General features: G+C 32.8%; 3 protein-coding genes and 1 long non-coding RNA gene across 9 annotated transcripts; 2 read left to right on the top strand and 2 right to left on the bottom strand.

The window, feature by feature from the left end:
* Positions 1-1,095: 1,095 nt before the first annotated feature.
* Positions 1,096-4,904, top strand: LOC139483513 (uncharacterized). The gene is made up of 3 exons (XM_071267534.1): positions 1,096-2,708; positions 3,018-3,139; positions 3,892-4,904. The coding sequence occupies exons 1-3, from the start codon at positions 1,096-1,098 to the stop codon at positions 4,902-4,904; spliced, it is 2,748 nt and encodes a 915-aa protein (XP_071123635.1).
* A 20,273-nt stretch (positions 4,905-25,177) lies between these two features.
* LOC139482495 (2-hydroxyacyl-CoA lyase 2-like) lies at positions 25,178-108,952 on the bottom strand. 5 transcript variants are annotated; one of them, XM_071266407.1, is made up of 16 exons: positions 108,777-108,952; positions 105,765-105,818; positions 102,494-102,598; positions 95,728-95,806; positions 75,570-75,661; positions 68,321-68,459; positions 61,109-61,223; positions 60,636-60,736; positions 53,953-54,062; positions 52,665-52,788; positions 50,365-50,459; positions 48,520-48,674; positions 36,501-36,638; positions 34,129-34,303; positions 27,211-27,309; positions 25,178-26,270 (listed from the first exon to the last, which is right to left on the bottom strand). In XM_071266407.1, exons 1-16 carry the CDS (start codon positions 108,909-108,911, stop codon positions 26,085-26,087), a joined length of 1,902 nt encoding a protein of 633 aa, XP_071122508.1. In that variant the 5' UTR covers positions 108,912-108,952; the 3' UTR covers positions 25,178-26,084. The 5 variants fall into 5 exon arrangements, with proteins under 5 accessions (XP_071122508.1, XP_071122511.1, XP_071122509.1 ...); XM_071266410.1 differs by lacking the exons at positions 102,494-102,598; positions 105,765-105,818; positions 108,777-108,952 and adding an exon at positions 102,257-102,298; XM_071266408.1 differs by lacking the exons at positions 102,494-102,598; positions 105,765-105,818; positions 108,777-108,952 and adding an exon at positions 102,178-102,249.
* Positions 39,850-41,393, bottom strand: LOC139482496 (uncharacterized). The gene is made up of 2 exons (XR_011654887.1): positions 40,993-41,393; positions 39,850-40,552 (listed from the first exon to the last, which is right to left on the bottom strand). It is a non-coding gene; the product is annotated as an uncharacterized lncRNA (long non-coding RNA).
* Positions 108,953-116,599: 7,647 nt separating the features above from the next.
* On the top strand, positions 116,600-140,190 carry LOC139482494 (sodium-dependent glucose transporter 1A-like). 2 transcript variants are annotated; one of them, XR_011654886.1, is made up of 5 exons: positions 116,600-116,794; positions 125,352-125,494; positions 130,205-130,490; positions 132,583-135,420; positions 135,453-140,190. XR_011654886.1 is itself a non-coding variant. In XM_071266406.1 (4 exons), the coding sequence occupies exons 2-4, from the start codon at positions 125,366-125,368 to the stop codon at positions 134,547-134,549; spliced, it is 2,382 nt and encodes a 793-aa protein (XP_071122507.1). In that variant the 5' UTR covers positions 116,600-116,794; positions 125,352-125,365; the 3' UTR covers positions 134,550-140,190. The 2 variants fall into 2 exon arrangements, 1 of the variants encoding a protein (XP_071122507.1); XM_071266406.1 differs by having other exon boundaries at positions 132,583-140,190.
* Positions 140,191-144,179: the final 3,989 nt, after the last annotated feature.

The raw sequence follows: 144,179 nt of genomic DNA, 5'->3' as shown, positions 1-144,179 counted from the left end.
CCCAAGAGCACATATATGTCCACCACCGACCGAGTCCCAAGAGGACATATATGTCCACCACCGAGCGAGTCCCAAGAGGACATATATGTCCAACACCGACCGAGTCCCAAGAGGACATATATTTCCACCACCGACCGAGTCCCAAGATGACATATATGTCCACCACAGACCGAGTCCCAAGAGCACATATATGTCCACCACCGACCGAGTCCCAAGAGGACATATATGTCCACCACCGACCGAGTCCCAAGAGGACATATTTGTCCATTTCAGATTTGCGTTTTCTTTAGTATTTCAAATCTATGTGAATTATGGATCAAATTCGATAAATAAACCCTAGTTTCAAAGCTTATTATGCACAGAAGTGTTTATGCTACACATCCTATACAATACAGTGATTAGATGCACTTTTATGGCCCCTTGTATTTAGTCATTTCTCAGTTGTAACGTTAATATGTTGCTTTCGAAAGTGTGTAAAAAACAAAATAGCCAGTGTATATTTGTCGTTAAAATATGATAAGTTATATAAAATATTTATTTATAAACTGTCTAATTTGCAGGAATATATATAAAACCCGTCAAGCAAAAACCATCCTTATCGCATTTGACGTCGTTATCGGTAGTCAACGCTAGAATGTAACGTAGAACAAACCGATAAATTGCACGTTGAAATTGAGATATTTTTTTTCTTCTACACATAGCAATATACATGCGAACTGAATGGTATATTCTTATATAACATTTAAATACTTCTGTAAAGTAATGCCGTATTTACGATTTAAAAATTAATTTTGTGATAAATTTCTATTAAAACTTTTCAAATGCTTGTTTTAACATACGCTGTATATTCTTATTGTCTTCAGAGGAATAATTTATAAACAATGTAATAAAATCCCACACATCACCAAGTCTCATTATGACATATTACCACGATATGTATAATTTCTCACGTTTCGTAGTATAGGGAGAAATTATTGTATATACGGTACTAGCGTAGTAATTTTATAAGTTTAAGTCACTAGGTATAAGACACGTGACTAATTTTCCCTGATATTATCCCTTTCTAGCCCGCCGCAGACAGGGCAACATTCAAGTATGGACACCGGAATATCTAGTTCAATTAAAGACGCCATTTCGCATGAAGTGAAGAATGCCGTTTCTAACCTTCAACAAGACATATTGAATAGCATTTCTACTATCATGGATTCCAGATTATCGTCTTTCCAATCCAACATAAGACCATCTCAACAGGACATTTCACAGTCTCAAATGTACAAAATCGAGCAGACCGTTACTGACAATTACTCTTTCAAGAGAAAAGGCAATGAGAACCAGTTTAAACATGAATCCAGGGTACTTTCCAAGCTGAAAGAAGCAGACGTGAACTTAGAAGGGCCAGATTTGAGCGTCGATTCCGTACAAACAGCTAAAGCAAAGATAGTAGAAGGTATGGAATTAGTTAAAGAAAGACAAAAACTGATTAAAATGGCAGATTCCTCGGAACTGGGTTGGAAGGTTGTGAGTGAATATGTGACAAATCATATCGCCGACGATTCGGAAGATGAGAAGAAAATAATCAGGGCACAAAACAGAGCAGAAAGAAAACAGAAAGCAGAGAAATCTAAGAAAATTGTCCCAAGAAAAGCACCATACACAAGAGAGAAGGCAGAGAATACCAACCCTTCTTGGAAACCTGGCAGGTGCTTCAACTGTGGATTGAGAGGCCATTGGACGGACAATTGTCCGGATAAGAAGAAGATAAGTACTTTTAAAACTTTATTTAATTTGGAAATCTTGACTAATAGTATTTGTTCAAATTTAAATGATACTGAACATAGTTCAATAGAAACTGATGGTCACATGACAGTTTATTGCAATAATAAGGTCAGTTTTAAATCGCCGTTAAATGTCACGGTTGGTCAGCCTTCAGGTATTTTCTCACCTGTTGGTCAGTTAAAATCTAAATTACCTGAATGGAAATCAATTACAAGCAATACACATATTTTGGATGTTATCGAAAACGGATACAAGATACCTTTCAAGACAGAACCAAAATCAGAATTGTTGAAGAATAACAGATCTTCACTTGATAATCCAAAATTTGTTAAAGACGAAATAAGAAAATTAATAGAGAAAAAATGTATTTCAGAAGTAAAAGAAAGACCGTTTGTTGTAAACCCTCTTACAGTTGCTTACAATAAGAACAAACCTAGGCTGGTTTTAGATTGTCGGCATTTGAACCCACATCTATTTAAATTTAGATTTAAGTACGAAGATACAGAAAACGCACGAGACCTTTTTAAAAAGGGTGATTTTCTATTTAGCTATGATTTGAAATCGGCATATCACCATATTGAGATCACAGAAATACACAGGTCTTTTCTTGGTTTTGCATTTGTTTTCGACGGCATTATGCGTTATTTTGTGTTTAATGTATTGCCATTTGGTATTGCAACAGCCGGGTATATATTTACCAAAGTGCTAAGAGAAGTTGTCAAACACATGAGGGCAGAAGGTAAACGTGTCATCATGTTTTTAGATGACGGTCTCGGAGGGGACAATGATTTTGAAAATTGTATGAATAGTAGTTTTGAAGTTAAAAATATCCTCGAAAGATTAGGATTTTTAATAGCTCATGAAAAATCTCATTGGTTACCTAGTCAGAGTATGGATTGGTTAGGTTACACATGGGATACCATAATAGCTAGGTAGAGTTTTTATTAAGGAAGAAAGGATTGAGAAAGCCGAAAATAGTATTCGCATATTATGCAGAGAAGCTGCAAACGGTAGATTGTTATTCAGTGCTAGATTTTTAGCCAGTATTTTGGGTCAAATCATTTCCATGATGATTGTTATTGGTGACAAGGTGAGATTGCACACCAGATACTTGTATGATTGTATCATGGGACGAGCAAGTTGGGATGCTCCTGTAAAAATGAACCCAGATGCTCTACAGAAATTTTATTCTGGGAAAGCTCGCTCAGAAAATTAAATGAGCAGGGTGTTGACATTTGCAGAGTTGATCATGATTTTGTGTCAGATTTTGACATTTTTTGTGACGCCTCAGATGTAGGCTTCGGTGGTTATTTATCCACTCAGTTTAGCGTTGTTACTTGTGTTGACAACAGTGAAATGTCAGGTAATTGGACAAGTGATGAAAAGTTGGAAAGTTCAACGTGGCGCGAATTAGAATGCGCAAGACGAGTATTATGTACTTATGAAAGTAAATTTAGTTTAGATAACAAGTCGGTTAGCATTAATTCGGAAAATAAAAACGTTCCACACATACTAAAGGTCGGCAGTAAGAAAAGCATACTGCAAAACAAAGCAGTAGATTTTCACAATATTTGTTCAGAAAAGAACATTACTTTAAACTCTAAATGGCTACCAAGGGCAGACAATCAATATGCAGACAAATTGAGCAGAAACACTGATGATAACGATGATTGGGGTATTCATGGCGAATTGTTTAATTATTTCAATGGTACATGGGGACCATATAACATTGACAGGTTCGCTACACATTATAATACACAATTTACACGTTTCAACTCAAAGCATTGGTGTCCAGGTTCAGAAGGCATAGACGCATTCTCTCAAAATTGGGGTAAAGACACACCACCATCTCTTGTTCATATGGTTTTACAAAAAAATCAGCATGACAAGGCTGCATGTACCTTAGTTATTCCTGAATGGAAATCGGCTCCTTTTTGGCCATTGATTTTCACATCAAAAGGTATAGCACATTATATACAAGACATAGAATATTTGTCGGGAAAAAGGGCGATAGTAAAAGGAGCAGGCAAAAACGGAGTTTTCGCAAAGTTGCCAATGAAATTTAGAATGCTAGCTTTGAGAATAGTTTTTTAATAATACAATTGTTATTTGCAGGCGTGAACCTTAGACGAAACGTTGAAGCTGCTTTAGTAGTGAGTGGCGTTTCAGAGAACTGTAACATTTACAACTTAGCTGGAAAGATGACTACATTCCTTGTTGATTCGAGAAGTGAGAATACCTGTAAAAAGTACTATTCAAGTTTTAATAGATGGAAGAAATTCGCAATCGAAAACAGTTTAAATGAATTGCCTGCCGAGCCTGTTCATATAGCTCTTTACATTACAAAATTGATAGATGAACAATGTTCTCCAAGTGTTGTAAATTCAGCTGTATATTCAATCAAATGGGCTCATGATATTAACGGTTTTAATGATCCGACAGAAAATTCATTTGTAAAATATCTTTTAGAATCCGCCAAAAGACGTAATGGAAGGCCTGTAAACAACAAGGATCCAGTTAACAATGACATGTTGATTGATTTATGCTCTATGTACACAGATAGTTCAGATTTACTTATAGTTAGGGATCTCACTATGATTTTGTTGTCTTATTCGGGTTTTCCTAGGTTCGATAAGATTAGTAAATTAAGATGCAAAGATGTTAGTATTTTCGAAGATCATTTAAAACTTTTTATTTCTCATAGCAAAACGGATCAATACAGACAAGGGAATGAAATTCTTATTTCTAAAGGTATTTCTATCGCTTGTCCAGTTAACATGTATTTTAGATATTTGTCTTTAGCTGGTTTGGACGCACAATCTGAACAATTCATATTTAAACCTATATTTAGATCCAAAGGCGTAGCCAAACTTATATATAAGAATAAGCCTATTAGCTACACTGCAGCTAAAGAAAACATTGTAAAGAGACTTAAGCTGGTAGCCCCAAGTCTAAATCTTGGTCTTCATTCTTTACAATCGGGTGGTGCAACTGCAGCTGCTAAGTCTAATGTAAATGAAAGATGCATAAAGCGACATGGGAGGTGGAAGACAGATTTTTCCAAAGATGGTTATATCGAAGATACTTTAGAAAAGAGAATTTCAGTCTCACAAAAATTGGGTCTTTGATATATATATCTATTATTTTTACTACACTCCACCCTTTCTTTGGTATTTCTATGCTTGCTGGGCTATCGGCAATACTATATATATTGTATTCATTCATGCCTTATAATAGATATGAGCGTATAGGGTATACGTATAATTTCTCACGTTTCGTAGTATAGGGAGAAATTATTGTATATACGGTACTAGCGTAGTAATTTTATAAGTTTAAGTCACTAGGTATAAGACACGTGACTAATTTTATAGCGGGAAATTTTTTCCCTGATATTATCACTTTCTAGCCCGCCGCAGACAGGGCAACATTCAAGTTGCAGTAAAATTATGTATATAATTTGATACATGCATTTATATATATTTTTCAAAACAATATATTCGTCTGAGTATGTCTCGTGAGATGACTTGTCGCATGAGGTCGGACCCAGGTTTCCAGTTTACCCCATTAATGGGTTTTGTTTGGTTGTTCCTGGCTGGCGAGGTCGTTGATGATCGAGTTATTTATGTATGTATTTAGTTCCATGTTTACATTCATGTCGGCTATATTTTAGCTCTCGTTGGTACAAGGTTTACTTTTTCTAGCTAAGTTGTACCTAACAGGATATTTCAAGGTTTTTGCTATTAGGAGTCATTGTGGTTATTGTTGTTTTCCAATGTTTATATATATATATATATATATATTTATTTATTGAGATACTTGTATGTAAATAAATTAATAAATTCCGTTGACCACTATGCTTGCTGGGCTATCGGCAATACTATATATATTGAATTCATTCATGCCTTATAATAGATATGAGCGTATAGGGTATACGTGATGATACACGTATTATTTAATAACCGTCTACAATATATAAACAATACCAATGTTGTGTAAAAAAAACCACTTAAATATTTTCTAAAAACCACTAAAAGGTTTTTTTCCGCAGTTAGATTTATTTTATACTTTTAATGCGGCAAGTTATTGTATGAAGAATGTAAGGAAATAATTTAATATTTGCCACACAACATTGTGCATGCCAAATGCGGAAAATCTTGCAGGGTTAATCACACGAGAGAGTTTGCTTACAAGAAATTAAGTAGGACAGAGAAGAAAGTCTGTCTGAAATTTTTAGTCTTTCATTTTGCCACGCTTTAATCCGCAATATTTACTACTGTACATAAAACAATAAACCAATTTGTTCAAATGAAAACATTCTATTGATATTTTATCAGAAAATATATCAAACAAGAATGTGTCCCAAGTACACGGATGCCCCACTCGCACTATTATTTTCTATGTTCAGTGGACCCTGAAAATGGGATCAAAACTCTAATTCGGTATTGAAATAAGAAAGATAATATCATCGGGAGCATGTGTACTAAGTTTCAAGTTAATTGGACTTCAACTTCATCAAAAACTACTTTGACCAAAACATTAACCTGAACTGGGACGAACGAACGGACGAACGAACGTACGACGAACGAACGGACCCACAGACTAGAAAACATAATGCCCCTCTACTATCGTAGGTGCGGCATACAATTTTGCAATACGTTTAAAACTGTAAGTATAAAACAAATATCAGTTCATAATTATATCACTCACTTGAAAAAAAAGTGGGGGTTTACTGTTTTACCTCTGTCTGTCCGTTAGTCAATCGATCATTCAGTCCGTCCGTTCGTCCCATGAATATTTTCGTCGCATATCTCTTAGGAACTACACTACAAGGACTTCTGAAATTTGGTTTCAGGGTTTATATAATTAGTTTTATCGTGCGATGCGGTTTCAAACTCATCACTCAACAAGTTCCTGTTTACCGAAATATTTCGGCGGGGGTATCATCAGTAAGTAGTAACTCAAAGTTTCACTTGTCCTAAGTGCTTTAAAAGTTTACTTAAATCTCCTACTAAAATCTCCAAAATCGGTTTTAGAGGTCCCGGCCACTTATCTTCGAAAGAGGCTGGAATAAACTCGGCTCTTACGGCACAAAAACTATAATAAACCTACAATTCGGTTCTTTGGCCAGGATGTTGTCTTTTTAACAGATTCTGCATTTCCTTTCTCAGTTTTATTCAGGACAAGTTTTATCTTAATTCTTGTTTTACATTTTCTTAAAGTAAACGAAATATAGGTGTTCTGCTTCCATTCGAAAAAAAAATGTAATCTTTTATTCTTAAATGGTCTATGTGGTAGGCCATGAAAAAAAAACAAAGAAAGGAAGAAAATATATCAGTAATCAGTAGGGGAAAAAAATGCTAAAGGCTTGAGCTAATTCGACAAATGATTAACAATTTTGGATGCATACACGAGATTGTTTAAGCTGGTTAATCGATGTTACAATTTGTCAAATACATGTATAATTTTAATGGTTACAGTCCACATTATTTTGTATTATTTTTCTTTGATTGTGAATAAAATGACATGCGGGATATTGTTTGACTTAAATTGAGTTGTTAACTTGATTGAAATAAATATGCAACTCTAGTACGAAAGGTTATACAAGGACGAGAAGACAATTTTAAAATTGATGTTTTTGACTTAATGATCTGTTACTGTATCACCCGTCGTGTAAATATCTAAATTCACGGATAGATAAGATTAACACTCCGATGATAAAGGTTCAATGGAATTTTTTAACGCCATATAAAATCAGAAACAGTACAAATGCAATTTTGCAATGTTGCGTTAATTTTCAAAAAAAGATGATGCTGGATATATTACATAATCTGTAAATATTTAGCAATGACTAATTGAGGCAGCACAAGCTGATAAAAACATATAATTAGATCACATCAAATAATCTTGTTGTTCTTCATTTTTTTTTTCAATCTTGAAATGTTATACTTTAGATGTTAAACAATCTAATTTTACTTTTGCATAATATTGAAATTTTCAAGTTCACTTCGAATCAAATTTCTCTGATAAAGGATATCCAGGCGAAACTTATTATAATTATAGTAATACATAAAAATAGTTGATATTTATTACGAACACGGACATATTAAAATTTCGCACTAGAGATATATTTTTAATGTTATTTAATTAAGTTTTCAAATATTATTTTTCGTTTAAATCACTTTTAGTTTAACGTGCATCTTAGTTTGTATTGTAAACATTTACATTCGTATATATTCATTGCAAGAAATATATTTGAAACGGATGAAATGGCTGCAGTTTGCATTTAACGATAACATTGAAGATAATACATGTAGAAATGAACTATCCAAAGAAGGCAAAGATACTTATTTATTGGGTAAAATAAAATAAAAAGGCGTAGATAAATCCCGTTCTAGATACGGAGAGCGAAAGCGAACAAAATTTTACATAAACTTTCGACGACAGGTAAGTTTGTTGAGATGTATTTCTGTTACCTATAGTATTCAAAAATCCCGTTTAAAATTTTTGATTAAACACATCAACAGTAATAGAAATACCAAGAAAATATCAAAATTTTGATAGTCCAAAAAATACTTTATCATTGAGGGAATTTCAAATATGGTACACTATTTGAAAAATTATGCTAGTCTGCATGGTTTACCACAAACAGTACCTCATAACCGACATGACTCTGAACCTCAAATTGTGTTATCTTCTTGTGAATCAAAACAGTCGAGTTTTGACACATATGTATCAGCATTTCAGACAAATGGAACTGGATGTAAATATAAGAAGATGAGTATGAGTGCCAATGAAACAACTCACTATCCATGTCATAATTTTAACAAGTAAACCCTTATAGGTCAAAGTACGGTCTTCAACACGGAGCATTTATAGACTAGAAATGTTCACTGAACAGAATTGACAAATGTCTGGCCGCCTTGCTGTCCCCACATAATATTTGCATCGATATATTCTGATGTATTTCGTAGATGGCAGGTCTTAGTTATAGGCATTCAACATTGAGATAAAACATACCGTATCGTCGGCTATAAAAGACCCCGATATGAAAAATATGAAACAATTGAATTAATTACAGCCGATTCCATTGAGTGTGTAGGCAAAGGTAATATATATGGTTAGCTAAGGTATACGACCATCCTTTCGGAGTAGCCTGGTCTTACAGACAGATAGATTGGTTATCTGTCGGACGAGTCTACTTTTAAAGGAGTGTAGTTTACCTAAACTAAAAATGACTTCACGGTTAAACTAGCCGTGAATCAAGCTAATCAAAGATATTACCTTTGCCTTCACACTCAATAGAATAGCTGTAAATTAGTACCAGTATTAAATGCCTTATTGGCAAAATATATTTCACTCCTTTAGATCAAGTGTTCAAAACACTGACCTTCAACGATAAATTCCCACATTGAGCTCCTTTAATCTATATTGCATTTCTAATTTTATTGTCAATTTGATTTTGAATGGCCAAACTGTTTTAACTGGCAATATGAATTGATTCAATGTGAACCCGAGAAAGATCGAATAAGAGTATAAATTAGTCAAGTTGATCCTTAATATCAAATAAATACAAACAGACACCACGCGTGAAATCATAAATCATATACAGAAAACTCAGATGACCATGTCTTAAAAACAAACGAGTGAAACAAAAAATAACACAGAAATTTTAAAATTGAGCAACAAGAACTCCATGAAAAACAGATAGTGTGTTTTTTATTACATTAAGGATAACACTGAAATCGCTACCAAAATAAAAAGAATTTTTTTATACATGTATTTGAAATCCAACAAATGAAAGTCTTTATTGTTCTGTTATGGTAGGAGAAAAAAAATCGGTATATGACTGACTATCTTGCTTTGTGTGTGCTACATGTGACTGGACGATATTAGAAAAATAAGCCTTTGGTCATAATAAACGTTTGGTAGATTTTGTCGATTTTGACCTAACAAGATAAGTACAATCTTTGTTTTGCTTTATCAATAGTCAATGTACATTTCTCAACAATTGAATTCCTGCTCCCAAATAATGTTTGCATGGAATTTCTTCCTATTCATAAAACAACTTTGATATTCAACTGAGAACAATTAACTTATTCATGCGCAAATAGTTTTGAAAGTCAACACTCACTTTCAATTTCGATACAGTTGTTGAGACATTTACATGTTTTATCTGAAAGAAACCTAATACAGGGCAACAGAAATGGTAACCAATCATAAACCTACCTGTAATACCTCATTCCTTGAAACTGTTTGGGTAATAAACGAGTATGAAAATAAAGTGTTTGTGTACGGTGTACAACAACTTAACTATGTACCGTACATAAGGACTTTTTAGGTCAGCTAAACACCGTACACAATGCTTCTTTAGGGATAAAATATCGAAAAATAACATACGTATGAAAGATTTTTATACTTATTACACACACACATTGACCTTTTATCAGAAAAAGAGTTGCAATGAATATATAGAATTATATCGGATGAGACGAGGGCCAACTTCTTTTACAAGTATTTGAACATGATTTTAGTAATCCCTCTTGTTTTGGGAAAATAATGAGACATCTCTAATCATCAACGTACGACCAAATCATATCTTAAAACAGCAATGATGTTTAGATTGAAGTACACATAGATATTATGTAAACAAAACAAAGATTTTTCGTTACCGTGTAGGATCAAAATCGCTCACGCCCGCTTGGTTAGTACCTATATCCGCTGTACGATGATACACGGTGGAATTGATACTTTGAAACTTTTTTGCACACATAATTGTTTAGTTTGAACTTGTCTATTATATCGTGTAACATAATGTATATTATTTTCTAAAATATTGTGTGTATTGAACAATTTTATATGTGATTTATAATCAGTATCAGTATCAGTTTCACTAACTTTTTCTTGCATCATAATAAAATAAAAAGTACAAATCTTTTCAGATCTATCAAATATTCTAATATGACGTGCTTCTTTCGCTTTGTAAACAACACTGTGTGAAAATTCTCGATATATCTATACTTAGCGCAGACTCAGAGATATACATAATAATGGATGTTACAATATACCTCCCACGTAAATCCACATGTATTTGAACCTACATTGCAAACGCTTTGCCAAATTTATTGTATTACTAATTTTAATTAAACAAAAAACATTACAGAACTTTTATTCTTATTTAGATGCATAATAAAAAGAATTAATGTATTGCAACTAGTTTTGTTTATTTCCTAAATATAGTAACACTGTATATTTTGTGCAATGTCAATTTCATCATGGAACACTTTCTCTACAATGAGGGGTTCATTAAGGGATGCAAATAAGCTTGATATTTATGTTACGATTTAAAAAAAATATCAATATACTAATTTAAGTTGCAGTATAAAAACAATATTGAGTCAATATCACAAAAATAAAAACTTTTTTGCAACCAACGAAGTTCGTATAATATTGTATTAAAATGGAATTCTGAGGTTTTCTATTCTATTGCCTTTGATTCAGCGAGTCAACATGGCAGCTCTTTCTTTACGAAATGTAAATTTTGGATTTGACGGTAGCTTACGAGAAAACATGTAAATTAAAAATCGGAAATATTGGGTTTGAGAATTAAACATATTTTTTCTAGCGGTTATTAACGAAATAATTAATGCAAGTTAAAGATGTATGAGAATATTTGAGCTTTATCTAACAAGGAGTAAAAAAGAACAGCTCCACACACGGCATACCAACCCTCGCTTCAGTATTTAAATTAACTTATTTGTCCTATTAGAATCGAAATAATTCATGGAAGCCATAGATTTGTTGTAAATTTACACATGGCCTGGGACGTGATATTCGTTAATTTTATCCCTCGCTAACGCTCAGGATAAAATTCGAATATCACGGCCCAGGCCATGTGTAAATTTCCAACAAATCTATGGCTTCCATGAATTATTTCTTAAATTGAGCACTTGATATATGCTTGTTTATGTCTTGCTCCATAAAAATTGTAGTAGCACCAAAGGAATTCATGTTGTGTTTATTCACACTTTAAAAGTATACATTTATACAATTAATTCATTTCTACCGGCTCATGTTTTCCATTAAAATTTGGTTGGCCCCTTTTAAGCTTGCAAGGCTAAACATGTCCGTCCAAGTAACAGAAAATCATACCATATCTGTTATCAATCCAATGATCGCTCACTACTTAAGATCTCTTATTGACTTTTTGAAATTGCGGAATTTTTTCCGTGTTTTAATTTGTATGTTATATATGATAATAGTTTGTGCGAGGGAATATTCAAAATGTCGGATCAAAGTGATTTAGAAGATGAAGGCTCTGAAATGAGCATCCTTGATGATGTCGACTTTGAGAGTTCTGATTCCGACTCAAATTCAAACAACAATGCAGACTCAACTGATTCTGAGGATGACTCTGACGTGCCTGTAGTGAGGAGCCCCTACGTTACTATAAATGATCCGGAAATTTATGAGCATCGGTCAGAAATTGTTCAATTTAAACAACGCATAGGCCCAATAAATCCTCCACCAATCAACAATCACCCGATTGAATATTTTGACCGCCTTGCATCTGACCCAGCAACAGGAGGGTCACTTAATAATATATTGGTTACAGAAACTAACCAATATATACAGCAGGCCGAAAATCCGAAAACTTGGGCAAATGGCAATGCCTTAGAGATGAGAGCTTTTTTAGGTTTATTTTTGAGTATGGGCCTGGTCAAAAAGCCTAGCTTAAGGTCATACTGAAATGCTTCTCTTGACTCTTGGATAACAAATACTCCAGCATTTAAGTCGGTGATGCCAAGGAACGGATTTCAAAATATTCTGAGATTTTTGCACTGCAATTACAATGAGGAAGAAGTCCCACGTGGACAAGAGGGGCACGACCAAGCTCATAAGATAAGACCAGTCCTTGACCTTTTAAACAATACTTTCAAAGACAATTATGAGCTTGCCAGAGATATAAAGTTGACGAATCAATGGTTTGAGTTTAAAGGCCGTCACCACTTAGAACAGTAAAAGTCATAGATGGGGACCAAAATTGCATGTTTTAGCAGTGGGCGACACTGGGTAATGTCCTGAAAATAGAAATGTATTTGACGGGGTGCTGGGGGAGTTTTTTGGTGATCCAAAAATAAAATGATAAAATGTTCAAAATTTATACGATAACTAAGAACAAAACAGTAATTGCTAAAATATATGGCACCCTCATCATGCATACGCATAAACTAACATACTGATACAAAATTAAAAAAAAACAAAAAACAAAATCACTCATACGTATACATGGTACAGACTAACATATATACATCTTTTTCATTCGATAGTTCACATTTCCAACTTTTATTTTAGTGTGAATGCTTTTGAAAAATAACATTAGTATAATATTTATGAAAATGTCAATTTCATTCATATTGAAACGGGCATATTTAACATATCTACTGTACCTGAATAATACGGTATTTGAGAAGTCTTACTAAAAAAAATACAAGCCACAAATCTTTTACATAATGTGAATAAATAAACACTATTTTCCAATCGTTTATTTACTGTCTTGAACTATTATTATTCAGGTATGTGAATGCATTTAGTCTGTATTGTGGTAAAGGTTGAGCACGTAGTCAACATGGCTCTGGATTCGATTAATAACATATTTGGTGAATCTTTTTTATGATAAATGGCACAATGTTTTAGAAGATAATGACTTTTGTAGTCCACATTTATGCCACTACCTCCTTGAAAGAAACACATGTATAATGGGTACAGTACGGGTTCAAGGAAAGGCATGCCATCTTCGTTTAAACGAATCCGTGTTCCAAAAGGAGAACGTGAGGTGCAACAGCCAGGACAATTTATGGCCATGAAATATGGGGATAGAAAGCAGGTCACTTTTCTGTCAACGTTTTCTGATCCTAGTTGTGTTTCGTATACATATGAAAATAGATTCGGATTACTTTTCGAAAACAAAAGTTTAGTCCCAATACAAATGAAAATAGACTACAGCTTTTTCTTATACTGTGTAACGTGATTTTGTCTAGTACGTGTCTATCAAGTATAAGTTTGATATAAAAATAAAAAGACGTGGTATGATTGCAATGAGACAACTTTTCAAAAGAGACAAAATGACAGAAACTAATACTATAGATCACCGTAAGATATTTAATAACAAGCAAAGCCCATGTCGTATAGTCAGCTATAAAACATTTTTTATTTGTTCTATGATCACGAACTGATGGTCGGGGTATTAAAGAAACAAATTGTATCTCTTAAATTCAGCAATATACACATAAAACTATTTCAGTGATTGATTTTTTTTCAGCCAATGCATACCTTATATACAAACAAGTTAGCAGACTGAATCGTCGAAAATTATCAAAACTTCAATTTTGGACGAGTGTTTGCACAGAATTGATAGGGGAATTCAGAAACCCAAACAATGAAAGAGGGCGGCCATCAATGTCAGCAATACCCCTACGAATGACAGGAAAACACTATCCATACTTCTGGCAAGGTGTGTTTTTTTTTATCATAAACACCATAATTGTATAATATAAAAGAACTTTAAAATAAACATCCTTGAGCTTGATATCTAAAATGGTGATACATACATTATTAAAGTAGATCGTATTACGGCTTCATCAAAGTCCACGACGGTAAAATTATTTTCATTGCACTGTAGTTATTTCAAAACGTTTCATGTGTTATGAATACTGTTTTTGATATTTTTGTAGATTCAAAAAGAAAACTATACATAGTGTGCAAAAAGAAAACAAGATCAAACTGTCCTACCTGCTGTGTTGCTCTATGCATTGTTGACTGTTTCCGCCGGTTTCACTCCATCAGATATTTCTAATGAACACATGATGTAAAATTGAATTAAACTGTCAATCAATAAAGGTGTCTCTGAAATTCTTATATCCAAAACAGTTTTCTTTTTGTAAATCGAATCATTTTTCACTTTGCAATGTTCATTTTACTGGCGATCATTTTTCATAACGTTCTCATGATGACAAGTACCTGTTTCATTCCAATTTCGACGTTAAACACATTTAATAACGTCATAAGTATCGCTATTCTAATGACGTCATACACATAAACGTTACAGTTTAAGCTATATTTGTTAATCATTTTTATACCACTTTTAGAATGAACCGTGGCATAATGTATATGCATTCTGTTCACAAAAACTGTCAAAAACAGGAATCTTTGCTTGAGAAAAAAATAAATTTTGAGGTGTGTAATCAAAAGTAATTTTGGGACTCAGAGGATTAAATAAGAAATATTGTTTTAAAGCTTACTTTTGGTAATTCATTATTGAAAATATATATATAGAATTCAAAGGGCCTATTCATGAAATTTTCAAACATCGCTTTAATCGTGAAAAAAGGTCGATGATATACTTTAGAGTTACTACACTTATCGAGTGACACGTGTTATTTTTTACATAACTTCAATCCTCCATGGAATGAAAAATGATGTTTTTCACGAATGCATGTAATACTCATTTTAGCATATTCACAAATACTTCATATACGTTCCGTCATATACGGATACGTACTCGATACATGAGTTCTGCAACAGCTTTAATCAGAGATGCACTCTATTTATAGATTATCGTTGATTATCTCAACGAGATTGATTTTTCTGACTTGAGTCTGTCACGGTGAAAGCGAGAAAAGTAATCGAGTTAAGATGACCAATGATAATATGTTTATCGCTATTTTACCTATGACGACATTGTCAATTTCATTAGCAACTCCACGTGGCTCCTCAGTTTCTAGCGATAATTTTCCATTTCAAGCGAGAAGCTCGATATGAAAAATTATCACAAAAAAAATCAAAGGAAAAATGCACAAAATAACGATAATATGTTATAATGTTATATTATTCTTGTTTAGAGGTGCACCCGTTTATGTTATAATGTTATATTATTCTTGTTTAGAGGTACACTCGTTTATGTTACAATGGTATATGATTCTTGTTTAGAGGTGCACTCGTTTATGTTATAATGTTATATTATTCTGGTTTAGAGGTGCACTCGTTTATGTTATAATGTTATATTATTCTGGTTTAGATGTGCACTCGTTTATGTTACAATGGTATATTATTCTGGTTTAGAGGTGCACTCGTTTATGTTACAATGGTATATTATTCTGGTTAAGAGGTGCACTCGTTTATGTTATAATGTTATATTATTCTGGTTTAGAGGTGCACTCGTTTATGTTATAATGTTATATTATTCTGGTTTAGAGGTGCACTCGTTTATGTTACAATGGTATATTATTCTGGTTTAGAGGTGCACTCGTTTATGTTACAATGGTATATTATTCTGGTTTAGAGTTGCACTCGTTTATGTTACAATGGTATATTATTTATTACTACATGCACATGTAATGCTACATTCTAGAGAGAATTTCTTTTCCACTCATGTCATATAAAAGAATAATAAGTATTATTATACGACTTGTTTTCGTAAAACAGTGCATTTTTTTCGGCCTTCTGCTTCCCGGACAGCTGATTTTAAATGTAAACAGGAATCATCAGTTTGCATCCTGGGCAACTGAATAAATTGTGAACAGGAAATGTTTGGAATAAACAAGAATCTATTTAAAAAAATGAAATTTTATGAAACATATTGTATACAAATTAAACGAAAATACACATCATACTGTTATTTTGAAAACATTTTGTTGTATCAATTTTTGACGTTTCTGTATAAGACAACAGGATAAGTAACAATTCAAGAATGAATGACTATGTGTTTTACAACCAACCATATTTAATTAAATGTACAGTACGTGATATATACATGTAATCTCGTAGAAGGAATATTTTTTAGTATTGTTATGGAAAGTACAGTCAATTGCATGGAAATATAATAATGATGAGGTATTTATAATTTTTTTTGCATTATAAACAAATTATATAGTATTAAAACGCGATTTAGAGCCGTACATAAATAAAATGAACTTTTTGTCATATTTTGAATTATCCTTTAACCCTTACCGTTACCGTTACACAGGAAACTATCAGAAATTCTTACAATTCTCAGAATGACGATTTCATAGATCGATTCAAAATAACCTTGTAAGATCACATTGTTTACCAATCAATCATATATTATACAAGTCAGCATTTTTATGTCAATCCAAAATAAAACACACGATAGTTTTAACCTATGGAAAGATCATCCAAACATTATTGATCAGTGAAAGCACAATTTGTTTAATTATCAAAATGACGATCACCTTGAAACATATTTGTGCTTCATGGTTTAAGCTTGAGTGAAAATTGCATTTTGATTAGAGGATTCATTATGAAACTTTCATTCTTGTATATGGTTGAATGCTTAACTTCCAGTGGCAAATATGTCATGCATGTTCAGAACAAGAAAAAATTAAATAGATACAAATAATGAGTAGGTCCGGTTATAGAGGTCAGCTGAGAAAACGAGGGTATATTTGATATGGACACAAATTTAGCCTGGCAACAGGTCCCAAACGGACCTCTAAAAGAGTTGTTACAAGGGTTCTTAGCATGAGGAAAGCTGTTACACGAGCCATAAGATTTAACGTCCCAATTCTGATTGGCTGAAAATTTGTACATCCCGGATCAAACGGACGCCACGAGTTAACGATTATTTTATTGCCGGTTGAGGGGGGAGACCTATATATGGTGACCTTATTTTGATTCCCCATTCACCCTATGGTGGAATGATATTCATCCATTTAGAAGCATACTAAAATATAAATTCACAATTTTGACCATTGCAGTAACGTTATTACGGTTAAGGTAGTTTGTCGTATATGGTGTTGCAAAAATTATCTAGGGCGGTTTTAAATGAAAGGGTAATGATTTATATGGAAGACAAATTCGGAAAATTTCAATTTGGTTTTCGACCTAAAATGAGGACAATTGACAGTTTGTTTGTTCTTAAAACTTTAATAAATATCATATATACATCTTGGTAAGAAAGAAAAAAATATGCATGCTTCATTGACTTGCACACAGCTTTTGATTCTGTGTGGCGTAAAGCTTTGGTTTTTTTTAACTTTTGTCTTCAGGAGTTGACAATAAGAAGATTTATATGATTACTTAAGTAAATGTATTGATTTTAAGAAAATGTCAGCACAGAAAATTAACAATTGTTTTACTAAAATCGAGAATGGAAATGGGGAATGTGTCAAAGAGAAAACAACCCGACCATAGAACAGACAACAGCAGAAGGTCACCAACAGGTCTTCAACGCAGGGAGAAATTCCCTCACCCGGAGACGTCCTTCAGCTGGCCCCTAAACAAATATATATATACTAGTTCAGTGATAATAAACGCAATCCTCAACTCCAAATTGTACACAAAAAACTAAAATTAAAAATAATACAAGACTAACAAAGGCCAGAGGCTCCTGACGTGGAACAGGCGCAAAAATGCGGCGGGGTTAAACATGTTTGTGATATCTCAACCTTTCCCTATACCTTTAGCCAATGTAGAAAAGTAAACGCATAATATTACGCACATTAACATTCACTTCAACAGAAGTCAGAGTTTGATGTCCGAAGATGTAACGACTACTTTGATTTACACCGAGGAGTAAGGCAAGTGGATTCTTTAAGTCCTTATTTTTAACATATATATAAACGATGTACCAAATTTATTCTCCGGAAATCAAAAGAAGGTCTTCAGGAAAGGTTTCATATATTTTCTTCTTGTTGTGATAAATAGCAACTCACTGTTAATTGTAAAAAGACTAAGAGTGGTTATTGATTATCATCATAAAAAGTCACAAAAGGGTAAGGGTTAGGTAAGTCTCCGCTTACGCGTCGCCAGTAAACTTAAATCCCAATTGATACCGTCGGAGCTTAAAATACAATATAGTTATCTCCTAAATGAAACCGGGAAACCTTCTTCAAATTTCTACACAATTCTGAAGCCATCATTTTACTGTTATACATCAATTTTAGTGACCACCAGTCATGGCAATGTGTACCTGGTTTTGGATGCGTTTCTACTTCAAACAGCAAAAGTTAAACTTCTTTTCATTGTAGACCATTGTATCTGATTCCAAAGTACTGTTAAATATTGATTTTATTATAAATATTAATAAATTTGTAATTAAATTTTTTACTGGGTTATGGGTAATGGGTAACGGTATACTGAGTAATGGGTAACGGTATACTGGGTAATGGGTAACGGTATACTGGGTAATAGGTAACGGTTTACTGGGTAATGGGTAACTGTATTCTGGGTAATGGGTAACGGTATACTGGGTAATGGGTAACGGTATACTGGGAATATAGGTAATGTGTAACGGTATACTTGATAATGGGAAGTGGGTAATGGGTAACGGTATACTGGGTTATAGGTAATGGGTAACGGTATACTTGATAATGGGAAGTGGGTAATGGGTAACGGTATACTGGGTTATAGGTAATGGGTAACGGTATACTGGATCATGGGTAAAGGGTAAAGGTATAATGGGTGATAGGTAATGGATAACGGTATACTGGGTCATGGGTAATGGGTAAGGGTATACTGGGTTATGGGTAATGGGTAACGGTATACTGGGTCATGGGTAATGGGTAACGGTAAACTGGGTTATAGGTAATGGGTAACGGTATACTGGGTCATGGGTAAAGGTATACTGGGTTATAGATAATGATTAACGGTATACTAGATCATGGATTAAGAGTAAAGGTATACTGGTTAATGAGTAATGGGTAAAGGTATACTGGGTAAATGATAATAGGTAATAGGTAAAGGATAATAGGTAATAGGTAATTGGTAACGGTTCAGTGAATGATAATTAGTGGCGTAGTAGTATATATGTCGTGTACATGTTATTATTTTGTACGGGTTATTACTTGTACAAAATTTTCATACAAATAATTACATGTATGATGCCATCATACATGTTATTACTTAAATATTATAAATATTATTGTACAAGAAATAACCTGTACAATTTTGAGGAGAAAAAGATAATAACTTGTACAAATCATTATTTTACCTTGGCCTATTTGAAGTTCACAACAAATTGTTTCCTTTATATACGCCCGTAAAAATTTTGACGGGACGTATTATGGTATACACATGTCCGGTGTCCGTCCGTCCGTCTGTCTGTCCGCCCGTCTGTCTGTCTGTCTGTCTGTCCGTCCGTCTGTCTGTCCGGCGTAAACATGTCGCACCGTAACTTGAGAACGACTTATCCAAATTTCATGAAACTTTATATAATTGTGTCTTATGATAGTCAAATGATCTGTATACTTTTTAGTGAAAATTAGATTTAAACTTTTTGATTTACAGCACTTTGTAACTAAAACAGGGGTGTTTTTTTCACAGGTCGCACTGTATCTCAAAAACGATTCTTGATTATGGCTTAAAACTTTAAACACTTCTTAGTTATATTGATCTTAATATCTGTATACTTTTTGCTGATGATTCAAAATTTCATTTTTGAGTTATTGAGTATTTTGTAAAAAAGGGGGAGGGTTTTTACATGTCGCGCCATATCTCAAAATCGATTTATGATTATTGCTACAAACTTTACACATGTCTTTGTTATATTAATCTTAAGATCTGTATACTTTTTGATGCTGATTCAAAATTTCATTTTTGAGTAATTGAGTATTTTGTAAAAAAGGGGAAGGTTTTTTTTTACATGGTGTGCCGTATCTTTATAACAATTTATGACTATTGCATAAAACTTTACACACTTCTTTGTTATATTGATCTAAAGATCTGTATACTTTTTGGTGATGATTCAAAATTCTTTTTTTTAGTTATTGAGTATTTTGTTAAACAGGGGAGGGTTTTTTTTACATGTCGCGCCCTATCTAAAAAAAAAATTATGATTATTGCTTTAAACTTTACACACTTCTTTGTTATATTAATCTAAAGATCTGTATACTTTTTGGTTTTGATTCAAAATTTTATAGTAGTGATATTTAGTTTTTTGTAAAAAAAAAAAACAGGGTGGGGGTTTTCCCGCCGTGTCTCAAAAACTATATATGGTTATTGCTTAAAACTTTCTCAGAAACTATTTATGATTATTGCATATAACTTCCACCTAAGACGTCGGGCGTATCATGCGCTCATGGCGCAGCTGTTTATTAACATTAGGTGCGTAACATTTAAAGTGTATGGCCGACTCAGAACATGGAATCAATATGTTAAAAAAAAAATTTGTCAAACCTTCTATCGTGCAAATTAAACACTCATATATCAGGAAAAAAGATGAAGTTTTTATATAAAAAAAAGCAATATTACCACTTTTAATATCTAGCGACACCATCTTTTGTATTAGTAGACTTCTAAAACAGTGTACCAAGAGATTAAATAAAGATGCCGGTAAGGAATAATCAGGAAAAAGGTCAATACTGGCACCCTCACCCTTACCCTCGTATATTCATACACCAACCATATCACAACCCTTGTGTATCTGTCTGTCCATTTCCCTATCTTACACCTTTCCCGTTACCGGCCTTACCCTAACCCTAACAATAAACCCTAACCCTTTGATACCAACTACTGTGATAGTGCGTGATGGGCACGTATGGTTGCTTCTGATTTTCTATTAGAAATTTTGATACAAAGGACAACAGTGTTGACGTAAGAGCGTTCAATTCCCATCCATGTGTACCAACAGTGTAGGTACAGCTTGTGCAAAGCGGGCAGATAAGCTTAGTGTAATGTATCTGTATATGTATGGTCATATGTGTTTTGTAGTTTAAGTTGTGAGAGTTGTGTCCCTTAATATACTGATGATGAATATTTGTCATGTGATGTAAGCTATCTCTTTGAAATAAACGTGCTTTGGAAATAGCTGCTTGGAAGCAAATAGAACTTTAGCAGCATGGGTCAGTAAGCATATAACACACCCCCCCCCCCTGTATACAATATAACTAAAGGAGGACTCAACGCGTCCTTGTTAATGTAATTTATGTGAGCTGTCCCCAAAGATAAAGAATCAACTTTTAAAAGTCTAGACCACGAGGCTTGTCACAATGTGGCGCCATCATAAGTTTGTACCACTTTGAAATCTTGGAAATTCCGTTCAGTAGAGTATAGTTGTAACATACATTTGACTCTAACCAGATGTTACGGATCTTTCTTTACAATTTGAATGCTAAATTGGATTCATCAAATATTAAGAAATGACCATGGACATATTTCGTCAACAACAAAAAACGGTAAAATTCAAGGAAATGTTTTTAAACTACATGCATATTAATATCGAAAAAAAATCGCAATTTTTTATTGATCTTTATTGTCATCTGATCTTTAATTTTCATTTGAACTGTTGGACTTGATCGACATTTCTACACAAACAATCAAACTTTAAGGTGTGTATGTTTATGTGTGCATAAAACTGTGTCGTGTGACGTCCCGGCTTATCATCTTACAGTGCTTCGAAAATATTTGCTTAGTAATTTGCATTATCTTTAGAAACTTATCGGTTTGGCCTATAGATTTAGATAAACAATTAATTTCCCCATAGGCGACAATAGTAGCTTTTTTTCGAGATACAGACTTTAGAAAGTTGATTTTGTTAACGATACCTTGCTAGAATCAAAGAAAAGTTATTAGGACAGTTTTTTTGGTCCAAAAAATATAGGTTCGCGTTGCTTTTCTTAGCGTATTTTGTACGTATCTCCCATGTCTAAAAATTTTGCACTTAAAAATACGTGTCTTGTCCTAGCGTTGAAAAGTCATCTCAGTGCCTTTAGGGCTACGGAATAATTTTTATTTTGCCTATTGTATAAAGCAGAGTGCACGAAGTCTCTAATAATAAAAAATAACGGGCGCACATATCGACCAATCAGGATTCGCCATACTTCTTATTCTAAATACCATGTTATGCTCATAAAATGGCTGCATGATCATAAAATGGCTGCGCCCATAAAATCTAATTGTGTATTGTAACCTATATATGTATTTAGGATTTAACACGGAAAATGCGTAACAGTTTTATCATGTTTATATTATTTAGATTTTACTATTCATCGCATACTTTCAAGTAACAAGGAAAGCAAGAATTTGTTTTCTAACAATAAAACTGCATTCAATTCTATCTTTAGGATTCTTTTATGAATTATGTGATGTGCGTGTATTGTTTATACATAAAATTTGTGTTAACTGTTGGCCTGATTGGACAGTGGATTGTCAGTGGCAATGGGATAATAGTCATACATAAACCATAGTTTGATATTGAAAATTCTGGAGCTTTTCATTTGTTTCATTTTTATTCTATTTTGTCAGTGTGAAGTCTGAGTTGTGGCCATGTCAAAGGGAGAATTAGTCGTATATTCTGTCAGTGTGAAGTATGAGATTGACCATGTCAGAGGGGGAATAAGTCGTATATTTTGTCAGTGTGAAGTATTAGAGATTAGCCGTGTCAGAAGGATAATTAGTCGTATATTCTGTCAGTGTGAAGTATGAGAGATTGGCCATGTCAGAGGGAGAATAAGTCGTATATTCTGTCAGTGTGAAGTATGAGAGATTGGCCATGTCAGAGGGAGAATTAGTCGTATAATCTGTCAGTGTTAAGTATGAGAGATTGGCCATGTCAGAGGGAGAATTAGTCGTATATTCTGTCAGTGTTAAGTATGAGAGATTGGCCATGTCAGAGGGAGAATTAGTCGTATATTCTGTCAGTATGAGAGATTGGCCATATCAGAGGGAGAAATAGTCGTATATTCTGTCAGTATGAGAGATTGGCCATGTCAGAGGGAGAATTAGTCGTATATTCTGTCAGTATGAGAGATTGGCCATGTCAGAGGGAGAATTAGTCGTATATTCTGTCAGTGTGAAGTATGAGAGATTGGCCATGTCAGAGGGAGAATAAGTCGTATATTTTGTCCGTGTGAAGTATGAGAGATTGGCCATGTCAGAGGGAGAATTAGTCGTAATATTTACTATTTTGTAAGAGTTTAAGGTCTCTAATGATTATCTATCAATTTGTTGTAAACAGCTACATTTATGACAGTCTTCTAGTATTTTCATTCAGTAGCTTGAGTAAATGTATCTATTCTTTTTGCGTGTGTATTTGAATGTGTGCGTAAGGTCGTAAGTGGAAGATCGAGATGCCAGACGTTCGGATTTTCTGCATAGTTGATACTTATGTGTGTTCCAATGGATGTGTGATCTGGTCAGTCACAAATATTCAGTTATTGTAAATGTATTTACAAAGTTAATTTGGAAACAGATTTTTTTAACACGGAAATGAGTTTACATTTTCTCTATTTCTTGATATTGTATATGGAAAAAAACACATACACCATTTTAAAAAAATTTGGGAAATTTTCTTTTTGGGGCGGGATGTTATGTATCTGTATATGTATGGTCGTATGTGTTTTGTAGTTGTGAGGAGTGTTTCCCTTTGTAAAATATTGATGCATATTTGTCATGTGATATTATCTATCTCTTATAAATAAACGTGCTATGGAAATAGATGTGTTTTTGTTGCTCTTATGCAAATATAACTTCAGCGGCATGGGGAGGCAAGTATATGTCCCCCATGTACATAATATTAGTGGCCCCGCGTCAAATGTGTTGTTTCAATGTCTAAAATTATTATAAGTCCAAATTACTCTGCACATCACAATATTTTGGACCAAGCAAGCACCACCCTAACCCTTACCCTTCAGACAACATCAAGTCACAACAGAATCAAATTGCAGCAGGAACCAAATCCGCCATCGGATGAGTTCATGGCTGGCTTAAGGCCTCGGTCGGATTGTTGCCTATCTGACATATATTGCATTTCTATTCTGATCTATACTTATAATCAAATCATGTCCTGGCATGACTGACTATTAAATTTTACTGTGGAGCTCAAGGTTATGATATCCGTCATTATCAGTTGGTTGTTATTTACAGTCCGTTTCGTTGTATATTGGTGTTTGCTTTTGTTGTAGTTCAGTGTTTCATTTCCTCTGGCTCCTATAGTTAGCATATTTCCCGCAGTTTAATGATACATTTTTTTTTATATGAGACCGTTGACTTTCCTGTTTGAATGGTTTTACAATAGTCAATTTTGGGGCCCTTTATATCTGGCTGTTGAGCGTCACCTACAGTTCCGTATTAAAGGCCGTACTTTGACCTATAATGGTTTATATTTACAAGTTGTGACCTGTATGGATAGTTTCTCATAGGCAATCATAGCACATCTTCGTATATCTATTACTAGTAGTTACACACTTTATTTGACATGTAATACCAATATTGTTATCTGCTTTTCCATGATTTTGATATTCAAATGTAGCTAAAATGCTATATGAGTAAGGGCTTCCTTCGAGCAGTAGATGGCTACATTTCCAATGTTCAAAAATGTTCGTTGCTTAATTTTTTAACCTTTTCTTGATATTCCGTCATTAGAAGTGTAAATAAAAATAAAACTGTACATTGTTCATAGACTATATTTACAATTTCATTGCTACTTATCTGGTTTATTTATAATATAAAATATCACAGTTGCATCAACACTAAATTTCAAGACTTGTATGTAAGCATACAAATTACATCTTCTTCCGAAATTCTGTACTTTAGACTTACAATTGTTTGATCTACTTAAAAATATTAAAAAATAAAGTAAATAGTCTTTACACTCTGAGAAATAAAGCAAAAGTACAGAAAAATGAATAACTGTATAATAACTTAAAACAATAAGCACTACATATATCAGTAGTATACACAACATAAAATTTTATACTAATAAAATACGAAAATAGTTAACCGATTCACTAATGACTTTTTGATTATAACCTTTTTATGACAGACATGAACCTGTAAAAAAAGGGAGGAGATACCAGGGGGCATTCAGATTCTTAGATTGAAAATAAACTGACGTGGCTTAAACAGAAAAATCAAACAGACACATAATAATACACAAGACATAACTTGTAACTTAGATATTATCATTGATAAATGTCAGACAAAAAACATATTGATGGATACAAGTTAACATCTATGTACTTTCAAATAATATTTTAAAATACAGCAGCAGTTTTCAAACATCGATTCACTAAATTATGTGATTCCTGTTTTTTGAATGAAAATCTTTTAATTACAATCACATATATAGGTAAATCAAAACTGACTCCAAAAAAACGTTGTCTGTATTTGTCCAGTGGTTCTAAGGAAACATACGAAAAGGAAGTTTAATAAAAGACATAATGCAATGTAATCAATAAACAAAAAAATAACAAATGATTCAGTAATTAACAGTATTCATGATCATTGTTAAGGAATGCAAAACATATTTTTACTTCAATATAATATTTGTTCACATTAAATTGTACAATTCAGCATTACACAGAAAGACTGCCCTCTCTAAAATTTGTTGTACCAATGAGAGCATTAATAAGTACACTGTGTCCTTCCCTACTATCTTTTATGGCTTGAAGAAGAACCTCTTTAATCTTATCCTCATTACTGCGATCTAATCTGCATCCTTTACCACCATAACCAACAGAAACGGTTTCATAATTCAAGTACTGTAAATAGAGAAAAAAAAACACCATCTTGAATTGCGTTTTTTTTTTTAAAATATATGTTAAGTTTGAATTCATTAGAACACATTTAAACTTTGTATCTGCTTTTTGTCTTACGTCCATTAATATAAACAAATGTTACTTATTATGCTTCAATCATTAAGAATGAAGTTATACAATTCTATCTCATTTTATACCAAGGAAATGCAAGATATGCTTTGGTTAAGAAAAAAAAAGTAATTTTGGTTATATGTCAAGAAAAAACAATACTATGTTTAAAGAGCTGTCAGCTTCATTTTAGGATTTGGATAAGGAAATGCAGTTTAACTTACGATATGAAGTCAAAGCCAAAATAGAACCTAACAACTCTATGAATTATTTAAATCGTTTTTTAATACAACATTCATTAACTGTTTAAAAATTGTCATTTCAAAAATCTCTTCAATTCTTGCAATAGTGCAACATTGACACATGTTGAAAAAGGAATTTTACTAAATTAAATTTCAATAAATCATTCAATCCCTACATCTAAACCATTCAAATGATTTCAAATTTTTGATATACACATGTTGCATGATGTTGTGCAAAATTCTATTGACCAAACCATTAACAAATATCTATGTTAAAAAAGACTTCACTCACAATACTTTTATATTCATTTGAAGCAACAATAGAAAAATGTAGGGGCAATGTAAATATATACCACTGTATCTTTGATTTTAAGATTCCATGCGAATAATGCAAAAAAAAATATGTTGTGATAAAGAGCTACTTCATATGTTAGGTTTAATATAATATTTAACTTGAAAGTCACCGTATATAAACCAAACACAGCTTTACAGAATAAATGATTTCAGTACCATTTCAATGACTTTGTGATGACATTGCCTTTCTTTTTCAATTCATATATCATAAGTATTTTTTAATATCTCTTTTTACTTACATCAAGTTTACATGCAACACTACTTCCAAACATTGGTAACTGTTCTCTTTCTATCTGTGTCCAGGCTGCATCATTGCCAACTAAAGCTATTACTGGTATCTAGATAAAATAAAACATCATATGGTTAGACTGACTTTTTTTAGATCCGTTAATATCCTGCACAGTGGCAGTCCTGATGTTTAACTTAAAGTTCAGTGAGTATAATTAATCTTTTTTTGTCTTCATACAATATTCTGACACTGAGACTAATTACCTGTAGTAAAGTTGACTATATATTAAGTATACTTGACATGCTCCTAAGTATATCAGTTAAAAGCTTCTTTTTGTAGTTTTGTTGAAGTGGAAACATTGTTTTAACAACGTACAAAAGTTTCATTAATAACAAAAAATATGCACAATGATAAGGCTTTGACAGTCCAAAAAGAAGTAGATGAAGACATATAGCTGGAGTAAACTAATAAAACATCTTTCTAGATATAGATTTGACTTTGAGTTTTCCTGTTTGAATGATTTTACACTTATCATTTTTGGAGCCCCCTTAACAGCTTGCTGTTCAGTGCGAAAAAGGCTCCATGCTGAAGGCCGTAATTTGACAGGTAATGGTTAACTCTGAGAAACTGTGAGTTTTCTCATTGATACTGATACAACATTTCTTATGTCTATTTTAATAGTCGATTTCATAGTAAAATATAATAGTTTTAATAGTTGAACATGTTGAATACAATAGCTAAATATACATATGAATATGCCCGACTCTACAACCTGTCTCGACTTGAATCTTTGCATTGCACTAGGTTGTGTTTTTCTCAACACTTAATTGTTAAAAATGTTGTATGTGAACTGGTTAATATGTTAGTATAAAATAAAAATAAATTTTTTATTAATTGTTATTGACCATTGGCTATTTCTGCCAGTAACTGCTATGTCTCTCACATCTGTACTTGTGCATGGATATAACAAACAGAATGTGTTTTATAATTTCTAATATCTAATCAAAGAGCTGAATAGCTTTGAAGGGAAAGACAGCCCTTGTTTCTATTTAATTTTTTTTTTTGGAAGGGGGGGTCTCTTTTGATAGTCTTCATATAAAGAATGAAAAAGAGAACAGCTAGAACATGTAGAAAGGTTGACAATATTGAAATCAATTGTTGTTAATGTAATTTCATTTCCTTAGTTTAGGATTCAATTTGGACCAATGGAAGAGATCTGCATCTTCTAAATCTAAACATTTGATTAAAGTTGATAGTAAAATTATCTAAAATTGAACTGAATTCTGTCATTTCACAACAACTGCAATATTTTCGTAATCTTAATTGTGTACCACTGAACTGCAGGCTAGGGCCATTTTCCATTTTTTGTGCCAGTACTCTTGGATTTTAAAGTTTTTTCTTAAGAAAGTGTGGACTGAAAAATCTATTCAGTTTTAAATTTCCATTGATAAAGTTCCCAGTTACAACTCTCAACACAGGGAAACGGTTACTAATAAAAAAAATTTGTAAGGGTTCCGCGGAACCCAGTGTCTCGCCTATTTTTGCTGTAAATCACAGGCTCAACAACAATGAGGAAAAAAATCAATAAAAATATTCCTCTTGTTACTATTTTATGATTGTAAGAAAATCTAAGTCCATTTGAAAGTAAATTACAGAAAAAAACAGAGTAATCTTTTTACAAACTTTACTTCTGGATACAATCTTATGATCATAAATAAGGTTATTTCCAAGTTTGGTACAAACCCAGGATAGTTTAAGAAAGTTATTTAAATTTTAAAAACTTTAACCACAGAGTGAATGTAATGGTTCCCTGCAGAAAAAACTAAGTCCATTTATAAGTAAAATACGGAAAAAATTGAATTTTATTTTTACAAAATTTTCTTCTGGATACTATCTTATGATCATAAACAAGCTTCTGTCCAAGTTTGGTACAAACCCAGGATAGTTAAAGAAAGTTATTAAAATTCTAAAAACTTTAACCACAGAGTGAATGTAATGTTTCCCCGCAGAAAAAACTAAGTCCATTTATAAGTAAAATACGGAAAAAATGGAATTTTATTTTTACAAAATTTACTTCTGGATATTATCTTATGATCATAAACAAGCTTCTGTCCAAGTTTGGTACAAACCCAGGATAGTTTGAGAAAGTTATTAAAATTCTAAAAACTTTAACCACAGAGTGAATGTTTTGTTTCCCCGCAGAAAAAACTAAGTCCATTTATAGTAAAATACGGAAAAAATGGAATTTTATTTTTACAAAATTTACTTCTGGATACTATCTTATGATCATAAACAAGCTTCTGTCAAAGTTTGGTAGAAATCCAGTATAGTTTAAGAAAGTTATTAAAATTTCAAAAACTTTAACCACAGAGTGAATATTTGTTGACGCCGCCGACGACGCCGACGACGACGGAATGTAGGATCGCTTAGTCTCGCTTTTTCGACTAAAGTCGAAGGCTCGACAAAAACAATATGATTGATGTAAACTGTGTGAAGCTTGTTTCCAAATCCTTAATTTGAAATATTTGTAAATTTCATGAATAAATAGGTTTAAACTACAAAATACATCATTCTTAATTTTTTGTTTTTGTTTTTACCATTACAATGATTTATATATATGTTGGTACACAAAAATTTATAGTTTTAATGGAAGACTACTAATCCAATGAAATGTCTAATTTTGAGTGTTTAAATACATTAACTTTTATTTAAGTGGATAATTACTCATCAATTGAGGTGCTCCTGAATTGTAGGAAGATTCTCAAAACAGATTTTTTACAGAAAAAAATTAATAAAATCGTTTCTCTCTCCTATCTCATGTAACCCCACGATCTTTGTTTACTTTGAAAGTTGATGACCTACAAATTAAAGTATTGCATGTTGATGTTTGAATCATCTACAGCAAATATTATTATGTTTAAATTTAACAAATACCAATTTGTATTTAGTGCACCATCTCTGAGAATGATACAAATAACCAGTGAAGGATATCCCTGCTTCTGCGTAATGTTGCATTCCAAGTATGACGTCAATATAAAATACAATGTAGGTTGGATATATTTAGAATATCTTGTCATACTGATTTTTCCGGATTGTAAAAGAAACATAAATAGTGTAAAGTAGAGCTCAAGATACGATAATTTCGTGAGAAACAGAAGGGAAATGTGTAAAAAAGTGTTTAAAGTTGAACTATTCATTTCTGGGTCTTCTTTTCTTCAATCTTAAGTAAAATTTGTTGGGGGGTTTTCCACACTATAAAAACAAAATGAATGATGTGAGGGAATGTCACTCTGGTCAACCCCATAGGGGATTGACGGCTTGGAGCCGTCTTCCCCCCAAAATATACTATCCCACATTGGAATTAATGGGGGTTTCTTATGGGCATGTATGAGTACTCTGCCATGTCCAATCTGGGAATTTAATGTGAATGTCATACAGTTGAGAGGTTTAGCTAGCTTTGAAATCATGTTTAATCAACCGTTTTCTATATAAGAAAATGTCTGTACCAAGTCAGGAATATGACAGTTGTTTTCTATTTGTTTCATTTTTTTAGCTTTTGATTTTATCATTTTGATTTTTTGTTAGATGTACTTCTTAGTATTGATCTGATAAGTAAAGCCCTTTTCATCTGATTTTAATATTTACTGTTCTGTTATTCTATTGCACTACTGTCCCCTTTTAACAGGGGTCGCACCTTCAAACTACTTTAACACTGCCAAATGCTGTCTGTGCCTGTTCCAAGTCAGGAGTATGTTAAAACAGTGGTTGTAGTATGTTGCTGTAAATTGTATTTTTTTTTATTCATTATTTGTACATAAATCAGGTTGTTATTTTTTTCAAATGAATTGTTTTATATTTGTCATAACAGGGCCTTTTATAGCTGACTTAAATGTTTTACTCATTGCAGTTGACGGCCGTAGAGTGACCTATAGTTGCTAATTTCTGTGAAGTTGGGTATCTGGTGTAGAAATGTCTCATTGGCAATCATACCACATATCCTTATTTTTATAAGGTATATTTCCTTCTGATATATAAATTGTTATACAAATAGTTCGATCTATTGCCACTGTCAAGGGGTTGTTATTCGTATGTTTTCTTTTCTGTGACTTTTGTCCCTGGCGAGACAAATCTGACAATTACATTGCATAAAAAACTAAAAATCATATAAAAGAATACTCAAGGTTGAGCAAGAAAACCACATCCAAAATCAACGGTGATCTCAGCTGGCTCAGAAAGGTAGCAGGTTTCTTAACATATTGCACCTGTTCACAGAAATCAAAGAGCTGAAAGCTCTGAAGAAAAATGACGCCACTGTCTCTAATATTGGGATAGTTTTTATGCAAGTCTTGATTTTCACATACTGTAATTAGTTTAACAATGCAACATGTCTCGTTAGCATATAATTGATATTCGTATATGTGTGTGTGTGTGAAGTGAAGGTGACAACTGGCTGTTTTTTAAGACAAATGAATAGGTCAATACTACCTGAATTGTACAAATAAATACCGTAGAAAGGCTTGTATATTTCTCACTGGTACATAGTCTGAATCCGGGTCCGTTCGCGCCCACTCATGTTCGCCCCTTTCACTTTCACACCCTACATGTTCGCACCCAATCTTAATTGGTTTTGTGTTTAATAACTCTGTAAGCAAGTGTTTTCTTATAAGTATAATTGTTGTCATTGTCTCAAAATAAAGTGAGACAGCATTTTTTTTTGTGTTGAATAAATCTTAATCATGTTTTAGATAGCGTATTGTTAAAAATTATAATAATCCTTTCTAAATAAAGTGGTATTTTGTCAACGTTTTATTTTGTGTTGAATAACTCTTAATCATGTTTTGTTAGTGTATTGCTATAACTTTGTTTCATTGACTTCTTTCAAAATGAAGTGAGATTCTGACTATGTTTTTTTCTGTGTGTTGAATAGATTTTATCATGTTTTGGTTATAATAGTGGATTGCTATATTTTGGTTCCTATATTTTATTGTTTCGTTGTTTCAGATCAAAGGGACCAAGCTGTTAAAAATAATTATCTTTTGTGTTTTTCCTTAAAAATCTTCAATGTTTTACTCATACCAAGCTATAAATACATTCAGTATTTACACCAAAGCAATTTAAAACAACAATCATGATTTTCCAATTATTCAACTTGAATTTGAATTAAAATTGGGCGCGAATGAGTAGAGTGCAAATGGACCTTGGGTGCGAACGTGCGAGGTGCGAACGTGTAGGGTGCGAAAGTGTATTGGGCGCGAACAGACCTGATACCACATAGTCTGAACCCCCTTCTCCCACAAAATATTATGTTACTGTTATCAAAGGTCTAATGAAACTCGGGTAATTTCAAACATTTGTCAAAGAATTCTAGTCAAACCGGCACCTGGTTAAATTGGCACCTGGACAAATCAGCACCTGGTTAAATCGACACCCGATTTAGTCAATTCGTCACTCATGTTAAATATATATAAATTTTAACAGTATTTTAAGCAAAAAGAGTAAAAAATAAGTAAGGGGTTGCCAGAATTTTTTTCAGTATTTAAGCAAAAAGAGTTAAATACTAACTTTCACATTTTTGGGTGTTCATGTACATTTTGAATATATTTATTTTTCTCAACTTAATGACTTTTTTGGTGTATTTTTAATGATATATATATATATGAGTAGTCAAAATAATTATTACGTCTGGCAAGGCTTTTTTAATTTTATTCTGGGACACCTTTCTATGACCGCAAGGCTATGTTAATTTTTTTCTGGGACGCCTTCCTACGAACTTCATAGGAAGACATCACAGAAAAAAATAAAATAGCCTTGCCAGACGTCATAATTATTTGGACTAATACATGAGATATTGGATATGTTTATGCATTATTTAAACCAGTTGAGCATTTTACAGGATTGTTTGTTTAATGCTTTTTAAACTTTACTGAAAAAAAAACACCTTAAATTTGCTTATTATTTGGCATGAAAGTTTGATTTATTGAAAGGGACTCATAGTTTTCCATTTTATTTTAATAATTGTCTAATTGTTAAAACAACAGCTTGGGTAAGGGCTTCATTGTTTACCTTTATACACAACAACATATTCACTATGTACTTGGTAACAGTTATTAATTAATTGAATAGAAAATATTATAACAAATATTATTGGATGCCGAATTGACGTCAAATAGGTGCCGATTTGACTAGATGCCAATTTAACCAGGTGCCGACTTGACTTGTACGTTTCAATTCCTCTGCGATCGTTTGCGGTATTTTCTTGAGAAAAACCTATTTTCCATCATCAAAGAGAAGAAGAAACTGCTTGAAAATAATTCTGGAACGCTTCATGATTGTTAAAATAAGTTAAATTCACTCAAAAAACAATTTTAAAACTTGCGATGTTTAAACAGGAAGTTTCAAAAGCACGTGTAAAAGAAGAAATTAACCGGTGAAAGTGGAAATCCGTACATAACAGATATCACTATAGTACGACTTTGAAAGCAAAACAGTTCCATCCTTTTGTAAAACAGTCTTTAATATACCTATCACATTAATGTTTGAAGGGTCTTAAGCTTATTCAAACCATAAAAGTCGGTATGAAACACCAAAACGGAATGAACAATAACCGATTACGTTTTTTAGTTTACAAATTCTAAACTGGTTCCCGTCAAACTACAACACTTTGTTCGAGTGTAGTGGAATACAAGCAGAAACCAGTTAGTTTGTAAACTGGTTCCTGGCTGATTACTACACAATGACCTCTCATGCTTAATGATAACACAAGCAAATTCCAGTTTGTATAGAAAATAGTAAATACGAAACCAAGCGCGGTAGGCAGAGAAATGTAATGAAGTTCAGGTCGCCAGTAATGGAACAATGACTGCGTCATTTTCCAAAAAGCAGATTGCTCCACATATTATTCACAGAAAATGGGAAATCATTGTTTTACCTTGTGTCTGGTAAATGTGTCAAACTCAGCAATACTGTATCCTAGTGACCCATCACCATAGATTATCCATACATCACAGTCTGGCCGACATAACTTAGCTCCTAAAGCAAATCCTCCTCCTACTCCAAGTGTTCCAAAAGCTCCTGGATCTAGCCAATGTAATGGGGATCTAGGTCTACAAACAAAATAATCTAGTCTTACCAATGTAATGGGGATCTAGGTCTACAGAAAAATAATTCAGTCAAACCAATGTGATTTACAACAATATTAATCCAGTCAAACAAATGTGATGAGGCTTTATATTTTTAATCAGCTCGAGTCAAAGTGATTGTCTACTACAATAATAATCAGGCCTTGAAAGCATAAAACTTTGCTCAATGCTCCGAGCATAAAAATCATGCTCGAAACATGAAATCCAGCCATTTGATTGGTTGATTTTCGAGTCTGAGTACAAAAATCATGCTCAAAAGTTTTATGGCCGTGAGGCCAGCACTGCCCATGTGATGGGGTGTAGGTCTTCAACAATAATTAATAATTATGATGTACCGTATTAAATTGTAATTATTAGGGCCCCACCTTTAGGGGGGTCGCCCTATAGTGATCAGTCTGTCCGTCCGTCTGTCTGTCCGTCCGTCCTTAACACTTTAACTTTGTGTCCGCTCCATATCTAGAGAACCATTATGATTTCATACTTTATATTTTACATGTTTATTAACCACCACCAGAGGGTGTGTCATGATGTATGTACAACTTCCTAGGTCAAAGGTCAAGGTAAAAAAACTTGGGTTTCAGTTTACAACCCTGTGTCCTGTGGTGAAGATCGGGTCCGCTCTATATCTTTAGAACCTTTTATGATTTCAAAGTTAATACGTGACATCCATTTTAAACAACACCAGAGGGTGTGTCATGATGTATGTACAACTTCCTAGGTCAAAGGTCAAGGTCAAAAACTTTGGTTCAGTTGACAACCCCGTGTTCTGTGGTGAAGATGGTGTCCGCTCTATATCTTAAGAACCGTTATGATTTCAAAGTTTATACTTGACATCCATTTTAACCAACACCAGACGGTGTGTTATGATGTATGTACAACTTCCTAGGTCAAAGGTCAAGGTCAAAAACTTTGGTTTCAGTTGACAACCCCATGTGCTGTGGTGAAGATCGTGTCTGCTCCATATCTAGATAACCGTTATGATTTTATACTTAATACTTAACATGTTTATTAACCAAAACCAGAGGGCGTGTCATGATGTATGAACAACCTCCAATGTCAAAAGTAAAGGTCAAGAGCTTTGGTTTCAGTTGACAACCCCGTGTCCTGTGGTAAAGATTGCGTCCGCTCCATATCTAGATAACCGTTATGATTTCAAAGTTTATATTTGACATCCATTTTAACCACCACCAGAGGGCGTGTCATGATGTTTGTACAATTTCCTAGGTCAAAGGTCAAGGTCAAAAAAACTTTGGTTTCAGTTGACAACCCTGTGTCCTGTGGTGAAGATCATGTCCGCTCTATATCTTGAGAACCGTTATGATTTCAAATATTATACTTGATATCCATTTTAACCAACACCAGAGGGTGTGTCATGATGTATGTACAACTTCAAAGGTCTGTCTGTCTGTTGGTCTGTCCATCGCTAACAAATTTGAACCACACTATATTTTGAGAGGACAGCTGTTAATATTTCATACTTTATACCTGACAAACATTTTCAACTTTACATATATATTAACCAACACCAGAGAATGTGTCATAATGTATGCATCCTAGGTCAAAGGTCAATCCGTCGGTCTGTCCATCTGTTCGTTGTTCTTGACAAATTGTGTCCGCTCTACCTCTTGAGAACCGTTGATTTTCATACTTTATACTTGACGTCTGTCTGTCGGTTTGTACATGACACTATTTTTTTTGGTGGGTCATAATATATTGAAGGCATTATTCTAAAAATATGTGACAAATATCAATTGGGCAGCACCTTTTAACAAATTGTTCAAACATTAATCCATATATCCAGAAGTCACCTGAGAGTAGTCAACAATGAGTTCACATCATGCAGTCATATCACTATTATACTATGAAAGTAAGTTGAGAATATTTATCAGTTTTAACTTAAAATCTTAGAATTAAATCAACTATGAGACTATGTAATAACTTCAAATAATGCTTCATATCAGATTATCCATACAACTTATTTACCCCACGTTATTGACAGTGGGGCCCGCAGAGATGGCTCCCATCTCAATGGTATCTAGTTCATTTTCTATTATTGGTTTAACTGTTGAAATTTTCTTATGGTAACCATGGAAACAAAAGTTTCCTCCTATGTAAGAATATATGTTGCTATAAACAGAAAGTATTCAAAATCTCCCCCTACCTTAGTATGTAGGCTGCTGTGGAAACAAAATCTCCTCCGTCTGCCACCATAACTGTGTTATCTGACATAACTTCCTCTGCCTCCATTAAAACTTTCAAAGGATTAAGGTGTTTCTCAGTTTTCTCTTTAGACTTTTCCCTTAAAAAAATGAAAAATAAAACATCAATATACACATGTGATATTCAATAAATTAAACAATCCTAACTTTGAATAATGTTCTATTTAAATACACAAATGATCTTTTTTGAACTGACTAAACTTTACTTTATTAAATCAGCCATTTCTTAACAAAAAGATTATTTGTCATATAAGTCTACTAGAACACACCCTTGATTCTGTTATTGAATTAAAGTATATGACTAAGTTTAAGCCTTGTTTTAGTATTGGTATTGTCACCTGATAAAGTCATGCTGATTATTAGGTGCACAGTATTCTCTGCCTAATTTTTTTTATGTTTGAATCCATTGACCTGGAACTTTATTACTCAATTATTAGTAATATTAATTACTTGGGAAACAAAAGGGCCTGGAATGGAGTATTTTTTATTTAACAGAATTTTCCTATATTAGTTATAAATAAAGTTGAATTCTTTGATTGATTTGCTGTTTTACATCATGCCCTTTAACAAATTGAAAACTGTACCTATACACCTTATTTTAAGTCCAGAGTTTTAGTTTTCGTAATGTCATCTTAGAAAGTCTTATTGATTAAAATACAACAATATGGAACAATCTGACAATGATTGAATTTAGTAGTGTCAACCCTGTGATTATGAGCCATGAATATAGCAAAATCTGAATTCTTTGATTTGTTCTTTTTACCCCATGACGGCTGACAAATTGGACCTAGTTATTAGAGTATTATAGATCTGTAGAGGATGAAAACACAACAAAATAGAGGATTCAATAACATGATCAGACCTGTTTAAATAACATTATTTACAGTGGATCTCTTAAAACACATGTCATCTTATTTGATTGGTTAATTATGCATTGAATGCACATTATTAAATGCAAAATAATTAAAATCATTTTGTAATTGTGCCATGGTAAATGTTTGTTTATATATTTGTTTGTTTATAGTGATTAAGATATTAAACAACTAACCATTGATATAATGTTGATAGTCCGAAATATAAAGCTTTACTACAACTATCACATAATCTTGCCTGATCCAAGAAAATGAGGTCAAGGTCATATAAACCAAACAAGCAATACATGTACAGCTTCCAATCCTTCCTAACAACAAATTTATTTGACCTACTGTTTATATTTTAGGAATATTAGACCAAAATACCAAAACTCAACTGTCTGTTATGTTTACAAATAAAACAGAAGTTAATTTTTTTTTATCACAATTTTTTTCATTAACAAACTATTTTTCAAAAGTATACAGGATCACAACTGTTCTTTCTGAAACATAATGTTTGTTTTGTTTATTTTGTTGCACACCTGGGCATAGTTAGTTATCAAAGGTACCAGGATTATAATTTAGTATGCCAGATGTGCGTTTTGTCTACATCATGTACATAAGACTCATCAGTGACGCTCATATCAAAATATTTATAAAGCCAAACAAGTACGAAGTTGAAGAGCATTGAGGATCCAAAATTCCAAAAAGTTGTGCCAAATACAGCTAAGGTTATCTATTCCTGGGATAAGAAAATCCTTAGTTTTACGAAAAATTTAAAGTTTTGTAACCAGTAAATTTATAATCAAAGCGCGAAAGCGCTGTAAAGGCAGTTAATTACAGGTTGTGTGTATTTCTAGTCCAGTTATATCATTATCTTCCATAGAACAGAGGTGGTTTGTAGTATTTAAGATTTAGAGTTCTCTTGTACCTAGTTCACCTATATCTATAGTCTACTGTTTACAGTATATTTTCTGTACCTCGCCATGAAATGCATTTTTAAGACATAAGAACTTTTCCTTTTTAATGTAAATAAAACTATTTTTAATTATTGATTATATACACATATTCAATTACTCCTATCCTATGAAAAATAATTCACAAAGATTGACTAGTCTCCGTTCTGTGTGTATTGCTAGAACATCAAGTAACATAATGGTTAATGTACATAGTAACATGTCAACTCTTTTGAAGACAGAACTTTTTTAAAATTCTCCCTCCAAGCAAAATTATTTTTCAGTATAAACATGATAAAGTTATCTACCTGTATTAATGACCTAGCGACTCTCAAGAGCCTGTGTCACTCACCTTGGACGGTCTATGTGCATATTAAACAACGGACACATATAAAATGACAAAATTGTGTTTTTGATGATGGGGATGTGTTTGTAGATCTTTCTTTACTGAACATTCTTGGTGCTACAATTATCTCTATCTATAATAAACATGGCCCAGTATTTACAGTTGAAAATATTTTTTAAAAATTAACAAAAAATACAAAAATTTATGAAAATTGTTAAAAATTGACTAAAAAGGGCAATAACTCTTTAAGGGGTCAACTTAAAATTTTGGTCATATTGACTTATTTGTAGATCTTACTTTGCAGAACATTATTGCTGTTTACAGTTTATCTCTATCTATAATAATATTTAAGATAATAACCAAACACTGCAAAATTTCCTTCAAATTACTAATTTGGGGGCAGCAATCCATCAACGGGTTGTCAGATTTGTCTGAAAATTCCTGGGCAGATAGATCTTCACTGAAGAGACAATTTCACCCATGTCAGATTTGCTCTAAATGCTTTGGTTTCAGAGTTATAAGCCAAAATCTACATTTTACCTGTATGTTCTATTTTTGGCCATAGTGGCCATCTCGGTTGGTTGACCGGGTCTTACCACACATTTTTTAAATTAGATACCGCAATGATGATTTTGGCTAAGTTTGGTTAAATTTGGCACAGTAGTTTCAGAGAAGATTTTTTGTAAAAGTTTATGGACGACGAAACCAAGTGATGAGTCAGGTCAGGTGAGCTAAAAAGGAGTTTTTAATCAAGGTAACAATGACATCTGGTGGCCATAAAAGCTGTCTCATTAGCATTTTAACCACTTCCCATATTTGCTTTTAAGACAATAGAAGAAAATTATTCAATGCAAAAACAAAACTTACTTGTAAATATGAAATTCTCTTTACAGTATGAGTTTTTCTCATTGTTGGAGATTGTACAGTAAGTACAGTCCTGTAACTGCTTATACCCATTTCTTATCCCCTTTAGTTTGATAAACTCACAGAATATCATATATTTACATTGTGCCACATCTCCTTATTTTTATATGCATTACAATAACATGAACAATTGTAATTCAAATCTATATATCAAAGCAAAATGAATTTCACTACTTTCATTCATGCATCCTTTGGAAAAATATAAGTTCTAAAATGACACAATATATGTTTATTTATATAAAAATAATATTTAGTTTTCGACTCTTAACAGGTATAAACAAGAATGTGTCCCCAGTACACGAATGCCCCACTCGCACTATCATTTTCCATGTTCAGTGGACCGTGACATTGGGGTAAAAACTCTAATTTGGCATTAAAATTAAAAAGATCATATCATAGGGAACATGTGTACCAAGTTTGAAGTCGATTGGACTTCAACTTCATCAAAAACTACCTTGACCAAAAACTTTAACCTGAAGAGGGACAGACGGACGGACGAACGGACGAACGGACACACAGACCAGAAAACATAATGCCCCTGTACTATCGTAGGTGGGGCATAAAAATGCACAGCTGTGTCATGATTTGTGAAATCTGTGCTGAAAACATAGGCATTTATGGTGTTTGAGTAATTCCATCTTTGAAGCTCAACATTAGCTCGTCAGTTGGTGGTGGACAGTTATAAATCTTTCCTGCAGGATGAATGTACATCTGTTCAGGAAAACCAATTTCACAAATCAAAACTTTCCTCTAGATTTCTCCTACAATATTCATCCAGTTTATTTCTTTTTGTTTAACGGGACACCGTCCTGATTTTTAATTTTGTAAACCATTCAGTCTCTTGCTTACAAATGGTGCATGAAAATAGGATGGGAATGCATGGCAGTAGACAAGTCTCTATAAAGTGGGTATGTGCCCTGAAAAAAGTTTTATAACATTAGCTTTTTTGAAACTTGTGAAAGACTTGTGCAACACACATACCTAAATAACTATAACATAGGTGTAGAGCATCATTCATGTCAATGTTTTGTTCCTGTTTACATTGTCATTGATATTTTTCAAGAAAGCCCGAGGCATAGCTCATGAATTCTTGTCATTACAACCGAAATTTACATAATTACTGCTAAAATAATTATCAGTATAATATATCTCTTGTAGAAAAACCATACAATTGTAGCATTAACCAAAAAATGTCAAACAGATGATATTGAATCGTAATCCCAAAAGTTATGACATCTTGAATTCACCCCCCTTTTTATTCTAAAACGATAATTGCGGTTGCAAACAGACTTTGGTTTACTTGCATGGCGATTATATAAATAACAGTATATATTTCTTAAAGAAAATAAAGTTTTACCATGAATAGTTTCCTGAACGTAGTCGTTTTCAGTAAAATGTGCCTTGCAAACAACAGCTGATTGATATGGGTTCTACGATTGCATCGCACATGACAATCTACGTTTGAGCCATGGCGTTGATCCAACTTTTCCTTCTTATTAAGTCATTTAGAAATGCAAGTCCTCCTCTTAAATGACACTCAGGGTGTACACACCAACAAGGACTAGGCATCGTTAATTGTGTGATTGTTTTGCAGTGCAAAAACGGAAGTTAAGGACGGAACTGACTGGTCTTACTAATAAGAGACAAGAAGAATTTTAGAGACAAACAGCGACAAGAAGTTTAATTTAGTGACGAAGCGACAATAACTAACAAGGGACAAGCGAATCGTAATTCTCTCACGAGGCTATTCTCATTTGATGTGATGTGAAGCTACACCTATCAAATATGTCCCTTTGAAAAAGAAGAATTTCACTGTTAGAAAGGAAATGATATTGCATGGTTTTGATTCAATAAATTCTTTAAAAGGAAATTGATTTTTTTTTGTTTTGATGTCCAATTTTTAGCGTGTGCATAAATATATATTTTTTTTTATATCTAATAAAAACTTATCCCTTTCTTCTTAATAAAAACATATTTTTATCTATCAATGTACAGTAATATAAAAAATGTTTTATAACCGCCCCTATAATAAAAAATAATGCCTTTTTTTTAATATCTATGGGGAATAAGTTGTTGCAATGACATTTTTTTTATTTATGTATAGTCGCTATATAGTCTTCTTGACGCTTCTTCTCGCTAAATTAATTATATTGTCGCTTCTTATCGCTATTTTAATTTTATTGTCGCTTCTTATCACTTTTTGACGCTTCTTGTCTTTAATTAGTGGAACCCTATTCAGGAACGATAATTTCATATTTTACGGTTATTTTACATAACTGAGACCGAAATAACTATAACGTCATACGGCTTCACGTACAGAAATACTTTAAATTGTATATTATGCAATATAATTCACGGTCAGTCGACTTTTAATTATAATATCATGTTATATCAACGAGTGAAATGATTTTAAAATATCTTTAGATCGCAAATAGTACTCGAAATTGAACGGACCTCTTTCCACACGGAATTCGAATAATGATAGTTTGTAATCAGATTGACTGCTTATAATGCAAAAGACACATTAATAAACAGATTTTTAAAACGAACAATACACACTGATCGTTTCTTTATTTCCCAATGTAAATGAAAGGAACAAAAACCAATACATACCACAAAAAGTAGAGGAGAAATTTAAACATTTCCGGATCTATTTCTTGCAAAATGACCCCCAGCAAAGATTTGCGTAAGGAAAGATGAACCTCATGACTTGAAAGTCAGGCCTTAAAGCACTGCCTTTAAAAATGACAACATAATTGATATTCATGTCAACACCGAAGTGCTGACTACTGGGCTGGTGATACCCTCGGGGACAAAACGTCCACCAGCAGTGGCATCGACCCAGTGGTGTAAATAGTTATCAAAGGTACCAGGATAATAATTTAGTACGCCAGACGCGCATTTCGTCTACATAAGACTCATCAGTGACGCTCATATCAAAATATTTATAAAGCCAAACAAGTACGAAGTTGAAGAGCATTGAGAATCCAAAATTCCAAAAAGTTGTGCCAAATACAGCTAAGGTTATCTATTCCTGGGATAAGAAAATCCTTAGTTTTACAAAAAATTTAAAGTTTTGTAACCAGTAAATTTATAAAAATGACCACATAATTGATATTCATGTCAACACCGAAGTGCTGACTACTGGGCTGGTGATGCCCTCGGGGACGAAACGTCCACCTGCAGTGGCATTGACCCAGTGGTGTAAATAGTTATCAAAGGTACCAGGATTATAATTAAATACGCCAGACGCGCGTTTCGTCTACATAAGACTCATCAGTGACGCTCATATCAAAATATTTATAAAGCCAAACAAGTACAAAGTTGAAGAGCATTGAGGATCCAAAATTCCAAAAAGTTGTGCCAAATACAGCTAAGGTTATATATTCCTGGGATAAGAAAATCCTTAGTTTTACGAAAAATTTTAAGTTTTGTAACCAGTAAATTTATAAAAATGACCACATAATTGATATTCATGTCAACAACGAAGTGCTGACTACTGGGCTGGTGATACCCTCGGGGACGAAACGTCCACCAGCAGTGGCATCCACCCAGTGGTGTAAATAGTTATCAAAGGTACCAGGATTATAATTTAGTACGCCAGACGCGCGTTTCGTCTACATAAGACTCATCAGTGACGCTCATATCAAAATATTTATAAAGCCAAACAAGTACGAAGTTGAAGAGCATTGAGGATCCAAAATTCCAAAAAGTTGTGCCAAATACAGCTAAGGTTATCTATTCCTGGGATATAAATCCTTAGTTTTACGAAAAAATTTAAAGTTTTGTTACCAGTAAATTTATAAAAATTACCACATAATTGATATTCATGGCGTTGATCTTTTAACTGGAGTCAACCGAATCAAAGTAGGCCTAGCAGAATAATTGCATAAAGTATATAAGATAAAAGACCAAAACAAAACAAAATTTCTTTGACCACTGAAATATGAAATTTAGGTCAAGGTCAGTGACACCTGCTAGTTGTACACCTTACAACCATTGCATAGTACACTAAATATAGTATACATATTGGTAATAGTATATGAAAAAACAGACCAATAAACAAAAACTTATCTATAGCCACTGAACCATAAAAATAAGGTCCAGGTAAAAAACAATTATAAATAGGAATATTCTGTAAAATTTGCTGACATAAAGACTTTTTCCTTGTATAACAAGAAACTAGTTTAGATGAAGCAACTTTCAATAATATTTGTCAAATTCGTAAATCATTCATACTTATATACAGTTTTTATATTTACTGAAAAACATATAATTTTAAACATTCATTTGTTTACCTTTATTTGCACTTGTACATGTAAGCACTAACCAAAGGGCACAAACAAACACAACAATTTAAAAGAAAACCAGATGCTCTGCAGGGCCCAGCTTTATACGACTGCAGAGGTCGACCCCTGAACAGTTGGGGCAAGTATGGACACAACATTTAAGCTTGATACAGCTCTGAATTTGGATTATGATTAAATAGTTGACACAACATAGGTTTCAGACACAGAATGAATGTGGTCTAAGAACTTAGACTTAAAAACTGATTTTTTTTAAATTGAACATATACCTATTATGGTCAAATATTCAGAATATTACATGGTTAGATTCAGCATATTGAAGAACCCCATATATTCAATTTTTATTGAAATCAAACAAAGTTTAATTTTAGACTCCGATTTTGACCAACTTGAAAACTGGGCCCATTATCAAAAAATCTAAGTACATGTTTAGATTCAGCATATCAAAGAACCCCAAGACATCAAGACAAGGTCATCAATCAGAGTTTTTATTTTATCAATACAAATTATGATCTATTAATAGTAATTGTTCATTACGAAATATACAACAGACTTCGTTCTGGGTCTGTCAATTTTTGATGTTTGGCCACATTTCAAAATAATTTTGGTTTGCCAAAGCCAGAGTGCCTTAAAGAAAGATTGGGTCTAAATGTGGGTATTTTTTGTTTGTTTGTTGAGTTTTTTTTTTTTGGGGAGGGGGTATATAAATTGACTATTTAATAATAAATTCAGTAAAAGAAGTTGTCTTTGTTCTTATTGGTCATAAGTTACTTGACATTTGGTCTAGTAATGATTAAAAGATATTACTAGACTAAAATGACCACAAAAATCAATTTAACAAATCAACCCCTTCACCCTTTTCCTAATTATACCCAACTGCGGCCAAGCTTCGCGAAGGGTCGTGCGACATAATCAGACAAACAAACTTTATTAGATTAACTCTTTAAGGAACGATCGTTTTCATTGGTCAATTCAAACCTTCGACCTCACACCTGCAAAAATAGAACACACGTACTTTAACGTTGAATGGACTGATTAATATTTACGTAGCTGGTCAAGGTCGTCTAAAGATTCTATCGTCGTATTCGCATACATGATTCTAATCACAATTCTAGCTTTATAAATGTGCATGTGAAATTCATTTGTGTCATAATTTTCTGCAATTAATTGGTAGTAAAGTTTAAACTTTAAAATCTTAACAGTTAAAATATTAAATTTAAATATCTCCTCTTAATCAAGGGACGACATCAAAAGTTTTTTTTAAAATCTTAACAGTTAAAATATTAAATTTAAATATTTCCTCTGAATCAAGGGACGACATCAAAAGTTTGATGTAGGATAAAAAAAAATCAATTCATTTTCATTGACACACCCAAGTTGCTTATCCTGCCTTGTCTTTTACTCAATGGACTCGATGGATTAACGTTGTACTTGAAAAATGAAACTGTATACTTTACTACAAACACTTTTCATATTATTTGCCAAGTTTTAGTTATTCTTCATAGAATAGTGATTTTTTTCTGATTCCATTAACTTGAAGAAAAAAATTAAATCTCGAAATTGTAAGTAAATTCATAACATGTAACACGCTTTGTTAAGAAAAAATGGAGATGGCCAATCATGGCACAGCGGATAATTAAATGAAGTTTATACAAACGATATAATTCATGAGGTTTTACTATTCTCGGTTGAAAACGAACGTAAATTATATATTGTAGATATTAAACCGTTGGTTTTCCCGTTTGAATGGTTTTACACTAGTAATTTTGGGGCCATTTATAGCTTGGTGTTCAGTGTGAGCCAAGGCTCCGTATTGAAGGCCGTACGTTGACCTATAATGGTTTACTTTTATAAATTGTTATTTGGATGGAGAGTTGTCTTATTGGCACTAACACCACATCTTCCTATATCTATGTAAATAGAAACAAACAATGTCTGTATTCATTAAATCATTTAAATGTATTTATAAAAAGGTGAGTTTCATCTTGTACATACATTTAGTCATCCTTAATTTCTTGATATTTTTTTTATCAGTTTATCATACACGTTTCGTTTAGTACTTTATTTTAAATACGAATACATACTACATATACTTTAGCGGATTGTTCAACAATGTTATGCAACTCTATTCTTACAGTATAAATTTAAAAAATAAATATTCACCCATTCATAATCGAAAACAGTACATTTAATATATGTAAAAAAAGAAGATGTGGTATGATTGCCAATGAGACAACTCTCCACAAGAGACCACAATGACACAGAAATTAACAACTATAGGTCACCGTACGGCTTTCAATAATGAACAAAGCCCATACCGCATAGTCAGCTATAAAAGGCCCCGAAATAACAGTGTAAAACAATTCAAACGGGAGTTGTTCCTTATAAACTACGACATTTCTCACAAGTATTAATATTTATTTAGTTCCAAACATGCGAAAGAAATAATCTTCACTGAATTCATTCAGGTGCACAACTGATACGATTAGAGTTATTTTGTTTCTATCTTTGGGGGACAACTTCCTCCTTTTATGGTAGCTACTGTGTGTGTTTTTAGCATGAAAATAATAAAAGAGGAATGTCAGTGCAACCCATCATTAATTATTATAAAGCGGGATCAGTATTATGAAATACTTTATAAGTGACTACGACATTGTAAGGATAATAACCTATCGTAGGTATGAAAGAAATTAAAAGTGGTTCATTTATTCATCCGTATAAAAGCGGCACATGTATTTTATTTTATCCTTATATTTCTCATCATGCCGGGTATAAGATAATTGAGTTGCTGCATGCATAAAGAACTTAGAATATCAGTATACTATTTCGACCCCACTATTTGAAGTTAACAAAACATTTATTTAAATCTTTTGGCCAAAGGTTTGTAAACTATACAAATCATTGCTGTTACGTTCGTAGTAACATATAGTAAATTCCATTGTCGGTCACCTGTGTCAATTCACGTGCAAACTGACTACATTGCCGATGTATTTAAATCTTTCGGCCAATGAAATGAGACGTTACAAGTTGTTTGTTTATGATACGCCAGAATGTTATCAATGAACTATCAAATGCTAAACTTCACTGCATATCACTGTAAGTTAGTGTAAATTGGATTATATATACCAAGTCGAACTATTTTCCTGGCAATCCTATTTCAGCTGTTTAATTTAAATGTCTATAAATATCCAGATAGGGTTGTCTGTTATTTAGGTGTTCCCCAGTATTTTTCCCGCCAAAAGTCAACATGTGACATGTTTGTCAACAAAGAAAACATGTGGTCAAGAAATTCATTTAATTTCTGGATTACACTTATTTTAATAATTGAGTTTGGATTTATATGCATTCCATTTAAGGTACAGTCAAGCATTTTTTTTCTTTTTTTAAAGTTGGCAAACAACTTTACTTTAATTTGACAAAAACTGGATAATGAATTATTTGTTCATTGTATGTAACCTTGTTTAACCATGCAATAAACTTTTATTAAAGCAATAAGCTGTCAATAGTTATCAGGCAACAAAAATATTGATCTATGCATGAAAAAACATTTTGACATTGACTTCCATTTGGTTTCTTTTCAAAACAATGTCATTTATTAAACCAGGTTTATTCCACCATTTTTAAAATCAAAAATGGTCTGTACCAAGTCAGAAATATGACAGTTGTTATCTATTCCTTTGATGTGTTTGAGCTTTTGATTTTTCAATTTAAAAATATTCATAATTGATTAACATTTCATTAAGCAATGAACAATTTATAATACTAAAATAACGAGGTCCAGTTTGTCAGCCGTCATGGGGTGAAAACAACACATCAAAGAATTCAATTTTATATATAGCCAATATAGGACAATGGTCTTGATAAAAAAATTACACCACTCCAGACCATTTGGTTTTTCACATAATTCAAACAGGTTCAAACAGAAAGATTTTGAAAGCGGAGAAAACTGTGCATTCTATATTTGTCTTTTTCATTTTAAGCCATGGCGCTGTCAGTTTATTTTAGATTTATGAGTTTGACTGTCCCTTTGGTATCTTTCGTCCCTCTTTTATAATCGGCATGACTTTATAAGATGACAATCCCAATTCTAAAATAAGGCTTAGGCATAGTAATATACTTTAATTCGGTCAAGGACCCGTGATATCATGGATGTGTTCTAGTAATACATTAAAACAACAGTGCCATACAGTTTACAAGTTAATTGAAATACTTAAATAACCACTAGAAATGAAGTCAAGGCTAAAAAAAATAATGTTTCCCATCCAACATATCAACATAAAAAAATATTTTTGAAATATTACGAAGACATAATTAGGAACAGACCTTGATGTGAGGAATAAGATACATTGCTCCCTAAAAAGTGAGACTCAATTAAAGCTAGATATATAGTAAGGCGCGTCATTTATTGAAGACATTGATTGATATCTTTATGTTGCTGTTTTTTTATAAGCTGCAAGGTTACTGCATAATTGATGTAAATCCCTTATTTCATTACAAAAAATCAAGACAAAAATCCAACTGTTAATTTCCATCATTGCCAATATGGAGTCAATTTTCATTCATTTTATTTATATTACCTATTAACGTTTTCTTTGTCATTATCTTTGTCCTTTAGTTTCTGGATCCATTCTTGGTCACATTTAAATCCCTTCAGTCCGTCAGCTAATTCTGTAATAAAGCTGGCTACATCCCCTTCTATAGCTATAGTTGGCTTCCAGAACATATCAGAATTCTAAAAATAAAGCACCTTATAGCAATAGTAGGCTTCCAGAACATATCAGAATTCTAAATATAAACCACCTCATAGCAATAGTAGGCTTCCAGAACATATCAGAATTCTAAAAATAAACCACCTCATAGCAATAGAAGGCTTCCAGAACATATCAGAATTCTAAATAAAAAAACACTTCATAGCAATAGAAGGCTTCCAAAAAATATCAGAATTCTTAAAATAAACCACCTCATAGCAATAGTAGGCTTCCAGAACATGTCAGAATTCTAAAAAAAAAGCATTTCATAGCAATAGTAGGCTTCCAGAACATGTCAGAATTCTAAAAAATAAACCACCTCTTAGCAATAGTAGGCTTCCAGAACATATCAGAATTCTAAAAATAAACCACCTCATAGCAATAGTAGGCTTCCAGAACATATCAGAATTCTAAAAATAAACCACCTTATAGCAATAGTAGGCTTCCAGAACATATCAGAATTCTAAAAATAAACCACCTCTTAGCAATAGTAGGCTTCCAGAACATATCAGAATTCTAAAAATTAACCACCTCTTAGCAATAGTAGGCTTCCAGAACATATCAGAATTCTAAAAATAAACCACCTCATAGCAATAGTAGGCTTCCAGAACATATCAGAATTCTTAAAATTAACCACCTCTTAGCAATAGTAGGCTTCCAGAACATATCAGAATTCTAAAAATAAAGCACCTCTTAGCTCTGTAGAAAACCATATTTAAACATTCTGCTAGATTCTCTTCTAAAGACTAAAATAAAGTTCTTTGAAACAAGTTTTAGTCTTCAGAATTAAAATTCCTCATACACTTTAGAAGATATCACTTTTTAAATGAAGGCATCAATAGTATATCACTGTTGAATAGTCATAAGTTGATTAAGGGAAAACAAAGCAGTATTCCAAACTAAAACCCAGAGCAACATCTACTTCAACGGGAAATGAACAAAACAACAGACGAGTTGAACTGCAACTTACTATTTGAAAACAAATGTCATATTCCCGAATAGGTACAGGACATTTTAAGAAAAAGTTGAATCTGTTTTTTTTTTTGATAAGCCAAACCTCCCACTTAAATGGTAGTGTTAAAAACTCTGCTATTATGACAACATTACATGACAGGAAAACAGAACAAATATTTCCAAGAACACCCAGGATAACGAAATACATATATAAATAACATAAAAGTTAAATACTACATGTTAACTGTAGTATAAAAACAGACACCTCCCATGAATTCTGTATCTTTCTCAAGATTATTAATTAGTATTATGTTTGACATCCAAGCTGTCAAGTAAAGCCATTTAATTTCACATGATCTATGATTTACAGGTAACAACAACCCTCATCAGTGACAAAAAATCGTAATTAATGTTGACTTGTCATTCAAAGTTGAAATATACAAAAGCTAGAGATTATATACTCCCATTTTTATATCATTACCAAAATATAGATTTTGGTCATGGAGTCTATTTCGTAACTACAATGTTCATGATGTTAGAGCGTCTCCTTTGTCTGATAAACACATAGACTAGGTTGAGCAACACATGTTCTTTAAGCCTCTAGTTCTACATCTCGTAGCTTATGCCCATTCAACAGCGTAGCATTTTTAATATCATATATATTTCACCAATTATCTATTTAAAATTTTGTGTAATAGTAAACATGAAAGCATGACTTACTTTGAGTAATTGATTTTTGTTTCTATTTACAGCTATTATTTTTGATTTTCTACTAAAGGTTCTTCCATAGCTCAGTCTGAAATCAGCAACTGCACCTAAAAGATTTTAAACCAGATTTTACATCTTCAAAGATACAATCATTTTGATTTATCTGTGTATAATTTTGATTTATCTGTGTATAATTTTAATATTACAAATTGCATCATTTTTTTTCAAGGTTGATGTTTTTCTGAAATTATTCAGCATTTTAGAACAGTATAATACTTTAAATTAAATTATTTATTCCTTATTTTTATCAACTTTGTATTTATATTGTATAATAGATCAAATTTATTCGTTCTTTGCGTGTTTATTTGTGTCACTACACTTTTTGATTGAGTTAAGCCATCCAATCAATATTTTATTATGTGTCTGTCTAGGTTGTGATGTACTACTATTGTTGCAGATAACGGCGAAGGTTTCGTATCATTATAAGGTTTAATCCTGCTGCAATTGTTTGCACTTGTCCTTTGTCAGGAATATGATGTTCAGTATTTGTTGTTTGTTTATGTGGTTCATAAGTGTGTCTTGTTTTTCATTTTCAATATAGATTAGACGGTTAGTTTTCTCGTTTAGATGGTTTAACATTAGAATTTTTTGGGGGCCCTTTATAGCTTGCTGTTTGGTGTGAGCCAAGGCTATGTGTTGAAGACTGTACCTTGACATATAATGGTTTACCTTAATAATTGTAACTCGCATTGAGAGTTGTCTCATTGGCACTCATACCACATCTTCTTATATCTATTAAGTGTATTACATTTTAATGCTATGTATTAATGAATCATAGATATCTTGAAATGTATAACATTGTTATCCTCTGTATTAATGAAACAAAGATGATATATTTAAGTGTATTAAGTTAAAATCATCACTTCGTACATTTTACGGATGCCATCAAGAGTTGGTTGACCGTTCTGGAAGACCTGTTTATGATATCGATTGTGTTCTGTATGTCAAAACTCCAATCCTTTTCCCTTTTCCATTTTCAAGAATGTGACCTACCAGATCAAAATATTTACGGGCTTTGTTAAAACATAAGCAACAAGACGGGTGCCACATACTTGCATACCCTTCCAGAGCACATGAGATCCCCCTTTGTTTTTGTTGGAGTTTGTGTTGCTGTGGTAACCCTATTTGTGATATTTTTACCTGTTGTGTCTGTTTGTTTTGTTCACACATCGTTGTCAATATAATGGAATTTGATTTGACTGTCATACAAGTAAACAGGTTTAGCTTCCTTAAAACCAGGTTTAATCCATCATTTTCCAGTTCAGAAAATGTCTGTACCAAGTCAGGAATATGACAGTTGTTATCTGTTCGTTTGATGTGTTTGGGCTTTTCTTTTTGATTAGATTAGGGACTTTTCGTTTTGAATTTTCCTCAGAGTTCAGTATTTTTTTGTGATTTTACTTTTTATATAGTTATGCAATGTATAAATGAAACAAGAATGACAGCTATATATGTATTACATTGGTATGTTAAGTATTTATGGATCTGAGATGATATCTATTAGTGTAATAATTTGTTATGCTATATATTAGTGAAACAGAGGTGACAGCTATATATGTATTACATTGGTATGTTAAGTATTCATGAATCTGAGATGATATTATAAGTGTAATAATGTGTTAGGCTTTATATTAGTGAAACAGAGGTGACAGCTATATATGTATTACATTGGTATGTTAAGTATTCATGAATCTGAGATGATATTATAAGTGTAATAATGTGTTAGGCTTTATATTAGTGAAACAGAGGTGACAGCTATATATGTATTACATTGGTATGTTAAGTATTCATGAATCTGAGATGATATTATAAGTGTAATAATGTGTTAGGCTTTATATTAGTAAAACAGAGGTGACAGCTATATATGTATTACATTGGTATGTTAAGTATTCATGAATCTGAGATGATATTATAAGTGTAATAATGTGTTAGGCTTTATATTAGTGAAACAGAGGTGACAGCTATATATGTATTACATTGGTATGTTAAGTATTCATGAATCTGAGATGATATTATAAGTGTAATAATGTGTTAGGCTTTATATTAGTGAAGCAGAGATGATAACTATAAGTGTTTATTGATTTGAGTAGCTATTTGTTACATTGGTTTTTTTTAACAGAAATTGACAGAGAATGAAGTTATGAAAGTGGTATACTGAATAAAGTTCAGTGTGGATAGAATGAATACACAGAAGGCTTCAGTGATAATCAGTAATTGCTAAATCGTATTAGAGAAGATTTATTTTAACTAACCTGCCAATATTACTACATCAGCCTCCTTCAGAGCTTCTCCTCTCTTTTGTCTGGGTTGTATTGGACTGTACTGACCTAGAAGTCCCCTAGCCATACCTCCAAGGAAACAAGGAATCCCTATTTTCTATAACAAGGTAAACAAATGAATTTAGATAAAGATAAGATTTGTGATTGCTTTTAACCTTTCGTAGTATATCCATTCATATGGAACCCATATATTCATAAAGATGAATAACAAAATAAGAATTTAATTGATTTGGACCTATTTATAGATTTCCCCATTATATCTCCATTGAAGTAGCCTTATAGATGAGATTTATTGTTAAACATATACTGTAAGATATCAAGTTTTTTCTCATGCCTATGAGTAGATATAGGAAGATTTGGTATGAGTGCTTATTAAATCAAATCTGTGTTGATTGCAATATGTTGATTATATGTTGTAGTCGATGTTAAAGGTGTTTAGGTTATTTTCTATGACTGAATTTAATTAATCTACACACTGGCTCTTAGCTCATTTCAATGGTCACTGGTAACTTTACAAATATCTATTCTAAATAAGGAAGGAGATCCCACTATAAAGTCTGACATGTCCTGTACTTTCAGTAATCATGGTAATAGCAAGCATATGGCAATACAATCTTGTTTAATTGCTTACTTATACCTATGTTAAATAGGATAACATAGCTTGACTTCCAACAAGTATCAGATGTCTCCTGACTCTAGATATAAGTTCTCTCACATATTGCCTCTAAAGATTTTCTAAGAGACACAGGAAGAAATGTAGCTCGACTTTCCTCAAGATATCAGAGGCCTATTAGGTTTAGATATCAGTTCTATTACATATTATTACCTCTTAAGAATTCCTTAATTATTCTGCTTGAACAGAAGGAGATGTAGCTTGACTTCCTACATGAAATCAGCGGCCTCTTTGGTTAGATATCAGTTCTATTACATATAATGACATCTTAGAATTTCTTTAATTGTTCTGCAGGCACAGGAAGAAATGAACCTTGAATTCCTACCAGTTATCAGAGGCCTCTTTGGTTAAGATACTAGTTCTATTAAATACATTTACCTCTAAAGAATTCCTTAATTGTTTTGCAAGCACAGGGGAAGAGGTACCTTGACTTCCTACAAGATATCAGAGACCTCTTTGGTTAAGATACTAGTTCTATTAAATATATTTACCTCTAAAGAATTCCTTAATTGTTCTGCAAGCACAAGAGAAGAGGTACCTTGACTTCCTACAAGATATCAGAGACCTCTTTGACCTAGATATTATTACCTCTAAAGATTTCCTTAATTGTTCTGCAGGCACAGGAGGTAATGTAGCTTGACTTCCTACAAGTATCAGTGGTCTCTTGGCTCTAGATATCAGTTCAATACTTTTTTGTACTAGGGAAAAATAAAACCTCAAAATATCAATAACAATTTAACAGAACACAAAAACATCTATCTACATACACATTCATTGATTTAATAAAAAAAAAAAAGGTGTAAATACCATGGATACTTTAACAATGCCATATATTTATCAATGAAACCAGCAGTCTGAGAGTATTGCATGGCAATACGTAGTCCCTTATGGGGTTAAAAATCATATTGGAATAAAATGCTAACTGTATCCATATTTTTTTCCCATCACTTGGCATCTGTCCTCCGTCGTCGTCCGGCGTCGTTAACTTTAACAAAAATCTCCTCCTCTGAAACTACTGGGCCAAATTAAACCAAACTTGGCCACAATCATCATTGGGGTATCTAGTTTAAAAAAGGCGTTCGATGACTTGGCCAACCAACCAAAATGGCCGCCATGGCTAAAAATAGAACATAGTGGTAAAATACAGATTTTGGCTTATAACTCAAAAACCAAAGCAGTTAGAGCAAATCTGACACCGGGTCAAATTATTTATCAGAACAAGATCTATCTGTCCTGAAATTTCCAGACGAATCAGACAACCTGTTGTTGGGTTGCTGCCCCTGAGTTGGTAATTTTGAGGAAATTTTGCTGTTTTTGGTTATTATCTTAAATATTATTATAGATAGAGATAAACTGTAGACAGCAATAATGTTCAGCAAAGTAAGATTTACAAAAAGTCAACATGATTGAAATGATCAGTTGACCCCTTTAGGAGTTATTGCCTTTTATAGTCAATGTTTAACCATTTTCGTAAATCTTTGTTATCTTTTACAAAAATTTTCTCCTCTAAAACTACAAGGCCAAATTAATCCAAACTTGGCCACAATCATCATTGAGGTATCTAGTTTCAAAAATGTGTCCCGTGACCAGGCCATCAAATCAAGATGGCCGCCACAGCTAAAAATAGAATATAGGGGTAAAATGTAGTTTGGGGTTTATAACTCGAAAAACAAAGCATTTAGAGCAAATCCTACTGGGGTAAAATTGTTAATCAGGTCAAGATCTATCTGCCTGGCAACTTTCAGATGAATCAGACATCGGTTGTTGGGTTGCCGCCCCTGAATCGTTAATTTTAAGGAATTTTGCCGATTTTGGTTTATTATCTTGAATATTATTATAGATAAAGATAAACTGTAAACAGCAATAATGTTCAGCAAAGTAAGATTTACAAATAAGTCAACATGACCAAAATGGTCAATTGACCCCCTAAAGAGTTATTGTCCTTTATAGTCAATTTTTATCAATTTTCATAAAATTTGTAATTTTTTATTAACTTTTTCCACTGAAACTACTGGGTCAAGTTCATTATAGATAGAGATAATTTTAAGCAGCAAGACTGTTTAGTAAAGTAAGATGTACAAACACATCACCACCACCAAAACACAATTTTTCATGAATCCATCTGTTTCCTTTGTTTAATATTCACATAGACCAAGGAGAGCGACACAGGCTCTTTAGAGCCTCTAAATGGTTATTATCTTGAATAATATTATAGATAGAGATAAACAGTGAACAGCAATAATGTTCAGCAAAGTAAGATTTACAAATAAGTCAACACGACTGAAATTGTCAGTTGACCCCTTTAGTAGTTATTGCCCTTTATAGTCAATTTTTAACCATTTTTCGTAAATCTTAATAATCTTTTACAAAAATCTTCCTCTGAAACTACTGGGCCAAATTTAACCAAACTTGGCCTTTTACAAAAATCTTCTCCTCTGAAACTACTGGGCCAAATTTAACCAAACTTGGCCACAATCATCATTGGGGTATTTTGTTTAAAAATTGTGTCCAGTGACCTGGTTAACCAACCAAGAGGGCCGCCATGGCTAAAAATAGATAATAGGGGTAAAATGCAGTTTTTGGCTTATAACTAAAAAATTAAAGCATTTAGAGAAAATCTAAAATGGGTTCAATTGTTGATCGCTCAAGATCTATCTGCCCTGGAAATTTCAGATGAATCGATCAACTAGTTGTTGGGTTGCTGCATCTGAATTGGTAATTTTAAGGAAATTTTCCTGTTTTTGGTTATTATCTTGAATACTATTATAGATAGAGATAAACAGTGAACAGCAATAATGTTCAGCAAATTAAGATTTTCAAATAAGTCAACACGATCAATATGGTTAGTTGACCCCTTTAGGATTATTGCCCTTTATAGTCAATTTTTTACATTTTTCATAAATTTTTGTAGATTTTTTTGAAAATATTTTCCACTCTAATTACTGCGCCAAGTTCATTACAGATAGAGATAGTTGTAGCAACAAGAATGATCGGTAAAGTAAGATCTATAAACACATCAACATCATCAAAACACAATTTTGTCATGAATTTATCTGTGTCCATTGTTTAATATCCACATACACCAAGGCAAGCGACACAAGCTCTTGAGAGCCTCTAGTTTATTTATTGTGTCTGTTTAGTTCACACATCCTTGTAAATAGACCAGAATTTGATGAAACTCAACAAAGTGAGAGGTTAAGGGCTATAAAACCAGGTTTAATCCACCATTTTCTACATTTGAAAATGCCTGTACCAAGTCAGGAATATGACGGTTCTTGTCCATTCGTTTTTTATGTGTTTTGTCATTTGATTTTGCCATGTGATTATGGACTTTCTGATATGATTTTCTTCTGTGTTCATTTTACTTTTATCTATAAGTTGTAATGGTATGAACAAAAGGAAGATATCATGTCAATATCTTCAAGCAGGCCAAAAAACAGTGTGGAAAACTGATATATGAGTGAATTTTCCAAGTCCAAGGTCCATAACTCTGCACAAAATTATTTAATCGAAACAAAAATTCAAATTGATGTATAACTTGTCATTTCAAAACTATATACCATTTGGGGCTGCATTTCATTTTTTTTGCCGCTCGAAACACCATATCTGTTTAAATGGGAATTATCCTTACATAAATTGATTTTGTCTCCCATATTACTTTCTCCTCCATGTGGATGCAATAACTGTCTAGTGTTCTATTGTGATGTATTTAATTTTATTTTATTATTTAATTGTTATAACACAAATCATTGTAATCATTGTATGAAATTTAAAACCTGCAAGGGTCATAATTGGATTATTAAAGTATTCTTATTCTTATTCTCATACAAATTATCAATCAATATCTTCAAGCATGTTAAAAAAAAAAGTGTGGAAAACACTCTAACATTAGACATGATTAATAGTTCTCTAAAATTAGATATCATGTAACACAGTATATATACCGGTATATTGATTTTCAAATTATCATCAAATATAAGGCTTAAATTAAAATATGGATTGTTTGCCCCTTGCAGACCGACCCTATAAATTCGTTGCTCCTGAAAATCTTTTATTTGTATTTAGCAGCAAGATTTTATTTTATTTTATTTTTTTGTTCCTACCAAAAATCTTATATTTGTATTTCCCGCTCAAAATTATTTTATTCGGAATTCTCGCGTTTTATCTTTAACGTATAAGGTCCAGTCCGTTTAGTATCACCTGAGTGTTTGACATGAACACTTTGCATTTGAAGTTTCAAAGCATTTGTTTGAAATCAATGTTCAGCATGTGAACGCTTCCTGAAATCATGATATGACGTACGATACTCTGTACCTTTATACTTAAAAAGCAGGGTTCATTTGCAAATAAGTTCGTTTGATACAAAATTATCAACGTGTGTACAAACTAATTTGTAAACAGACGTTGTATTCTATGTAGGGATGGCCTTTCGTGATCTGCAGATTAGGATGATTATGTTAACGATGCCGCTATATTATTTATATCTGATATGAATCAAAAGTGACAAAACCCTGTAAAGTGGAGATTATCTGGCAGTAAAATCGCTAAGTTGTCCATACAGATCATTTATAAATGCAATGTAAAATACGTGACAATTGTCAGATTTTTAAGTCTTGTAGCATTTTTATTGGAAACAAAGGCACACACGATGTATTTAACACTCTAGGGACTTTTTCTACTAGTAATGTATGTCTGCCCGGACATATCTTATCAGTACAAAGTTATCTTTTACAGAAAATCTTAAGGTAAGCATACAAGGTAGGTAGTACAGAATTTAAGTGCAAGTTCAAACTCTTCAAAGTTCCAGGCATATAAACATTGAAGATGTGCGGCACAGCTCTATATTTTGATATTTGAAAACAAAATAGTACTGTGCATATGAATTAGCTTCACAATCACATTCTACGTGATATTTTTTTGTTTAAACTATTAGTCCCAGAAAACTGATTTGCAAAAACAAAACGGACACAAATGACATTATGCAGAGTTTGTATCTATAAAATAAAATATTATACCTACCTGCCTACCCATGACAAATAATATTCCGAGCCAAGTTATTTTTTTGGAGAAAAAAGTAAAATATTTTACCTACCTACCTACCCTGTTTCAAAACATAGGGTCGGAAAAGGGCAAACAAACAATATTTTAATTTAGGCCTAATTAATAGTTTCGAGAATATCAATGGTCACAAATTAATATAGATTTCTAACTTAACTATAAAATGTCAACAACTTTTATCTACACAATGTTATGTTATGAAATATATACAATGTACCTTAATACAAATAGATTATAATCTTATTAAAGGATTTCACTTCATATATATTTATATATAAACGAGTCTAAATTGAAAACGTTCAAACCTTTGATTGCGTTGGATAAATACCGCAATTTTTATACGTGTGCATGTAAAACAAATTTTGTTGTAGATGGGTCTAAATACAGCACAAACAACATATTCCAAAAGACCAAAAAAGTGAAAAAGTATATTTAAACAAAACACATTTGACTAACAGGTCGAACAACTGGTGTTCTTTAACCCTGCTGACTGCCATTGGCGATTGCCAAATAAAATTGATCACGAGATGTAACAAAATGGATTTAAATATAAATTCAATACTAAACAGAAAATAATTAACTTGTGGCCACGATGTAAAGCCACATACATAAGGTGTCAATATTTTTTTGGTACACCAGATCTGGACTTCGACAATAAATGTCTCTTCAGTGATGTTAGGGATCGAAACGGTATTTGGAAGGCCATATAAAATGTAGCCTAATTTTAAGATAGACTCTTAAAGGATGAACCGATCATATAAACCGGAGGGAAAATATGATACAAGCCCAAGCCAAAAAATATAAACGAGTCTAAATTGAAAACTACGTTCAAACCTATGATTGGGTTGGATAATGATACATATATAGCATTCAGTTATAACTTTATAAAGAATAACAAACAAACCTGCCACAAAATTCTTCAAACAATTTACCAATGGAAAGGAAAAAAAAATGTAATTAATTTAAAAAAAAAGAGTTATCTTCCTTTTACAGAATTTTGATTTATCATCGGACTCTAGCTTTAGATATGAACCATTACTCTGGACTTAACTTAACCTTAACTGTATTTGGCAAAACTTTTAGGAATTTTGGTCTTCAATGCTCTTCAACTTTGTACTATATTTGGCCTTTCCTACTTTTTTGGACTCGAGAGAGTCCCTGATGAGTCTTTTGTAGACTAAAGGCGCGTCTGGCATATATACAAAACTTAGTCCTGGTATCTATGATGAGTTTACTTAATCATCAGGCAGGGACAAAAATTTGATCTATAACTTGTCATGTCAAAACTTAAAGCAAAACATCAAATCAATATCTTCAAGAACCAAGAAAAAATGTGTGGATGACTTATTTGCCTAACAGACAGACAGACAGACAGACAGACAGACAGACAGAGTGTAAACCTAAAGTTCTCTGCGACTTTGTCGCTACAGGACTTTTAAGCAAATGTCTTTTTACCATGATACTTTGACAATGCCATCTATTTATCAATGTTATACACTATATCTGATTTAAAACCATGTTTACTTTGACAATGCCATCTATTTATCAATGTTATACACTATATCTGATTTAAAACCATGTTTACTTTTTGACTATGCCATCTATTTATCAATGTTATACACTATATCTGATTTAAAACCATGTTTACTTTGACAATGCCATCTACTTATCAATGTTATACACTATATCTGATTTAAAACCATGTTTACTTTGACAATACCATCTACTTATCAATGTTATACACTATATCTGATTTAAAACCATGTTTACTTTGACAATGCCATCTACTTATCAATGTTATACACTATATCTGATTTAAAACCATGTTTACTTTGACAATGCCATCTACTTATCAATGTTATACACTATATCTGATTTAAAACCATGTTTACTTTGACAATACCATCTACTTATCAATGTTATACACTATATCTGATTCAAAACCATGTTTACTTTGACATTCATAAATCATTGATAGAAAAATTTGCTGCTTGTTCAGATTCAGAATATTTGGAGCCGTTTAGGGTTAAGAACAATCATTTATTGTGAATGGAAATGGGGAATATGCCACAGAGACAACAACCCTAACAATATTTTAATCTTACAAAAATATTTATACAAAGACAATATTATATTGTTTTGTATTATATTAAGGAATAATTTGATATAAGTAATTTAATAGAAAAATAAATAGCACAGTAAGCTGAACAAACCTTGTGAAGATGAAGCTTTAGGGATGACAGGTTTTAATGGTGTTTTGTCTCTCTCTTCGAATGCTCCAGCAAACAAATTTGATATATGATTACGTAAGTACCTACAAAACATACAGTTCAAATGTAAGTACCTACAAAACATACAAAACAATTTTTTCTTTATAAAATTTAGAGTAAAAAAAATGTGGGTAATTTGTCAATATGACAACGACCTTATGACAAAATTTACCAAAAAAGTAAAGGTCAATTTAAAATAGCATCACAAACATGGTGTCAACATGCAACAACAATAGATATATAGACACATAAGTAAACCTCTTAACTGTCTTATGTTTGAAATATTCGGAATTCTGTGAACAGAGAGTGACATAGTGCTTCAACAAATAAGCTCTTCTTAAAATATGAAAATAAAGTTTTGCCAGTTAAAGGCCATGATAACCTTATATTTTTTTTTCAACTAATTTATGACATACCAATTAATAATTCGTTGAACAAAATTTACTGGTCCATTCTCCTTCACACCTAGCTGTGAGTAAACTATGTCATATGGGTATAATACATCAATGGGAAACTCAACAAAAACTGGACCTGCAAAATATGTAATATACATCAATGGGAGACTCAACAAAAACTTGACTTTTAAAACTATGTCATATGGGTATAATACATCAATGGGAAACTCAACACATACTGGAACTCTAAAATATGGGTATAATACATCAATGGGAAACTCAACAAAAACTGTTCTCTAAAATAAGGGTATAATACATCAATGGGAAACTCAACAAAAACTTTAAACTATAAAATATGGGTATACAATGTAATACATGAATGGGAAACTCAACACTAACTGGACCTGTAAAACAATGTCATATGTGTAAAATAGAGGGATTAAAGATGCCAAAGGGAGAGTCAAACTCATAGATTGAAAATAAACTGACAACACAATGGCTAAAAATAAAAAGACAATCAGACAAATAATAGTACAGAAGATACAACATAGAAAACTAAAGACTTAGCAACACCAACCCAACCAAAAACTAGGGGTGATATAAGATGCTCCAAAAAGGTAAGCAAATCCTGCTCAACATGTTGTGTTGCTTATATTATTACAAATCCAGTAAACAGTCAGAGCTCAGACATAAATAAGTCTGAATCTGCTTTTGACTCATAGAGGTCTAAATTTGTAAGTTTTAGGATTTGTCTCCCTTTAATGCAAGACAAAATATGACTTAAATAAGTCAAATATTGTTAAGCAAGAAATAATTGACCAGAATCAAAAAGTTGCAAATATTGACTCCTACAAGTCGATAAGTTACCAAAATTAGTTAACTTCAAGACCCACGCATATTTATAAAAAGGTCATGCATCTAAATCAAATAATGACAACATTGTAAGCCAATGCTTTGTCTTCTAAAGAAAAATATGAATGAGAGTCTAAAAAATCGGAGATAATGTTAATTAACCTTACAATGACACCACCCGGAACCACACTTAATGAGGTAAAACATCTGTGTTTAGTAAGGATGTTCAATAAGTTAATTAAATATAGATAGCTCAAGTCCTTGTGAACTCTCAGACAAGTTTTTGCTGTCATAGGTGGTGTACTTTGGCCACCAAGTCAAATTAAGTTTTTTCATCAACATAAATAGACCTAAACAAGTCTGTCATTTTGTGACTTAGATAAGTCTAAAATTGAAAACACATTTTTATAATAAATACATGTTTTGACCTCTTTAAGTCAAAAACAGAAATCGACATGTTTATGTCTGAGCTCTGACTGGTAAATAGTCTAATTCAGTAAGTCACATTTGTAACTAGAGGCTCTTTAGAGCCTGTGTTGCTCACCTTGATCTATGTGCATATTCAACAAAAGACAAAGATTGATTAATGACAAAATTGTGTTTTGGTGATGGTGATGTGTTTGTAGATCTTACTTAACTGAACATTCTTGCTTCTTACAATTATCTTCATCTTTAATGAACTTGGCCCATTAGTTGCAGAGGAAAATATTGTGTTAAAAACTTACAAAAATTAACAAAATTTATGAAAATTGTTAAAAAATGACTGTAAAAGGGTCAACTGACCATTTTTGTCATGCTGATTTTTTTACAGATCTACTTTAGTTGAACATTTTTGATGGTTACAGTTTATCTCTATCTACAGTAATATTCAAGATAATAACCAACTAGAGGCTCTAAAGAGCCTGTGTTGCTCACCTTGGTCTTGTGCATATTAAACAATGGACACGGATAAATTCATGACATAATTATGTTTTGGTGATAGTGATGTGTTTGTAGATCTTACTTTACTGAGCATTCTTGTTGCTACAATTATCTCTATCTATAATGAACTTGGCCCAGTAATTACAGTGGAAAATATTTTCAAAAAATTTACAAAAATTTATGAAAAATGTTAAAAATTAACTGTAAAGGGCAATAACTCCTTAAGGGGTCAATTGACTATTTTGGTCATGTAAACTTATTTGTAGATCTTATTTTGCTGAACGTTATTGCTGTATACAGTTTATCTCTATCTATAATAATATTCAAGATAATAACAAAAAACGGCAAAATTTCCTTAAAATTACCAATTCAGGACAGTAACCTAACAACGGGTTGTCCGATCCATGTGAAAACATCAGGGCAGATAGATCTTGACCTAATAAACAATTAAACCCTGTCAGATTTTCTCTTAATGCTTCGGTTTTTGAGTTATAAGCCAAAAACTGCATTTTACCCCTATGTTCTATTATTAGCCGTGGCAGCCATTTTGGTTGATTGGCCAGGTCACGCCACACATTTTTTAAACAAGTTACCCCAATGATAATTGTGGCCAAGTTTAGTTTACTTTAATTTGGCCCAGTAGTTTCAGAGAAGAAGACTTTTGTAAAAGATTACTAAGATTTACGAAAAAAATGGTTAAAAATTGACTATAAAGGGCAATAACTCCTTCAGGGGTCAACTGACCATTTTGGTCATGCTGACTTATTTGTAAATCTTACTTTGCTGAACATAATTGCTGTTTACAGTTTATCTCTATCTATAATAATATTCAAGATAATAACCAAAAACAGCAAAATTTCCTTAAAATTACCAATTCAGGGGCAGCAACCCAACAACAGGTTGTCTGATTCATCTGAAAATTTCAGGACAGATAGATCTTGACCTGATAAACACTTTAACCAGATGTCAGATTTGCTCTAAATGCTTTGGTTTTTGAGTTATAAGCCAAAAACTGCATTTTACCCCTATGTTCTATTTTTAGCCATGGCAGCCATCTTGGTTGGTTGGCCGGGTCACGCCACACATTTTTTAAACTAGATATCCCAAAGATGATTGTGGCCAAGTTTGGATTAATTTGGCCCAGTAGTTTCAGAGGAGAAGATTTTTTTAAAAGATAACTAAGATTTACGAAAAATGGTTAAAAATTGACTATAAAGGTCAATAACTCCTAAAGGGGTCAACTGACCATTTTGGTCATGTTGACTTATTTGTAAATCTTACTTTGCTGAACATTATTGCTGTTTACAGTTTATCTCTATCTATAATAATATTCAAGATAATAGCCAAAAACAGCAAAAATTCCCTAAAATTACCAGTTCAGGGGCAGCAACCCAATAACGGGTTGTCGGATTCATCTGAAAATTTGAGGGCAGATAGATCTTGACCTGATAAACAATTTTACCCCATGTCAGATTTGCTCTAAATGCTTTGGTTTTTGAGTAATAAGCCAAAAACTGCATTTTACCCCTATGTTCTATTATTAGCCGTGGCAGCCATTTTGGTTGATTGGCCAGGTCACGCCACACATTTTTTAAACAAGTTACCCCAATGATAATTGTGGCCAAGTTTAGTTTACTTTAATTTGGCCCAGTAGTTTCAGAGAAGAAGACTTTTGTAAAAGATTACTAAGATTTACGAAAAAAATGGTTAAAAATTGACTATAAAGGGCAATAACTCCTTCAGGGGTCAACTGACCATTTTGGTCATGCTGACTTATTTGTAAATCTTACTTTGCTGAACATAATTGCTGTTTACAGTTTATCTCTATCTATAATAATATTCAAGATAATAACCAAAAACAGCAAAATTTCCTTAAAATTACCAATTCAGGGGCAGCAACCCAACAACAGGTTGTCTGATTCATCTGAAAATTTCAGGACAGATAGATCTTGACCTGATAAACACTTTAACCAGATGTCAGATTTGCTCTAAATGCTTTGGTTTTTGAGTTATAAGCCAAAAACTGCATTTTACCCCTATGTTCTATTTTTAGCCATGGCAGCCATCTTGGTTGGTTGGCCGGGTCACGCCACACATTTTTTAAACTAGATATCCCAAAGATGATTGTGGCCAAGTTTGGATTAATTTGGCCCAGTAGTTTCAGAGGAGAAGATTTTTTTAAAAGATAACTAAGATTTACGAAAAATGGTTAAAAATTGACTATAAAGGTCAATAACTCCTAAAGGGGTCAACTGACCATTTTGGTCATGTTGACTTATTTGTAAATCTTACTTTGCTGAACATTATTGCTGTTTACAGTTTATCTCTATCTATAATAATATTCAAGATAATAGCCAAAAACAGCAAAAATTCCCTAAAATTACCAGTTCAGGGGCAGCAACCCAATAACGGGTTGTCGGATTCATCTGAAAATTTGAGGGCAGATAGATCTTGACCTGATAAACAATTTTACCCCATGTCAGATTTGCTCTAAATGCTTTGGTTTTTGAGTAATAAGCCAAAAACTGCATTTTACCCCTATGTTCTATTATTAGCCGTGGCAGCCATTTTGGTTGATTGGCCAGGTCACGCCACACATTTTTTAAACAAGTTACCCCAATGATAATTGTGGCCAAGTTTAGTTTACTTTAATTTGGCCCAGTAGTTTCAGAGAAGAAGACTTTTGTAAAAGATTACTAAGATTTACGAAAAAAATGGTTAAAAATTGACTATAAAGGGCAATAACTCCTTCAGGGGTCAACTGACCATTTTGGTCATGCTGACTTATTTGTAAATCTTACTTTGCTGAACATAATTGCTGTTTACAGTTTATCTCTATCTATAATAATATTCAAGATAATAACCAAAAACAGCAAAATTTCCTTAAAATTACCAATTCAGGGGCAGCAACCCAACAACAGGTTGTCTGATTCATCTGAAAATTTCAGGACAGATAGATCTTGACCTGATAAACACTTTAACCAGATGTCAGATTTGCTCTAAATGCTTTGGTTTTTGAGTTATAAGCCAAAAACTGCATTTTACCCCTATGTTCTATTTTTAGCCATGGCAGCCATCTTGGTTGGTTGGCCGGGTCACGCCACACATTTTTTAAACTAGATATCCCAAAGATGATTGTGGCCAAGTTTGGATTAATTTGGCCCAGTAGTTTCAGAGGAGAAGATTTTTTTAAAAGATAACTAAGATTTACGAAAAATGGTTAAAAATTGACTATAAAGGTCAATAACTCCTAAAGGGGTCAACTGACCATTTTGGTCATGTTGACTTATTTGTAAATCTTACTTTGCTGAACATTATTGCTGTTTACAGTTTATCTCTATCTATAATAATATTCAAGATAATAGCCAAAAACAGCAAAAATTCCCTAAAATTACCAGTTCAGGGGCAGCAACCCAATAACGGGTTGTCGGATTCATCTGAAAATTTGAGGGCAGATAGATCTTGACCTGATAAACAATTTTACCCCATGTCAGATTTGCTCTAAATGCTTTGGTTTTTGAGTAATAAGCCAAAAACTGCATTTTACCCCTATGTTCTATTTTTAGCCATGGCGGCCATCTTGGTTGGTTGGCCGGGTCACGCCACACATTTTTTAAACTAGATACCCCAATGATGATTGTGGCCAAGTTTGGTTTAATTTGGCCCAGTAGTTTCAGAGGAGAAGATTTTTGTAAAAGTTAACGACGACGGACGACGACGGACGACGACGACGGACGACGGACGCCAAGTGATGGGAAAAGGGCCAGGTGAGCTAAAAACGACAAAATTTCCTTAAAAATTACCAATTCAGGGGCAGCACCACAACAACCGGTTGTCCAATTCATCTGAAAATTTCAGTTCAGATAGATCTTAACTTGATGAACAATTTCACACCTTGTCAGATTTGCTCTAAATGCTTCAGTTTAAGAGTTATAAGCCAAAATCCATATTTTATCCCCTATGTTCTATTATTAGCCATGGTGGCCGTTTTGGTTGATTGGCCAGGTCACACCACACATTTTTTCAACTAGAAACCCCAATGATAATTGTGGCCAAGTATGGGTTAAATTGGCCTTGTAGTTTCAGGTGAAGATTTTTGTAAAAGATTACAAAAATTTATGAAAAATTTGTTAAAATTGACTATAAAGGGCAATTACTCCTTAAGGGTCAACTGACCATTTTGGTCATGTTGACTTATTTGTAGATCTTACTTTGCTGATCATTATTGCTGTTTACAGTTTCTCTCTATCTATTATTATATTCAACATATTAACCAAAAACCACTAAATTTACTTAAAATTGCCAATTCAGGGACAGCAACCCAACAACCGATTGTCCAATTTGTCTGAAATTTCAGAGCAGCTAGATTTTGACTTGATCAACAATTCCCTTGTCAGATTTGCTCTAAATGCTTTGGCTCCAGAGTTATAAGCCAAAATCTACATTTTACCCCTATGTTTTGTTTTTATCCATGGCAGCCTTCTTGGTTGGTTGGCTGGGTCACGCCACACATTTTTTAAACTAGATACCCCAATGATGATTGTGGCCAAGTTTGGTTAAATTTGGCCAAATAGTTTCAGAGGAGAAGATTTTTGTAAAAGTTAACGATGAAGCAAGATGACGACGGACAATGAGCTAAAAAGGGAAGGGTATTGTAGTTATGACATTAGAAACATATTCATCTGTGAAAAGGTTATTCCATAATGGTCAACCAACTTGTGATGGGCATCCCTAAAATTAACCAAGGGATGATTTCAACTTCATCATTTGGATCTCTTTGTTTAATATCTTCCTTGTGAGCAGCAATCCTCTATCCCAGAAATTATAATAGGAAATACAAGCCTGGTAATATCGTATCAATTGGGAGATATATGCATGCACTGCTGGAATATTACTTCATAGAAATGGAAAATTTACAATTGGGAAGCTGAAATCATATCTCTTTTGTCGTAGATGTAAGTCAAGATATGACACAGACGCATCTTTTGTATCCTTTATCTCTAGTTTGATTGGATAGATATGTTCAACATCACAGAGTAAACAAAAATTGATAAGATATTACAAAGAAATCAAAGGTGTAGAACTTATCACAGGTGGATCAAAGGTAAAGAAGTCACCTCAGGGTCAACAAAGGTGTAGAATATATTTCAGGGTCAAAAAAGGTGTAGAAGATATTAAAAGGTAATCAGAAGTGCAGAAGATATTACAGGGTAATCAAAGGTTTAGAAGATAATACAGATAATAAAAGGTGTAAAAAATATAAAATGGTAATCCAAGCTATATCCTGCCAAGTGTGCCAGACCTGGCTTATTTGAAAGCTCTCTACAGGAAACCTGAATTGCATGGTGTGCCATACTGGACATCGTTTCAAGTTGATTTAAGTATAGGTACTACATCCTGCCAAGTATGCCAGACTTGTATTATTCAAAAGTTGTATCTTGTAAAGATATGAAAGCTTACCTGGTGTGCCAGACTGGGCCTCATTTAAAGCTGTTTTCAATGTAGGAACGATATCTCTAACTTTTGTGATTGTAGCACAGTATTTACATAAAGGTTTAAATAAAGACATCTGGTCTATATCCTGTAAGGCACCTCTTCCCTAAAATGAAATTACAAGTTACTATTGGTCTATATCCTGTAGGCAACTCTTCCCTAAAATAAAAATAGAATTTGTTATTTGTCTATATCCTGTAAGGCACCTCTTCCCTAAAATGAAATTACAAGTTGTTAATGATCTATATTCTGTAAGGCAACTCTTCCCTGAAATAAAAATAGAAGTTGTTATTTGTCTATATTCTGTAAGGCACCTCTTCCCTGAAATAAAAATAGGAGCCTGTAATTCAGTGGTTGTCGTTTGTTTATGTGTTAAATATTTGTTTTTCGTTAAATTTTTTACATAAATTAGGCCGTTAGTTTTCTAGCTTGAATTGTTTTACATTGTCTTATCAGGGTCTTTTATAGCTAACTATATGGGGTACGGGCTTTGCTCATTAATGAGGGCCGTACGGTGACCTATAATTGTTAATGTTTGTGTCATTTTGGTCTTTTGTGGATAGTTGTCTCATTGGCAATCATACCACATCTTGTTTTTTATATTGAACTATATCCTGTAAGGCACCTCTTCCCTGAAATAAAAATACAAGTTGTTATTGATCTATATTCTGTAAGGTACCTTTTCACTGAAATAAAAATACAATTTGTTATTGATCTATATCCTGTAAGGCACAGCTTCCCTTAAATAAAAATACAAGTTGTTATTGATCTATATCCTGTAAGGCACCTCTTCCCTGAAATAAAAATACAGCTTGTTATTGATCTATATCCTGTAAGGCACCTCTTCCCTGAAATAAAAATACAAGTTGTTATTGATCTATATCCTGTAAGGCACCTCTTCCCTGAAATAAAAATACAGCTTGTTATTGATCTATATCCTGTAAGGTACCTCTTCCCTGAAATAAAAATACAAGTTGTTATTGATCCATATCCTGAAAGGCACCTCTTCCCTGAAATAAAAATACAAGTTAATATTGGTCTATATCTTGTAGGGCACCTCCCTCATGTCTGATGTTCAGTATTTATTGATCTATATCCTGTAGGGCACCTCCCTCATGTCTGATGTTCAGTATTTATTGATCTATATCTTGTAGGGCACCTCCCTCATGTCTGATGTTCAGTATTTATTGGGTCTTTTATGTGATACATAAGTGTTTCTTATTTATTGTTATTTATATAGATAGGACCTTTGGTTTCCTTGTTTAACTGGTTTTACACTAGTACTTTGTTGGGCCCTTTTATAGGTTGCCAAGGCTCTTGTTGAAGACTGAGCTTTGATCTACATGTGTAATGGTTTACTATGACATATTGTGACTTGGATGGAGATTTGTCTCATTAGCTTTGATCTACATGTATGATGGTTTACTATGACATATTGTGACTTGGATGGAGATTTGTCTCATTAGCTTTGATCTACATGTATGATGGTTTACTATGACATATTGTGACTTGGATGGAGATTTGTCTCATTAGCTTTGATCTACATGTATGATGGTTTACTCTGACATATTGTGACTTGGATGGAGATTTGTCTCATTAGCTTTGATCTACATGTATGATGGTTTACTCTGACATATTGTGACTTGGATGGAGATTTGTCTCATAAGCTTTGATCTACATGTATGATGGTTTACTCTGACATATTGAGACTTGGATGGAGATTTGTCTCATTAGCTTTGATCTACATGTATGATGGTTTACTATGACATATTGTGACTTGGATGGAGATTTGTCTCATTAGCTTTGATCTACATGTATGATGGTTTACTATGACATATTGTGACTTGGATGGAGATTTGTCTCATTAGCTTTGATCTACATGTATGATGGTTTACTCTGACATATTGTGACTTGGATGGAGATTTGTCTCATTAGCTTTGATCTACATGTATGATGGTTTACTATGACATATTGTGACTTGGATGGAGATTTGTCTCATTAGCTTTGATCTACATGTATAATGGTTTACTATGACATATTGTGACTTGGATGGAGATTTGTTTCATTAGCTTTGATCTACATGTATGATGGTTTACTCTGACATATTGTGACTTGGATGGAGATTTGTCTCAGCTTTGATCTACATGTATGATGGTTTACTATGACATATTGTGACTTGGATGGAGATTTGTCTCATTAGCTTTGATCTATATGTATGATGGTTTACTATGACATATTGTGACTTGGATGGAGATTTGTTTCATTAGCTTTGATCTACATGTATGATGGTTTACTATGACATATTGTGACTTGGATGGAGATTTGTCTCATTAGCTTTGATCTACATGTATAATGGTTTACTATGACATATTGTGACTTGGATGGAGATTTGTTTCATTAGCTTTGATCTACATGTATGATGGTTTACTCTGACATATTGTGACTTGGATGGAGATTTGTCTCAGCTTTGATCTACATGTATGATGGTTTACTATGACATATTGTGACTTGGATGGAGATTTGTCTCTTTAGCTTTGATCTACATGTATGATGGTTTACTATGACATATTGTGGCTTGGATGGAGATTTGTCTCATTAGCTTTGATCTTCATGTAAAATGGTTTACTATGACATATTGTGACTTGGATGGAGATTTGTCTCATTAGCTTTGATCTACATGTATGATGGTTTACTATGACATATTGTGACTTAGATGGAGATTTGTCTCATTAGCTTTGATTTATATGTATGATGGTTTACTATGACATATTGTGACTTGGATGGAGATTTGTTTCATTAGCTTTTATCTACATGTATGATGGTTTACTATGACATATTGTGACTTGGATGAAATTTGTCTCATTAGCTTTTATCTACATGTATGATGGTTTACTATGACATATTGTGACTTGGATGGAGATTTGTCTCATTAGCTTTGATCTACATATATGATGGTTTACTATGACATATTGTGACTTGGATGGAGATTTGTCTCATTAGCTTTGATTTATATGTATGATGGTTTACTATGACATATTGTGACTTGGATGGAGATTTGTCTCAAGAGCTTTGATCTACATATATGATGGTTTACTATGACATATTGTGACTTGGATGGAGATTTGTCTCAAGAGCTTTGATCTTCATGTATGATGGTTTACTATGACATATTGTGACTTGGATGGAGATTTGTCTCATTAGCTTTGATCTACATATATGATGGTTTACTATGACATATTGTGGCTTGGATGGAGATTTGTCTCAAGAGCTTTGATCTACATGTAAAATGGTTTACTCTGACATATTGTGACTTAGATGGAGATTTGTCTCAAGAGCTTTGATTTATATGTATGATGGTTTACTATGACATATTGTGACTTGGATGGAGATTTGTCTCATTAGCTTTGATCTACATGTATGATGGTTTACTATGACATATTGTGACTTGGATGGAGATTTGTCTCATTAGCTTTGATCTTCATGTATGATGGTTTATTATGACATATTGTGACTTGGATGGAGATTTGTCTCATTAGCTTTGATCTACATGTATGATGGTTTACTCTGACATATTGTGGCTTGGATGGAGATTTGTCTCATTAGCTTTGATCTATATGTATGATGGTTTACTATGACATATTGTGACTTGGATGGAGATTTGTCTCATTAGCTTTGATCTACATGTATGATGGTTTACTCTGACATATTGTGACTTGGATGGAGATTTGTCTCATTAGCTTTGATCTACATGTATAATGGTTTACTATGACATATTGTGACTTGGATGGAGATTTGTTTCATTAGCTTTGATCTACATGTATGATGGTTTACTCTGACATATTGTGACTTGGATGGAGATTTGTCTCAGCTTTGATCTACATGTATGATGGTTTACTATGACATATTGTGACTTGGATGGAGATTTGTCTCATTAGCTTTGATCTATATGTATGATGGTTTGCTATGACATATTGTGACTTGGATGGAGATTTGTTTCATTAGCTTTGATCTACATGTATGATGGTTTACTATGACATATTGTGACTTGGATGGAGATTTGTCTCATTAGCTTTGATCTACATGTATAATGGTTTACTATGACATATTGTGACTTGGATGGAGATTTGTTTCATTAGCTTTGATCTACATGTATGATGGTTTACTCTGACATATTGTGACTTGGATGGAGATTTGTCTCAGCTTTGATCTACATGTATGATGGTTTACTATGACATATTGTGACTTGGATGGAGATTTGTCTCTTTAGCTTTGATCTACATGTATGATGGTTTACTATGACATATTGTGACTTGGATGGAGATTTGTCTCATTAGCTTTGATCTTCATGTAAAATGGTTTACTATGACATATTGTGACTTGGATGGAGATTTGTCTCATTAGCTTTGATCTACATGTATGATGGTTTACTATGACATATTGTGACTTAGATGGAGATTTGTCTCATTAGCTTTGATTTATATGTATGATGGTTTACTATGACATATTGTGACTTGGATGGAGATTTGTTTCATTAGCTTTGATCTACATGTATGATGGTTTACTATGACATATTGTGACTTGGATGGAGATTTGTCTCATTAGCTTTTATCTACATGTATGATGGTTTACTATGACATATTGTGACTTGGATGGAGATTTGTCTCATTAGCTTTGATCTACATATATGATGGTTTACTATGACATATTGTGACTTGGATGGAGATTTGTCTCATTAGCTTTGATTTATATGTATGATGGTTTACTATGACATATTGTGACTTGGATGGAGATTTGTCTCAAGAGCTTTGATCTACATATATGATGGTTTACTATGACATATTGTGACTTGGATGGAGATTTGTCTCAAGAGCTTTGATCTTCATGTATGATGGTTTACTATGACATATTGTGACTTGGATGGAGATTTGTCTCATTAGCTTTGATCTACATATATGATGGTTTACTATGACATATTGTGGCTTGGATGGAGATTTGTCTCAAGAGCTTTGATCTACATGTAAAATGGTTTACTCTGACATATTGTGACTTAGATGGAGATTTGTCTCAAGAGCTTTGATTTATATGTATGATGGTTTACTATGACATATTGTGACTTGGATGGAGATTTGTCTCATTAGCTTTGATCTACATGTATGATGGTTTACTATGACATATTGTGACTTGGATGGAGATTTGTCTCATTAGCTTTGATCTTCATGTATGATGGTTTATTATGACATATTGTGACTTGGATGGAGATTTGTCTCATTAGCTTTGATCTACATGTATGATGGTTTACTCTGACATATTGTGGCTTGGATGGAGATTTGTCTCATTAGCTTTGATCTTCATGTATGATGGTTTACTATGACATATTGTGACTTGGATGGAGATTTGTCTCATTAGCTTTGATCTACATGTATGATGGTTTACTATTACATATTGTGACTTGGATGGAGATTTGTCTCATTAGCTTTGATCTACATGTATGATGGTTTACTATGACATATTGTGACTTGGATGGAGATTTGTCTCATTAGCTTTGATCTACATGTATGATGGTTTACTATTACATATTGTGACTTGGATGGAGATTTGTCTCAAGAGCTTTGATCTATATGTATGATGGTTTACTATGACATATTGTGACTTGGATGGAGATTTGTCTCATTAGCTTTGATCTACATATATGATGGTTTACTATGACATATTGTGACTTGGATGGAGATTTGTCTCAAGAGCTTTGATCTTCATGTATGATGGTTTACTATGACATATTGTGACTTGGATGGAGATTTGTCTCATTAGCTTTGATCTACATGTATGATGGTTTACTATGACATATTGTGACTTGGATGGAGATTTGTCTCATAAGCTTTGATCTACATGTATGATGGTTTATTATGACATATTGTGACTTGCATGGAGATTTGTCTCATTAGCTTTGATCTACATGTATGATGGTTTACTATGACATATTGTGACTTGGATGGAGATTTGTCTCATTAGCTTTGATCTACATGTATGATGGTTTATTATGACATATTGTGACTTGGATGGAGTGTTGTCTCATTAGCTTTGATCTACATGTATGATGGTTTACTATTACATATTGTGACTTGGATGGAGATTTGTCTCATTAGCTTTGATCTATATGTATGATGGTTTACTATGACATATTGTGACTTGGATGGAGATTTGTCTCATTAGCTTTGATCTACATATATGATGGTTTACTATGACATATTGTGACTTGGATTGAGATTTGTCTCATTAGCTTTGATCTATATGTATGATGGTTTACTATGACATATTGTGACTTGGATGGAGATTTGTCTCATTAGCTTTGATCTACATATATGATGGTTTACTATGACATATTGTGACTTGGATGGAGATTTGTCTCAAGAGCTTTGATCTTCATGTATGATGGTTTACTATGACATATTGTGACTTGGATGGAGATTTGTCTCATTAGCTTTGATCTACATGTATGATGGTTTACTATGACATATTGTGACTTGGATGGAGATTTGTCTCATTAGCTTTGATCTACATGTATGATGGTTTATTATGACATATTGTGACTTGGATGGAGATTTGTCTCAAGAGCTTTGATCTTCATGTATGATGGTTTACTATGACATATTGTGACTTGGATGGAGATTTGTCTCATTAGCTTTGATCTACATGTATAATGGTTTACTATGACATATTGTGACTTGAATGGAGATTTGTCTCATTAGCTTTGATCTACATATATGATGGTTTACTATGACATATTGTGACTTGGATGGAGATTTGTCTCATTAGCTTTGATCTACATGTATGATGGTTTATTATGACATATTGTGACTTGGATGGAGTGTTGTCTCATTAGCTTTGATCTACATGTATGATGGTTTACTATGACATATTGTGACTTGGATGGAGATTTGTCTCATTAGCACTCATACCACATCTTTTTATATGTATTTTATCCATATCCTGAACGCCGTCTCAACAGAAATACAAGTTGAATGGTCTTTAACAATACAAATAACTAAGTGAAAGCTTATCAACCAGGAGTATGTCAAAGAACGTCTCCTCCTTTGGAAAATACCAAGATCTTATTGATAAATATTCAATGTCAACTTTATATCAATATACCAGGCAAAATAAGAAATATTTAATATATCATTGGAGCTAATAATGGTTGAAGACTGAAGATGATTACCTTTAGTAATGTGGCTGCAGCGCCACCTATTAACAAAACAGGGGATTCAGCCATCTGAGCATTTTTCACTGCCGTAACTGTGTTTGTTAAACCTGAAATTTAAAACTGTAGAATCATATCTGACTTGAAAAATAATCAATTTCCCATTAAAATAATCAATAATCAACTGACAATCAACAGATAACATTTAGTTACACTGACTGGACAATCAAAAGATAACATTTAGTAACACTGATTGGACAATCAACAGATAACATTAAGTAACACTGACTAGACAATCAAGAGATAAAATTTAGTAACACTGATTGGACAATCAAGAGATAACATTTAGTTACACTGACTGGACAATCAAGAGACAACATTTAAAAACACTGACTTGACAATAAAGAGATAACATTAAGTAACACTGACTGGACAATCAAGAATTAACATTTAGTTACACTGACTGGACAATCAAGAGATAAAATTAAGTAACACTGAACGGACAATCAAGAGATAACATTTAGTTACACTGACTGGACAATCAAGAGACAACATTTAAAAACACTGACTGGACAATCAAGAGATAAAATTAAGTAACACTGACTGGACAATCAAGAATTAACATTTAGTTACACTGACTGGACAATCAAGAGATAAAATTAAGTAACACTGAACTGACAATCAAGAGATAACATTTAGTTACACTGACTGGACAATCAAGAGACAACATTTAAAAACACTGACTTGACAATCAAGAGATAACATTTAGTAACACAGACTGGACAATCAAGAGTTTACATTTAGTTACACTGACTGGACAATCAAGAGATAACATTTAGTTACACTGATTGGACAATCAAGAGACAACATTTAAAAACACTGACTTGACAATCAAGAGATAACATTTAGTAACACTGACTGGACAATCAAGAGTTTTCATTTAGTTACACTGACTGGACAATCAAGAGATAACATTTAGTTACACTGACTGGACAATCAAGAGATAAAATTAAGTAACACTGAATGGACAATCTAGAGATAACATTTAGTTACACTGACTGGAAAATCAAGAGACAACATTTAAAAACACTGACTTGACAATCAAGAGATAACATTTAGTTACACTTACTGAACAATCAAGAGATAACATTTTGTAACACTGACTTAGCAATCAAAAGATAACATTTAGTTACACTGACTTGACAATCAAGAGATAACATTTAGTTACACTGACTGGACAATCAAGAGATAACATTTAGTTACACTGACTGGACAATCAAGAGACAACATTTAAAAACACTGACTTGACAATCAAGAGATAACATTTAGTTACACTGACTTGACAATCAAGAGATAACATTTTGTAACACTGACTTAGCAATCAAAAGATAACATTTAGTTACACTGACTTGACAATCAAGAGATAACATTTAGTTACACTGACTGGACAATCAAGAGATAACATTTAGTTACACTGACTGTTCAATCAAGAGATAACATTTAAAAACACTGACTGGACAATCAAGAGATAAAATTAAGTAACACTGACTGGACAATCAAGAGTTTACATTTAGTTACACTGACTGGACAATCAAGAGATTACATTTAAAAAAACACTGACTGGACAATCAAGAGATAAAATTAAGTAACACTGACTGGACAATCAAGAGATAAAATTAAGTTACACTGACTTAACAATCAAAAAGATAACATTTAGTTACACTGACTTGACAATCATGAGATAACATTTTGTAACACTGACTGTACAATCAAAAGATAACATTTAAAAAACTGAATGGACAATCTAGAGATAACATTTAAATACACTGACTTGACAATCAAGAGATAACATTTAGTTACACTGAATGGACAATCAAGAGATAACATTTTGTAACACTGAATGGACAATCAAGACATAACATTTAGTAACACTGAATGGACAATCAAGAGATAACATTTAGTAACACTGAATGGACAATCAAGAGACAAAATTTAGTAACACTGACCGGACAATTGGGAGATAAAATTAAGTAACACTGAATGGACAATCAAGAGATAACATTTAGTAACACTGACTGGACAATCAAGAGATAAAATTAAGTAACACTGAATGGACAATCCCGAGATAAAATTAAGTAACACTGACCGGACAATCAAGAGATAAAATTAAGTAACACTGAATGGACAATCAAGAGATAAAATTAAGTAACACTGAATGGACAATCAAGAGATTGCATTTAGTAACACTGAATGGACAATCAAGAGATAACATTTAGTAACACTGAATAGACAATCAAGAGATTGCATTTAGTAACACTGACTGGAAAATCAAGAGATAAAATCAAGTAACACTGAATGGACAATCCAGAGATAAAATTAAGAAACACTGACCGGACAATCAAGAGATAACATTAAGTAACACTGACTGGACAATCAAGAGATAAAATTAAGTAACACTGAATGGACAATCAAATGATAACATTTAGTAACACTGACTGGACAATCAAGAGATAAAATTAAGTAACACTGAATGGACAATCCAGAGATAAAATTAAGTAACACTGAATGGACAATCCAGAGATAAAATTAAGTAACACTGAATGGACAATCAAGAGATTGCATTTAGTAACACTGAATGGACAATCAAGAGATAAAATTTAGTAACACTGAATGGACAATCAAGAGATAACATTAAGTAACACTAACTGGACAATCAAGAGATAAAATTAAGTAACACTGAATGGACAATCAAAAGATAACATTTAGTAACACTGACTGGACAATCAAGAGATAAAATTAAGAAACACTGAATGGACAATCCAGAGATAAAATTAAGTAACACTGAATGGACAATCAAGAGATAAAATTAAGTAACACTGAATGGACAATCCAGAGATAAAATTAAGTAACACTGACCGGACAATCAAGAGATTGCATTTAGTAACACTGAATGGACAATCAAGAGATTGCATTTAGTAACACTGACTGGAAAATCAAGAGATTGCATTTAGTAACACTGACTGGACAATCAAGAGTTTACATTTAGTAACACTGACTGGACAATCAAGAGATAAAATTAAGTAACACTGACCGGACAATCAAGAGATAACATTTAGTTACACTGACTTGACAATCAAGAGATAACATTTAGTAACACTTACTGGACAATCAAGAGATAACATTTAGTAACACTGACTGGACAATAAAGACACAACATTTAAAAACACTGACTTGACAATCAAGAGATAACATTTAGTTACACTGACTGGACATTCAAGAGATAACATTTTGTAACACTGACTTAACAATCAAAAGATAACATTAAGTTACACTGAATGGACAATCAAGAGATAACATTTTGTAACACTGACTGTACAATCAAAAGATAACATTTAAAAACACTGACTGTACAATCAATAGATTACATTTTGTTACACTGACTGGACAATCAAGACACAACATTTAAAAACACTGACTTGACAACCAAGAGATAAAATTAAGTAACACTGACCGGACAATCAAGAGATAACATTTAGTAACACTGACTGGACAATCAAGACATAACATTTAGTTACACTGACTTGACAATCAAGAGATAACATTAAGTAACACTGACTTGACAATCAAGAGATAACATTTAGTTACACTGACTGGACAATCAAGAGTTTACATTTAGTAACACTGACTTGACAATCAAGAGACAACATTTAAAAACACTGACCAGACTATCAAGAGATAACATTTAGTTACACTGACTGGACAATCAAGAGTTTACATTTAGTAACACTGACTTGACAATCAAGAGACAACATTTAAAAACACTGACTTGACAATCAAGACATAACATTTAGTTACACTTACTGGACAATCAAGAGATAACATTTAGTTACACTGACCAGGCAATTAAGAGATAACATTTAGTAACACTGACTGGACAATCAAGAGATAACATTTAGTAACACTGAATGGACAATCAAGAGATAACATTTAGTTACAATGACTGGACAATCAAGAGACAACATTTAAAAACACTTACTTGACAATCAAGAGATAACATTTAGTTACACTTACTGGACAATCAAGAGATAACATTTAGTTACACTGACTTGACAATCAATAGATTACATTTTGTTATACTCACTGGACAATCAAGAGATAACATTTAGTTACAATGACTGGACAATCAAGACACAACATTTAAAAACACTGACTTGACAATCAAGTGATAAAATTAAGTAACACTGACTGGACAATCTAGAGTTTACATTTAGTTACACTGACTGGACAATCAAGAGATAACATTTAGTTACACTGACTGGACAATCAAGATATAACATTTAGTTACACTGACTGGAAAATCAAGACATAAAATTAAGTAACACTGACTGGACAATCAACATTTAGTTACACTGACCAGACAATTAAAAGATAACATTTAGTAACACTGACTGGACAATCAAGAGATAACATTTAGTAACACTGAATGGACAATCAAGAGATAACATTTAGTTACACTGACTTGACAATCAAGAGATAACATTTAGTTACACTGAATGGACAATCAAGAGATAACATTTTGTAACACTGAATGGACAATCAAGACATAACATTTAGTAACACTGAATGGACAATCAAGAGAAAACATTTAGTAACACTGAATGGACAATTGGGAGAAAAAATTTAGTAACACTGACCGGACAATTGGGAGATAAAATTAAGTAACACTGAATGGACAATCAAGAGATAACATTTAGTAACACTGACTGGACAATCAAGAGATAAAATTAAGTAACACTGAATGGACAATCCCGAGATAAAATTAAGTAACACTGACCGGACAATCAAGAGATAAAATTAAGTAACACTGAATGGACAATCAAGAGATAAAATTAAGTAACACTGAATGGACAATCAAGAGATTGCATTTAGTAACACTGAATGGACAATCAAGAGATAACATTTAGTAACACTGAATGGACAATCAAGAGATTGCATTTAGTAACACTGACTGGAAAATTAAGAGATAAAATCAAGTAACACTGAATGGACAATCCAGAGATAAAATTAAGAAACACTGACCGGACAATCAAGAGATAACATTAAGTAACACTGACTGGACAATTAAGAGATAAAATTAAGTAACACTGAATGGACAATCAAAAGATAACATTTAGTAACACTGACTTGACAATCAAGAGACAACATTTAAAAACACTGACTTGACAATCAAGACATAACATTTAGTTACACTTACTGGACAATCAAGAGATAACATTTAGTTACACTGACCAGGCAATTAAGAGATAACATTTAGTAACACTGACTGGACAATCAAGAGATAACATTTAGTAACACTGAATGGACAATCAAGAGATAACATTTAGTTACAATGACTGGACAATCAAGAGACAACATTTAAAAACACTTACTTGACAATCAAGAGATAACATTTAGTTACACTTACTGGACAATCAAGAGATAACATTTAGTTACACTGACTTGACAATCAATAGATTACATTTTGTTATACTCACTGGACAATCAAGAGATAACATTTAGTTACAATGACTGGACAATCAAGACACAACATTTAAAAACACTGACTTGACAATCAAGTGATAAAATTAAGTAACACTGACTGGACAATCTAGAGTTTACATTTAGTTACACTGACTGGACAATCAAGAGATAACATTTAGTTACACTGACTGGACAATCAAGATATAACATTTAGTTACACTGACTGGAAAATCAAGACATAAAATTAAGTAACACTGACTGGACAATCAACATTTAGTTACACTGACCAGACAATTAAAAGATAACATTTAGTAACACTGACTGGACAATCAAGAGATAACATTTAGTAACACTGAATGGACAATCAAGAGATAACATTTAGTTACACTGACTTGACAATCAAGAGATAACATTTAGTTACACTGAATGGACAATCAAGAGATAACATTTTGTAACACTGAATGGACAATCAAGACATAACATTTAGTAACACTGAATGGACAATCAAGAGAAAACATTTAGTAACACTGAATGGACAATTGGGAGAAAAAATTTAGTAACACTGACCGGACAATTGGGAGATAAAATTAAGTAACACTGAATGGACAATCAAGAGATAACATTTAGTAACACTGACTGGACAATCAAGAGATAAAATTAAGTAACACTGAATGGACAATCCCGAGATAAAATTAAGTAACACTGACCGGACAATCAAGAGATAAAATTAAGTAACACTGAATGGACAATCAAGAGATAAAATTAAGTAACACTGAATGGACAATCAAGAGATTGCATTTAGTAACACTGAATGGACAATCAAGAGATAACATTTAGTAACACTGAATGGACAATCAAGAGATTGCATTTAGTAACACTGACTGGAAAATTAAGAGATAAAATCAAGTAACACTGAATGGACAATCCAGAGATAAAATTAAGAAACACTGACCGGACAATCAAGAGATAACATTAAGTAACACTGACTGGACAATTAAGAGATAAAATTAAGTAACACTGAATGGACAATCAAAAGATAACATTTAGTAACATTGACTGGACAATCAAGAGATAAAATTAAGTAACACTGAATGGACAATCCAGAGATAAAATTAAGTAACACTGAATAGACAATCAAGATATAAAACTAAGTAAGACTGAATGGACAATCCAGAGATAAAATTAAGTAACACTGAATGGACAATCAAGAGATTGCATTTAGTAACACTGAATGGACAATCAAGAGATAAAATTTAGTAACACTGAATGGACAATCAAGAGATAAGATTTAAAAAAACACTGACTGGACAATCAAGAGATAAAATTAAGTAACACTGACTGGACAATCAAGAGATAAAATTAAGTTACACTGACTTAACAATCAAAAGATAACATTTAGTTACACTGACTTGACAATCATGAGATAACATTTTGTAACACTGACTGTACAATCAAAAGATAACATTTAAAAAACTGACTGTACAAACAAGAGATTGCATTTAGTAACACTGACTGGAAAATCAAGAGATAAAATTAAGTAACACTGACTGGACAATCAAGAGATAACATTTAGTAACACTGAATGGACAATCAAGAGATAACATTTAGTTACACTGACCAGACAATTAAGAGATAACATTTAGTAACACTGACTGGACAATCAAGAGATAACATTTAGTAACACTGAATGGACAATCAAGAGATAACATTTAGTTACACTGACTTGACAATCAAGAGATAACATTTAGTTACACTGAATGGACAATCAAGAGATAACATTTTGTAACACTGAATGGAAAATCAAGACATAACATTTAGTAACACTGAATGGACAATCAAGAGATAACATTTAGTAACACTGAATGGACAATCAAGAGACAAAATTTAGTAACACTGACCGGACAATTGGGAGATAAAATTAAGTAACACTGAATGGACAATCAAGAGATAACATTTAGTAACACTGACTGGACAATCAAGAGATAAAATTAAGTAACACTCAATGGACAATCCCGAGATAAAATTAAGTAAGACTGACTGGACAATCAAGAGATAAAATTAAGTAACACTGAATGGACAATCAAGAGATAAAATTAAGTAACACTGAATGAAAAATCAAGAGATTGCATTTAGTAACACTGAATGGACAATCAAGAGATAACATTTAGTAACACTGAATGGACAATCAAGAGATTGCATTTAGTAACACTGACTGGAAAATCAAGAGATAAAATCAAGTAACACTGAATGGACAATCCAGAGATAAAATTAAGAAACACTGACCGGACAATCAAGAGATAACATTAAGTAACACTGACTGGACAATCAAGAGATAAAATTAAGTAACACTGAATGGACAATCAAAAGATAACATTTAGTAACACTGACTGGACAATCAAGAGATAAAATTAAGTAACACTGAATGGACAATCCAGAGATAAAATTAAGTAACACTGAATAGACAATCAAGATATAAAATTAAGTAACACTGAATGGACAATCCAGAGATAAAATTAAGTAACACTGAATGGACAATCAAGAGATTGCATTTAGTAACACTGAATGGACAATCAAGAGATAAAATTTAGTAACACTGAATGGACAATCAAGAGATAACATTAAGTAACACTGATTGGACAATCAAGAGATAAAATTAAGTAACACTGAATGGACAATCAAAAGATAACATTTAGTAACACTGACTGGACAATCAAGAGATAAAATTAAGAAACACTGAATGGACAATCCAGAGATAACTTTTAGTAACAGTGACTGGACAATCAAGAGATAACATTTAGTTACACTCTCCGGACAATCAAGAGGCAACATTTAAAAACACTGACTGGACAATCAAGAGATAACATTTTGTAATACTGACTTAACAATCAAAAGATAACATTTAAAAACACTGACTTGACAATCAATAGATTTCATTTAGTTACACTGACCGGACAATCAAGAGATTACATTTAGTTACACTGAATGGGCAATCAAGAGATTGCATTTAGTAACACTGACTGGAAAATCAAGAGATAAAATTAAGTAACACTGACTGGACAATCCAGAGATAAAATTAAGTAAAACTGACCGGACAATCAAGAGATAACATTAAGTACCAGTGACTGGACAATCAAGAGATAAAATTAAGTAACACTGACGAGACAATCAAGAGGCAACTTTTAAAAACACTGACTGGACAATCAAAAGATAACATTTTGTAATACTGACTTAACAATCAAAAGATAACATTAAGTAACACTGACTTGACAATCAAAAGATAACATTTAGTAACACTGACTGGACAATCAAGAGTTTACATTTAGTAACACTGACTGGACTATCAAGAGTTTACATTTAGTAACAATGACTTGACAATCAAGAGACAACATTTAGTTACACTGACTGGACACTCAAGAGATAACATTTAGTTACACTGACTGGACAATCAAGAGATAACATTTAGTAACACTGAATGGACAATTGGGAGATAAAATTTAGTAAAACTGACCGGACAATTGGGAGATAAAATTAAGTAACACTTACTGGACAATCAAGAGATTGCATTTAGTAACACTGACTGGACAATCAAGAGTTTACATTTAGTTACACTGACTTGAAAATCAAGAGATAACATTTTGTAACACTGACTGTACAATCAAAAGATAACATTTAAAAACACTGACTGTACAATCAAGAGATTGCATTTAAAAACACTGACTTGACAATCAAGAGATAACATTTAGTTACACTGACCAGACAATCAACAGATAACATTAAGTAACACTGACTTGACAATCAAAAGATAACATTTAGTAACACTGACTGGACAATCAACAGATAACATTAAGTAACACTGATTGGACAATCAAGAGAAAACATTTAGTTACACTGACTGGACAACAAAAGATAACATTTAGTTACACTGACTTTACAATCAAGAGATAAAATTAAGTAACACTGACCGGACAATCAAGAGATAACATTAAGGTAAACTGACTTAACAATCAAAAGATAACATTTAGTAACACTGACTGTACAATCAAGATATATCATTAAGTTACACTGACTGGACACTCAAGAGATAACATTTAGTTACACTGACTGGACAATCAAGAGATAACATTTAGTAACACTGAATGGACAATTGGGAGATAAAATTTAGTAACACTGACCGGACAATTGGGAGATAAAATTAAGTAACACTGAATGGACAATCAAGAGATAACATTTAGTAACACTGACTGGACAATCAAGAGATAACATTTAGTAACACTGAATGGACAATCAAGAGATAAAATTTAGTAACACTGACCGGACAATTGGGAGATAAAAATTAAGTAACACTGAATGGACAATCAAGAGTTTACATTAAGTAACACTGAATGGACAATCAAGACATAACATTTAGTTACACTGACCGGACAATTGGGAGATAAAATTAAGTAACACTTACTGGACAATCAAGAGATTGCATTTAGTAACACTGACTGGACAATCAAGAGTTTACATTTAGTTACACTGACTTGACAATCAAGAGATAACATTTTGTAACACTGACTGTACAATCAAAAGATAACATTTAAAAACACTGACTGTACAATCAAGAGATTGCATTTAAAAATACTGACTTGACAATCAAGAGATAACATTTAGTTACACTGACCAGACAATCAACAGATAACATTAAGTAACACTGACTTGACAATCAAAAGATAACATTTAGTAACACTGACTGGACAATCAACAGATAACATTAAGTAACACTGATTGGACAATCAAGAGATAACATTTAGTTACACTGACTGGACAACAAAAGATAACATTTAGTTACACTGACTTTACAATCAAGAGATAAAATTAAGTAACACTGACCGGACAATCAAGAGATAACATTAAGTTAAACTGACTTAACAATCAAAAGATAACATTTAGTAACACTGACTGTACAATCAAGATATATCATTAAGTTACACTGACTGGAAAATCAAGAGATTGCATTTAGTAACACTGACTGGACAATCAAGAGTTTACATTTAGTTACACTGACTGGACAATCAAGAGATAACATTTAGTAACACTGAATGGACAATCAAGAGATAACATTTAGTAACACTGACTTGACAATCAAGAGATAACATTTAGTTACACTGACCAGACAATCAACAGATAACATTAAGTAACACTGACTTGACAATCGAGAGATAAAATTAAGTAACACTGAGTGGACAATAAAGAAATAACATTAAGTTACACTGATTGGACAATCAAGAGATAATATTTAGTTACACTGACTGGACAATCAAGAGGTAACATTTAGTTACTCTGACTTGACAATCAAGAGATAACATTTAGTTACACTGACCAGACAATCAACAGATAACAGTAAGTAACACTGACCAGACAATCAAGAGATAACATTTAGTAACACTGACTGCACAATCAAGAGTTTACATTTAGTAACACTGACTGGACAATCAAGAGATAAAATTAAGTAACACTGACTGGACAATAAAGAAATAACATTTAGTAACACTGACTGGACAATAAAGAAATAACATTAAGTAACACTGATTGGACAATCAAGAGATAAAATTTAGTAACACTGACTGGACAATCAAGATTTACATTTAGTAACACTGACCGGACAATTGGGAGATAAAATTAAGTAACACTTACTGGACAATCAAGAGATTGCATTTAGTAACACTGACTGGACAATCAAGAGTTTACATTTAGTTACACTGACTTGAAAATCAAGAGATAACATTTTGTAACACTGACTGTACAATCAAAAGATAACATTTAAAAACACTGACTGTACAATCAAGAGATTGCATTTAAAAACACTGACTTGACAATCAAGAGATAACATTTAGTTACACTGACCAGACAATCAACAGATAACATTAAGTAACACTGACTTGACAATCAAAAGATAACATTTAGTAACACTGACTGGACAATCAACAGATAACATTAAGTAACACTGATTGGACAATCAAGAGAAAACATTTAGTTACACTGACTGGACAACAAAAGATAACATTTAGTTACACTGACTTTACAATCAAGAGATAAAATTAAGTAACACTGACCGGACAATCAAGGGATAACATTAAGTTAAACTGACTTAACAATCAAAAGATAACATTTAGTAACACTGACTGTACAATCAAGATATATCATTAAGTTACACTGACTGGACACTCAAGAGATAACATTTAGTTACACTGACTGGACAATCAAGAGATAACATTTAGTAACACTGAATGGACAATTGGGAGATAAAATTTAGTAACACTGACCGGACAATTGGGAGATAAAATTAAGTAACACTGAATGGACAATCAAGAGATAACATTTAGTAACACTGACTGGACAATCAAGAGATAACATTTAGTAACACTGAATGGACAATCAAGAGATAAAATTTAGTAACACTGACCGGACAATTGGGAGATAAAAATTAAGTAACACTGAATGGACAATCAAGAGTTTACATTAAGTAACACTGAATGGACAATCAAGACATAACATTTAGTTACACTGACCGGACAATTGGGAGATAAAATTAAGTAACACTTACTGGACAATCAAGAGATTGCATTTAGTAACACTGACTGGACAATCAAGAGTTTACATTTAGTTACACTGACTTGACAATCAAGAGATAACATTTTGTAACACTGACTGTACAATCAAAAGATAACATTTAAAAACACTGACTGTACAATCAAGAGATTGCATTTAAAAATACTGACTTGACAATCAAGAGATAACATTTAGTTACACTGACCAGACAATCAACAGATAACATTAAGTAACACTGACTTGACAATCAAAAGATAACATTTAGTAACACTGACTGGACAATCAACAGATAACATTAAGTAACACTGATTGGACAATCAAGAGATAACATTTAGTTACACTGACTGGACAACAAAAGATAACATTTAGTTACACTGACTTTACAATCAAGAGATAAAATTAAGTAACACTGACCGGACAATCAAGAGATAACATTAAGTTAAACTGACTTAACAATCAAAAGATAACATTTAGTAACACTGACTGTACAATCAAGATATATCATTAAGTTACACTGACTGGAAAATCAAGAGATTGCATTTAGTAACACTGACTGGACAATCAAGAGTTTACATTTAGTTACACTGACTGGACAATCAAGAGATAACATTTAGTAACACTGAATGGACAATCAAGAGATAACATTTAGTAACACTGACTTGACAATCAAGAGATAACATTTAGTTACACTGACCAGACAATCAACAGATAACATTAAGTAACACTGACTTGACAATCGAGAGATAAAATTAAGTAACACTGAGTGGACAATAAAGAAATAACATTAAGTAACACTGATTGGACAATCAAGAGATAACATTTAGTTACACTGACTGGACAATCAAGAGGTAACATTTAGTTACTCTGACTTGACAATCAAGAGATAACATTTAGTTACACTGACCAGACAATCAACAGATAACAGTAAGTAACACTGACCAGACAATCAAGAGATAACATTTAGTAACACTGACTGCACAATCAAGAGTTTACATTTAGTAACACTGACTGGACAATCAAGAGATAAAATTTAGTAACACTGACTGGACAATAAAGAAATAACATTTAGTAACACTGACTGGACAATAAAGAAATAACATTAAGTAACACTGATTGGACAATCAAGAGATAAAATTTAGTAACACTGACTGGACAATCAAGATTTACATTTAGTAACACTGACTGGACAATCAAGAGATAACATTAAGTAACACTGACTGGACAATAAAGAAATAACATTTAATTACACTGACTGTACAATCAAGAGTTTACATTTAGTTACACTGACTGGACAATAATGAAATAACATTTAGTTACACTGACTGTACAATCAAGAGATAAAATTTAGTTACACTGACTGGACAATCAAGAGATAACATTTAGTTACACTGACCGGACAATCAACAGATAACATTTAGTAACACTGACTTAACAATCAAGAAATAACGTTTAGTAACACTGACTTGACAATCAAGAAATAACATTTAGTTACACTGACAGGACAATCAAGAGATAACATTTAGTTACACTGACTGGACAACCCATAAATAATATTTAGTTACACTGACTGGACAATAAAGATATAACATTTCGTGACAATGACTGGACAATCAAAAGATATCATTTAGTAACACTGATTGGACAATCAAGAGGTAACATTTAGTTACTCTGACTTGACAATCAAGAGATAACATTTAGTTACACTGACCAGACAATCAACAGATAACATTAAGTAACACTGATTGGACAATCAAGAGATAACATTCAGTAACACTGACTGGACAATCAAGAGTTTACATTTAGTAACACTTACTGGACAATCAAGAGATAAAATTAAGTAACACTGACTGGACAATAAAGAAATAATATTAAGTAACACTGATTGGACAATTGAGAGATAAAATTTAGTAACACTGACTGAAAAATCAAGAGTTTAAATTTAGTATAACTGACTGGACAATCAAGAGATAAAATTAAGTAACACTGACTGGACAATCAAGAAATAACATTTAGTTACACTGACTGTACAATCAAGAGTTTACATTTAGTTACACTGACTGGACAATAATGAAATAACATTTAGTTACACTGAATGTACAATCTAGAGATAAAATTTAGTTACACTGACTGGACAATCAAGAAATAACATTTAGTTACACTGACCGGACAATCAACAGATAACATTTAGTAACACTGACTTAACAATCAAGAAATAACGTTTAGTAACACTGACTTAACAATCAAGAAATAACATTTAGTTACACTGACAGGACAATCAAAAGATATCATTTAGTTACACTGACTGGACAACCCATAAATAATATTTAGTTACACTGACTGGACAATAAAGAAATAACATTTCGTTACAATGACTGGACAATCAAAAGATATCATTTAGTAACACTGACTGTACAATCAAGAGAATACATTTGGTTATACTGACTTAAAAATCAAGAGATTACATTTAAAAACACTGACTTGAAAATCAAGAGATAACGTTTCGAAACACTAACTGTACAATCAAAAGATAACATTTAGTTATACTGACTGGACAATCAAGAGATAACATTTAGTTACACTGACTGTACAATCAAGAGATAACATTTATTTACACTGACTGTACAATCCATAAATAATATTTAGTTACAGTGACTGGACAATCAAGAGATAACATTTGGTTACACTGACTGGAAAATTAAGAGATAACATATAGTTACATGTCCTAACTGGGCAATCAACATACTTGAACCTGTTGCAATAATAAACATTATTAGACCGATCAATCAACATGCCTGGACCTGTTGTGACAGTGGACCTTACTTGATTGATCTATTAACATGCCTAGACCTGCTGTGACAGTGGACCTTATTTGACTGATCTATTAACATGCCTAGACCTGCTGTAACAGTGGACCTTACTTGACTGATCTATTACATACCTAGACCTACTGTGACAGTGGACCTTACTTGACTGATCTATCAACATACCTAGACCTGCTGTGACAGTGGACCTTACTTGACTGATCTATTACATACCTGGACCTACTGTGACAGTGGACCTTACTTGACTGATCTATTAACATACCTCGACCTGCTGGGACAGTGGACCTTACTTGACTGATCTATTACATACCTGGACCTGCTGTGACAGTGGACCTTACTTGACTGATCTATTAACATAACTGGACCTGCTGTGACAGTGGACCTTACTTGACTGATCTATTACATACCTGGACCTGCTGTGATAGGGGACCTTATTTGACTGATCTATTAACATACCTAGACCTGCTGTGACAGTGGACCTTACTTGACTGATCTATTAACATACCTGGACCTGCTGGGACAGTGGACCTTACTTGACTAATCTTTTACATACCTGGACTTGCTGGGACAGTGGACCTTACTTGACTGATCTATTAACATAACTGGACCTGTGGTGACAATGGACCTAACTTGACTGATCTATTAACAAACCTGGACCTGCTGTGACAGTGGACCTTACTTGACTGGTCTATTAACAAACCTGGACCTGCTGTGACAGGGGACCTTACTTGACTGATCAATTAACATACCTGGACCTGCTGTGACAGGGGACCTTACTTGACTGATCTATTACATACCTAGACCTGCTGTGACAGTGGACCTTACTTGACTGATATATCAACATACCTGAACCTGCTGTGACAGTGGACCTTACTTGACTGATCTATTACATACCTGGACCTGCTGTGACAGTGGACCTTTCTTGACTGATCTATTACATACCTGGACCTGCTGTGACAATGGACCTCACTTGACTGATTTATCAACATACCTGGACCTGCTGTGACAGTGGACCTTACTTGACTGATCTATTACATACCTGGACCTGCTGTGACAGTGGACCTTACTTGACTGATCTATTACATACCTGGACCTGCTGTGACAGTGGACCTTACTTGACTGATCTATTACATACCTGGACCTGCTGTGATAGTGGACCTTACTTGACTGATCTATTACATACCTGGACCTGCTGTGACAGGGGACCTTACTTGCTGATCTATTACATACCTGGACCTGCTGTGACAGTGGACCTTACTTGACTGATCTATTACATACCTAGATCTGCTGTGACAGTTGTGGGGACGATATCTTATAATATGACTCTGTTAACATACACAACAGCTTTGTAGTTTGACGTTTACTAGTTACTAAGAGAAGATAAGGAGACGTCGCCGTGTGACGTCGACCTTAGATACAATATGACTTCCGATACATTGCCGGTCCCGCGGTCTTCTCGACATTCTCAGGGCCTCAAAAAAATTACTTTACGTAGAAAAGAAAATTGAAATACATATATAAATTACATTGAATTAAGATTAAAGTCTCTCAAATGAAAAAATGAATCACAGTTCTTTCACAGTTGAACTAACGTAGTTCATAAAACAAAATCGCATTACAGTCCATTATAATTCCGTAACACATTTCTAAACAAATATGCTCGCTCATACTTTACTCCAAAAGTCCATAAAAATATTTAATGTTCTATTTAATCGTTGTCGTGTTTCCATGGTAACTTTGCATAATCTTTGTTGTCGCAAAACTCTATTGAAGTTCTTATATAGTTCTCTTTTTCGTCGTGTACTTGTTGAAATTCTACTTCTCGATCTTCAATCTTCCTAAACGCTTCTAAGTTGTGTTCCTCTGTTTGATGTGATATAAGTACATTGGAAATACTTGACACTGTTGATAGCTGTGATTTTTCTGAATTTAACGGTCCAGAAAGTAAGTACCCTAATTTTGATTTGACAGCAGTGGGTCCGTTTCCGCTTACAACTTTATCTTCAACTATTTCCCAATAAAAATCGGCTCCAATTAATAGTGAAATTTCGAAGGTTTCCTCTTGCATAACTGGATGTGCGAGCTTTAGATCTTGTAAATAGTTACTGTTCCTGTCAATGAAATGAATGTGGTTCTGAATCGGCTTAGCTATCAAAGGAACGATCAATGCATGTACTGAGATTTTATGTCCAGTTTCAGTTTCAACATAAACTGTGGTTTTATCGAGTCGCCTAGCATTAGTGTTGGTTTCTCCAAATGATGAGAGTTGAATCTTTTCGGCTCCTTCTCTCTGTAGATTCAATTTATGCGCAAGACTCTCCGTTACAAAAGATCTTTGAGCGCCTTCATCAAACAAAATATTCGTATCTGTGCAATGATGATCTGACCAAACGGGGGCCACGGCAGTTTTCAACAATACTTTTGAGTGAGTTTGTGCTGACGAGTGTAATATTGTTGAGTCTTCTTGTATCTCGGTATCCTTCACAAGATTAACTACAGTTGGTGTAGATGTCATACTTTCGTTCGTACAACTGTGAGCGGAATCTTTCTTGTCAGTAAAACAGTTTTCACTTCTCTGGTCGCGGTTCGCGGTGTGTTCAAATTCATTACATAAACTAGTGTGGTGTCGTTTACCACAGTTACGACATGAGCTTTTCGATTTGCATTCCTTTATGTGATGTGTACCGAGGCAGTTGAAGCATAAATTGTTACGTTAAACAATAGCGATGCGTTCATCTAAATCGTGTACTTTCTGGCAGTTGGCAGGCGAATGAATGTCTTTGCAGAAAATGCACGGCTTTTCTGTTAAATGCTGATTAATATTTCTAGTACTTGCGTTGTGTTTTCTTTGTGTGTTAGCACCGGCGAAAAGGGAAGTATACGAAATATCACTTTCTGTCTGTGTAACTTGTCCGGCTTCCATGATTTGTATCTCTTTATGTATACTTTTTCGAAGATCTCGTAATAACCAATTTGTCGTACCATGCTCCCGAGCGAGATGCTATCTGATTTCTCCGGGTAGTTTGTTGATTATAATCGGGACTAATAAATTACCGTATGAGTCCTGTGTCTGTCCAAGCGATTCAAGTCCTCTAACTAAACTCTCCATTTTATCGTAAAAAAAAATTTCAAGCTTATGAGATCATTTCGGGGTGGCGTAATATCAAGCAGTGTTTGTAGATGTGCTTGTGTTATTTTATGAGTCTGTCCAAATCTCTCAATCAGAACATTAACGGCTTCGGCATAGTTAGCGTTAGTTAGAGATAATCCGGCAATTGTCAGAGCGGCTTCGTTTTCTAATTGGGCCTTCAAATAATTAAACTTTTGAACATCTGTCAATGTCGGGTTGTAATGAACTGCTGATTCGTAAGAATCCCAAAAGCTTGGCCATTCTAATATATTGCCATTAAATGTAGGTAACGTTAATTTTGGCAAACGGTGATTGCTGGATATAGCGGACGGGACAGCATAGCTTGACGTGGGAATTGATGTGGCAATTTGGCTTGTTTCTGATAAAATTCGAGCGGCATCATTTGACTGTGGCAATGACGGGGCGGCATAACTTGTCTGTACAATCTCGGGTGAACTAGTAGGGATGAACGGTGGACTGTCTACATTTAAAACTTGATAAGACGAATGTGATGGTTGATTGGAAATAGGTTGTAATGTTTTATCTATGAATATCTTAAAATGTCTCAGTTTAGTAACAAAATTTGTAGTATACTAATCTGTGTCTACAATTTCCATTTATATATCCTCTGTTTCTGATGCGTTTTCAATTTGTTCATTCAGTGTGTCGAGTAACTTCTTCTTCTGTTTTAGATTTTTGTATGTGGCTAACAGCTCCTCTCTTTCGAATTCAGAACTTTCTTTTGCGTCAGCAAATTTTCGTAAAAGTCTGGTAACAGCACTACGATTGCCCATTCTTCTTGATTTCAGCTTTGGTAGCTCCATAAGTCACAGCACCATAAATGTGGGGACAATATCTTATAATATGACTCTGATAACATACACAACAGCTTTGTAGTTTGACGTTTACTAGTTACTAAGAGAAGATAAGGAGACGTCGCCGTTTGACGTCGACCTTAGATACAATATGACTTCCCATACGTTGCCGGTCCCGCGGTCTTCTCGACAACAGTAGACCTTACTTGACTGATCTATTACATACCTAGATTTGCTGTGACAGTGGACCTTACTTGACTGATCTATTAACATACCTGGACCTGCTGGGACAGTGGACCTTACTTGACTGATCTATTACATACCTAGATCTGCTGGGACAGTGGACCTTACTTGACTGATCTATTGCATACCTAAATCTGCTGTGACAGTGGGCCTTACTTGACTGATCTATTAACATAAATGGACCTGCTGTGACAGTGGACCTTACTTGACTGATCTATTAACAAACCTGGACCTGCTGTGACAGTGGACCTTACTTGACTGATCTATCAACATACCTGGACCTGCTGGGACAGTGGACCTTACTTGACAGATCTATCAACATACCTGGACCTGCTGTGACAGTGGACCTTACTTGACTGATCTATTAACATACCTGGACCTGCTGTGACAGTGTACCTTACTTGACTGATCTATTACATACCTGGACCTGATGTGACAGTGGACCTAACTTGACTGATCTATCAACATACCTGGACCTGCTGTGACAGTGGACCTTACTTGACTGATCTATTAACATACCTGGACCTGCTGTGACAGTGGACCTTACTTGACTGATATATCAACATAAATGGACCTGCTGTGACAGTGGACCTTACTTGACTGATCTATTAACATACCTGGACCTGCTGTGACAGTGGACCTTACTTGACTGATCTGTTACATACCTGGACCTGCTGTGACAGTGGACCTAACTTGACTGATCTATCAACATACCTGGACCTGCTGTGACAGTGGACCTTACTTGACTGATCTATTAACATACCTGGACCTGCTGTGACAGTGGACCTTACTTGACTGATATATCAACATAAATGGACCTGCTGTGACAGTGGACCTTACTTGACTGATCTATTACATACCTGGACCTGCTGTGACAGTGGACCTTACTTGACTGATATATCAACATAAATGGACCTGCTGTGACGGTGGACCTTATTTGACTGATCTATTACATACCTGGACCTGCTGTGACAGTGGACCTTACTTGACTGATATATCAACATAAATGGACCTGCTGTGACAATGGACCTTACTTGACTGATCTATCAACATACCTGGACCTGCTGTGACAGCTGCTACACCCACTGTACCTGACATCCTAGCAACAGCATCCGCAGCAAAAACAGCCGTTACCTAAATTAGTTATGTACTTATTAAACACATATTTAAATCATTTGTCAAGTTTAATCATTTATATTTATATAATAGTTCTTGAAAAACTGGTCATTATCGTGATATATGGACTGCCCACAGGACAGTGGTATTGACTAAGATAGTGATAATGACTGAGCCGAAGGCGAGGTCATTATCGCTGTCGCAGTCAATACCACTGTCCTACGGGCTGTCCATATATCACGATAATGACCAGTTTTTCTAGAACTATTATGTTTATTTCATTGAGAAACCATGTTTTCAAAATAATTCATAAATTCAAAGTAACCTCATGTGTATGTATTTATATAAGAAAGAGTGAAGACCGGTCATAGTTTTAAATGACTATAAGTCACTGCCATTCATTTGAGTGCAATTTTCAGTATATGAAATACAAAATGAAATTTTCTATAACTTTATAAGTAACAAAAACATTATATGGTTAACAATTCAACAACAACTGCAATATAAAATGAAAACAGGAAAATGTTCAACTGGAATAAATCCATAGTACATGTATAAATTTAGTCTTTTGAAACATAGAAATTAAAGACTCCTCCAGACACATTTTGAATATTAATGCTATGATCATTTCTGTTGCTCATGGACTCTTTTTTTTAGTAATTGTTTTGCACATTGGTTTGAGACGAACTCATTTCTTTTAGTACTTGATCAAAGTCTGCAGACTCACTGATAAAACTGTCTGAATCGCGATTGCGTTTTATTACGTTACGTCACTCAAATAGACATGATAGACAAACCACGCCCCACCGGTCCATATCATGTAAAAGTTATTGTTAATGACCGGTTTTCGGGTCCGTTTAAAACTTTTGTTCTGTTAGTGACCGCTGGAATTAATTACTGAAGATTAATGAATGTCATGTGGCCTCTTTTTATCCAATAAGAGAAGCTTATTTTTAACCGATATGAAATAAAGCATGTTCATTGTAGTATATAACATGTGTGTTATAAATAATAAAATTAAACAATTAAAAAAGAACAAATCTTAGAAACATTTTTGGTGGGCAAATTATAAAAAGTTAAACACTTACATAGCGGGAAAATCTTAAAATATTTACATCATGTACAAATTTAAATTTCTGTTATACATTTGTAAATACATATATACTAAACTTCTTACAACATGTATGATATATGTCAACACTAACACCTGTGTAGGACACATGTCAACTTTTACACATGTGTAGCACATATGTCAACTTTTACACCTGTGTAGTACACATGTCAATTTTTACACATGTGTAGGATAGGTGTAAATTCTTACACCTGTGTAGGACATATGTCAACTGTTACACCTGTGTACCTTTAGATTTCTTGTTTGCATTGTTTAACATTGTCATTTCAGTGCCTTTTACAGCTGACTATGTAGTATGGGCTTTGCTCATTGTTGAAGGCTGTATGTTGACCTATATTTATTAATTTCTGCATCATGTTGGTCTCTTGTGGACAGTTGTCTCATAGGCATTCATACCACATCTTTTTTATATAGATGTGTCTTCTAACTTACCTCATGTCTAGTATCTATAACCTTCATTCCTAACATTTCACATGTCAATAAGATAGGTGAGATATGTCCTCTAACTTACCTCATGTCTAGTATCTATAACCTTCATTCCTCACTTTTCACAAGCCACTAAGATAGGTGAGATATGTCCTCCAACTTACCTCATGTCTAGTATCTATAACCTTCATTCCTCACTTTTCACATGCCACTTAGATAGGTGAGATATGTCCTCCAACTTACCTCATGTCTAGTATCTATAACATTCATTCCTCACTTTTCACATGTCACTAAGATAGGTGAGATAAGTCCTCTAACTTACCTCATGTCTAGTATCTATAACCTTCATTCCTCACTTTTCACATGTCACTAAGATAGGTGAGATATGTCCTCTAAATTACCTCGTGTCTAGTATCTATAACCTTCATTCCTCACTTTTCACATGTCACTAAGATAGGTGAGATAAGTCCTCTAACTTACCTCATGTCTAGTATGTATAACCTTCATTCCTCACTTTTCACATGCCACTAAGACAGGTGAGATATGTCCTCTAACTTACCTCATGTCTAGTATCTATAACCTTCATTCCTAACATTTCACATGTCACTAAGATAGGTGAGATATGTCCTCTAACTTACCTCATGTCTAGTTTCTATAACCTTCATTCCTCACTTTTCACATGTCACTAAGATAGGTGAGATATGTCCTCCAACTTACCTCATGTCTAGTATCTATAACCTTCATTCCTAACATTTCACATGTCACTAAGATAGGTGAGATATGTCCTCTAACTTACCTCATGTCTAGTATCTATAACCTTCATTCCTAACATTTCACATGTCACTAAGATAGGTGAGATATGTCCTCTAACTAACCTCATGTCTAGTATCTATAACCTTCATTCCTAACTTTTCGCAAGCCACTAAGATAGGTGAGATATGTCCTCCAACTTACCTCATGTCTAGTATCTATAACCTTCATTCCTAACTTTTCACATGTCACTAAGACAGGTGAGATATGTCCTCTAACTTACCTCATGTCTAGTATCTATAACCTACATTCCTCACTTTTCACATGCCACTTAGATAGGTGAGATATGTCCTCCAACTTACCTCATGTCTAGTATCTATAACCTTCATTCCTAACTTTTCACATGCCACTAAGATAGGTGAGATATGTCCTCTAACTTACCTCATGTCTAGTATCTATAACCTTCATTCCTAACTTTTCACATGCCACTTAGATAGGTGAGATATGTCCTCTAACTAACCTCATGTCTAGTATCTATAACCTTCATTCCTCACTTTTCACAAGCCACTAAGACAGGTGAGATACGTCCTCTAACTGACCTCATGTCTAGTATCTATAACCTTCATTCCTCACTTTTCACATGCCACTTAGATAGGTGAGATATGTCCTCCAACTTACCTCATGTCTAGTATCTATAACCTTCATTCCTCACTTTTCACATGCCACTTAGATAGGTGAGATATGTCCTCCAACTGACCTCATGTCTAGTATCTATAACCTTCATTCCTCACTTTTCACATGCCACTTAGATAGGTGAGATATGTCCTCTAACTTACCTCATGTCTAGTATCTATAACCTTCATTCCTAACTTTTCACATGCCACTAAGACAGGTGAGATATGTCCTCCAACTTACCTCATGTCTAGTATCTATAACCTTCATTCCTAACTTTTCACATGCCACTAAGATAGGTGAGATATGTCCTCTAACTGACCTCATGTCTAGTATCTATAACCTTCATTCCTCACTTTTCACATGCCACTTAGATAGGTGAGATATGTCCTCCAACTGACCTCATGTCTAGTATCTATAACCTTCATTCCTAACTTTTCACATGCCACTAAGATAGGTGAGATATGTCCTCTAACTGACCTCATGTCTAGTATCTATAACCTTCATTCCTCACTTTTCACATGCCACTTAGATAGGTGAGATATGTCCTCCAACTGACCTCATGTCTAGTATCTATAACCTTCATTCCTCACTTTTCACATGCCACTTAGATAGGTGAGATATGTCCTCCAACTTACCTCATGTCTAGAATCTATAACCTTCATTCCTAACTTTTCACATGCCACTAAGATAGGTGACATATGTCCTCTAACTGACCTCATGTCTAGTATCTATAACCTTCATTCCTCACTTTTCACATGCCACTTAGATAGGTGAGATATGTCCTCCAACTGACCTCATGTCTAGTATCTATAACCTTCATTCCTCACTTTTCACATGCCACTTAGATAGGTGAGATATGTCCTCCAACTTACCTCATGTCTAGTATCTATAACCTTCATTCCTCACTTTTCACATGTCACTAAGATAGGTGAGATATGTCCTCCAACTTACCTCATGTCTAGTATCTATAACCTTCATTCCTAACTTTTCACATGCCACTAAGAAAGGTGAGATAAGTCCTCTAACTTACCTCATGTCTAGTATCTATAACCTTCATTCCTAACTTTTCACATGCCACTAAGAAAGGTGAGATAAGTCCTCTAACTTACCTCATGTCTAGTATCTATAACCTTCATTCCTAACTTTTCACATGCCACTAAGATAGGTGAGATATGTCCTCCAACTGACCTCATGTCTAGTATCTATAACCTTCATTCCTAACTTTTATCATGCCACTAAGATAGGTGAGATATGTCCTCCAACTTACCTCATGTCTAGTATCTATAACCTTCATTCCTCACTTTTCACATGCCACTAAGATAGGTGAGATATGTCCTCTAACTTACCTCATGTCTAGTATCTATAACCTTCATTCCTAACTTTTCACATGTCACTATAAAGATAGGTGAGATATGTCCTCTAACTAACCTCATGTCTAGTATCTATAACCTTCATTCCTAACTTTTCACATGCCACTAAGATAGGTGAGATATGTCCTCTAACTTACCTCATGTCTAGTATCTATAACCTTCATTCCTAACTTTTCACATGCCACTAAGATAGGTGAGATATGTCCTCTAACTTACCTCATGTCTAGTATCTATAACCTTCATTCCTAACTTTTCACATGCCACTAAGATAGGTGAGATATGTCCTCTAACTTACCTCAAGTGTAGTATCTATAACCTTCATTCCTAACTTTTATCATGCCACTAAGATAGGTGAGATATGTCCTCTAACTTACCTCATGTCTAGTATCTATAACCTTCATTCCTAACTTTTATCATGCCACTAAGATAGGTGAGATATGTCCTCTAACTTACTTCATGTGTAGTATCTATAACCTTCATTCCTAACATTTATCATGCCACTAAGATAGGTGAGATATGTCCTCTAACTTACCTCATGTGTAGTATCTATAACCTTCATTCCTAACTTTTATCATGCCACTAAGATAGGTGAGATATGTCCTCTAACTTACCTCATGTCTAGTATCTATAACCTTCATTCCTAACTTTTATCATGCCACTAAGATAGGTGAGATATGTCCTCTAACTTACCTCAAGTGTAGTATCTATAACCTTCATTCCTCATTTTTCACATGCCACTAAGAAAGGTGAGATATGTCCTCTAACTTACCTCATGTCTAGTATCTATAACCTTCATTCCTAATTTTTCGCAAGCCACTAAGATAGGTGAGATATGTCCTCCAACTTACCTCATGTCTAGTATCTATAACCTTCATTCCTCACTTTTCACATGCCACTAAGATAGGTGAGATATGTCCTCTAACTTACCTCATGTCTAGTATCTATAACCTTCATTCCTAACTTTTCACATGTCACTATAAAGATAGGTGAGATATGTCCTCTAACTAACCTCATGTCTAGTATCTATAACCTTCATTCCTAACTTTTCACATGCCACTAAGATAGGTGAGATATGTCCTCTAACTTACCTCATGTCTAGTATCTATAACCTTCATTCCTAACTTTTCACATGCCACTAAGATAGGTGAGATATGTCCTCTAACTTACCTCATGTCTAGTATCTATAACCTTCATTCCTAACTTTTCACATGCCACTAAGATAGGTGAGATATGTCCTCTAACTTACCTCAAGTGTAGTATCTATAACCTTCATTCCTAACTTTTATCATGCCACTAAGATAGGTGAGATATGTCCTCTAACTTACCTCATGTCTAGTATCTATAACCTTCATTCCTAACTTTTATCATGCCACTAAGATAGGTGAGATATGTCCTCTAACTTACTTCATGTGTAGTATCTATAACCTTCATTCCTAACTTTTATCATGCCACTAAGATAGGTGAGATATGTCCTCTAACTTACCTCATGTGTAGTATCTATAACCTTCATTCCTAACTTTTATCATGCCACTAAGATAGGTGAGATATGTCCTCTAACTTACCTCATGTCTAGTATCTATAACCTTCATTCCTAACTTTTATCATGCCACTAAGATAGGTGAGATATGTCCTCTAACTTACCTCAAGTGTAGTATCTATAACCTTCATTCCTCATTTTTCACATGCCACTAAGAAAGGTGAGATATGTCCTCTAACTTACCTCATGTCTAGTATCTATAACCTTCATTCCTAATTTTTCGCAAGCCACTAAGATAGGTGAGATATGTCCTCCAACTTACCTCATGTCTAGTATCTATAACCTTCATTCCTAACTTTTCACATGCCACTAAGATAGGTGAGATATGTCCTCTAACTTACCTCATGTCTACTATCTATAACCTTCATTCCTCACTTTTCGCAAGCCACTAAGACAGGTGAGATATGTCCTCCAACTTACCTCATGTCTAGTATCTATAACCTTCATTCCTCACTTTTCACATGCCACTAAGACAGGTGAGATATGTCCTCCAACTTACCTCATGTCTAGTATCTATAACCTTCATTCCTAACTTTTCACAAGCCATTAAGATAGGTGAGATATGTCCTCTAACTAACCTCATGTCTAGTATCTATAACCTTCATTCCTAACTTTTCACAAGCCACTAAGATAGGTGAGATATGTCCTCCAACTTACCTCATGTCTAGTATCTATAACCTTCATTCCTAACTTTTCACAAGCCATTAAGATAGGTGAGATATGTCCTCTAACTAACCTCATGTCTAGTATCTATAACCTTCATTCCTAACTTTTCACAAGCCACTAAGATAGGTGAGATATGTCCTCCAACTTACCTCATGTCTAGTATCTATAACCTTCATTCCTAACTTTTCACAAGCCACTAAGATAGGTGAGATATGTCCTCCAACTAAGGTAAATACATATTTCACACCATGTTCCTACAGAAAAAAAATAAACATAAGACTTTTTACCAAGTATACATTTTGATGAAGCAATAAAAGTGTATGAATGTTATTTGAACTATATATTATTGTTCAGTAGATTCTGAAATCATCATATCATAAAAGGTACTTATGATTGTGATTCAAAGACCCCTGACAAACTGGGGAGTTTTATTTCTGTAATCTGCTCTTTTTTTCAAAAATCTTGATTTTGTTCATTGATCAAAACTCTTACATTTAGTGACTGACATGTCACAAAACTTCACTGATTACATTGAGTGATTGACATGTCACAAGGCTGTACTGATTACATTTAGTTTTATACATGTCACAAGGCTGCATTGATTCCATTTAGTCTTATATGTGAAATCTTGTGACCTGTATCAGACTAAAATGTAATCAGTGAAAATCTTTCAACCTGTATCAGACTAAATGTAATCAGTGAAAGTCTTGTGACACGAATATAACTAAATGTAATCAGTGAAAGTCTTGTGACATGTATCAGACTAAATGTAATCAGTGAAAGTCTTGTGACACAAATATAACTAAATGTAATCAGTGAAAGTCTTGTAACATGTATAAATCTAAATGTAATCAGTGAAAGTCTTGTGACATGTATCAGACTAAATGTAATCAGTGAAAGTTTTGTGACATGTATCAGACTAAATGTAATCAGTGAAAGTCTTGTGACATGTATAAAACTAAATGTAATCAGTGAAAGTCTTGTGACATGTATCAGACTAAATGCAATCAGTGAAAGTCTTGTGACATGTATAAAACTAAATGTAATCAGTGAAAGTCTTGTGACATGTATCAGACTAAATGTAATCAGTGAAAATCTTGTGACATGTATAAATCTAAATGTAATCAGTGAAAGTCTTGTGACATGTATCAGACTAAATGTAATCAGTGAAAGTTTTGTGACATGTATCAGACTAAATGTAATCAGTGAAAGTCTTGTGACATGTATGAAACTAAATGTAATCAGTGAAAGTCTTGTGACATGTATCAGACTAAATGTAATCAGTGAAAGTCTTGTGACATGTATAAAACTAAATGTAATCAGTGAAAGTCTTGTGACATGTATCAGACTAAATGCAATCAGTGAAAGTCTTGTGACATGTAAAAAACTAAATGTAATCAGTGAAAGTCTTGTGACATGTATCAGACTAAATGAAATCAGTGAAAGTCTTGTGACATGTATAAAACTAAATGTAATCAGTGGAAGTCTTGTGACATGTAAAAAACTAAATGTAATCAGTGAAAGTCTTGTAACATGTATCAGACTAAATGTAATCAGTGAAAGTCTTGTGATGTATAAAACTAAATGTAATCAGCGAAGTCTTGTGACATGTATCAGACTACATGTAATAAGTGAAAGTCTAGTTACATGAATAAAACTAAATGTAATCAGTAAAAGTCTTGTGACATGTATAAAACTAAATGTAATCAGTGAAAGTTATGTGACATGTATCAGACTAAATGTAATCAGTGAAAGTCTTGTGACATGTATAAAACTAAATGTAATCAGTGAAAGTCTTGTGACATGTATCAGACTAAATGTAATCAGTGAAAGTCTTGTGACATGTATAAAACTAAATGTAATCAGTGAAAGTCTTGTGACCTGTATAAAACTAAATGTAATCAGTGAAAGTCTTGTGACATGTATCAGACTAAATGTTATCAGTGAAAATCTTGTGACATGTATAAAAATAAATGTAATCAGCGAAGTCTTGTGACATTTATCAGACAAAATGTATTCAGTGAAAGTCTTGTGACACGAATAAAACTAAATGTAATCAGTGAAAGTCTTGTGACATGTATCAGACTAAATGTAATCAGTGAAAATCTTGTGACATGTATAAAACTAAATGTAATCAGTGAAAGTCTTGTGACATGTATCAGACTAAATGTAATCAGTGAAGTCTTGTTATTTTTATTTCTATATATACCCTTGACTGTCCACACTATTGATAACATCAAGATTTCTGTTAATTGTTCTGAAGAGGTATCACAAATCTTACCAATAATACCAGTGAAAGCTGTAGTAAAACTTTCTAATGTCACAAATAAATTACTTCACCTTTAAAACTGAATCACTAATCTTACCAATAATACCAGTGAAAACTGTAATAAAGCTTTCTAATGTCATAAATAACTGTAATAAATCTGTCTAATGTCATAAATAACTGTAATAAATCTGTCTAATGTCACAAATAAATTACTTCACCTTTAAAACTGAATCACAAATCTTACCAATAATACTAGTGAAAACTGTAATAAAGCTTTCTAATGTCATAAATAACTGTAATAAAACTTTCTAATGTCATAAATAACTGAAATAAATCTTTTTTATGTCATAAATAAGTGTTATAAATCTGTCCAATGTCATAAATAAGTGTTATAAATCTGTCCAATGTCATAAATAAGTGTTATAAATGTCTCTAATGTCATAAATAACTGTCATAAAACTTTCTAATGTCATAAATAACTGTCATAAAACTTTCTAATGTCATAAATAACTGTCATAAAACTTTCTAATGTCATAAATAACTAATAAATCTGTCTTATGTCATGAATAAGTGTTATAAATCTGTCCAATGTCATAAATAAGTGTAATAAATCTGTCAAATGTCATAAATAACTGTAATTAAACTTTCTAATGTCATAAATAACTGTAATAAATCTGTCTAATGTCATAAATAAGTGTAATAAATATGTCAAATGTCATAAATAAATGTAATTATTCTGTCTTATGTCATAAATAAGTGTAATAAATCTGTCTAATGTCATAAATAAGTGTAATACATCTATCAAATGTCATGAATGTCATAAATAACTGTAATAAAATTTTCTAATGTCATAAATATGTATTAAATCTGTCTAATGTCATAAATAAGTGTAATAAATCTGTCAAATGTCATAAATAAGTGTAATAAATCTGTCTTTTGTCATAAATAACTGTAATAATTTTTTCCTTCGTCATAAAGAAGTGTAATAAATCTGTCTAATGTCAAAAATAACTGTAATAATTTTTTCCTTTGTCATAAATAAGTGTAATAAATCTTTCCAATGTCATAAATAACTGAAATAAATCTTTCTAATGTCATAAACATGATAAATAACTGTAATAAAATCTTTTTAATTTTATAAGTTAGTTTACCTTTAAAACTTCTCCAACAATATCTCCACCATTTCTTTTCGTTGTTTTGTCAACCTATAAAATATATAAATATATATCATGTGTATATGTTTGAAATCTGTTTAAAAGATAAATATAGATTCTACCACTGCATCGAGTGTGATACAATATTCATCCACTCAAGACAGTTAAATTTTCAAATTTAAAATGGGAGGCTTGCAGAGTGTTTTAAATATTTAAAATTTAATTGTCGAGAGTGGATAAATATCGTATTATACAAGGTTTGGTGGTGGAATCTGTTTCTCTAATGATTTTGAAACAATAGGCAAGCAAACTTATTGCTTCTTTGCGACTGATCTGCAAAAAGATGTGTTCATTCTATGTGACGTCATCAGGCATGGTCGCCTTTTTTCATGCCGTCACAAAAGGAAATTCGGAGGAAAACAAGAATATTCGACTTCATAATAATATTTTAACCAATGAAGAACTGAAATTAAACAAACCACAAGTTGATTAAAAAATTTTATACAATGGGTGCAGAAAGGGATAAATTGACATAGTATTAGAAATATATATACAAAACACTGGTTTGTATTAATTTGATTGTTAGCTACAAAATGAATTCAGAATTATGATAAGAAATTTCTTCAGATTATGAAGTTGCAGTTAATATTCAAGTATTTACTTCTAAACTTGCATTTAGTGATTCAAATTTATAGATAATTTTTGTACTCATTTTATTTGGTATGAAATTATAATAGTTTTATGCCAAACAACACAATCATTATCTGTTTTATGTCTTATTTTGTACTCATTTAAAAGGGGAGCTGTTTGTGCAAGTCAATGTAAAAGAATGTTTTTAACTTTTTTGTCTTTGTAAGTGAATTATTACATGCAATGACATGTATTAGATTTATTTTTCAATCTTAATTTTCTAAAGCATTTGCTGTAAACATGGTAAAATAACTAAATAATGCAATCAATCTTGATCAAGTGTTTTCTCTCATTCAATTGATCATAATTGCTAAAAATCGCTGCGGCTAGAGAAACAACAATAAATTATCACAATGGCGGGGATTATTTGGGAGTGGCAGCAGATATTTCAACTGGGCAGTTGCTATCATAAAACCAGTCATGGAGATCCCTAAATTTGAAAAAGTGATCATGAATGGAATCTTAAAATAATTGTTTAATCAGTATTCAATTTGGATCCCAATAATTTACAACACATTCCACTAATGGAAATTCTAATCACTGCTTTCTTTTGACTGTTTACTAGTCATTGCTAGTTAGCTTTTGTGAAGGCAGTATCCTCTTCTGCAACAGAGCGTCATGATGATCAATTTTTGTCATTCGGACTGTGAGGTTATTGGACTATCTAACATGTCTAAGTATCAGGCAAGTTCTACTCAAATGGCATCTGGATAAATCAGCACCTGGTATAATCAAATCGTGACCTAGTCAAATTTGCACCTGTTTAAATCAGCACCCCATGTAGTCATTTCATGATCAGCACCCATGACATTCGTGATGAATATGTTGAATATATATATATTTTTTCAGTATTTTTTTTCCTTATTTGTGAAGATCAAAACAAGGAAGTGTTCTTCTTCTTGTTGTCCAGAAATATTCACTAATTAACATTTTTGGGGTTTCTGTATGTATTTTTTTTTAGTTCAACTTTATGTGTATTCAAGGAATTGGATATTTTGTTATACCAGTTGAGTATTACGCATGATGATTGGTTTAATGCTTTTTAAACATTTATTGTTAAACTTTCGTGAAATACAACCTTTATTGCTGACTATTTTGCATCTGAGTTGATTAGTTGTGTTAGTGATATTTTTCCCTTTTATTGCTTCTAATTTTCTCCTGATTAAACAATGCTTAAATGATCAGTAATAGCTACACTGTTTTGTATTTAAATTAGGAAGAAAAAACATCTAGGTCTACCTGTGTAGAGTTAAAACAACAAATATATTGATTATATATATATAATTGATAAGAAAACTAATCAAAATATCAGTCATAAAATGTTTAGATTTGATTTTGATTTTTTGTGTTTTAACACCATTTTTAAGCACAGCATTTAGGGTTAGGTTTTTTTACTAGCGTATTGGCAGCATACAGGATTTTTTACCACGCCCAGTGTATGTCGGAGCTATACACTAATGTGTGATGCCGGTATTAAACTAAGTTTGATTGTAGCGGTTATCTTGTTTGCAGGTTAAAGAATGTTGGAAATATCTTTGAAAGGGGAACACCTATAGCTATGGACCATTTAACCAAAGTTTCGTCCTAATTGGCCCACTGGTTCCAGACAAGAAGATCTTTATGTGAATTTTCCATATTATCCTAGTATGTTTAGCTAAGTTCAGCTGTGGTGGACATCTTGGTAGGAGACAAAGTTTTAGGAACGGGACCATCCAAGCAGAGGCACATGTCTTAGAAAAAAAATCATATATACCATGTATACCTTATTATAACACAAGTTACTATATATTAGGTTTTTTGAAAAACACACTCGGTCGTGAAATTCTGATTTATTTCGATTTCTCAGTTGCCAAACCTACTTAAAATTTATTATGTCCTTTATCTAAATTGATTTATCTACACAGTGTGGGGGGATTATCTGTGAAATAAGTTAAAAACAATAACATGAATAACAGGGATTCAGTTTTGGAAAAGTAAGGTGGAAAGCCAGGTAGAAAGTCTAGTGCCTGTGATTAGTCTGTATCATATCTGGTTGTACATGTTGTATATGTCAGCCTATCAAAACGTCAGACTATAGAACTGTCGGACTATAGAACTGTCAGACTGTCGAGCGGACCCATACCGCCTATTGAACAGTCAGACTATTGTCGGAATTTGGGGTTTGTCGGTATACAACAAAGCTCCAACAGTAACTACTACTAGCATGACCAGAAGGTTAGACATTGTTAGAAGGTAAGTAGGGATGATAGACATCATTGAACTGGCTAGGTAGGATTTGTGAGTGAGACGTGGGGTTCAGTAGAAAATAAGTTTATTTGCCTTGTTAAACAACTGGTAAATTATGCCAAATTTTCTTAAAACAAACAGAGCTCCAAATGCTGCCGCTGACACACTGAATGGGAGAATACAATTCTTTAAAACTCTTGAATAGGTGTCTGATTCTGTGCTCCCCATAGTGGACTTTAAACCTGTATCTTTTGATTGATAAATCTAGAGAGACACTTTTGATATACTGTTGCCTCTGAGGACCATTTAAAGTACAGCTTAATCCCAACCAAGAAAAATGAGTGCGCAGCTACGTACGTGTATGTCAACACGCTCCGGCGTATACATACATTGATTTAGGAGAGAAAAACAATAGACAATGGCTATTATGCCGGAACCGGCAAAGACGAGCTCTGATTAAAATCTATTAATTCAAACTAGAAAAATAGCATATTTCTCAAGAAATATAGTGAATTTGTTATTTTGTCGGTCCCGCTTTGTAAAGAGTGAATCTTGACATTTACTTGTGAAAAGTGCTAATAATATATGCACTGTCATCATTAAAATATCAAATATAATTACTGATATACCAGTACTAAGTTGAATAAGAAAACAGCTATCAACATATTAATCTGTATTTCACACATGCTATATCCTATATATATATGAGTGTAATATCTTCTCTGTAACTATGTATTTGGATTATGAGAATAAAGATAATTTTTTCATTCAATATATTCGTTTCTCCTCCTTCTTCCATGTAAGGAACTGAATTCAATATTTGAATGTATGCGGTCCCGCGAAAACTAACACAATGTCGGACATAACAGAAAGTTTTCTCTTGTCTATTTACAGGATAAAACGTTCTCTATATATATACAATTAAAACATTTATCAGTCATTTGTTGCAATGAAATCATATCTAATCATGTACAAAAATATTTCTAAAATCAGTCAATTTTAAGCTACATCATATGCATAAGAATAAAATCTCAGATTTTTTTAACTGTATGTTATAAAAAAAAAAAAAAAGTTAAAAATCTCATTGCATCATAAATTTGATAAAACATTATATACAAAGGAGTAGGTTCGGTAAGGCCCCTTTTTGGCCCGAAAATATAGCAGTTTTACAAAATTGTGATAATGTAATCGTTAAGCTATTTATTGGAAAGTAGAATGATTCTGCTACATAAGTATTGGCTGTTTTTTGACAATACAATGCACATATATCGGTACTGGCATCATAAAGTCATGCTAAATTACTTCATAATCTTCATAATTTTAGCACTTTAGTAAAATTTTAGACGGTTTCTGTCTAAAATGAAAGTGGCCGCATTCGTGTTCATTCATAATATTGAAATGTAGGTTGTATTTGATGATAATACATAATATATATGAAGGTTGAGGATGAACACGGATGCGGCCACATTCATTTTTGACAAAAACCATCTGAAAAGTGACGATTTTTGCAAATTTGATAGATTTTTCATATTTAAGCTTGAATCTTGAATGCCTTAATCAGTTGAAATCTTTCACAAAAACTAATTGAATCAATTAAAATAGACACTTAAAAAGTGTCTAAAATATTTCGTCAGATGAACTTGAAAATTGAGGCAAAAATTGGCCCTTACTGGACCTACTCCCAGTTTGCCAAAACATTTATGATTGCACTCAATGTAAAAGTTGCAGGCTATATATATATATACAGATATGCATAAGTAATAACCATAAACCACAAATAACTTTGTGACTTATGGTGATAAACCCACTTGCATGAAAACTAAATCTACACCAAAAGATAACCAAAATAAAATGAAAAAAGAACAAGAAGAATGCTGAGTATAAAGAGTATAAATCATATGGTTCCCTGTATCAATAGAAAACATACTTGAATATCTTTTTATGGTTTCTCTGTCTACCTTGTCTTATTTTTATTCCGATTTTTAAACAGAATTATTTTCACAAATCGTGTTTGCTTAATATGTTATTCAACTGATTGAAATGTTGACAGTGAATCGATTATTTGTAAAAATTGGAAAGAGCACACCGATAATGAATCATTTTTTAAAAAGTCTGATTTTTAATGAAAATGCAATACAAAGTCCAAATCACAACTGTAAATCAGAGTACAGTCCTAGTCATTCTAACACGATTGATAATACTTAAATCAGAGTACAGTCCTAGTCATTCTAACACGATTGATAATACTTAAATCAGAGTACAGTCCTAGTCATTCTAATACGATTGATAATACTTAAATCAGAGTACAGTCCTAGTCATTCTAACACGATTGATAATACTTAAATCAGAGTACAGTCCTAGTCATTCTAACACGATTGATAATACTTAAATCAGAGTACAGTCCTAGTCATTCTAATACGATTGATAACACTTAAATCAGAGTACAGTCCTACCCATTCTAACACGATTGATAATACTTAAATCAGAGTACAGTCCTAGTCATTCTAACACGATTGATAATACTTAAATCAGAGTACAGTCCTAGTCATTCTAACACGATTGATAATACTTAAATCAGAGTACAGTCCAAGCCATTCTAACACGATTGATAATACTTAAATCAGAGTACAGTCCAAGCCATTCTAACACGATTGATAATACGTACTTAAATCAGAGTACAGTCCAAGCCATTCTAACACGATTGATAATACTTAAATCAGAGTACAGTCCTAGTCATTCTAACACGATTGATAATACTTAAATCAGAGTACAGTCCTAGTCATTCTAACACGATTGATAATACTTAGATCAGAGTACAGTCCTAGCCATTCTAACACGATTGGTATTTTTTGTTTGCTCAACGACCAGGTGTAAATAGATGTATGCCAATGAGACAATCTCCATCCAAGTCTCAATTTGTAAAAGTAAACCATTATAGGTAAATTAAAGTACTGTCGTCAACATGGAGCCTTGGGGACAGCAAGACATAACGGGCCCCAAAAATGACTAGTGTAAAACAATTCAAACAGGAAAACGAATAGTATAATCTGTATAAAAAACCGAGAAACACTTATGAATCACATTAACAAACGACAACCCGACTGAACATTAGGTTACTGACTTACAGAGCTTATGTTGTATTACATATAACAGACTTTAAATAAATATTTTATGCTTTATGCATGCAAACAAATAAAATTGAGAATGGAAAAGGGGAACGTGTCAAAGAGACAACAACCTGCTCATAGAAAAAACAACAGCAGAAGGTCACCAACAGGTCTTCAATGTAGAGAGAAACTCTCGCACCCGGAGGCGTCCTTCAGCTGGCCCCTAAACAAATATATACTATGTCAGTGGTAATGAACGCCATACTAATTTTCAAATTGTACACGAGAAACCAAAATTAAAAAATGCAAGACTAACAAAGGCCAGAGGCTCCTGACTTGGGACTGGCGCAAAAATGCGGCGGGGTTAAACATGTTTATGAGATCTCAACCCTCCCCCTATACTTCTAGCCAATGTAGAAAAGTAAATGCATAACAATACGCACATTTAAAATTCAGTTCAAGAGAGGTCCGAGTCTGATGTCAGAAGAAGTAACCAAAGAAAATAAACAAAATGACAATAATACATAAACAACAGACTACTAGCAGTTAACTGACATGCCAGCTCCAGACTTTAATTAAACTGATTGAAAGATTATGATTTCATCATATGAATATCAGACACAATCCTTCCCGTTAGGGGTTAAGTATGATACCATCATAACATATATGAGAAGAACAAAACCCGTGTCATGCCAACAACTGGTTTTTTATTTCATGTGTTTAGTTCCGATGCAAAGACCCTATAAGTGAATCAATATTAACTCCAAAATAAGCAATCTTTAATGACCTGACAACAGCATCGTAACTATATCCCTTCTTGATAAGTCTATTAAAAGGTTTTGTTAGTTTTTGAGGTGAAAACACACACATATATATATATATATATATTAAGACAAATATAAACAAGTCTAAATTGAAACTCGATCAAACCTATGTTGGATAAAAACCGCAATTTTTATTCGTGTGCATGTAAAACAAATTTCGTTGCAGAAGGGTCTAAATACAGCACAAACAACATTTCCAAAAGATCAAAACAGTGAAAAAGTATTTTTTAAACAAAACGCATTTGACTAACAGGTCGAACACTTGATGTTCTTTAACCCTGCTGACTGCCATTGGTGATTGCCAAATGAAATTGATTACAAGATGTAACAAAATAGATCCTAATACAAATTTAATACTAAACAGAAAACAATAAAGTTGTGTCCAAGATGTTATGCCACAAACATAAGGTGTCAATATTTTTTTTGTGTACACCAGATCCGGATTTCGACAATAAATGTCTCTTCAGTGATGTTAGGGATCGAAACGGTATTTGGAAGGCCATTTAATTTACCCACAATTTAAGAAAGACTCTTGAATTTTAAGAGTCAAAATAGGATGTACGGATCATATAAACCGGAGGGGAAATATGATACAAGCCCAAACGAAAAAATATAAACAAGTCCAAATTGAAAACTACGTTCAAACCTATGATTGCTTTGGATAAAAACCGCAATTTTAATACGTGTGCATGTAAAAAAAATTGTAGTAGAAAGGTCTAAATACAGCACAAGCAACATTTTCAAAAAGACCAAACCAGTGAAAAAGTATATTTAAACAAAACGCATTTGACTTACAGGTCGAAAAACTGATGTTCTTTAACCGTGCTGACTGCCCTTGGCGATTGCAACATAAAATTGATCACAAGATGTAACAAAATGGATCTTAATACAAATTTAATACTAAACAGAAAATAATAAAGTTGTGTCCAAGATGTTAATCGCCATACACCTATGTTGCTCTCGAAAAACCAGTATAATGTAAAACGTAGAATTTTGCGAAAAGCATGCATTCACCTACGGAACGCTGAAAACTGATTATTTGAAAGTCAAGGATATATAAAACCCGAAATAATTGAAGAGGTGTGCGGCCAAAGTGAAGTTATATCAAAATCCATAACCGAAATAATTAAAGAGGTGTGTGGCCAAAGTGAAGTTATATCAAAATCCATAACCGAAATAATTGAAGAGGTGTGTGGCCAGAGTAAAGTTATTTCAAAATCCATAACCGAAATAATTAAAGAGGTGTGTGGCCAAAGTGAAGTTATATCAAAATCCATAACCGAAATAATTAAAGAGGTGTGCGGCCAAAGTGAAGTTGAACATATCAAAATCCATAACCGAAATAATTAAAGAGGTGTGTGGCCAAAGTGAAGTTATATCAAAATCCATAACCGAAATAATTAAAGAGGTGTGCGGCCAAAGTGAAGTTATATCAAAATCCATAACCGAAATAATTGAAGAGGTGTGTGGCCAAAGTGACGTTGAACATATCAAAATCCATCTATGGGGGCTTCCGTTTTACCCGAGGGAGTTGAATCCTTAGTTTCTTTGTAATTTGTATTCATCCAACCTATTTTAAATTATCGATTTTTTGGTTGCCAGGGACAAATATTTCAAGAATGTTCAGGAACAAATTAGCAATAAATATAAGAGGAAGGGATTGTGCTTGTTATTCATATGATGAAGACATAATCTTTCAATTAGTTTATATATATATGGAAGTGTTTAACGACCTTGACTGGCCTTTCAGCCCTCGCACGGTCGGCTCGGTGCCCGAAGGCGTTTGGTGAGCTTTAAATGATTTGATGCCATGGGTCAGGAACAAGTAGTGGAGGTCGCAATATGTAGGCCGCCATCTTGGTTTTGGTGAGTTGATTTTTCTTTGTTTACTATTTTGATTTTTTTCTTCACTAACGGCTGCTTTCAGGGCCAGTTTGGTCAGCTTGGCAGCCCGCTAGCCTCGATGAAGGAGTACTGGTAGATGATCTCGGACGTAGTTCAGAAGATGACAGGAAGCGTTATCAGGACCAAAGCCGTGAGGCAGTGAAATGAAGGTCGTATCACCCAACAGCCTAGGATACAGCCCTCGGACGTTAATCGGCATATCACTCCCCATAATATACAATGGTTAAGTGAGGTCTGGAGCTTATATAAGTCAGTAACTGCCGCGTAGCTTTATATATAGTTGTCCTTTGTTAATTTATTATAATTGTCATTTTGATTAGTTTCTTTTGTTTCCTATTCTGACATAGGACTTTGATTTCTTTTAAAGTGCGTTTACTGTGCGTATTGCTATGTGTTAGTTTATTCTACATTGGCTAGAGGTATAGGGTGTATGATCTCAGGAAATATGTTTAACGCCGCCGCATTCGTGCGCCTGTCCCAATTCATGCGCCTCTTTTCTTTTTAGTCTTGAGGGATTTTAATTTTAGTTCATTGTTATATTTCAAAGTTAAGTATGACGTCTATTATCACTGACCCATCACTGAACCATCACTAAACCAGTACAATTTTATGTCTAGGGGCCAGCTTAAGCACGCCCGTTCAGTACAACGACCATTGCGACACCATAAATTAAGTATTCCTTCCGTATCGTTACTTGAAACTAAAATCAATCATAAAAGGCAAAATATTATCGTCATGCAATCGATATAAAAGAAAACAAAACGTTTAAAGTTGTATGTGACCGAAGCGCTTTTTCTGGATCTACCTTCATCAGGAACGTCAAAAAGGCGAATAATACTATTTGACCTACTGCGATTTGATCAGTTTTCACTGTAAATTCTAAATGTTGGGCACTGGGGACACCAACTAAAGCTCTGGATTCTTTCTCAAACGCTAACCTTATATTAGAGATTTAAAACAACCTATCTGATGCTTGTTTAAATAAGCGGTTTTTTCAATAGACGAACAACCTTCAAATTTCAGGATACTGTTATCCCTTTTGATGTCTAAAAGGTTTTATATATATAGAAAAGACTTCTTCTTTTAATTATTAATTTTCTAATGAAATATGATTTGATATATTTCGTGCTATTCATTCCTAACTAAGAATGATTATAATCAGAGTCGTGTTTACAAGTACCTCTCTTTACGCCCCTTATCTATTTTGATATCTTAATCAAAAATTTAAAAATTCAAACTTTCAAAAAGTGAAAGAATCAAAACTGTACGTTAGGTATAGTATTTCTAAAGTTTGATCAAATTTCTAAACAATCAAATTTATAAACGATAATTAGAATTTTAATATTTTAATTATTTGGTTAAAATTTAAAAATTTTAAAACTTTTACACAATTAGGAATTTTTATATTTCAAAACTTGATCAAAATTCCAAAAATCTAAAATTTAAAAACTTTTTAAAACTTTGAATTGATAAGTGTTACACGGACCTTACACGGACCGTTACTCTTAATGTTTATAGCTTTTCTATTGCGCCGTGACATGTATCGGACTAATGGGGTGCTGAACTCTTGGGTGTCGTACCAAGGACAGTACCAAAGGGCCTTCAGATTAAAAAAAATCCTTAGATAAACACATCACGTCTTGCATAACGTTAACAGTGTGTGAAAAAGAAAACTCAAGATACTTAGTGAAAAAAATTATTTAATACTAATATTTTTCTGTAAAAGAAAGGAACTTCTTTATATTATAAGTAACAATCACATTGCGTATTACAAATTTGAACATTAAGTTTAAAGATCTTTAAAGTAACTTATAGGTCCAACGGGCCGGGTGTAAATTTATTTAACTACTGCATTCTTATTATGTAATATTATATATACTACACATGTCACTATAATAAATGATAAACTTACTTACTTACTTACTTATTCAATACCCTTTTGTATTGTCTATTTTGAAAATGACCCCTTAAAAACGTTATATATTTGTGCGTTGGTGTTTAATATATTTTTTTGGGATTGAGATATTATTTTGAATGATTCAACACAGGACCAAGTTGAAACTGATTCATCATACACAGTTTTCCGAAAGGTATTTCCGGTAATCGTCACAAGCTTTCAAAGAAAATATTATCTTTTAAGACTTTATTCGTTCGCTCATCTTAGACGAAGTTTGAAATTGATTTGACGATTATTCTGTGTTCTTTCATCAGGGAACTAACTTGTTACACGTTTAACCTTCACATTATCCTTCTGAGCTTGACGTTGATACAGGAGGTTAGTAAAAGTTTTGAAATTGAAGTCTACAAATCATCCCATGACTTTTTACTCCAACATGCCCTCAAATATCCAAAAAAGTCGGGATCATAAACCTGAATTAGCTACTATGCTAACCAGACTAAAGTTGTCTACACAGTGAGAACATCCAAGAGACGAAAGCAAAACTACAAACAGCATTAACAGTGGCACATAATTTACATACACCTAATTGCTAATCCCGGCTGACCCGGCCGCTTGATATTTTGACACATACAACAATCACTTTTCCATTGTGGCGTCACATATTTTGTTTAATGAAGTCAAAATTTTAAGGGAACCTGTGTGATATCCAGTAATGGCGGAGAAATAGCGTTAAGGTGTATTGACTGAACTTGCAGATTTCATACTGCTGTTCCAGACTATGCGAATGAATTTTATTTTTACAGGACATTCGGTCTGGTAAGCATCCTAGCTTTACCAGACCGAATGAAATTTTACCAGACCAATTTTTTTTTACATCTAATTGTATATTATCCGACAAAAAACAACAAACATATGACTTTGTTGTGCCCTACTCCTCCCCGAAATGCAAAAATTAAAACAAAATGATGTAACAAGAGGGGATATTGATATGAAAGTTGTGCACAATTGCTTGAATGCATTTCAGTGAAGAGTAATGTCCCATTTTATTGGATTTTGACAATGTTTGTGAACTAAACATAATTTACTAGAGTTTCTGTATAAAATATTATTTCCTGTTTCTTCTTTCTTTTTCATATATCTTTTGGTTTTCAATTCTTGTGGTTATATTTCATAGCTAAATTTTGTGATCTGCTTGGATGTTTATTCATTTATTGTATTTAAATCGGCAAACCCGGAATTATCCTTATCCGTTCCCAGAATCTGATCCGGTTTTATTTACATTTCCGGTTGTGCCAATGATGGCATCCATTGTTGTTTTTGACAGTCAGATATGTTTTTACCCGGATTTACACATTACTGGTTGTCGATGTTCGGCATAAAGCTAGCGGTTGAACAAAATAAACATCGCTGTGGTGAATAATAAAGATGAAAATGAATTTGAGATCGTTTGGCAATTTTGCTAGAATGTTCCATGAAAAAAAACACCGGACATTCGGACCGGAATTCAACAAAATTTTACCAGACCGATCCATTATTCACCGGATTTGTCCGACGGTCCGACGTATTTCGCATAGTCTGCTGTTCCTAAATCTTAACCAGTGCATACATTTTTAAAGCACAGAGAGGAAACTTGATTGAGCAAATGCACTAAAGAGAAACCTGAAAACCCTGCCTATTGAGGAGTGTGGTAATGCCTTCTACAGTTAGGCGTCAAACGATCATTCTTAGCTACCGTTATAATTATCGTCAAATTGGTTAAATATTTACTGTGAATCGTCAAAATATCCTTATCATGATTTGTCAGAGGTCTCAAATAATCATCGTAACTGTCATTATGGCAATGTATGGGTAAACAGTAACAATTTTAAGTGATTCTTCAAATTCAGACGATTTTTTAATCGTCTAAGAGAAAGTGTACATTACATCATGCACCAAAAATTACCGTTAACATTATTTGGCAGGAATTTTTACCTTTATTCATCATGAAGATACCCCAATTACCACCCTCATTGAGACCATGTCTGTTTGACTAAAATCATGTTTTGAACATGCTGAAATAAAGTGACATTCTGAAAACATACATGTAAACATGGTAAATAGGTTTTCTTTTTGTGAATTATCTTAGTTTTGAAGAAATGAATATGTCATAATGATCAAAAGACTTACATGTAGTCTAAGTCATGTAAGTCATTAATCTGTAAAAGAGAGATAAAAGATTCCAAATGGCTAGTGTATTGCTCAAAAGCAAAAAAAGGGGGGTCCATTTGCAACAGCATAGTTGATAGTCATGATTGTGTATTGCACAAAAGCCAAAAATTAAATATAAATTCTAATCCTATAACTTATTCTAAATTCTTTGACTACAGTTATTCTGTGTCAGAAACTCATTATGTGTCAAATATTTAATTACAATTGGGCAAAGTAAAAAAAAATGGTCCAAATTTATTTTTTGGGGTCAAATTTCAACATAGTTTTAGTCCATTTTCTTTTACAGTATCTTGATACATATGCATTTAAGTTAATAAATCCAAAAGGATATTAAAAAGTATAAAGAAACAAAAAAGTTCTGTAACTTTATTGACATAAACCAATTGAAAAAAATTAAATCAAGTATACGTTTTGGGAATATGATTTCAAACAAATTCTATCAAATATTAATATTTTTTTCACCCCATTTGATTGCAGAAATCCAAACATTACTTTTAATGCAAAAATTAATAATCTCATCTTTGATTATAATTTTTTTTAATGTTTTTGGCTATTTTTTGTATCAACATGATCAATTCATTTAAAGTTGATTAAAAAAGTTTTAATTAAAAAATAATTCATCAATTAGTTGATAAACAACCTTCTCCTTATCAAAATTTACCCTTTTTTAAATTCAATGACAAAAAAAATGATAGATAAATCTTTTAAGAAAAAAGATGTATCTAACAGAAAATACATCCAATTTCCCCTGTTTTTGTTGCACTCCTGACATATTATACACCAAACTAAAATACAGAAACTAGAAAAAAATGCTCATGATATTTTAATTTTTTTAATCATTGATGGTTTATAAGGACCTAAATCTGTCATTTGAATGTAATTTCTGATTTACCTTATGCATCTTATGCACTTCAGACCATATTTAAATTGGATTTTCTGACACATTCTTATACAATTGAGGGTAAGTTACCAAACTATGAACTAAATTCCATTAAATATCCATCAGAATTGTTGTTTGACAGCTTAAAAAGAGATCTGCAATCTTCAAAATTTTTCTGAACTCTTATTGTTTTTGTCGAGCCTTCGACTTTTGTCGAAAAAGCGAGACTAAGCGATCCTACATTCCGTCGTCGTCGTCGTCGGCGGCGTCCACAAATATTCACTCTGTGGTTAAAGTTTTTGAAAATTTAATAACTTTCTTAAACTATACTGGATTTTTACCAAACTTGGACAGAAGCTTGTTTATGATCATCGTGATCATAAGATAGTATCCAGAAGTAAATTTTGTAAAAATAAAATTCTATTTTTTCTGTATTTTATTTATAAATGGACTTAGTTTTTCTGCGGGGTAAACATTACATTCACTCTGTGGTTAAAGTTTTTAAAATTTGAATATCTTTCTTAAACTATACTGGATTTCTACCAAACTTGGACAGAAGCTTGTTTATGATCATAAGATAGTATCCAGAAGTAAAGTTTGCAAAAATAAAATTCCACTTTTTCTGTTTTTTACTTATAAATGGACTTAGTTTTTCTGTGTGGAAACATTACATTCACTCTGTGGTTAAAGTTTTTAAAATTTCAAAAACTTTCTTTAACTATCCTGGCATTGTACCAAACTTAGACAGAAGATTGTTTATGATCATAAAATAGTATCCAGAAGTAAATTTTGTAAAAAAATAAATTCATTTTTTCCGTATTATACTTTTAAATGGACTTAGGTTTTCTGCCAGGAAACAACACATTCACTCTGTGGTTAAATTTTTTGAAAATTTAATAACTTTCTTATACTATTTAAATTGGTACCAAACTTGGACAGAAGCTTGTTTATGATCAAAAGCTAGTATCTAGAAAGGAAATTTTGTTAATATTTGGTACCTGTGTATCTGTATTTTACTTATACATGTAAATGGACTTAGTTTTTCTTCCAGTTAACATTACATACAGACTGCATTTAAAGTTTTTACAACATTTATTTGATTCATAAACTATCCTGAAATTTTTACCTAACTTGGACCGAAGCTTCTTACAATCAAAAGATAGTATCAAGAGGAATATTTTTATTGATTGTTTGCCTCAATTTTGTTGAGCCTGGGAGTTACAACAAAAGTAGGCGAGACACTGGGTTCCGCGGAACCCTTACAAATTTTTTAAATTATTACCTATATAAGGTACTTTATTTTATCCTATCTTGTTGCACTCCTGACATTCAATATATATCATAACAAAATAGTTTATCCATTATCAAAACATACCATGATTTCTAGATTAAGTGTTTATATACATTTGTGCCTTTCAGATTTGACATTTTATTTTCATTTAAACAATATTTGTATTAGCTATATCATACATATCACTTATTGTATAAATAAATTCACATCTCATCACATTTCGCTAATATTTTTTTAAATAACAGTGATTGCAATGTCAAAATGGGCTGAGTGTTGTGGCTTGATGTGTAGATTAATCCTGCTAAATATCTTTGTAAAATTTCGAGCATTAGACAAATTACATTTAAAAAAAAATGCCAAAATTGTCAGGAGTGCAACACTTTTTCTTGACATTTGAAAAAAAAATGTTTTATTTGAAAGACACAGCAACTTGTAATATCATGACATGTGCCATAGATTCTTATGTATATTAGAACTAGTACGTCTTAGGGATGATTTCAGCTCAGAATGAAGCTTATCCATAGAACCTTTTTGATACAGATGTGTTTTGAAAAAGAGTCGTGCCATGTCAGGAGTGCAACACAAAAAATAATGTTACTGAGGAAAAGATGAATTTTGCTTAAATGGCTCACACCTAAATAAACAAATAGCAATCCTGTATAACAAACATGTTCTTTTAGAATTTCAAAGCAGGACTTATAGATTTATTAGTTTTAACATGTTTAAGAATATTTGTCCTAATCAAAAATTCTTGAATTTTTTATATAATTTAATAGGAAGCTGATTCTCATAAACTGTGCATTTTTAAGAGAAATAACCATATTTCAGTTTCAAAAGTTTTATAATGGTTTCATGAAATACTAAACAAATTATTTTAACTGTAATGACAAACAGTTAATTTTTATGAACTCCTGACATGAATTTACCCCAACAAAAAGTTTTTGCATATATTCAATATTTTTATCTTAGAAAGTTTCTCAAATTTTGAGTTCATCTTGCTTATCCAACCTTAAAACAAATAAAAGATGGGAAAGATAGTTGATGAAACTAAACTTACTAAACTTACTTGAGAATAAAATCAGACAGACTAAGGGACCAAAACACACCATCAAAGTCAACATCGACTATAACTTTGATGAGCAGAAAATTGAGAAAAAATCTGAATGAAGATCCACCTCAAGGACACACTAGACATTATATAACCAAAGAAAGCACAAGAAATATGTAAAACTTAATTTAGATACAAAAACTTTAACCTGAAATCAAAAAACATAGTTATAATAAATGGAAGAAAAAATAGAGAGATTGGCAACAGAAGAGAAAAATAAATTTACACAATCCAAAAAAAATCCAAACCCACAGAAAAATATCCAGTTGATAAGTAAAAGTACAGGTTAAGATACACCATCTAGAGAAACAGAAAGAGAAGACTTAGTTTAGGAAAAATTCGTCCTGACAAGCACAAATCTTGCCCTATAAAACAATTGAATACATCATAGCCACAGCTAAACCAAGGTAGTTAGAAAGAACTAAAGTACTGATGGAAGTGTGCTAGAAGTTGATGGGTGCTGAAGTGGATACAAAGTTGAGAGATCCTTAATAGATTTGGAAACTTGAAAAGAAACTGGCATTTTCAAAAAGAATAGAGGCTACCTAAAAACTTTAAATTAGAACTTAAAAGGAACTCTTTGAAAATGTCATTTTCTTTTCAACAGTTTTCAGATATTTAAGGGGTTCCTCATCTTTGATTATACTTCAACATTTTAAAACTCATCAATTTCTTGTACTCAGCTGCCATCAGTTCTCATTAACTCTGACAACCACCTTGGTGAAGCTGTGGATATGATGTGCTCAATTGTTTTAGCACAAGATTTGGAATGGTCAGGCAGATAATGTCTTTTTCTTTGACTTCTCTTTCTGATTTTTTTTAGGTATTGTTAGTCCATCTGTACTTTTGCTACATGACTGGACAATTTTCTGTTGGTTTGCAACTTTTTCAGCTTGTGTCAAGTTTCTTCTTCTCTTTTGTTACCACTTTCTCTGTTTTGTTTTCCCTTTCTCATATGTGTTTTAATTCTGGTCAAAGTCTTTTGAATTAAGTGTTACATTGTTTTGTTTTCTTTATTCTTTCTTTGTTTATATTTGTCTAGATTAACCTTCAGATTAGGATCTTAATTCATTGTTTTTCTCAATTTTCTACTCCTCAAAGTTGAAGTTGTTGTTGACTTTGTATGCACTTAGACTGTCTGATGTTACTCTAAAGCTTAGTTTCACAACCATCTTTCCAATCTTTCATTCATTGAAAGGTTGGGTCTTAAAATTGAACTCAAAATGTGATAAATGGTTTGTTATGGTAAATCCATGTCAGGAGTGCAACACAATTAATAGTTTGTTATATCAATTATAATAATTTAATAAGTGTTACATGAAACCATTCTAAAACTTGTAAAATGAAATATGGTTATTTCCTAATCAAATGACAAAGTTTAAGACAATTACCTTCCATAATTTGAAAATTATATGAATATTTAGCATAAAAATATGTTTGTCTGTGACAAAAAACAATTCTTGGATCTAAGTCCAGCTTTGAAACCTACCTTTAAGAATTTATTAAACCTCAAACATGTAACATAAATAGTTAGAAAACATGTTTAGATGCATATAAGTCACTAGTAGGTGAAATTATCTTAAAATGTAAGTCCAAGAAAATGGTATTTTAAAAGTGTTGCACTCCTGACATCAAAGAAATGTTTCTAAAAGAAAAGTTCCTTGTCTATCAGACTTCTCTTTGGGTGCAATCTTGTATCTAGTATAGTATCTTTTGAAAAATAAAGCAGAACCATATATTTGCTTTTGCATTTTTTAAGTGTGAGTCTTTAAACTTCAAAGTTGCACTCCTGACACTCATAGGGAGGCCTTATTTACTTGACTCTGACACATTATTTATATCAATAATCAGGTAAATAAACTATTTATTCTAGAAAGGACATATTTGTTTCACAGTATTGACCTTTGTTTATGTTTAGGTGTGAGTCATTTGTTCAAAATTCATTCTATTCCTCAGTAATACTAATTTTTGTGTTGCACTCCTGACATGGCACAACTTTTTTTCAAAACACATCTGTATCAATATGGTTCAATGGAAAAGCTTCATTTTGAGCTTAATTCATTGCTAAGATATAACAGTTTTCAAAGAAATAAGAATTTATGGCATATCACTCCATAAAACAATTTGCTGTGTCTTGAAAAAAAAGTATTTTTTCAAAATGTCACAAAAAAGTGTTGCACTCCTGACAATTTTGGCGTCTTTTTTTAACATAACTTTTTTAATACTTGAGATTTTCCAAAGAAATTTTGCAGGAATATTCTACACATCAGGCCACATCATTTGAAATCAAATAATACAATCAAGGAACCATTTTTTTTTACTTTGCCCGCACCCCAATTCAGACCTGTATCACATGTATTAAGTGCAAATATTGTGTCCATATTTGTCCCAACTGTTCAGGGTTGGACCTCTGTGTTCATATCCAGCTGTGCTACAATGTAAGTGAATCAATTTATTTTAGCTTCAAATCTTCAGATTTTACTCCTATCAACATGACCAAGCTAACCTAGTAGTTAAACTGCTTTAAACCAACATATAACAGTAGTATGAGGCAGGCATTACCTGTGAAAGGGGACAAAGTCTGTAGGATTATTTTTTTTTAATTCAAACATACTTTAATTTCAAAACGGGAATACCCTAACGTTTCAGACTTTGGTTCTGTTAGGGATTTTACTTGTGACGTTATTAAAGTTATGACGTCATGTTAATGTAAACAAAGCCAATCATCATGTATTTATTCATATCAAAGACAAAGAATTATTTAAAAAGAAATTGGTATTGTATTCCTTGAGTTCCTATATTTTTCTAGATTACTCACGACAACAAGACCAGAAGAAGGAAATTTTCTGTGTTCTGCGCAAATGTGGGAATTACTGAAATTCTCACTTTTTTTTTATTTCTTTAACTTTTTTGCACAAAAATAGTGAAAAAATGCCAAAAAAGTAAAATAATTACATTGTATGCCAACATTTTGACCAAAGTCATTTTAGTTTCACCAGGAAATCCTTCAGAACGCTAGTTTTAAGTTTGGGCCAAAAATGTCCCTTACTGATCCTTCTTCTTTAGCTGTGGGGAGAAACCTGTTGTAAGCCCTTGTTTGTAATCCCTAAAACAGAAATAAACAAAACTTCCTTCTATCATTGTCCATCCATAAAGGTATTTTGCTTCATGGTGCTTTTGAAATTTTTATTGTTTTTTTTCTTTTAATGAATTAAATACATGAAATAGATCTACATTCAAGGTAATGAAAGTCTGTACTGACTAGTTTGTGGGCGTGCTGATCTGATTTTTCTGTGCACAACTGTTTACTTTATAATAATAACTTTCCCCAGAGCAGATATAAAAAAATACAAATTGATGAAACAAAGAACAGTATTATAGCTACAATGTAACTACATATCTATCTAGTAAACTAGAAATAATTACTATTTTTCTATTTTTCCAGAAAGAGAGGTGAGAATGGAAGATGAAGATTTGATCTATGATCAGACATTATTACTGAGGAAGGAAACAAAACCATCGGGATATTCAAAATGGTGTCAGAAGTTCACTAAAACAATATGTCTTTCCTTAGCTTTCTTCACTCTAGTAAGATATTTATTTTAAATGTTATACATTGTGTGTGTCACACTAAATATAGAATTAGTATAATAATAATGTAAGGTTTATATAATAATACAGAGACGATGCTTCATCATTGTTCATGTATCTGTATTAATCATGATAAATAGTTGAACAATTCAATGTATCCATAGTAAATGTACATGATGTAGTAAAGGTGGTGCTGTGATTTTTTCTGAAAATGATCTTTATCAAATTCTATGGTGTGACTTGAAAATACTGGAGGAAAAACTTTCTTGTTGGCTATATACAAATGATATAAAACACTGAAAACTAGAAGATTTACACAAATTTTTAAAATTGATTTATAAAATGATAAAATAATTGGAGTTATTGCCCTTTAATTGTTACTTTTTACAACCTTTTCTTAACTTGGCCACAATCATCATTGAAAAATATATATATATTGGATGACCCTGCCTTCCAACCAAGATGGCCAACATGGCTAATAATAAATACGAAATATTTTATTAAAGAAAGCTCAATTATGAACATAACCATGATAACCATTAATAGCATAGATACAACAAAAAATAACATTTAACAATCCTAACTAAAATATGTTTTTGTTAGTATTAAGAAAGTGTCTAAAGTGTAAATTTGAAAAACAGTGATCTCAGCAACTACAAATTAAACTAATTAATATATATATAAATTGAGAACATATAGATTATTTAAAAATATTTTTACATTTGAAAAATATTTATCAATTGTAAGTAATGATAACAATAGAGTAAGTATGACAAGGTTCAGAACCAGCAGTCATAAACTTCATATTAAAATTGGTAGATACACTTTACCAAAAACTCCTCTATAGATAACAGGATTTGTAAGAACTGTTATAAAAATTTGGTTGAAGATGATATGAGTTACATCTTTTATTAAATGTCCAAAATTTTTAAGGAAGGAGTTAGTCTACAACTGTTTAAATAAGACCAGTACTAATTCTACAAATATTAATCCTCAATTTATGTGGTTGTTAAGTAATGAAGACACTGAAGTATGCAAAAGTATAGCTAATTAGTACTAAACATGTGTTTTTTACTTAGAATAAAAGAGTGAAATTTTTGTTTGCTGCTTTATAATGTACTTATACTTTTACACTAGAGTCACTCCCCTTGGACCACACATATACTTTGATACTTGTGTAGTATGATTTTGGTTAAGTATTCAGAATGTTTTGCTTATATACCTGTTGTCTATCTAAGGACTTGTTAAATAAGTTATTGCCAACTTTTTTTTTCATTTTTGCCTATTATCTGCTGCATCTGCAGGAAAATTAAATTGACCTATAGGTTGCACTTTGTAAATACAGCTGTTTCTGAAAACACGCCTCTTTTGGGGAGCAATTGAATATTCATAGAAAATTTATTTTGTTTACACGATTGGTTCCCAGTTATGCTCTCTGTGTTCCATATCGCAGAGACAGAACTTGGGAATGTTACCAGTAAATAAACATGTGCATATTGTTTACATTGAAATCTGTAGTATCCTTTCATTCGAGGTAGGGGTAGTTAAGAAAATTAGTGTAAGTTTAAACTCTGAGAAGTTTAGAAAATATAAACGTTGAAAATATGCTGCACAGCCCTACACTGCCCTATATTTTGACCTTTGAAAAAAATTGTGGTGCAAATGAACTTTCAATTCTAGGATAAGATTTTTTTGAAAACTTTATAGTAAAAGTGGTACAGTTTTAGCCGTAAAAGGAGTTCCTATGGGAAATTGCATTGTCAATATTTACATTAATACAACCTATAATGGTTTACGTTTTGTCAATATTTACAGAAATACAACCCATTATGGTTTACCTTTTGTCAATTGTTAATGGAGAGTTGTTACATTGACACTCATACCACATCTTCTATGATAGAAAACACACAGAAAATTAGGAGTGCAAAAATGATGAGCAAGACAAGGTCTACAAATAAGTGTGCATGATTCATTGACTCCTAGTTAACATGGTTAAAGTTATTGTCCTTATAGGTCATGTAGGTTGTGCTTTATAAATACAGCTATTTCACTAACCACCTCTCTTTTGGGGAGATATACATGTACAATGTATAATATTCATAGATTAAATATTTTGTTTACATACTGGTTCCCCGATATGACCTCTTATAATGTTTCATCTCATTGATATATTAACTTGGGAAATTATAAATAAACCAATAAACCTGCAGTCTTGAATTCAGAGGGAGACAGTGAAGGTACTGAGTGCATGTTTACTTAACCCTTAGTTATGCCACACAGACCTATATTTTTACGTTTGATAAAAAACAGTAGTGTACATGGTGTATATGAACTTTTCATTCTAGGTTATATAATTTTTTAACTTATGAAGTACAGTTTTAGCTGTAAACATGGTAAAAGGAGTTCCTCTGGGAAATTGCATGGTCTATATTTACAGAAAAAAGTAAAATCACAAAAATACTGAACTCAGAGGAAAATCAATTTGGAAAGTCCATAATCACATGGCAAAATCAAAAAACAAAACGCATCAAAAACGAATGGACAAGAACTGTCATATTCCTGACTTGGTACAGGCATTTTCAAATGTAGAAAATGGTGGATTAAACCTGGTTCTATAGCGCTAACCCTCTCACTTTAATAACAGTCTCATCAAATTCCGTTACATTTACATGATGCGTTAAATAAACAGTCACAATCAATAAAATAGTCAAAATATGGGAACATTAGTCATCATCGTATAACAATTTAACAGGACACAACAACATCTACTATCTACGAACACATGGATTGATTTGAGTGTCTATGCAACCTTTCTGGCTATTTTTCCCAATTTTTTTTTTGCGTTTTTGCATTATTTCTTTAAAGTTATAATAGATAGATAGAAACTTGGATATGCAGCAAAAACAAGATCTACAATTAAGACAATATAGCAATGTATAGAGGATATGGTCCAACAACTCCTAAAACAAGATCTACAATTAAGACAATATAGCAATGTATAGAGGAAATGGTCCAACAACTCCTACAATTAAGACAATATAGAGGAAATGGTCCAACAACTCGTACAATTAAGACAATACAGAGGAAATGGTCCAACAACTCCTACAATTAAGACAATATACAGGAAATGGTCCAACAACTCCTACAATTAAGACAATATAGAGGAAATGGTCCAACAACTCGTACAATTAAGACAATACAGAGGAAATGGTCCAACAACTCCTACAATTAAGACAATATAGAGGAAATGGTCCAACAACTCCTACAATTAAGACAATATAGAGGAAATGGTCCAACAACTCCTACAATTAAGACAATACAGAGGAAATGGTCCAACAACTCCTACCAATTAAGACAATACACAGGAAATGGTCCAACAACTCCTACAATTAAGACAATATAGAGGAAATGGTCCAACAACTCGTACAATTAAGACAATACAGAGGAAATGGTCCAACAACTCCTACAATTAAGACAATATACAGGAAATGGTCCAACAACTCCTACAATTAAGACAATATAGAGGAAATGGTCCAACAACTCGTACAATTAAGACAATACAGAGGAAATGGTCCAACAACTCCTACAATTAAGACAATATAGAGGAAATGGTCCAACAACTCCTACAATTAAGACAATATAGAGGAAATGGTCCAACAACTCCTACAATTAAGACAATACAGAGGAAATGGTCCAACAACTCCTACCAATTAAGACAATACAGAGGAAATGGTCCAACAACTCCTACAATTAAGACAATACAGAGGAAATGGTCCAACAACTCCTACAATTAAGACAATACAGAGGAAATGGTCCAACAACTCCTACCAATTAAGACAATACAGAGGAAATGGTCCAACAACTCCTACCAATTAAGGCAATTAAGACAATACAGAGGAAATGGTCCAACAACTCCTACAATTAAGACAATATATAGAGGAAATGGTCCAACAACTCCTACAATTAAGACAATATAGAGGAAATGGTCCAACAACTGGAGTTATTGCCCTTTAATGACTATTTTTACCTATTTTTTTGTGTCTTGCATGCGCAGCAGCAATGCCTTATACATATATTTATGATAAACAATAAAAATAGATAAATAGAATTAGCGCTAAATAAAAGCAGTTCAGAAATGTAAAATCTACAAAAGTCAAAGTTTTTTTTATATATAGTAGACAGTCATTCTTAATAAGAATACACCACCTCTTTTGTGTTTTGAGCAAAATTTATAGAAAGTAGAAAGAAACTAAACAATAAAAAAAAATGACCAGAATACAAGATCAACAAAAAAAAGATTTGTGTGATGAATTCTATTTTTATCTTCAATGTTGGAGTGTGTCCTTTGTTGATGCACTTTATTCATAGACCTAGTAGGTTAGCCACACAGGCTTTACAATGCTGTGTTTTTTTATATTTTTTTTTAATTGAACAAGCATATGGAAAACATCTGCATCTGGGACTTGACACTTCTTGTAGTATCCAGCAATAACTATTAAAAAATATGTCAATTTTCTGAAGTTAATATAAAAAAGAATATGTGGTATGATTGCAAATGAGACAACTAAGGTAACATTATCATAGAAAGATTCACAAATGGTGTTAATGGGGTTTCCTTTAGCAAATCATGAACAGGGAGTATATTTGTTGCTGGTAGTATTTTTTTTATTAATTGTACATTTAATCCTTTTTACTTTGTATTTGTAGGGATTATGTATAGCAATACCAGGACCAACATTACTAGATCTGGGAGACAAAATAAACACGGACACCACTCATATGGCACTGATATTCTCTGCCAGGTCTGTTGGTTACTTACTCGGAGCACTCATTGGTGGTTTCCTGTTTGATATCCTTGACAAACAGCTGTTGCTAACGGCAACCTTGTTTGTTGCTGCAGTGGCCACCTTGATAATACCCTGGTCAGTGACATTAATGGTACTGGCAGTCATGTTTTCTTTACAAGGAGTGGCTATGGGGGTGCTGGACACAGGTAATCTTTGATGTACAATATTTATTATCAAGAAGTGCTTATGGGTGGGCTGGAAACAAAATACAGATCTAGTTTGAATTTTGGTAGCGTCACTCTAACCTCTTTAGAGTTATGCCCCTTCAAAATAAAAAAAATATTTTTTTTTAGTTTCTGTCCTCTACCAAATGTTATGAAACTTGTACACTTGTTCACAACACATGGCTAAGTTTGTGACTTACTACAAACACATGACTAAGGTTGTAACTTGTACACAATGGCTTAGGTTGTAACTTGTACACAGCACATGGCTAAGTTTGTGACTTGTTCACAACACATGGATAAGGTTGTAACTTGTACACAGCACATGGCTAAGTTTGTGACTTGTTCACAACACATGGATAAGGTTGTAACTTGTTCACAACACATGGCTAAGTTTGTAACTTGTTCACGACACATGGATAAGTTTGTGACTAACTAAAAACATATGGCTAAGGTTGTAACTTGTACACAACACATGGCTAAGTTTGTAACTTGTTCACGACACATGGCTAAGATTGTAATTTGTACACAACACATGGATAAGTTTGTGACTAACTAAAAACACATGGCTAAGGTTGTAACTTGTTCACAACACATGGCTAAGGTTGTACATGTAACTTGTACACAACACATGGCTAAGTTTGTGACTTACTAAAACACATTGTTAAGGTTGTAACTTGTACACAACATATGGCTAAGATTGTGACTTACTTAAGTGCCAGTCTGCCTAAGAATCAGGCAGTGGTGAAAACATGACCCAAAAAGACCCACCCAATTTGACATTGATTTCAGTTCATAATATGTAGTTATGCACAAAAATAACATTCATTTCCGTTTTTTGTTCTGGTAATAGAAGATACAATTTGGTTGAAATGCACTAGAAATTAACGAATAAAGGGAGATAACTCTGTAATTTGCTATCATTCTAACCAATTTTCTAACAAAGTTATTTGATATTACCAGACACACACAAACGAAAGACCAACTATTTTTAACTCAGGATGATGGTTAGTATTAAATAGCATGATTAGCTCGGTGGGTTTTTTCTGATCATGTTTTGATTTTTACCTAAATTGCCTGATTCTTACAAAGACTGGCACTTAAAACACATGGCTAAGGTTGTAATTTGTTCACAACACATGGCTAAGGCTGTACATGTAACTTGTACACAACACATGGCTAAGTTTGTGACTTACTAAAACATATTGTTAAGGTTGTAACTTGTACACAACACATGGCCAAGGTTGTACATGTAACTTGTACACAACACATGGCTAAGGTTGTACATGTAACTTGTACACAACACATGGCTAAGTTTGTGACTTACTTAAACATATTGTTAAGGTTGTAACTTGTACACAACACATGGCTAAGGTTGTACATGTGACTTGTACACAACACATGGCTAAGTATGTGACTTACTAAAAACATATGATTAAGGTTGTAACTTGTTCACAACACATGGCTAAGATTGTAACTTTTAAATGATTGTAATTTGATAATGACAAGGGATTCTTTGAAGAGATAAATGTCTGCAGATTAAATGATTTTCATTAATGTAACAACACACTCATCATAGATATTTTTAAACTCCATTTTGTTGGTGAATTTGATGTACATTTACAAAGGCATACCCAAGTTATATTGCAAAAATAAGAAGATGTGGTAAGATTGCCAATCAGACATAAATCCACTAGAAACTAAATTATATAGAAATACAAACATGACAAAGATGTGCTATAATGTCAATAAGACAAGTATTTACTAAGGGCCAAATAACTTAGACATTTTGGAAGCAATCTTTTTATGGTTATTTCTTTCTTGAGATAAAGATGAGATAACTTATATCACAATGTATATTCTTAATGTTTATTTTGAAAGGTTTCTTGCAACCGTTATTGACATTCTGGAGTATGAAGCTTTTTACTTGTGAGTTCTGACTGACAAAATATTGACATTTGAAAGCCATCTGAATCTACTGCCAAATTTTATTAATATGCTGATATGTAACCATTCATTTAACATGTTTTAGTATCATTACTTATTTTAGATTTGTTTTTTTTTTGTTTTGCAGGAGGGAATGTATTCTGTGTACGACTTTGGGGAGTTAAAAGTCCACCTTACATGCAGGCATTACACTTTGCCTTTGGTATAGGAGCATTCATTGCTCCACTGATAGCCCAACCATTTCTGTCAAACTCCACATCTAATAGTCTTCTTAATGGAAATGTACCTGTAATAACAAATACTAGCCTGTTAATAAACTATCATAATGACTCTGATAGTGGGCGAGGTAAGAGAAATTCACCATTCACTAATCAGACATTGGATGAGAACATGACAGACAATTTAAATGTGAGTCTGGGAAATTTAACAACAATGATAACAATAACAACAACTGTCAAACCAAATGTTGTAAAAAAACCTTCAATCACAGATGGAAGTTTATTACCTAATAAAAATTTTGATGGAAGTCAAATTAGACAGCATTTAGACAACAATAAGCCGTTAGAGGATGGAAAAACAACATTAAAACCAGCATTGTCTACACTGAAAGTTCCTTTACAAAATAAAACAGAGAGTAAAAGATTGGAGAATAATGGAACAGAGCAGCTGATGAATGACAATAATGGTACTATGTTTCTTAATGAAAGTCTCAATACTAATGGTTCTTCATTGTCTACTACACCTACGAATAGTAACGGCTCCTCATTGTCTACTACACCTATGAATACTAACGGCTCTTCATTGTCCAATACAACAACCACTTCAACACCCAGGTCAACTACTACAACAACCACCACCAAGACACCCACCACCAACACAACCAGACCCACCACCAAGAAAGCCACGCCCACAACAACTACACCCACCACAACTACAACCACATCAACCCCGAAGATAACCATAACTACAATACCCACCACAACAACAACCAAACCCACCACCAAGGCAACCACTCCCACCATAACAACAAGACTTCCTACAACTAAGGGAAAACCTTTACCAGAAAATCCAAAGACAATCATAACTTCCATGAAGACTTCTAAACCAACAACAGTGTCCAGTTTAATAGAGGACCATACAGAATTTAATGAATCATTAACAACAACTAGTCACAAACCACAAACAGTTGGTGATTTTGTCAGTTCTATGATAGATTCTGTCAAAAACATGTCTCGCATACAGTTTGCATACACTATAATAGCTCTGTTGTTATTTCTAAGTTCAACACTTTTTCTGGTTTTATATTGCTTCACTAAACGCAGGAGGGACCATGAAGAAATGGACGATTTAAATGAAATTTCAATGCATACAGAGAACACTTGCATTCGTTTAGTGACATTAATGTTTTCATTTGTTTTCTTTTTGTGTTACGTTGGCATGGAAACAACATTTGGAGGTTTGGTGATGACTTTTGCTGTAGAATTTGCTCATTGGACAAAGTCCCAAGGTGCTATAGTGACCTCTATATTTTGGGGATCCTTGGCAATGGGGAGAGGATTTGCTATATTTATATCAAACTGTTGTAAGCCTCAGACAATGCTGATAGTTGATCTTATATTTATGATGATTGGTGCTTTGATTTTAGCGTTTGGAGTTGAGAAGCTGAATATCCTATTGTGGCTAGGAACTATATTCCTAGGAATCGGACTTTCATCCATATTTCCAACCAGTGTCACATGGATTGAACAATATTTCAAAATAACTGGTAAATCTACCGCAGTGTTTGTAACAGGCTCAGCCATTGGTCAAATGACATTACCAGTGGCAACTGGGTATTTATACCAAACCTATGACAAGCAGTACTTAATGTATATTATTTTGTGCTTGAGTGTTTTGACAGTCATACTATATATTATAATGCAGTGTTTAGCCAGTAAAGCAAGTAAGACTGTGTCCAGTGGATTCTTACGTTTAGATGATTTAGATATGGACACTCCAGCATACAGTTCTACAGATGAAGCTTCCAGTCGTAAATTCATGCCAGTACACAATGGGTATGATTTGTTAATGCAAGATGCAGACGACGAATTGTAGCAGTATAGAAATACTAATGTAAAGTAGTAATTAACCATTGTTAAAGCAGGATGCAGACATTGTAGCATTATTGTATAGAACTACTAGACTAAGTGTAGTAATTCTGCCTTTCCTCTGTCTTTTTAAGTTTGATATGTATAAACACATGATAAATGATGAAATATAGAAAACATAAACTGAAAATACTGTTATCATGGTTATAGTTTAATAGTATTCTCAGTTATGAATTCAACTAAGAATGGGGTGGAATAGAATATTTTATTCACCAAATAAGGGCCTTTATAGCATACAAACAATATAATACATTTTGTAATAAATAATAACGTAAATATTACATATACGTAATGGAGCATTGCCAGGACGCGACAGATTACATTGAAAAAAATACCATTTATTTTTTTATGCCAAATGTGATGCTATCCAAAATTTCTGGGGAGAATACTGATGTTATATAAAGGTTTATTGACCCAGTTGTTAGTGAAAGTAGAATAGAAATATTTTGTTTGTTATTCCAGAGCATTTAAACCAACAGATAAATGACTACTATGCTAGATCTAATTACAAAGTAATATCACATCAAAACAAATACACATTCATTAAATATATACAGATATACCTACATGACCCATGAACTTATTACAAATTTCTAGTTTGAAATGTATATTAATATTTAATGTAGTATTTTGAAATCCACCAGAACAAACGTAAACTATCTGTGATTTTTTGTTGTACATGACTGTGATGTTTATGATGATTAGTTATAGTACATAAGATATACATAAACTATAATATATTTGTGTGAGCCTGTATGACATCAATCCATTGTATTCCCACCTTACCTACCTCCCAACTCTAAGCTAGGACCAGTTAGGTTACATATTCTGGGAAACTAGGACCAGTTAGGTTACATATTCTGGGAATCTGTCGATCAGTACAACTAAACTTTTCCATATCTATTTTGTCATCACTCTTTATATGAGTAAATATCTAAGTAAAATTATTTGTATTTATCATGCATTAAGCTACCAAGTTGATAAAAGCATAGAAATGTCAGAACAAGACCTCTGTGCTGCTTCATGAACAAAATGATTTGAGGGTTAACTGTAACAAAACTGACATATTGTTAGTGTTCGTATCAAATTTAAGTTTCTTATAAGGCAAAAATAACTAAACTTATGTCACAGATTGAAATGTAAAATATTTGTGTAACATATTCAACAAGTTTTATTTAAAAATAAGACTGCTTTTTTGTTACAGAGTATTTAGCACAGTATGACATGCTCTTATTTCTATCATAGTGTTGTGAAAATTACATGCTGCAAGTAGAAGTTGTTCCCCTTTTTATGGTTTTGTTCATAAGAAACATTTATGAGATTATTTTGAACATTAATGAAAAAACAAAAAATTATAAAGAGGAGATAATCTCGGCTATATGTAATGCAAGGTGTAAACTACAGCATAAAAACTGGATTATTCTAAAGGCCACATTACTTTAAAGTTTCAAAGTTATAATGTAGAAAATCATTTGTAAAGTTATATAATTTGCTTAAATTCACAAATAGCCTTGGTAGTCTCATGGTTAAGTGTTCTAGTCTTCAAACTATAAATAATTGATATATATGGTCTAGTAAGAGTATAGCATGTGTCTTATTGGTGACTGAAGCTGGACAGTCAGGTAGACTCTCAGTTTACTACCTTGTAAGAGCTATAGTATGTGTCTTATTGTTGACTGAAGCTGGACAGTCAGGTAGACTCTCAGTTTACTACCTTGTAAGAGCTATAGTATGTGTCTTATTGTTGACTGAAGCTGGACAGTCAGGCAGACTCTCAGTTTACTACAAAGTTTGTATATCAGGATCAAAATATAGTATTGTTCTCAATAGGCATATGCTATTATCTCATAATCATCAAGTAATTTAACAATGAAGTATATACTGGTCTAAATGTTTCCCTCAGTTTAAGTTTGTAACATGGATTTGTTTTCTCTCAATTGATTAATGACTATTTAACAGGGTTTACTACTGGTGGCTTTATTTATCTTTAAAGATAAGATAAATTATTCATTTAGAATGAGTTATATGACTGGCTGTTTGGAGTTAGTAGGTATATATGAGGGTCTCTCATGATGTATTGGTCTGATGCATGGAAAACATATGTATTATCAATGCAAAAATGTAATATTTGACAACAAGGATGCAAGCATACCAAAATTATAGGTCCAATAGTTTATAATGTAAATAAAAATGTTTCTGAAAGTCATAATACTTTTAGCTAACAGAATTTGTTGTATTTGTATTAGTAGTACTTAAGATATTGTTTATTTTTTATGTATTTTATAGTTTATTTTGTGTGTATCTGATGTATAATTATGACTGACTCCTTGTATTATTGTTTGTTTGATATTCCTTTGATTATAATGAGGATTGTAACTGATAGTCAATGTTAGATATATTTTTATCCAATGATCAGGTTGAATAAAGAACCACTTTCATTTTTTACCCTTCCAATATATATAGACACAAAACAGATACAACTTTGCCAATAAAAGTCTAATGCAAGTATGCAGTATGGTTATGAAAACTGTTCAGTAAAGATAAAAAAAAAAATTTTATAAGCATTTATAGCTTTGTATATATTTATTCTGATGATTTAATCCTTTAGAGAAAATTTGGTTCCTCTCTCTTTTGTTATTATATGTTTTAGGGATTTGAACTTGGAATTATTTTTAATTATGGAATTTGCATAATTTCTTCAGTTTGAAATTTTGTTAAATTCCATCTTTATTCTGTTATGAGCAGTGCATAACACTTTCCTCACAATGTATTTTGTATGGATTATAGTGTTGTGCGCGGCACAGTACATTCTATTGAAAATGTGCTATCTTCTTTGTTATAGAAAGTGTTGTGCACAGCACAGAACATTATAATAAAGAATAAACATGGAATTCATTAAAAATTTCAAGCACAAGAAATAATGCAAATTCCATAATTAAAAATAATTCCAAGTTCAAATAATAGCTTTTTAATTGTTCTTCTAATTATGGATGTCTTTCGGTGAAATTAAAAACATCAAGAATTAGATATTTGATACTTTTAAGTTTACAGAGCATTAATTAATAAAGGAGAAATTTAAGCTAAAAATAATGACTGGTTTTGAAACTCCTTTTCCAGCTGCAGGTATTTAAGTTTTAAAAAATGGTGGGAAAGCTGCATCAGACTTTTACCTTATACATGTTATATTGTGGTTTGTATTATTTGGGTCTGAAATCGAAAGAAAAGAAATTGACAATCTGCTTAAATTTTGATGTAAGACCTTTTATGTATTAATTGAAGTCTTTTATGAAAAAAATGGTGTTATGGGGCAAAACAATTTTGTACCCTGTATTGTAGGGGGGGGGGGGGAGGAGTCGCAAACATTGTACACACATTTCTAAACTTAGCCTAAGTTCATCAATAAGGGAAAAGATATACAATTTTGGAATTATTATTTTTTCAAAATTCACTTTTTATTACTTCACATGCTTTAATATTTGGTTGATGAATAGTATTTATAGATTTATAGTTTATTATTTACAGAATGGTAAAATGTATAAATGCTAGGGTTGGTTGATAAATAGTTTATCTATAGTTTATTTCTTTTACAGAATGCCTGTTTTTGCCAAATTATTTTTAAAAGAATTTTTCAAAAATATTTATATCATATTGATATCTAGTTATGATAATACTCTACCATGTCTACAACCTTAACAAATTTTTACAGTAGCATTCCTGACTTAAATCATAAAACCAGGAATATGTGATGTCCAGCTGCTAATAACTTGGTTGTTCTTCAACTCGATCATAATGTTGAACAATTTAAATTGATTCAAACCTCCAGATATAAGTGGGGTCTTCCAAGATTTTGCAATTCTTTAGTTTAAATGCACAGAGAACAACCCTGTCTTATATATTATGTTTTGTTTCAATGCACGAGAACAACCCTGTCTTAATGCTTAGTTTCAAAGCACGGAGAACAACCCTGTCTTAATGTTTAGTTTCAATGAATGGAGAACAACCCTGTCTTAATGTTTAGTGTCAATGCATGGAGCTTCTGTTGAAATATTTATATTTTCTTTCTAATATATCATTTGTTATTGAACAAGACCCTTGACTACTCTTTACTTTATCCAAATAAAAATATATATTTTCTATGCCAAAGAATTGCTCAATTGCACAGAACAAAATACAGTGTTGTCATAGAGGGCATAGAAAATGCAAATCTCAAAAAAGACGTGCTATTCTTCGTGTTTAAGTTACTTTGCAAAGTCACAATTTTTAGGCCCCACCTACCAGAGTAAAGGGGCATTAGGTTTTCTGGTCTGTGCGTTCGTTCGTTTGTCTGTTCGTCCGTCCCACTTCAGGTTGAAGTTTTTGGTGAAGGTAGTTTTTGATGAAGTAAAAGTCATATATATATATATATATATATATATCAACCTGAAACTTAGTACATATGTTCCCTATGATATGATCTTTCTAATTTAATGCCAAATTACACCAGTTTTACACCAATTTCATGGTCCACTGAACATTGAAAATTATAGTGCGAGTGGGGCATCTGTGTACTGGGGACATGTTCTTGTTTTTAAAAGATTTTCATGTAAACTATGCCTTGTACTGAAGTAACTAAATATAAAAGTATATTACTATAACAAGGAACTATTTTGATGATGTTTCTGTTTAACTGCTATCATATATTACGTTATAGAGTTATCATATACTACAGGACACTAGCTGTAGATAACATACAAATAGAATAGAGAATGAAAACATGGAATGTGTCAAAGAGACAAAACCGATCAAATACAGTAAACAGCCGTAGGCCTAATGCATGTTTTGTCCTGTGTCAAAGAGACAAAACCGATCAAACACAGTAAACAGCCGTAGGCCTAATGCATGTTTTGTCCTGTGTCAAAGAGACAAAACCGATCAAACACGGTAAACAGCCGTAGGTCTAATGCATGTTTTGTCCTGTGTCAAAGAGACAAAACCGATCAAACACGGTAAACAGCCGTAGGCCTAATGCATGTTTTGTCCTGTGTCAAAGAGACAAAACCGATCAAACACAGTAAACAGCCGTAGGCCTAATGCATGTTTTATCCTGTGTCAAAGAGACAAAACCGATCAAACACGGTAAACAGCCGTAGGCCTAATGCATGTTTTGTCCTGTGTCAAAGAGACAAAACCGATCAAACACAGTAAACAGCCGTAGGCCTAATGCATGTTTTGTCCTGTGTCAAAGAGACAAAACCGATCAAATACAGCAGACGTAGCCCTAATGAATGTTTTGTCCTGTGCAATACAGTAAACAGCCGTAGGCCTAATATATGTTTTGTCCTGTCTCATTCATAAAACAACCTTTGACTATTTCAACCCTTTATTTTATCCAATTGTTTGTAAACATTTCCTGTTAATCTTTAGAAAACAGTGATTTTTAACTGTTTGATATATGTACAGATCTGTATGTAATTGTTTGTTGGTATTATGACAGATCTGTATGTAATTGTTTGTTGGTATTATGACAGATCTGTATGTAATTCTTTGTTGGTATTATGACAATATGATTGCATGTTGATATCAAATTACACATTAAACATTTGCTGAGATATGTAGTGTTGTTATTCTTGTTACACATGAAACAGTTGGTGATATATGTAGTGTTGTCATTCTTGTTACACATTTAACAGTTGGTGAGATATGTAGTGTTGATATCAAATTACACATTAAACAGTTGGTGAGATATGTAGTGTTGTCATTCTTGTTACACATTTAACAGTTGGTGATATATGTAGTGTTGTCATTCTTGTTACACATTTAACAGTTGGTGAGATATGTAGTGTTGTTATTCTTGTTACACGTACATTAAACAGTTGGTGATATATGTAGTGTTGTCATTCTTCTTACACATTTAACAGTTGGTGAGATATGTAGTGTTGTTATTCTTGTTACACATTAAACAGTTGGTGAGATATGTAGTGTTGTCATTCTTCTTACACATTTAACAGTTGGTGAGATATGTAGAGTTGTCATTCTTGTTACACATTTAACAGTTGGTGAGATATGTAGTGTTGTTATTCTTGTTACACATTAAACAGTTGGTGATATATGTAGTGTTGTCATTCTTGTTACACATTTAACAGTTGGTGAGATATGTAGTGTTGTTATTCTTGTTACACATTTAACAGTTAGTGAGATATGTAGTGTTGATATCAAATTACACATTAAACAGTTGGTGAGATATGTTGTGTTGTCATTCTTGTTACACATTAAACAGTTGGTGAGATATGTTGTGTTGTCATTCTTGTTACACATTAAACAGTTGGTGAGATATGTAGTGTTGTTATTCTTGTTACACATTTAACAGTTGGTGAGATATGTAGTGTTGTTATTCTTGTTACACATTTAACAGTTGGTGAGATATGTAGTGTTGATATCAAATTACACATTAAACAGTTGGTGAGATATGTTGTGTTGTCATTCTTGTTACATATTAAACAGTTGGTGAGATATGTAGAGTTGTCATTCTTGTTACACATTTAACAGTTGGTGAGATATGTAGTGTTGTTATTCTTGTTACACATTAAACAGTTGGTGATATATGTAGTGTTGTCATTCTTGTTACACATTTAACAGTTGGTGAGATATGTAGTGTTGTTATTCTTGTTACACATTTAACAGTTAGTGAGATATGTAGCGTTGATATCAAATTACACATTAAACAGTTGGTGAGATATGGAGTGTTGTTATTCTTGTTACACATTTAACAGTTGATGAGATATGTTGTGTTGTCATTCTTGTTACACATTACACAGTTGGTGAGATATGTAGTGTTGTTATTCTTGTTACAAATTTAACAGTTGCTGAGATATGTAGTGTTGTTATTCTTGTTACACATTATAACAGTTGATGACATACATTCTTGTTACAGATGAAACAGTTGCTGAGATATGTAGTGTTGTCATTCTTGTTACACATTTTAAACAGTTGCTGACATACATTCTTGTTACACATGAAACAGTTGCTGAGATATGTAGTGTTGTCATTCTTGTTACACATTTTATACAGTTGCTGACATACATTCTTGTTACACATTAAACAGTTGCTGAGATATGTAGTGTTGTTATTCTTGTTACACATTTTAAACAGTTGCTGACATACATTCTTGTTACACATTAAACAGTTGCTGAGATATGTAGTGTTGTTATTCTTGTTACACATTTTAAACAGTTGCTGACATACATTCTTGTTACACATTAAACAGTTTCTGAGATATGTAGTGTTGTTATTCTTGTTACACATTTTAAACAGTTGCTGACATACATTCTTGTTACACATGAAACAGTTGCTGAGATATGTAGTGTTGTCATTCTTGTTACACATTTTAAACAGTTGCTGACATACATTCTTGTTACACATGAAACAGTTGCTGAGATATGTAGTGTTGTTATTCTTGTTACACATTTTAAACAGTTGCTAACAAACATTCTTGTTACACATTAAACAGTTGCTGAGATATGTAGTGTTGTTATTCTTGTTACACATTTTAAACAGTTGCTGACATACATTCTTGTTACACATTAAACAGTTGCTGAGATATGGTGTGTTTTTATTCTGGTTACACATTAAACAGTTGCTGAAATATGTAGTTTTGTCATTCTTTTTACACATTAAACAGTTGCTGAGATATGTTGTGTTTTTATTCTTGTTACACATTAAACAGTTGCTGAGATGTGTAGTTTTGTTATTCTTGTTACACCTTAAACAGTTGCTGAGATATGTAGTGTTTTTATTCTGGTTACACATTAAACAGTTGGTGATATATGTAGTTTTGTCATTCTTGTTACACTTTAAACAGTTGCTGATATACATTCTTGTTACACATGAAACAGTTGCTGAGATGTGTAGTTTTGTTATTCTTGTTACACTTTAAACAGTTGCTGAGATATGTAGTGTTATCATTCTTGTTACAGATTAAACAGTTGCTAAGATATGTTGTGTTTTTATTCTGGTTACACATTAAACAGTTGCTGAGATATGTAGTTTTGTCATTCTTTTTACACATTCAACAATTGCTGAGATATGTTGTGTTTTTATTCTTGTTACACATTAAAACAGTTGCTGATATACATTCTTGTTACACATGAAACAGTTGCTGAGATGTGTAGTTTTGTTATTCTTGTTACACTTTAAACAGTTGCTGAGATATGTTGTGTTTTTATTCTGGTTACACATTAAACAGTTGGTGAGATATGTAGTTTTGTCATTCTTTTTACACATTAAACAGTTGGTGAGATATGTAGTGTTGTCATTCTTGTTACACATTAAAACAGTTGCTGAGTATATGAAGTGTTGTCATTCTTGTTACACTTTAAACAGTTGCTGATATACATTCTTGTTACACATTAAACAGTTGCTGAGATATGTAGTTTTGTCATTCTTGTTACACATTCAACAGTTGCTGAGATATGTAGTGTTGTCATTCTTTTTACACATTAAACAGTTGCTGAGATATGTTGTGTTTTTATTCTGGTTACACATTAAACAGTTGCTGAGATATGTAGTTTTGTCATTCTTGTTACACATTAAACAGTTGCTGAAATATGTAGTTTTGTCATTCTTATTACACATTAAACAGTTGCTGAGATATGTAGTGTTATCATTCTTGTTACACATTAAACCGTTGCTGAGATATGTTTAGTCTTGTCATTCTGGTTACACATTAAACAGTTGCTGAGATATGTAGTTTTGTCATTCTTTTAACACATTAAACAGTTGCTGAGATATGTTGTGTTTTATTCTGGTTACACATTAAACAGTTGCTGAGATATGTAGTTTTGTCATTCTTTTTACACATTAAACAGTTGCTGAGATATGTAGTTTTGTCATTCTTTTTACACATTAAACAGTTGCTGAGATATGTTGTGTTTTTATTCTTGTTACACATTAAACAGTTGCTGAGATATGTAGTTTTGTCATTCTTGTTACACATTAAACAGTTGCTGAGATATGTAGTTTTGTCATTCTTTTTACACATTAAACAGTTGCTAAGATATGTAGTTTTGTCATTCTTGTTACACATTAAACAGTTGCTGAGATATGTAGTGTTGTCATTCTTGTTACACATTAAACAGTTACTGAGATATGTAGTTTTGTCATTCTTGTTACACATTAAACAGTTGCTGAGATATGTAGTGTGGTCCTTCTTGTTATACATTAAACAGTTACTGAGATATGTAGTGTTGTCATTCTTTTTACACATTAAACAGTTGCTGAGATACATTCTGGTTACACATTAAAGAGTTACTGAGATATGTAGTGTTGTCATTCTGGTTACACATTGAAGATTTGCTGAGATATGTAGTGTTGTCATTCTTGTTACTCATTAAACAGTTACTGAGATATGTAGTGTGGTCCTTCTTGTTACACATTAAACAGTTGCTGAGATGTGTAGTGTTGTCATTTTTGTTACACATTAAACAGTTAGTGAGATATGTTTAGTGTTGTCATTCTGATTACACATTAAACAGTTGCTGAGATACATTCTTGTTACACATTAAACAGTTACTGAGATATGTAGTGTTGTCATTCTTGTCAC

This window comes from Mytilus edulis, chromosome 7 (assembly GCF_963676685.1).
Source record: "Mytilus edulis chromosome 7, xbMytEdul2.2, whole genome shotgun sequence".
NCBI lineage: Eukaryota > Metazoa > Mollusca > Bivalvia > Mytilida > Mytilidae > Mytilus > Mytilus edulis.
The sequence above is the reverse complement of the archived record's forward strand: the minus strand, read 5'-3'. Positions and strand labels throughout refer to the sequence as shown.

Coding starts and splice junctions, on each gene's coding strand:
- LOC139483513 (XM_071267534.1), top strand. CDS start 1,096: ATGGACACCGGAATATCTAGTTCAATTAAAGACGCCATTTCGCATGAA. Junction 2,709..3,017: donor TGGGATACCATAATAGCTAG/GTAGAGTTTTTA, acceptor TGACATTTGCAG/AGTTGATCATGATTTTGTGT. Junction 3,140..3,891: donor TGACAACAGTGAAATGTCAG/GTAATTGGACAA, acceptor TGTTATTTGCAG/GCGTGAACCTTAGACGAAAC.
- LOC139482494 (XM_071266406.1), top strand. CDS start 125,366: ATGGAAGATGAAGATTTGATCTATGATCAGACATTATTACTGAGGAAG. Junction 125,495..130,204: donor CCTTAGCTTTCTTCACTCTA/GTAAGATATTTA, acceptor TTGTATTTGTAG/GGATTATGTATAGCAATACC. Junction 130,491..132,582: donor TATGGGGGTGCTGGACACAG/GTAATCTTTGAT, acceptor TTTGTTTTGCAG/GAGGGAATGTATTCTGTGTA.
- LOC139482495 (XM_071266407.1), bottom strand. CDS start 108,911: ATGGGGAGCACAGAATCAGACACCTATTCAAGAGTTTTAAAGAATTGT. Junction 68,460..75,569: donor CTGCAGCCACATTACTAAAG/GTAATCATCTTC, acceptor ATTTCATTTTAG/GGAAGAGGTGCCTTACAGGA. Junction 36,639..48,519: donor GACAAAGAAAACGTTAATAG/GTAATATAAATA, acceptor CATTTTTTTAAG/GGAAAAGTCTAAAGAGAAAA.